At 37.7% G+C, this 133,518-nt stretch overlaps 6 protein-coding genes across 7 annotated transcripts; 1 reads left to right on the forward strand and 5 right to left on the reverse strand.

The window, feature by feature from the left end:
* Positions 1–8,029: 8,029 nt before the first annotated feature.
* Positions 8,030–10,676, reverse strand: LOC149812687 (protein phosphatase 1 regulatory inhibitor subunit PPP1R8 homolog). The gene is made up of 2 exons (XM_089991708.1): positions 9,453–10,676; positions 8,030–9,054 (listed from the first exon to the last, which is right to left on the reverse strand). The coding sequence occupies exons 1-2, from the start codon at positions 9,905–9,907 to the stop codon at positions 8,259–8,261; spliced, it is 1,251 nt and encodes a 416-aa protein (XP_089847834.1). The 5' UTR covers positions 9,908–10,676; the 3' UTR covers positions 8,030–8,258.
* Positions 10,677–17,919: 7,243 nt separating this feature from the next.
* Positions 17,920–44,078, forward strand: LOC149812688 (protein SHOU4-like). Of its 2 annotated transcripts, XM_089992216.1 has the most exons (4): positions 17,920–19,058; positions 35,242–35,397; positions 43,313–43,524; positions 43,599–44,078. In XM_089992216.1, exons 1-4 carry the CDS (start codon positions 18,261–18,263, stop codon positions 43,789–43,791), a joined length of 1,359 nt encoding a protein of 452 aa, XP_089848342.1. In that variant the 5' UTR covers positions 17,920–18,260; the 3' UTR covers positions 43,792–44,078. The 2 variants fall into 2 exon arrangements, with proteins under 2 accessions (XP_089848342.1, XP_089848343.1); XM_089992217.1 differs by lacking the exon at positions 35,242–35,397 and having other exon boundaries at positions 18,062–19,058.
* Positions 44,079–61,919: 17,841 nt separating this feature from the next.
* On the reverse strand, positions 61,920–64,204 carry LOC149812689 (E3 ubiquitin-protein ligase At1g63170-like). Its single transcript, XM_089992282.1, has 3 exons — positions 63,753–64,204; positions 62,738–63,128; positions 61,920–62,066 (listed from the first exon to the last, which is right to left on the reverse strand). The coding sequence occupies exons 1-3, from the start codon at positions 64,202–64,204 to the stop codon at positions 61,920–61,922; spliced, it is 990 nt and encodes a 329-aa protein (XP_089848408.1).
* A 6,406-nt stretch (positions 64,205–70,610) lies between these two features.
* On the reverse strand, positions 70,611–73,336 carry LOC149812690 (uncharacterized). The gene has a single exon (XM_089992218.1). It carries the CDS (start codon positions 72,683–72,685, stop codon positions 70,961–70,963), a length of 1,725 nt encoding a protein of 574 aa, XP_089848344.1. The 5' UTR covers positions 72,686–73,336; the 3' UTR covers positions 70,611–70,960.
* Positions 73,337–103,293: 29,957 nt separating this feature from the next.
* On the reverse strand, positions 103,294–106,942 carry LOC149812691 (uncharacterized). Its single transcript, XM_089991859.1, has 2 exons — positions 104,927–106,942; positions 103,294–103,643 (listed from the first exon to the last, which is right to left on the reverse strand). Exons 1-2 carry the CDS (start codon positions 106,829–106,831, stop codon positions 103,545–103,547), a joined length of 2,004 nt encoding a protein of 667 aa, XP_089847985.1. The 5' UTR covers positions 106,832–106,942; the 3' UTR covers positions 103,294–103,544.
* A 6,765-nt stretch (positions 106,943–113,707) lies between these two features.
* LOC149812692 (U-box domain-containing protein 17-like) lies at positions 113,708–117,414 on the reverse strand. The gene is made up of 2 exons (XM_089992456.1): positions 117,029–117,414; positions 113,708–114,851 (listed from the first exon to the last, which is right to left on the reverse strand). Exons 1-2 carry the CDS (start codon positions 117,331–117,333, stop codon positions 114,008–114,010), a joined length of 1,149 nt encoding a protein of 382 aa, XP_089848582.1. The 5' UTR covers positions 117,334–117,414; the 3' UTR covers positions 113,708–114,007.
* Positions 117,415–133,518: the final 16,104 nt, after the last annotated feature.

The following is a 133,518-nucleotide window of genomic DNA, read 5'->3' on the forward strand; positions in this document are numbered from 1 at the left end:
CCCGGTTTCTTATTGGATAAGACTCGATTTGTTTAGGTTTAGGGTTGTCGCCCTTTGCCTTGTATAAATTATTTTTTTTCTTTCTCTCTTATAACAGTCGTTGAAGAGCAATAAAGTTTTTTCTCTGGGCGACCGTGATTTTTTTACTCTCTCTCGGGTTTGAAGGGAGGTTTTTTCACTTAAATCTATGTGTTCTTGCTATGTTTGGTTTGATCATTCTTGTTTATTGTTTCCTTTGGTTGTTTCTTACTTGTGGTTTTCCTAACAAGCACTTCATGCAAAAGGCATAGTGCCCCAGCCTAACACTCTAACATACAAGAACAGACTGCCCTCACACGTGCATGCATGCGCAAACACATGTATCAGGCATGTCTATGTACGTATTTTATATCAGTACTGGCAGAGCCTCATACTAGTGCCCACCATGACCCTAAAATCCTTAATAAATGGGTTTGGGTCTCACTATGACCCGAATGTTGTGCCTCTCCCAAACTCACCTCTCTCTCTCTCTCTCTCTCTCTCTATATATATATATATATATATATATATATATATATATATATATATATATATATATATATATATGCACACACATTTGTGCCTACCCTAATTTGGATTTCTGGCTCCTCCTGTAGAGGCCATTGATGTTGACAGACCTCAATGAACATTGACAAGTCTTGGGATAATGCTTTACTTGGGTTAACTAAAAGAAATCACATGGTCTGTTTGTACCTCTATTTTTGGAAGGAATAAGAGCCGTGTCATGGAATAAAGAATTTCATGCTAATTTGCTTACTCGATTTTGACTCTTGAAAATGACCCGCTAGTTATTTTTTGAATTTTTTTGTTAAGTACCAAGTTTTCCTCATTTCTCTCAGTAGTATTTTAGATAAGATAGAGAACCCAAAAGAATTGATAACCTAAATCTTTGAAGAAATTAATCATCCAAACTAAGAAAAAGGAATTCAATTTCCTGTAAATTATTTTTTTCTCCAAAATTATTTTTGCCAATTCCCTCCAAATATCTCCTCCCCAACACAGCCTTATGATATTTCTTTTTTTATTTTCTTCTTTTCTCCTCTCCTATTTTTTTTTTTGTGCCTAAAAGATGCCCTTCATGCAAAGGCATTATATATAAGGTTATGTTTGAATTGACCTATTGTTAAGGAACGACCTACCGATAGATTGAAGAAACAATCATGAAAAAAGCAAAATGAGAAAACAAGCACAAACAAAAACAAAATTTTTACATGGTTCAACAAAAATTTTCGTCCACGATTGCACTAAACCTTTTTCGTTTATCGATTGGGATACACAATACAAAGGTAGATGTTTCTTTAAATAGGAGGAGTCTATGAATTTTACTTAGAGTCTATTACTATATTGTTGGATACAATAAGGAGTCTAGAATAAAATTATATAACTACCCTTAAAAAACCATCTCAATGCTAACACCCTTAATCTCCCACCAACTCACTGCAAAGTTGGATTTGCAAAAATTAAGAATTTATATCCAAGTATGAAGCAGGCGCCATACTCCTCCAACAGTCTCCCACTTGAAGATTGATTTTCTTTTAGCAACCATACATTGTGACTTCTTTACTCATGCAATCCAGAATCTCAATGCAATGCCTCCAACTACTAGTTTTGAAGGGCAACTGAGGTTGTGCACAACCTTCGCTTCTCTTCTCTGCAGTAACTATCTTGGTTAACATGTCTGTCAGATTTTTTAATCTACTAATTTTCTTGAGTGTATGTGCCCCATCAATCAAAAAATCATGAATAAAGTGATATTTCATTTGAATGTGCTTTATTCTACCATAGAATTTTAAACTATTTGCTAGATGAATTGATACTTATCTAGAAAACTAATCATTTGAGAAATTGCAACATGAAGAAATTTACCAATTTATGCTAGAAAAGTGGCAACCCTTTAATGGTCTTCTATTCTAGCATTTATTTGTGTTACTTTAAAAACAAAAAAAGATCTCATTTTGCTTTCCTGGCTAGGGGCAACCATGGTTCCAAACCCGCAGGTGCATCCCTTGCTGCAATGGCGAAATTAGGTATTCCTCCCAGGTAGGCAGGGGCCTCAAAGGGTTTTATGACCAGAAGACTGTCGATATGCAGTCGGTAATAGGGGGGTGGAGGGGGGTCCTTGACTTGGTAAAAAAAAACATAGAAAAGTTTTTCATTTTCTTACCTAACTTCATTCTATTTTTGTGATGATGAGGGTTTGATCCAGTGCCTTCATCTAGGCACCCTCACAACCACCCTGCTGACTACCCTGGCGACCCCTGCGGTGGTCTTACCTATCTGAATCTAAATTTGTTATTCATTGAACAAAGAGAATCAGCTTCTCTTTACTTCACTTTCCATTCTTTACTCAACCCTTTACTATTCTCATTAGGGGTGTTAATGGGTCGGACCTCCATCAAAATTGTGGGTCCAGATCCAGATCTGAATAGGAGGCATTGGCATCGGATCTCAAGCCAAATCTGATCCAGATCTGACAAAGATTACATAAACCAGACCGAGTCCATACCCTGTAAAATAATATTTTTAGTTTTTTAATTTGAAAAAATGTGGATCTTTATCAGAACTCAGGTCAGATACGGGTTTGCTATAAAACTTTATATATAAACCATACCTGGTCCATTTAATATATCGGAATTCATGGGTCTGACCCAAATAGTTAATCGGACCCCTTTCTTTGTTATCAAACCCTGACCCTACCAGATCCAATACTGGACAGGATTCGGTCATATCTGACCTGTTGACACCTCTAATTCTCACAAGGACCTGAACAGGATAATTTATAAAGGCAGGATTTATGTCAACCAATGGACACCTAATATTACAACTTTTTTTGCAGACCGAACTGTTTTCTCTCAAACAAGAAAATCAGCAGCTAAAAGAGCGCATGGTATGTCACCTCAGTCTCCAATCAAGTTTAGTTTCATATTTTATAAATAAGATATAAATATTCTTCTAAGTGCCTTGATCATTGGTTGGTATGTTTGGCATAGTAAGAAGGAATGAACTCCAAGTAGTGGTGTCAAAGGGTCGGGTTTGGTTCAGACCCAGGTGAAACCAGACTTGGATCATATTTTCGGGTATGGTATCAGATCCGGACCCCAGTCTAATCGGGTTCACTACAAGATAAACCATACTTGGACCCAATAAGAACTGCATGAACCAAACCCCGACCATACCCAGTAAAACCATATTTTTTATATTTTTATAATGAAAAATTGTGGATCTTAATATAAACTCGGGTCTGGGTACAGGTCCAGGTTTGGATCTGGTATAAAATTTCACAAACTATACCCGGATTCATGTATTAATCGGACCTTTAGGTCTGGATCCGGATCTTAATCGGGTCTTTTTATTTATCACTATACCCAGACCCTATAGGGTTTGGTTCAGGTCGGGTTCAGGTAAACCACGCCCGTTGACACCCCTAACTCCAATGTTTCCACCGCTCCTAGAAAAGATGGAATTCATGAACTTGGTCAGGTATTTGTGCAAACCATGGAATTCATGAACTTTGTGTAGATGCATTTCTTTCTTTACACCTTGTTTTTTGGATTATTGTATTCATGGTGCACTTGTGTTGGGGTTTTATCTTTTATGGTTTGTTTGGATTCAGGAAATTGAAGGGAATTGGAATCCTATTTCAGAAAATTCTTGTTTATGGCTAGAAAATAGCTAAAGAATTTAGGTTTTGTTTGGGAACTGGTAGTTGAGATGAAAGTTTATGCATTTGATACAAACTTGTCAAAGCTAAGATGAGAGTTTATGCATTACGGAAACAAGTGAGGCACCCTCATCTTTGCATTCGCATCAAAGATTGGATTTGCTAACTACCCACCTCATAAAGGTGGTAGCTGGATTTAGCAGCTGCCACTTTTTCAAATGCATAAACAACTTCTGATACCAGTTTCCATACAGAACCTGTGTGGAATTGGATTACAATTTCACCAAATTCCCTGAAGCCAAAACACCTTAGGGGTGTTAACTGGTCGAGTTTGGTTCGGACCCAGGTGGAACCAGACCTAGTCCTGAATTTCGGGTATGGTATCGAGTCTGGACCCAGGTCTAATCAGACCCACCATAAGAGCAACCATACCAAGACCCAATAAGAACTATATGAACCAGACCCGGGCCATACCTGGTAAAACCATATTTTTTTATCATTTTTACAATGAAAATTTGCGGGTCTTAATTGAAACTCAGGTGGGGCCCGGGTCTGGTATAAAATTTCACAAACTATACCCAGGTCCATGTATTGATCGTACCTTCAGGTCCAGACCAGGGTTTTAATCAGGTCTTCTTATTTTATCACCATACCCAGACCCCTATAGGGTTTGGTTCGGGTCGAGTCCGGGTAAACCCGACCCTTTGGCAACCCTACTTAATATTGATTGGACCATCCCGTAGAGCCCAGTTCTAATTGATACTAGGGATTTTTGGACTTCCCTAGACTTGGATGTTGCTGATATTTGCATCTAATTTCCTTACTTACTAATGGTTTACCTCTTTTCTTTGACATCAAAAAAGCATGAATGGGAAATTTCACAAATATTGGAGGAGAAGGAAATGTGGAGGCAGGCAGTATGTCTCACTCATTCCTTTTTATTTTTTGCTTTATTTTTTGTTAGACCATGATGGTGATATTCCCTGTTGATGTAGCACGCCTAGTCCGTTATCACATAAACTGACCAAGTTTATGATTTTCTAACGCTGTACCAGTTGTAGACATAACAAGTAACAAGAGTTCATGAACTTGGTCCCTGGACCAGTACTAGACCAAGTTATGTTGGTCATGTTTTAGATGATGATTGCAGGCTTCATTAGAGTCCATGACCTTGGTTTAGTATAAACTTAGTTCAGAATCAAGGGATGGATTCCACCAACTGAATTCCATCGTTATCAGGAAAAGAAAAGCTACCCAAACAAGATCAACATTGTTACTTTACAAATGAGCACTGGCCTTAGACTACACCATGACTTTATGGGATAGTGTTTGGTCAAATCAGTTATCCACAGTTTACAGGATCACCATGTTGACCTTCACCGAGTCTCTATATGTGGCTGTCACATGGGCACGTCTAACAAGCAGGCGGACCCGTGTCAACATAGGTATGGGTACTGGACACTGCACAGATGTTGACCTTGACCCGACCCAAATAACATTTTTTTTTACCTGGAGTTACAAGATAGGTGGGAAGCACGCTTCTCAGAAAATCACTTCGGAAACGCGAAACTTCTCGCTTTCAAAACTTGATAGGAATCTCGATTCTCCTAGGCTTCTCCAGAGCTTTCCACATATTTCTTTGTTTTTCTACATGATTCCTATGTACTTCTCTCATGCTTGTTTTCATGTTTTCCATCGGCTTCCTTTCATGCTCCCATTCACTTCTCATATAGTTTCTTTAAATTGGCAACCATCACTTTTAGATTTTGAGAAGAACTTAATTCTTCCACTACAAAAACACAAAATTTAAGAATAATCATTTTTTTTTAGTTCTCATTTTCTTCTCCTTTGATTAGTATTTTGCTTGCCCTCAATCTCATATCACTTTTTTTTATTCTTATTTTGCTTTTAAATTGATTTCTCGCTTCCTGCTTCTTATAAATTTTAAAATCTCTCACTTCTCATTTTGTTTTCTGCTTCCGCTTCCTAGTCTGGAAACCTTGATCTCGATTCCAATCTCTGAAATCTGTGCTCCCAAACAGCAGTGTCAGTAGAGGATTCACTGAATCTCCATCTCCCTCTCAAATCCAGCTCCCAACAGTCTTTAGGCACAGAATTCCAACTGCTCTATTGGCAACAGAAACACTAAGATCATTTTACAATCATGCATTGACTTCAAGCCCTGTTTATAATTGTATTTTTTTCAACGAAACTGTTTATAATTGTTTTTACTAGCCTGAATCACAAGATGTAACAAACACATGAAGCATGTCAGTAGTCCTACCTAAATTAGGCAAAAATGTGTTGCAAGTCCAGAACCTTGGTGATATACACTGCTGATGCTGACAAAAACAGACAATGCTTGGACTGGAAATTTTCAAAGATCAGCAAGCATTGGATTTTCTGCAGCATCCAAACAGCTCATTTCATGAGTTTGTTCATAAACCCTCATAACCAGCCACGTCCATGACAAGGAAGAAAGACTGCTATTAATCTCAAGGTCAAATATACCAAGTAAATCTGATTCCACATTCTCCCGTGTTGTGGTTCTGCATCCCTCAAATGTATGATCTCGGATATGATGAACAAGTTGACGCTTTGCGATGATTTTGAGTTCACTTCATTATGCAATTATTTGAGTTTATTTTCTTGAGTCTGGCTTATATGAAGGATCAGACAAACAAAGATGTTACGCATTGGTGCAAGTTCTATACTCTTTCAAAGTTTAATATGATCAATTTATTTTGAGTTAGGCTGTTCCCTTTGTGAAATTAATGGATTTAATGGATTCAATCAAAGAATCAGGGCTGTAACAAATCCAGCCATAGAATCTCCCTTTTCTATTACCCTATGATTGAAATTTCCTTGCTTACATGGTCAAGTATTCATCAAGAACTTGTCTTTCAGGGAATGCCGCCCAATTCCGAGCAAATATAAGGATCAGAATTTGTCCCTATCATGGTCAAGTTCATTTTAAGCTACCATTTATATGTTCATGTGTCCTGTAAGAGGCTCTCTGGATGCCACTAGAAACCATGAATTTCCTGAATGTTTTTATTCTTCGCTACTAGCTGGAATGCCAACTTTCCACAAAGTTCTGAACTTTAGGTGGTAGTAACCATACATGAAGTGGGAATTGTGCGGATTTAGCATAAAATAACTAAAATCTGCACCTGGATTCTCGATAAATGTTGCCTGGATTTCCAAAGGCATCACACTGTATGTTACAAGTTACAACCACTTTATCGGGACCTTCATGAACCTACCAGCAGAAAGAGATTGAGTAGCTTATTATATCTTTCTTGTCTTTATGGCAGCAAGACTTTAAGCACGTTTTTTCCAGTGTTAACCAGTAATCATCCATGCCATCATTTATTTCTCAATTTTGCTTAAGTTTACTTTAAGCACGTTTTTTCCAGTGTTAACCAGTAATCATCCATGCCATCATTTATTTCTCAATTTTGCTTAAGTTTACTATTACTGAAGCGCTTCTTTACATTGTTCATTTGTTTTCTTTCTCGTTAGTTTTTCGTTGATAAGGCAGTCAGAGTTCATAAATAAAGTTTGCAAGTTCTCGATCATGGGTTGTGAAATTCCAAGTGCATAGCATGGTGGATGTCCTCTAGAAGTGCTCTTGAAGCAGTATTTTATATTTTATATTACATATAATAATTTAAACTTACTATCTGCAAAAGTATATGTGTGTTTGGCTTGAAACTATACCATTTGGCTGCTGTTGTCTGAACTCTATCAAATAAATAGTCTGGAACTTCTATAACCTTGTTTTCACTGTTCTGATTGCTAAATGTCCTTAGAAGATGGGCTATTTGATTTAAAATATGGTAGAATGTTAATATTGATCATGGCGATTATGGTGATAAGAATTTGAAAGATCAGATTTTTTTGAGTTGTGATACTTACATGCCATGTCAATCAGAAGCTTGTGAATGGACTGAATGTGAATTTCAGCACCTAATACCCATGAGAAAAAACAAGAGCATCGTAGCATGTTTTTTCCTTTATTGGATCTCCCTTTGGATACTTTAAAAGCTTTTGATAAGTTCGGTGTGTTTAAAAAGAAACATGGGAATGAGATGTCACTGATCTAAATTTTCCCAGTCCCATTAATGCCTGTGCAGTTCATCCTATTTGATTTAGAGTATCATGTTACAGTATAAATAAGTTCAAACAGTTGAGGAATATGTCTTTGTTGGATCATAGGCTCTGATGACTTGAATACAAATATCTATAAACAACTGAATGATGGCAGACATCAAATTATGGCCAGCAAAGAAAAATGAACCCAGAAAGAGTAAACATCATGGTTAATGGAAACAGAATGTGTAACTTTTGATTAAAGCAATCATATCAGAATTACCAGGAAAGTTTCATGAAAAACACTTTACAAGATGACATCACCAAAAGAAAAACTGATTAGCCACATAATATTTTTGGGCACATGAATACCTTGCTTGCTTAGAGTAAAAGTTGCAAACCAAATCACCGCATTACTGAAGCAAACACAATAAATGTCTTTGCATCAGAAATTGAACGTCAGCTAATCACCAAATAAGTCATCATCATCATCATCTAATGAATCGGAATTGCACTTCTCATTGGAGGCACCAAGTGATGTCCCTTCACTTCCAACATCTACACTGGCTTTCCGATCAGCATTTCCACCAGATGAATATGCCCATGAGGAACCCATTTTCCCAGGAAATGAATCTTCATAGAGGTCATCATATATACCAGATTTTGGAGCAGTCTTGACTTTGTTCAAAATCTGCTGTAGTTTATCAGTGACCCCCTTCCCAGCTGCATTCTCTGACTTTGGAGAAATCTGCTCTTGTCCTTTAGGTATCACAGTTATCTGTACAAGAGATTCATACTTGCCAACAAGACTTCCTTCTTTCACACCAATAGGACCAGGTTCAGTTTCCACATCAGCACCATCTGAAATGCCAACAATCTCCACCAAATCTCCCCCCACTTGATCCTTAAAACCCACCCTTAAACGTTTCCGCCTCTTTGCAGCTCTTTCTGTTTGGTGATTATCATCTGTAGAAGCTGATAAGGAACTATTTTTGTTCATACCATAGCGATTGACGATAGTGTTATAGGCTAACACTGCCTCTTCATCCGAAGGATCCGGAGGAGAGGGAAGAACAATATCCTTGGGCAGTGAAGCGGTAGGAAAAAGAGCAGCAGTGTTTTTCCTTAATATATAAGTCCTGCTTGAAGCAGCGAATCGAAGTGACTGGCCCACTTCAAGCTCAACTGGATTGTCTTTTGTCAACCGCTCGTTTGCAACAAACGTGCCATGCACGGAACCCAAATCAATCACAAATACGCTGCATTTGACATGATAAATAGTTAAATGCTCGGAAGGTAGACGGTTAAGATGTCAGTGTTGAATGATCCTCACTCTGCCAAAACAGCAAAATTCTTCACAAAGAACCAAGGGCTCAAACAGAAAGCACTAGATTCAAGTCCAAAGAAAAGGTAACCAACGTGACTAGGAACAATCGAATCAGTTAAGGATTTTAGTCAAGCTTAACTTGAGAATGCAGAATTAACCCATCTCACCGTGAAGTCTAGCTTCAAAATTTATTGCTCAATAAGAAGCTAAAACGAGAAACATAACAAAAGGCTTCATCTATGCACAAAGTAATGTACCAACACTAAATGGGGATTAAAATTGTCACTCTGGAAAAGAAGACAAAGTGTGTTTAAAATTTAGAGTTCAAACCTTCCATTCTTGTGGGGAACAACAGCAGCATGTTGGCGCGAAACAGAAGGGTGGTCAAGCACGAAATCACACGTATGATATTGCCTACCGAAAATGTGCCTTCTTCTATCCAGATTAATTCTATCCAGGACTTCACCATCCTTTAAAACCTCAAGAAAGTAAACACCTGATCTGGGCTCAATGGCCCAATCTGGAGGTTGCCAATTCGACTGCCCGCCACCAACAGAAGTTACCTGGGCTGCCTGCACGCCCAAGGCCACTGCATCCGATGTCACAACTTTAGCAGGAATACTGAGATGCTGTGGTTTAGTTTGAGCTGAAGAAATCTGAGGCGGAATCGCCTGCTGAACCTGAGCAGTGCCGGTAACGGGCTTCGACGACGAATTATGCGTCACAGAGAATGGTTCCAGAGATTGTGCTTTCTTAAACCTATCTAAACCAGCTCTACCATACATTTTTCCAAAGTTCAACACTTATATATTTTCCACTTAGGAATTCTGATCTTGGTGTTAACCAAAACAATTGAATATGGTGCAGTCTTTACAATGCTTAAAACAGAGCAAAAGACCAAGAACCCAGATTGTCACATTCCAAACTTAATCCAGAGGAAAAATATCAAAACAGAAGCAGCGGAGGAAAACCTTAAAAATCCTAAATCCTGAAACAATCAACCCTTACCGGGATGGGATAGCCATAAAAGAGAAATCATCAACCACATCAGGAGTCAGAGCTACTAATCCATACCAGACCAGCAAGACCAACATCCCCAAAATAGGGTCTCAATCAAAACCACCAACCAAACCCCAGAAAGCAGCAATCCTGAACCCAGAAAAGCAATCACAAATGCAAGAAACGAAAATTCCCAGAAAAAAACAGCCCCACCAAACGCCGGAAACACATTTCCAGCGATCCACAACACGCAAAAACCCCAGATTCTGCCCGAAATCGACACGAAACTCCGATTTAAAAGGCACCAACAACAGCGAAATCAAGAGGCAAAGAGTGGTCGTTTGAGTATTTGTGGATGGTGGTGTCGATCAAAACAGACGAATAACGTAGAGATGCGAAATTAGATGACTGAGAAACGATCAAAAGAGGCGAAAAACTGTATGAAGAGAAGTTGAAAGGATCGATCTGTCTGAAAGAGCAATCCTTACCTCAAGGTGGAGTGAGGGACACAAGGGGTTCGGGTGGAAGATACTCAACAGATAGACTATCCCCCCCTCTCTCTCTCTCTCATCAAAGGGCCTGTTATTCATTCGTCACAATACTTATGCTGTTAAATACACACATACATGACACGGCCATGATGGCCCGTCGTCTGTATACTAAGAGGTGAAGAATCGGACACGATGATACGACTCAGATGCGTAGTAATTTTAATATTTTTAAAAAAACTGAAATTATATTTTGACTAAAAGTATGTTTTTACTCTGTCACAAATATACCGGTATGAAGCGACAGTAACTTGGGTTCGATGGACAATGTGCAAGTTCAAAATTTTTTGGAAAAAAAATAGGACAGACGGACATGGGATCTTTTAGTTTTTAATCAATGAAAACTATTTATTAGATATTTTAATATTTAAAATATACTGTTTATTAAAATAATAGTTGTATATGTCAATGTCCACGTCAGTATGTCCAGCCGTATCCACTCATATCACCAATGACATGTAGCCAAAATAGCGTGTACTTGTCACACAGGTTTTATACATTAAAATAAAAAAAATGATATTGATTAAAAAGTTAAAAAAAATGGTACCCTATTTTTAAAAAAATTTATGAACTCGTGAGAATTCAACCCTAAGAATTGGCTCAAGTTGGGAACTTGGCTGGGAATTTTTTATCCCTCGTTCAGGGTTGGACGAAATGAAAAAAAAAAACATAACAGGAACATTGGTTTTGTTCATTCTTTTTGTTTCAAACGCAACAATTGTTTGACAGAGAAGAAGAAAAAACCCTAATCAAAGAAAAAAAAAAAACTTAACAAAGAATAAGAAATCCTAATAAAAAAAATCTTAATCAATAAAATCAAACAAAAACCCTTAATATAAGAAAACCCATACATATGAAAACGTAAAAATGCTCTGTTACAATTTGTAACAATCTTGTGTAGCGATTTGTGTGTTGCGACTATTGCCTTGATACGATTTGTAACAATCGTCGTGCCATGATTTATAGGCAAAATCAAGTTATGATTTATGTAGCAATTACGATTTGTAGACATCTGTAGGAGAGAAGACATGATCAACACAAGAATTTTACGTGGTTCGGTCGATATGACCTACATCTACAAAACGGCTAAGCCACTCTCAAAGTGTTTATTGATAATCTTTACAGGCAGAGATATACGATTTTTATAGAGATGTAGAGAGGAGAGGATAGACACTCACAAGAAAGGTAAGTCCAGCAAGATAAGGATATCTTGCTAGATTTACAAGGGATAATCATAACCACCATGAATCACGAGATATCAGGCTCAGTCGTTATAGAGCTATATTTTAATACTCTCCCTCAAGTGGGGCGAAGATATCATAGCAGCCCCATTTGTTTATGATGCTTAAAAATTGATCGTGAGATAATTCTTTAGTCAATGCATCAACTAGCTGGTTCGAACTTTCTGTAAATAGAGTTTGAATTTCACGGTTATGAACCTTCTCACGAACATAATGGCAATCAATTTTAATGTGTTTTATTCATTTGTGAAAGATAGGATTTGCAGCTACATGAATCGCAACTTGATTGTCGCAGTACATAGAGATTGGTAGCTTATTCTGAATTCCCAGATCCTTTAACAACAGTTTTGTCCATGTGATTTTACCTGTTGTTGAAGCCATAGCTCGATATTCTGCCTCTGTGCTGGACCGAGAAACCACGTTCTGTTTTTTGCTTTTCCAGGAAATCATATTCCCTCCTACGAAAATACAGAAGCCCGTAGTAGATCATCTATCTTGAACATCTCCTGCCCAGTCTGCATCAGAGTACCCAACTATATCACAATGCCCAGATTTCTTGTACCATAAACCTTGATCGGGCGCCCATTTAAGATACTTCAAAATTCTATTTACAGCTTGAAGATCATTGTGTGTAGGAGCGTGCATAGCTTGACTTGCTTGGTTGACTGCGTAGGCTCTATCAGGGCGAGTGATCGTAAGGTAGATAAGTCTTCCCACGAGTCGTTGATATATGTCTTTGTCCTCAATAAGCTCCCCCTTAAGCTTGTCTGCTTTTTTTTCTGTTTCATATGGAATTTCAATGGCTTTGGCTCAAAGCTTCCCTGTTTCCTTGAGGATATCCAATGTGTATTTTCTTTGAGATAAGAAAATGCCTCGTTTTGAGTATGCTAACTCAATTTCGAGAAAGTATTTAAGCCTCCCAAGGTCTTTGATGTCAAACACCCTATGTAGGTGTTCCTCCTTTGCCACTTGTTTCCGACTCATTGAGTATGGCAACTCATTGAGTGTGAATGAGACTAAGGTCTTGATGACCCAATAAAGAATTCTGGGTTTGGATCTGGATTGACCCAGTGTGAACTTGGAACCAGGTAAATTTCACATTCACACAACCATACTCATTATGTCTGTCCCCAAGTACAAATAATTGCATGGGCTTCTGAGTGATGGGAACTTCACTTGGGTCACTCAATTCACAGGGTTGTACCAAGGCCAAGATTCAGAGGGCCAGACTGAGTGTAAAGGAGCAGCAATTTGTTAGATTCTGTCACGTTAATGTATGGCATTAGACCTGACGATCCAAAACTATCAGCTATATATATCACTCTAGTCCACTGACAGATAAAATGAATCTATTGGGAAAAACTTCAAAAAATTTTAAAACCTGAAACACACTGTGGGGTGTGCCTTATTTTAGGTTCTCTTTGCAGCCCAAACAACATCAATGAATAGCATTTTCTCATTTGGCACTAATTTGTTGGTTTTTATTCAAATTCTTCTAATTGTGGACACTTAAAAGAGGGTTGTGAGGATGTAATCAAGCTTTGCTGGGAAAAGAGAGTGCACAAATGCCCCATGTATAGACTGGACATGAAACTTGATGCTCTTAGTTAAGAGAGGACTCAAGGAATGGAGTAGGAAGCACATCGGCCAGATTCTGTTCGGGCTCAATTCCATTAGGGAGGAACTATAGAAGTGTTTGGGGGATATGATGGGGGGAGCAAACTGTAATATCTAAGGAACTGCAATTGAGAGACGAACTTCAAACCTTGGTGCAAATGCAAGAAGACATGTGGCGACAAAAATCCAGATGCAAATGACTCAAGAAGGCGGACAAGAACACTTGGTTTTTTCATGTCATCTTCGACATAAACTTGATGCGTAAAAACATTCACTTCGTTCTTAGAGAGGATGGCATGGAGATCAGAGGGCAAGATGACATCAAAAAAGCGCCATTGGAATATTTCAAGCGGTTGTTTAGAGGGAAAGTTCAAGAGTAAATAGATGGAGATGAGATAGTGGACCCAATTGTATCTGAAGAGGAGGATCTAGAGATGAATGTTGAAGTGGGGGAGGCAGAGATTTGGAACGCGGTCTTTGTGTATAAAATAAGGTCCAATCAATTTATGCAACTTTGTGTATAAAATAATGGTCAGCATAATGTGAGGAACCTTAAATAAAATCATAAGCAGGAACCAGATGGCCTTTCAGACAGGAAGATTGATCCAAGATAGCATTATCACACTTAAAAGATTTGGATTTAACGATAAATGGGTTGAACTCATCATGCAATTCATCATGCAATGTGTCATGTCTCTCATTCCGCAGGTATAATTAATGGAGAATCCAGTGACCTTTTTCCAAGCAAGAGGGGATCAAACAAGGGATTCTATGTAGCTTTAAATCTTCCTTATGGTGATGGAAAGATTGAGCAGATATATGAATCAGGAGGCCAAGGCAAGCAGAATGATTTCAGTGAAGATTAAGAGCTTCTCTTAGCATCATGGTTTTTATGCAGATGACACACTCTTCTTCCTACAGGATAAGAAGCAATTGATATGACACATTCTCTATTTAATGGAGAGACTAAGGTCTTGATGACCCAATAAAAAATTTTGAGTTTAGATTTAGATAGACCCGGTAAGGACTTGGAACCAAGTAAATTTCACATTCACACAACAACCAGACTCATTAAGTTTAACCCCAAGTACAAATAATTGAATGGGTTCCTGAGTGATGGAAACTTCAATTGGTTCACTCAATTCGCAGGGTTGTACCAAGGCCAAGATTCAATAGGCCAGACTGAGTGTTAGGGAGCTGCGATTTGTTAGATTATGTCATGATAATGTATAGCATTAGACTTGACGATCCAAAATGATCAGCTTTCTATATCACTTTAGTCCACAGAACTCTAGGTGGAATGAATCTACTATGAAAAACTTCGAAATTTTTTAAAACCTGAAACACATTGTGGGTGCACCTTATTTTAGGTTCTCTTTGCAGCCCAAGCAACATCAAGAATAACATTTTCTCATTTGTCACTAATTTGTTGGTTTTTTCTCAAATTCTTCTGATTCTAGACACTTAAAGAGGGTTGTGAGGTTGTGATCAAGCTTTGTTGGGAAAAGAGAGTGTACGGATGACCCAAGTATAGACTTGCCATGAAACTTGACGTAGTTAAGAGAGGACTCAAGTAATGGAGTAGGAAATGCATCGGCATGTATAGGCTTGCCATGAAACTTTACATTTCGAGAATAATTATATTGGAGGACCAATATCCCTTTTATATATTCAGTTTTAAGAGACATCTAAACCATAAATTTCTTAAATTATTATTTTTTAAACACCATTGCAAATCTCCAATTAAGGTAATCAATGAAATAATAATGCACTTTAATCATTTTTTTAGGCCACCATTAATTACATGTATATACTATTCATCTAATCAAAATAACATGTAAGAAAATACCATCGATATGCATTCAATTAACACAACTACTTACAACAATCGCTCTAAAAACTAGTCACTTCACCCCTAACCTCATTACTCTTATTGAATACTTGTGCATAGTGAACCCTAACTCCAATATAGTAATTGAATGCTTGTATACCGTTAATTATAATCTCATTAATCCAAGACAAAACCACCAAATATTAAATAAAATACAAACAAACAAACAAAAATACTCATACACATATATAATCACAAACATATAATCTGGTGTTAAATATTAAATAAAACACAGGCAAACATACATATCATCAATGACAATAACCAAACACAAATACTATAAGACTATTATATATACATATAATATTTCAAAATAAAATAAAACTATATATATGAAGCTCACTTTTTGACATAATTGAAAGACGAGAAAGTTGGCTAAAAAGATGTTGCAACATTCTTGGAATGTCGTAAGATGAGTTTCATAGGAATCACTGTAAAGAGAAGAGGGAAAAGGGTTAGGGTTATAGAGAAAAAATAGTTAAAATTCTAACTAGAAATAAAAAAAAAATGAAAAAAACTGCAATGACTTTATATATGAATCAACAAACTTGCGATGATAAGAATAATCACAAAATGACATTGTAAATGTCATCTTGGCTTTATGAGAAGGTAAGAATATTCAACCCGTACATTTCAAAAATCCTTGCATTATGCAATTTTACTTAAATGAGGTTCACACATCATATAAGTGAAGGTCATGAGGTCCGCAAGTGTGTGACTCAAACATGTGAAGGTAAGGACATTTGTAACACTTATTTGCCAATGTCATGACACATTTATGGATGTACATGATGAACATTTAGTTAAAGGAGGTTTATAGGGTATTTGCGCGCAGGTCGTGAGGTCCGTAAATATGGAACATGAGCATGCAAAGCTCAAATTTAAAAATGTGTAAACATTAGAGACATTCACAAAGATGATTTGCAAAGGTTACTATATTTGCACATGTAAGTAGCGAGTTTTTACTTAAAGAAGGATTACAAGATATTTGCCCGAATGGTAGGACTGCTACAAATGTATGGAGCAAACTTGCCGAGCTAGAACCTTTCAATTACAGTAGGTTCACATAGGAGTTGCAAACATGAGAAGATGCATATGTTTGATATGCAGATTTCTTTTATTGGAATGAAAGTTAGTTAGATTTTTCAATTTGTTTATGCGAATTTCATCATGTTTATGAAATGTTTGGGTGAATTTGAGCCTACTTCATCTTGTTCCTTAGGTTTACGGGTCTTAAGACATAGTTTTTTAGGCTTTCTCAAAACATATCTTCATTTTGCTAAAATCCCACTTAACCATTCCAAGATTTCATAGTCAACTCATACCTAGCACCACATTGACGTCTTTCATGGACAACATATATAGATCCAATTTGAACTTAGATCTTTGAAGCTCCAACTCCATATCGAGTCATACATTTTCACATTTGTGATGACTCTATTCTTCTATCATAACATCCAAAAGTGGTTGTTCCTTAGCATGACAACTTTTAGCTTGCAAGAGATCTTCCTGAACAAAGTTGGAGGTTGACATGGTGTCAATGAATACTTCAACTTGCTTTTTATTAAGGCAACCTCTTACCCTCGTTGAGTTTGGTACATATACACCAACAAGGGTATGGTAAAAGATTTTATGTTCTTGTTCGTCTTTTTCATCCATGTTATAATATTGTTCTTCTATGCTCTCATTCTCGCTTTTATAGATAACGTATATTTTTAGAGATTTACATTTGTGTTCGAGAGTTTATTTTTTATCACAATTATAACATAGACTCTTGTTGTCCATATTTGTCATTTGGGTATTGCTAATGAATTCGATCTTAACATGGGATTTAAATTTTGTTTTGGCTTTCTTCTCCTTGTTTGGGTTGCAATTTTTTGACTTATAAGGTCGATTAGGCTTTTTTACAAAAAGATGATTTTTTTAATCATTTCTCATCACCCTATCTTTCATAAAATAATTTTTATAGGTTTGGGGTCCAAGGCCATGAGTTTGACCCAAATGTCATCCTTAAGTTTTTTTACAAATATAACTATCAAAGAGATTTCAGACCAATCCCCTTATGCAGCATATATGTCATAGAATTTTACTTGATATTTGATATTTTTGAATGAACTTTTTCATTTCTATATTTCAGTTTAAGTAAAATGAGTTTAAGTAAAAATGAGGGTCCAAACCTTCTTAGAAATTTTTTTCAATCACTATCTTACAAGGTTGCTCACGGCACTGGTACCACCTTAAAGTTTCATCATCATGATCAATATAACAGATCGTCTTATATGTCCAATCTTAGTGAGAGCTTCAAAAGTGGCCAAAGAGAATTTACTAAAATTCAGCATTCTCGAGCCCGTTCCTTTCGCTCGATAGTCATGACTGTCAGAGATCATCATTTCGAAGAGCGCGAGCAAAGTATTTTGAGAAAATGGCGATACGGTAAATTCAGTGAAAGAATGAGGCTTCTTTACCTCTATGTACAAGTGCCAATCAGAAGGTTCCACTTCACTCAACAGTAGCACTGTTCTACTGTCCTCTCTCTCTCTCTCTCTCTACAAACTTTCCTCTTCCCACTGCCACTCATTCTGTTGCGTGATTTGCTTCAGTGATCTCTCTCTCTTTGCCTCTCTCTCTCTCCCTCTCCCTCTCCCAAATGTTCCCACATTGCCCCTTCCGAAACCATTACCGCCTATTCTGTCCCTTTCCTGGTCGCATTTGATCCGGAGGTCTCTCTCTCTCTCTCTCTCTCTCTCTCTCTCTCTCTCTCTCTCTCTCTCTCTCTCTCTCTCTCTCTCTCTCTGAGAAACCCTAACCAAATCCCAGCCACATTAGCCATTAGCCGTGAGCAATGGGGACAAGGATCCCATCCCACCAATTGAGCAGCGGGCTCTACGTGTCTGGGCTACCCGAGCAGCACAAGGAGCGGCAGCTCGTCATGACGTCCAGAGCCATGCCCTACACCGGCTGCGATGTGAAGAAGTCGGGTGAGCTCGGCAAGATGTTCGACATCCACGTCGTCGACCCTCCGACCACGCCCACCTCCTCCTCCAAGCCTCGCAGCGGCTCCCTCGCCAGATCCGCCTCCAATTCCGGCCCACAACAGACGCCGCCATCCTCAGGCTCCGGCCCCCAGCCCTCCCGCAAATCCTCCGCCCCCCTCTCGAGCGCCGGAAACCCTGCAGCCTCCCGCTCCCGCTCCGGCTCCGGCTCCCTGCCCCTCCCCACGACCGGCCTCATCACCTCTGGCCCAATCTCCTCCAGCCGTCGGCCTTCTGGCTCCTCCTCCGGCCAATTGGACTCCTCATCTGCCAATGCCGTGCCTCCCGCCGGCAAGGTTGTCTACGGCGCCTCCGTTACGAACCTGAGCAACAACGACACGGCGTTGGTTCGGCTCAGGATCTCCAAGTCTTTCGTCTGGGTGGCGGTTGTGGTGTTCCTGATGACGTCGATCGTGGGGGTCTTCATGCTTATGACGGTGAAGAAGCCCGTCATTCTGATCGTGATCGGCTGTGTCTTGTTTCCGGTGGTGCTCGTGCTCGGATGGAACTTCGCCTGGGGAAGGAGGGGGCTTCTCAGGTTCTTGGCCAAGTACCCCGATGCAGAGCTCAGAGGCGCCAAGGATGGGCAGTACGTGAAGGTCACAGGGGTGAGAATTCCCATCTCTGGATTTTCCCTCTTCTTCATTTTGCTTTCCGTCTCTTTTCCAGTTTTGCAGAAAACGTTTTGTGTTTTAATGTCCATTTTGTGCGTTCAAAGAGACATGACGAATTTATGTAGAGATTCACACTGCCAAATCATGTCTTTCTCTCTCTCTCTCTCTCTTCCCTGTTTGTTGTAGTGCAAGTTAAAGGTTTAGCTGGATAGTTTGCTTCAATGCGTGATTTAGCTGCATTGCTCTGTTTATTAGAGATGAAACAAAATCCAGAAAGAGAATTAAGGGCATGTATTAGAGCGAGGATCACCTGGGCCCCAAACCTGGTCGAGTCAAAATGCTATGGCACCTTGTTTGTGGGATTTGATCCAACTGTTCAAATGAAAATTAGATCTAAAGTTTCTACCAGAAGTCCATGATTTCATGGGATATCTTGTAGCTAAGGTGCCTTTTTGTAACACAGCATCAGGATTGCTTCCATCGACCAGCAAGTACGTGAATCATGAATGCACTAACAAAATGCTGAACTCTTCATGAATCTTTTGCTTGGTCATGTTTTTTTTTTTCGTTATCAATCGTCATGCCGTCTACATAAATATGAGTTAGCAGTCTTATAGAGTCAGGAGAAAGGGCTTGCAAGGCCATTTCATTCTCTAACAGGAAAGACTTCCATTGTAGAAACGTTAGGCTTGCATCACTTAGAAACAAGCACCTAATGTGTAAGAAAAAGCTGAAAGGGAAGAGGGGAAATTGACTTATCGAAAAGGAAGTGCAGTTCTTTTTCCTTATTAGTCAAGTGTAGGCATGTATCATACATGTCAAAAACTAGAAGTGTAATGTAGTTCACAAAAAAAAGTGCGAGTGTTTGTATTATTGGTCCAAAATCTTTTGTATCAGAAATTGAATGATATGAGCTAGGTGACATTGTTCTTGATGAAACTTGACTGATTTTAGAACATTTTATTATCAATATTCAAATGACAAAGGTGAGAATGAAATTTCTAGATATAAAGGCTGGGAAACCTCCCTCTAGATAGTATGTCCAATTTGTTGACCAAAAAAATAAAATTACAGAGAATTGTTGAAGTTATAACTTTTGAAAGACCTTGAGTTTTCCATATGAAAAGGGTATAAGAACTAATTCTATGTCTCACAAACCAAAGATTGAATAAACTATTCTAGCCAAAAGCACAAGTTTGTGAAGGCAATCCATCCTCTGCTCAGTCAAAGGCAATAGATCTACATGCATCTAATCTTTTGAAGAAATCAATAAGGGGATATTGAACACTTATGCTTTTGAAATTTTGATGGTAATGGTAACAGATAGAGTTGCCCAATTATCAAGGTCACAAATCAAAAAATTCTTGTTTTCCTTTTTGCCTAATACAGAAATCACAAGTGAAGCTGGATAACAATTTGAAAGCATGTGTCATCTCAGTTGCAGATAGGATACCAAATTGGATGTTTCTGTAACCCAATGCCTAATATTTGAGTCTAAGCAAATGATTGTTTCATGATTCCCTGTGCGTTGATGGTCTCCTAGATATGCAAAACTTGTAGTATAAAGTTTTTGGTTGCAATCATGTTTTCTTTCGTTTGTAACCTGGCAATTCAAGACTGCATTAAGTATAAATGTTTGCCTTGCAACATATCTCATGAGATATCAGGTAATTTTGCATACATCATCTCAAGGGCTGTTCAGGAGCACATAATTTAAAAAAGTCCAAAAACTTTCAAAACGTAAGAACCATCTGTTTTAGGCAAGTGCTTGAGGTTAGTGGTGGGAAATTTGAACTATTCTTGCTCTATGAAAGTTTGATATTTTGGGCTGAGTTGGAGGCTTGAAGCAATGGTGTGCACTTAACACAAAGAAGGCACACTTAAGAGGTTTATGGTTCCCATCAATTTTGAGGGCTGAGACAGACAATATTACAGCTTGATTCTGAAGGGGCTTATACATCCAATGAAGGTTCACAAATTGGCAATTATAAATGGAAAACCACATGATGGATGGTGCTAACATAAAGCAAGTATTGTTTAGTTGGTGCTGTTAGGGGTCCACGATCCAAGATAACAGGACTAACAGTTCCGCCATCCAATCAATTGGTGTCTCAGCCAAATGGTGATAAGGATGATGAACCAGATGAAGAATCAAATGATGCTAAGCATGGGAGAGTTCTGGAACACTGCATTTTAAGGGATAACACCTGAAGATAGTAGATATATTTGCTGTAAATAATCTTCTGTAAACATGCTGTAAAATCCCTTGATTGCTGCAACCATGTCCATCATTTGAGGGCACATTAGCTGAGAGATATGTATGTTAAATATACATAAATAAACAACAGAGCTGAATCTCAAGAGCAAGAGAGTTGCTGTTTATCATCACAGACTGTAAGCATATCCTTGAATCAAACCACATTAGTTCTGCATACATGTTGCGTGACGCTATTTTATAGTGTCAGAGTTTAGGCCTTCATTGAGCAAGAGTTGACACCTCTATCCTTCTATCAGTTCAGCAGAAGTTAGCAACATTGGTATGTCATCTTGTCCATTACTCATACACCTAGCAACCTGCACCACTTTCTGTTCATCAAACTGAATGTTGATAATTACCTATTTGTGGGAGTCTCAATTCACGCCCATTCTTCTCACTTATGGTATGATGGGCTTTGTTGATGGAAGTAATTCATCTCCTCCTAAGTTAAAAAATGGCATGTCTAAACTGAATCCAGCACATGTTGAATGGCACAGACGTGACTAACTTTTACTTAGTTGGTCGATGTCATCCCTTTTAAAATCAGTTCATAGCCAAGTTATGGGATCAAATTCGTCTTTTGCTATATGCAACAGATTCCACGTCTAGGATTATGTAGTTAAAAACTCAACTGCAAGACTTAAGAAAAGGTTCAAGATCTATAGATGAATTTTTTGAAAAGCTAAGATTATTGCACATCAACTAGCTATTGCTTCTAGCCAGTAGTCGAAGAAGATCTTGTAATGCAAATTCTTAAAAGGTTACCTAGTGAGTATTTGGCTTTCATGACCTCTATTGAGATTATACCCCTATATCCTTAAATGAATTCCATGGGTTGTTTTTAAATCAAGAAGCACTCTTCAAATGTATGGAGAACATGCATTAGATCATCTAAACCTTACTGTAAATTTTTCTTCTTGTCAATACCGTGGTAGAGGTTAATGTGAGAACTCCTAGTCTAGGTATAGAGGTAGAGGTGGTGGATGGTTTGGTAATCACGGCACAAACAATCAAAGTGAAAACACCAAATAAAATAAAACAATGCACCTCCAACATTCAGTGATGAAAATTGGTATCCAAAATCTGGAGTGACACTGCATCACCATCAACAACCTATCTATTCGTTATGGTTATCAAGGACAGGGCCTAGCAAGATCAGTGATGGTTAATTTTGAACATTGAACACATTGAATCTTCTATCTTTGATAGATTTTTTTTTAAATGATATTCTACGTGTGCCCAAGATTACTGGAAACTTATTGTCAGTTCAAAGATTTTTCAAGAGATAATGATGTGTTCGAATTTCATCCACATCATTGTTGTGAGAAGGATCATCTCACTGGGAAGACATTCTTGCTGGGAACAAGTGAAATGGATCTTTCCTGTTTGAGAATGCGCCTGATGGCAGAAAATAAAACAGCTCACATTGGAGAAAAGACTTCTTTAGACCAGTGACCCCATCATTTTGGTTACCCTACTCTACGCATAGTGCAAACATGTTTTAAATAAATATTGTTTGTCTTATGAAAACTTTCTGAAAATAATTTGTTTGAGGTGTTTCAAAGACAAAAAACCCAAAATTTGCCCTTCAGTCACTCCTTTAGTCATGTCATGTGCACCTTTGGATATTGCTTTCTTTGATGTGTGGGCCTGACTCAAGTGACTAGTGCTACTGATTTCATATTTGCTTTATTTTTATAGATGCTTTCTTTAAATATATTTTGATTTATCTGATAAAGCACAAGTCTGATGTGCTATATGTTTTTCAAGTTTTCAAGAACCATGAGAAAACATTATTGTGCAAAAAATAAGGTATTTCCATTTTCATTGGGAGGGTGAATATCATTTGGTATATAAATACCTGAATAGAGTGGTGCTACTGTGCGAGCACAAAAAAATCATGAACATGTGTTTGTCATTAATGGCTCAAGCTCATGATCCCTCTAAATTTTGGTATATGCTTTTAGTACAATAGTTATTAGATTAACCATGTGCCGTTTAAGGTTCTCAAAGGGAAATAACCTCTAGAGGTTCTATTCAAGGTCTAACCACAATACAAGTTCTTGAAAGTTTTTTAATGTACATGTTTTCCTTGTTTGCATGCATATAAAGATCATAAACTTGAGTGTACATCAGATAGATGTGTATTTTTGGGATATGCACTACAACATCATGGATAGTTTTACTTGAATATAAAGACGAAAAAATTGTTCACTTCACACCATGTAGTATTTGTTGAAAAGTGCTTTCCTTACATAAATCAAACCTAGATGGAGCTAAACCAAAATCCACCTAGACCCCAAAATCCTTTGGTTATGAGCCTAACAGTCATTGTCTCTCAAACTACTCAAGTAGACTATACCAAGGCAAGCGAATTTGGGTCTAATCCAAGATCCCGAACCTAGCACAACTCTTATTCAAAATGCAGAGAAAACCTCATTGAGTCAATCCCAAACAGGTCCTGATGACTCACCTTCTACTGTTGGATGTAGAAGCCCAATTAATGTGGACGAGAGACCTTTGTCCAAACCAAACCAATCTCAACCGATTGGGGCTCACCATTACCTCGATTTCAAGATAGAATTTTAAAACCCAAATTGTGCCAACCCACCAAATACCTAATTCCTACTATTCTTTTCACAACCTTTCTACAAGACAATGAATCTATTGCCTTTGAGGCTGCATATCAAGATCTAAAATGGCATGAAACAATATAGGTCAAAATTGATGCCCTTGCTAAAATCAGACCTTAGTCTTCATTCCAACTGAGAAGGTCCAATATACTGTACGATGCAAATGGATATTCAAAATTAAATGACAAACTAATGGAACTCTAGAACATTATAAAGCTCGTCTTGTGGCCAAAGGCTATAACCAACAAGAAGGTTTAGACTGTTTTAAAACCTTTAGCCCAATTATCAAACCCCGTACCATCAGAATGGTCTTGTCTATTGCTATTAGGAAGTCTGGTCTATATGTTAACTGGAGGTACAAAATGCTCTTCATCATGGGCACTTGTCTTGATAGGTGTTCATGGATCAACTGCTTGGATTTTGAGATTGATAGTTTCTACACTATATATGTAAGCTGCAAAAAGCACTTTATGGTTTAAGCAAGCCTCAAGTGCCACATTTTCTCGATTGAGTGCTTTCCTTTAAACTCTAGGTTTCAGAAGAATCATAACTGACACTTCTGTTTTAGTTTTCAGAAGAAATCAACATGTGATTTATGTACTTATCTGTCAATGATATTATCGTCACTAGAAGCTCCACCACATATATTCAACAACTCATTATGATGTTGGGAACTGAATTTACTTTCAAAGTTCTTGGTCCACTCCAATTTTGCAAAAGGTCTTATAATTTCACAATGACAACATATTTTGAAGTTATTGATGTGTGAGTGGTGCAAAATCCACACCTAAACCATGGTTTTGGCAATGTTGTAAAACCTCGCAACTCGGGAATCGACTCGGCAAACATTGACTTGTGATTCGGCAGTGCATAATAACTTTTACATATATAGATATGTAGATAATTAGATGTATAGGTACTGTACGCAATTATACAAGTGTACATACATATATGTGCAAAATGTATACATTATTCACGCACACACACACACACACACACACACACACACACACACACACACACACACACATATATATATATATATAATGATTTGACTAAATCTTAGTGTGCATATGTGTGCGCGTATTTGAGCTTTATAATATACATGTGTATATATGAATTTTTTATATGAATGTTTTACTATATATATATATATCCATTATATAATGCACACATATCTGTATGTACATGTGTGTATATGCATATGATTGACTGACTCATAGTTGACTCAGCTGAGGCATGCCGAGTAATACAAAAACTCAGTTGTCTTGGCCAAGTCAACTTATAACTCTACCTAGTGTTGTGCAAATGCCGGGTCATTCATTGGGTTGACCCAACCCAATGAATGACTAAGCCATGCCAAACCAGCTTAGTAAGTTTCTAAACATTGGGTTTTAGCACCTCATCTATCAGCTTAGTCGGGATCTATATTCAAGGATACACATTATATCGAAGCATTATAGAAGCACTAAAATATGCAACTATGACAAGACCACATATAACTTTTGCTGAAGACAAAGTATGTAAATTCATGCATGCTCCAACTGACCATTATTAAGCGGATAGTCTGCTATCCCAAGGGCACGTTAAATCATGGGGTTCTTTTTAGACCATCAGCAAACCAAATTCTTTTAGCGTATTCAGAGGCCGACGTGGCTGATTGCCCAGATCAATATTTAATTGGAGCCATGCTTTCTTCTTTGGTCCCAACTTAATTTCTTGGAGCTCTCAGAGACAACCTACAATATCTAGATCCAATATCCTGAATACAATACTTTAGCAAATGTCGTGGCAGAACTCACATGGATACAGCATCTTCTTCATGAACCCGGTTGCCAAAGCCACCAACATTGTGGTGTGAATATCATAGCCTTTTAGCTTGCAGCTCATCTTATGTATCACAACAAAACAAGCACATAGAAATATATATTCATTTTGTCTGGGACAAACTAACAAAGGAGCTGCATGTGCAATATACTTTGTCCAAGGACCCAGTGGATTCAAGTTATTACTAGAGTAAGTTCGATGCCTTTCCCAACTCATTGAAATTGAGGGGGAATGTTAGAGGTCCACAGTCCAGGATAACAGGACCAGCAGATCCAGTATCCAATGATAAGGACGATGAGCCAGATGAGAGGATGGGAACATTCTGGAACATCTCAGTTCAGGGGAAACAAATGAAGATATGTAGATATGTTTGCTGTAAATAATCTGCTGTAAACCTGCTAAAATCTATTGATGGCTGCAACCATGTCTAACATTTGAGGACATATTAGCTGCAAGATATGTATGCTGAATATAGATAAAAGCTGCAGAGATAGCTCACGCTCAAGAGAGAGAGTGGCAATTTAGCATTGAATCATAGGTCCATTCCTGAACTTAACCATGTTAAACCTGTGTTCATATTGTATGGTGTGTTATTTTAGGTATGCCCTTCGAAATGCTCTACATGCTCCAAATGCAAGAGTTCGTTGAGAATTTGTAAATAATTTCATAAACTTATAGAGGATGTAATAGAAAAAATCAATTCTGGTTCTAAGATTAGATTTTGGCTGCATAGAAGTGAATGTGTTTTGTGGTCCTAACATTATATTTTGGTTGGACCATAGTCACTGATATCGCTGATACTTCGAAAATATCAGGATAATATCGAGATTTTACAATAAGGTGGAAATATCATTAAAATACTGCGACAAAATATTAATATCACAATATATAAACATTGAAACAACCTATTTTTTTATTTTTTTTGATTAAGAAGTCCAATATCATTTGATTTTATCAAAACCTTTCCAAAAAGCAACCCAACCTTCCAAATTTAAGTTGATCTGATTTAAAAGACAAATCCTATGGTTTTATTAGATTTGGGAGTTTTTTTAATGGAAAAGAAGAGGAGAAGAGAGGAAGGGAAGGAAGGAAGAGAAGAAGGAAAGTAGGAATGGAAGAGAAAAGAAGAGAAGAGGAGCGATAACCAGGGAGAGAGCGAAGGAAGGAAGGAAAGAAAAAAAAAAGAGGAGAATGAAGGAAAGAAGAAAGAAAGAGAAGGAAAAAAAAGAGAGGAAAGAAGAGGAATAAGAAAGAAGAAAAAAGAGGGATGGAAGACACTTTGTATTTTTATCTTTTCTTAATTTTTCTATTTTTGTATTTTGATTCAATTTTTATAAATTTTATTTGATTTTTTTAAATTTCCAAAATTTTGAGATTTCTTAACTCACTTTTTAAAAAATAAATCTGAGAAAATCTCTTGGCGAGAAATGCCAAGAATGATACTGGCGAGAAATGCCAAGAGATTTCTTAAGTCAATGGGACTCGAGGATTTATTGGAGCTTGATTTGGCACATATTTGACTTAGCTAAAAGACATAGCCTTATGCTTTCATGAGCTACATGCTTTTAAGCTTTGGTGGATTGAATTGACATGAAGAATAGACAAGGATGGCTTGCGAACTTGGTCGAAGATTATGGAGATGGTAGACAACTTTTATTGAAGCAGAATACAACCTCATAGAATGCATATAGAATCGGGCACAATGCAAGAACTAAAAGCTATGGTTAGCAGCTATGCTAGGCATTTGACACCTTGGATAAGCTTCGTTGGAGGAGCTTCAAACTTGCAAGCTGGTATATTATATTGCTTGTGGGAAAGGACATAAAAGTTGTGGTAGGTTAAATGTTGTCTTTCTCGCATCTGGTCAAAAAGTTCTCAAGGTTCTCCTTCTTGAATATCAAATCAAACATAGAGGGAAAAATGGAGGAAGAATTGGCACTTGTATTCAAATATATTCGGTCAACCATGTTACTTGAGAACAATGATTTGTATTGCGAATGCCAGCTATTTTCAATTGATGCGCTCATTCAGAGGACTCAATTTAAGATTAGTGTCCATGTGTATATCTTGATTGAATTTTGGAGTTGTTTTGGATTGACTTCCCTAATGGAGGATAAAGTTGAATTCATTAGACACTTGGGCTGCATTCGGATGAAAAATTGGCTGAGAAATTAAAGAATAGCAATACTATGTATTAATAAAGATTACTAGAAAACTAGGAGAAAGGGAATAGATGTGATTAGTAGGTCCATGCTTCCTTAAGGGTGAATTTGGATCCTACCATTGAAAATTCCACTGTCATTGAGCACACAATTCCCTTATTGTCGTGAAATGAAAAAGAAAATACCATACATTTAGGGTATGTGTTTGGTTGGGCCTCATGAGATTCAAAATCTCATCCAAATGAGATTTTGAATCTCATTTGACCCGATAACCAAACAAAAACATTTGTTCTCCATGAGAAACCAACTCATATTTAATTTGGTATCTCAACCCGTGAGATTTGAAATCTCACAGGTTCATGTGTGTTTTCGAATCGTATGATTTGAAATCACATCGGATTTAGCTCTGAAAAAGCATGTGAACGTTGGGGCAAACCCCCCAAGTTCATCCTCTTTGCCATTCTCTGTAACAGAGGATGGTTTGGGGACGACACCAGAGGCACCTTCGCCCAACTTGCCAAGATCGTCGAAAAGCAGCAACCTCATTGGAAATTGCTGTCTTTCAGGTACGTTTTTTTTTCCTTACATGCTGCTGCTGGGAACCACATGAGGTCATTGTAGGGGCATCACAACTCCTTCCTGCCATTGCCAACAAAGGCCCCCAATGAGGTGGAGCCAATCCAATCCATTCACAGAAAAATGTGAATGATGGGGTTGTAAGAGCCCCAACTACTCTTTCCTCTTTGCACATAAAAGGGGTCGAGCCCCTATGTGAAACCCACAGAGGTTCTGGCCCAACGCACATTTTTTTCTTTGGGTGGCTGGAACAGCCGACTGGCAAGCACAACGGTTCAAACGAGGTGGAGCTCACCATCATGCTCCACCATCTCCCTGCTGGGGCTCAAAGGGGCCCCTTTTTTCCTAATTTGTTGGTGAGGTGGAGCTCGCTGAAAACCACCACTGGCGAGTTCCGCCTCCAACCCATCTCCCTTTATTTTTTTTCTTATTGATGTCTAGATGGAACTCGTCAGTCGTCTCCTTCCTACTCCGTTTTACCTTCTTGATGGTGATCGGCAAACTCAACTCTCCTCCTTCCCTTTTTCTTTTGGGTGAGTTGAGGCAAGGTGGAGCTCGCCAGAAATCATCACCAGCGAGCTCCACCCCTTCCTTACTGGTGCTCAACAGGGCCCTTTTCCTCACACTATACAAACATGAAAAAACAAATCACATGTGAATTGGAATCATGTGATTTTGAATCTCATGAGATTCCAATTCTCATGTGATTCCTTTTCATTTTTGAAAAGATCAGCCAAACATACCCTCAGTCAAGTTTTCTACTTTTTGTCAAGCATGTGTCATTAGATAATGGCGGTCATGTAATATAATTTTTCAGTAGGATTTTATGTTGCAGTTACATAAAATGGTATTTTGCAAATTTCTGCTGTTCTGTTATTTTTATAGGGATGGCACTTATGGGGTGTCAAGTATGTTATATTCAATGTGATCCACGTAAATAAATGTATCCTGTTGTAATGCCCTCATGGACTAGTTTTCTACATCAATGAGCATTCAATAATGTGGATCCCTCAACATAGAATGTTAGGGGTCATGTGGGACTTGATTTTTTCTTCTTAATCACAACATACCCAACTGATTTTGATGGTATTGTAGCAAGTTCCAAGATAAAAAGGTGCAAATCTGTTCTATCTTAAGTAATCTTTCTTAATTATCTCCTTTATTTCTTCTATTTCTATCTATTATTCATCAATGAGTATTCAATAATGTGGATCCCTCAACATAGAATGTTAGGGGTCATGTGGGGTTTGATTTTTTCTTCTTAATCACAACATACCCAACTGATTTTGATGGTATTGTAGCAAGTTCCAAGATAAAAAGGTGAAAATCCGTTCTATCTTAAGTAATCTTTCTTAATTATCTCTTCTTTATTTCTTCTATTTCTATCTATTATTCTCTTTCTTCTGTTTTATTCTTCTTTCCTTCTCTTTTTCTATGGTCATTTTCTTCTTTGTTTGTCTTCCCTTTCTTCTTTCCTTCCCTTTTCTTTTTCTTCTCTCCCTTTCTTTTTTCTTTTATCCTTTTCCTTTCCTCCTTATATTGACCACGCTCCCCTTTTTATAAGTGGTTCAAGTAAGCAGCCAGTTGAAATGATGGTGCATTTCCAGTGAAGAAATTTTGAAGCATTTTGATAAGCTAAGAGTGGTGCAGGTGAACATGATAAATGAGTCTTTAGTTTTGAGAGAGACATAATGGGCTACAGATGCAAGAACAGAGTTACCGGAAGCGCCTAGGGTAATGGGGAAGCGCGCTTCCCCGATACGCGCTTCGGAAGCGCGAAACGTCGCGCTTTCGAAACACGTGGGGGAAGCGTCCCCCTTTTTTGGGAAGCGCGCTTCCCCCTCGCTTCCCCCACGCTTCCCCCACGCTTCCCCATTTTTTTCATTTTTTTTGCTTCCCCCTCGCTTCCGGTTCGCTTCCTAGGTCACTTCCGGTTCGCTTCCGATACGGTTCATAATTTTCTTCTAAGTGGTCCCACGCTTCCCCGCTTCCTACATTTTTGAAAGTGCCTCGCTTCCCGCTCCTGCTTCCCGTATCGCTTCCCGCTCCCGCTTCCTCAACTGGCAACTCTGTGCAAGAATGAGGATTCTGGTCATGGTAAAGACATCATAGTATACCAAAAAGAGAGATCGAAACATAATGATGAGACCTTGAATCAGCCATGGGAGACAGGTATTATACCAGCCACAAATAGAATGGAGCAGAATCAAGGGGAAGAACCAGCAAATATGATTTTCAAGATTATGGCAAGCTATCAAAAGTTTGCTTCATATGATGGTTTCATGTCAGAATATGAATTTGGTGAAATTTTTAAAATAAAAGGAACCACCAACTTTTTGAAGCAGTTAAAAGTCAAAACTGGATTGATGCAATTCGACAAGAACTTAAAGCCATGCGATATAATAATACTTGGATCATTGTGAAAAGATTGGTGAATGGTAATGTCATTGGTTGTACATGGGTGTATAAGGTGAAATAAAAATCATATGGAAGTGTCAAAACATGCAAAGCATGTTTAGTTGTAAAGCACCACAATAAGCAGAATTTTATGAATTTGGTGAAATTTTTAAAATAAAAGGAACCAACAACTATAAAAAAACAGTTAAAAATCAAAAGTGGATTGATGCAATTCGAGAAGAAATTGAAGCCATGCAATATAATATACTTGGAGCATTGTGAAAAGATTGGTGAACAATAATGTCATTCGTTATAGATGGGTGTATAAGGTGAATATAAATCACATGGAAGTATGAAAACATACAAAGTGGGTTTAGTTGCAAAGGACCATAATCAGCAACATGTTTAGAATATTAGGAGACAATCGGCCCAATCATCATGATAGCATTACCATTTGATTGGTCTCTTTATGACTTAAGAATGCATTTTTTTCATGGCATTTTTAAAGAAGTTTACATGAAACACATATCGGGCTCTTATCATGTCCATCCACAGAAGTATTGGGTCGAGCTTAAAACAGGCTCCAAGAATATGGTTCCAAAATCCAATTTTTTTGTTAATGCAATTAGAGAACGGGTTTCATTAGAGTATATACTATATATCATGGAGAGCAAGGGCCAATGTTCTAAAACCCAACGAGTCAACTCGTTTGACTCACCCATTTACTGGGTTAACCCAGTGAATGGACTCAGTAACCAGCAAAGCCAAGTAAGACTTAGCTGAGTCAAACTGGGTTTTGTTATATATATATATATATATATATATATATATATATATATATATATATATATATATATATGGAGAGAGAAAATGTGTAACTTCCAGACCATTTATCTCTCATACCATCACAGACCCCTTTAAAAAACACTTTCATGTGTTTTTTGCTTAATTTAAACCCATAGATGTGATCTTTATGCTTTATTTAGTAGAAAAAATGTATTAGGTTAAACATTTTGCATTTTTTGATGTGTTTTTAGCTCAAAAAAATCAACGGTTCATATTACATAAAAAGTTGACTAACTAAATCTCTCTCTCTCTACTCCTTATTCTCATTAGTCCTATATTTAACTTTGCTGGAAGCAAACAACAACAACAACAACTACTACTACTACGCCTTCATCCCAAAACAATTGGGGTCGGCGATATGAACAAAAAAAGAAAATCATTTTGGGTCTTCCACATGAATCCTTCTCCTCCAATCATTTCTATCCAATGCCATGTCCTCGGTGAGGTTCAAAGCATTCATATCCTTTCCTATCATATCCATCCAAGTCTTCTTAGGCCTACCCCGACCTCTTTTAACTAATATATTTTTCCATTTCTCCATCCTTCTAACTGGAGCATCATTAGGCCTTCGTCGAATATGTCCAAACCACCGTAAACGATTCTCTCTCATCTTATTTTCAATGGATGCAACACCTACCTTCTCACGTATCTCCTCGTTTCGAATCTTATCTTTTATTGTATTTCCACACATCCATCTAAGCATACGCATCTCAGCTACACTCATTTTTTGAATATGATGTCTCTTGGCAGCCCAACATTCCGTACCATATAGTAAAGCGGGCCTAATTGTCATCCTATAAAACTTTCCCTTCAACCGCAATGGCATTCTATGATCGCACAACACTCCAGTTGCTCTTTTTCATTTCATCCACCCAACCTTTATCCTATGATTTACATCTCTATCAATTTCTCCGTACTTTTGAATGATAAATCCCAAATATTTGAAACAATCATCTACCAGTATTTCTTGTTCACTAAGCTTCACTACACTCCCATCACTACTTCGCTGCTTACTAAACCGACATTCCATATATTTTGTCTTACTCTTACTCAACTTAAAACCTTTTGCTTCCAATGTCTGTCTCCATAATTCTAACTTAGCATTAACCCCAGCTTTAGACTCATCAATCAAAACAATATCATCAGCAAATAACATACACCACGACATATTTTCTTGAATTGATCTCGTAAGCTCATCCATCACTATAGCAAATAGGAAAGGGCTTAATGCAGATCCTTGATGTAACCCAACCGTTATAGGAAAATTGGTTGTCACCCCTCCACAAGTGCGGACATTGGTTACTACTCCTTCGTACATATCTTTAATTATACTAATGTACTTGAGAGAAACATCTTTCTTCATCATTGTCCACTAGAGAACATCCCTAGGTACTCTATCGTATGCCTTCTCCAAATCAATAAAAACTATATGCAAATCTTTGTTCCTCTCTCTATATCTCTCAATAAGTTGTCTAAGAAGATGTATAGCTTCCATAGTTGATCTTCCAGGCATAAAACCAAATTGATTCTCCGATATCATGACAACCTTCCTCAACCTATACTCAATCACCCTCTCCCAAAGTTTCATAGTATGACTCATGAGTTTTATACCACGATAGTTTGTGTAATCTTGTATATCACTCTTATTCTTATATAGAGGCACCAAAGTACTCTCCCTCCACTCATTAGGCATCTTATTTGTCCGCCAAATTTTGTTAAAAAGATTTGTCAACCATTCTAAACCTTTCTCACCCAAGCATTTCCAAGCCTCGATAGGTATACCATCTGGGCCAACTGCTCTTCTTGATTTCATTTTCTTCAAAGCCTCTGCAATTTCTTTCTTTTGAATCTTGCGCATGAAGTCACGATTCATCTCATGAAAATGAATGGAGAAATCTCCAAGATCCTGAGCATGACTTCCATTAAATAGCTTATCAAAATAATCTTTCCATCTCTCCTTAATCTCCTCATCGTTGACTAAAACCCTTTGCGTTTCATCTTTGATATATCTAATCATACCCAGATCCCTCGATTTTCTATCTCTCATCTTTGCAAGCATATAAATATCCTTCTCGCCCTCTTTGGTATCCAACTTGTCATAAACTGCTGGAAGCAAAACCCTTTGAAAAATTTTTCCTACCCAAAACAAGTGTGATGTACTTGACATCCAAGGAAATTACGCATCTTAGACACTTTTCAATGCCTGCAGAATACAATTTTCAGCATTATTGGCACCACCAAGAACCTTTTATCATCTTAAACCAATTAGCTTCTCCAACGAGGCACATGTTTGCCCTTTCATCTCTCTACGTTTCCCATCAATGAAATTTTAAGGGTTAGCCCTAGCCCTTTGTTATTGATGCTGGAGTTGAGCTTGATGACAGAGTCCCCAATTTTCTCGTTTCAGATTGTATATGCACATAACCAAAAAAAACAAAACAAAATCAAACCTTATCCCCTACAAGAACAGACTACTAGTACTTGGTTGATTCTTTAGTTCTTTTGGTTGCTTGCCTTTCATTTGTATTACAGTTTAAAGTCTGCCAAGAGCACCATTCTGGTTGCAAGCTGTTTGTTTAGACATACACGGGTCAGTGTACGCTGTTCAAAGGTGTGACTGACACTGTATGCCAGGTTGAAGGTTCAAGCTTCATGAGCGATAGCTTTTTGAAAATTGATAATAAAATTGATAATAATCCAATTTGATTGAACTAAGAATGTGAACCATAGAATTGGTAGTGGTTCTTGTTACTGAGCACAACAAAGGAGATTCTGGAGCTATAAAGAATCCAATTTGATTGAACTAAGAATGTGAACCATAGAATTGGTAGTGGTTTCTTGTTACTGAGCACAACAAAGGAGATTGTGGACTGCTATTGTCAAAGTAATGAGGCCAGGAAAACAATCTCACACAGATTTTTTAGCTCCACCAGGAGATCACTCATCATATAAAGGGCGAAAAGTCATTGAGAACCATGTCTTCTTGAGTGGGGATGTGGGAAGAGCATAGTCATTATCAGCCTGTCCCTTCTCATTGTTCCAGGATGCTGATATGCATCAGAAACAACTTCAAGAATTAAGGACCTTTGAGCTGGGTCCAAGTCTGATTGGATTCTATCATATAAAAGCGCATCTGACCTGAATAACTAACAGATTGAATTTTTTTTGCCAAACCTGACTAAACAGGTTTGGGTTGGTCCGGTATACGTCTCGAACCTGTACCATTGACATTCTGCCTTGTTGCACAAAGTTGACATAAACTAATGGTGGAAATTGGATATAAACCTTAATGGTTTCAATTTAAAAACAAATGTATTTTCTTTTTCTTTTTCTTTTTTCAATTGAATGTTTTCAACTTAGAACAATTTCTTGTCCTTGACATGTTAGAAAGGGATCTTGGGTACCAGTCTTTCTCTAATAGTTGTTGTTTTTCCTTTTTTGTGTCTTGATCATCTTTTTTTTTATTCATGTTGTCGTAGGTTGTCACTTGTGGCAGTATTCCACTTGAATCCTCATATCAAAGGATTCCAAGGTGCATCTATGTATCCACAGGATTGTATGAATACCGAGGATGGGGTGCAAAGCCAGCAAATGCTAGTCATCATTGTTTTTCATGGGGATTGAGACATTTAGAGGTCAGTAGCTGCAATATTTAGGGCTTTAACTAAAAGTTCAGCTTGTTTTGCTTTGTTACTTTAGTTTTTTCTGTCTAGCTTCTGAATATGTATTATAAATATATAAATTTATGATTTTTTTTGTGATTCTCACTTAATCCACTTGTTAATATGGCTTGTACTTCTTTGTACTAAAATTCCTTTAGTGAATTCTTTGAAACTTGTCCTGCAACACAGCTATCTTTTTATTATTCTGATGCATATTAGTTTATGTGCTTGATTTTTATTAGGGATGGCAGTGGACCAGGGAGGGGCCAGGGGACAAGCTCTCCGCCCCCGCCTCGTCTCAAAATTCCACCCTCCATCCGTGTCTTCATCCCTGCACAAGTTTTGATTTTAACCTCCATCCCCTCCTCCATGTCCTCCATGCCCCCGTCCAAACGGGGTGAGGCCGGGCGGGGCCCTGTTTCCCCTCGGTCCACTGTCATCCTTAAAGAGTACTTTAGAATTTTACTAACAGGGATCGGAGACGGGGTGGGGTGGGGTGGGGCGGGGCAAGACGGGATGGGGGAAAGCGTAAGTCCATCCCCGCTCAGGTTTCGATTTTAACTTCCATCCCATTTCATATCCTCCGTCCCCGGTCCATACGGGGCGGGGTGGGGCGGGCGGGCCCCGTTTTCCCCCGGTTCACTGCCATCCCTAATTTTTATCTTTATTGTCTAGATTCTAGGGGCATGTTGATCTTCCTTAGATATTTCCCTTCCTATTTTTTTCCTACTTCAATTATATCAGAATTGTACTATGCCTTCAGTAATTTTGTGGCCAGCATTATCTCAACATTTTCCAGACGGCAGCAAAGGATGCTTTTTTCTTTCATTTTTTAGTTCTCAAGGAGAATATACACAATTTAAAAAATGCATTTACGTATCATGCCAATATTGACAAATAGGAGAAAGGTCCAGTTTTGCGTCGGCAACACGAACTGGGCAAGATTTGAAAGAACATTATGATGAGTTAATTGATTATGAGATGTGGCATGGAGTATGACATCATGTGTATCTGTAGAATGATGCCCTTCCACAGTACAGATATGTTCGATTTCTAACGGATGCATGTTTCAATATATCTTCTACAAAAATAAAAAATAAAATTTCCATGCAATCCTGAATATATATATATATATATATATATATATATATATATATATATATATATATATATATATATATATATATATATAGCTGCTAACCAGTTTTCTAGCTAACCACCAGCTAACCGAGCTTCTGAAGTTTTTTATGTTTTCATTAAATCTGACCATATAAATGTGTTCTACATGCTTGATTTTATAGGAATCAACTCTTGGATCATCCGATTCCGATACGCAGGTAGGTTTCATAAGGTTTAAAAATCGATGGTCTAAGATTTTCATAAATATTTGAGGCTTAAAATCATGTTTTTTTAATCAAAAAACATAATCCAAGTGTCGTTCCCTAGTAAATTTACCATGTTGAACACATCTGTACGGTCAGATTTAAGGAAAACATGGGAAAAACCCTTCCAAAAACCGGTTACTTGCGAGGTTAGCTAGAAAAGTGGTTTACAGCTGCCGCCTTCTCATATATATATATATATATATATATATATATATATATATATATATATATATAGAGAGAGAGAGAGAGAGAGAGAGAGAGAGAGAGAGAGAGAGAGAGAGAGAGAGAGAGAGAGAGAGAGAGAGAGACATATACTCTTGGGTTTTCCAGTGTCATTGGAACTTTCTTCACAAAATACCATTGATGACTCACCAGTTTGTAGACAAAGATTTTTTTTTTCAAAATGCTTTCAGTTAAATAGAAGCCATTGATTGGTTAAATATAAGCTTAAGTCCATTGTAGAGTGATTGGAACAATAGAAAGGAACATGCACCTGCCAGTTCTAGGCGACAATACCATGTGTGTGTGTAGGGTTGATGTTTGTTATAATTGATTGTATTTACAATTGACTTAGCAAACATGTTTTTTTTTTCAGTTGTTTTTCTCACATCTAAGACCATAGATGTAATCTACATGTTTTTATTAGTGGGAACCGACTTTTGTAATGCTGGAATCCAACCTGTATACAGGTTTTTCCGCTGATCGAAAAATCAATGGCTATAAATGCGTCATTTTTTTCCAACTCATAAAAATATGTTTTTTCGACCAAAACATGATAGGGTTGATTCCTACTAAATGAGTATGCTGAACACATCTATGAGGTTAGATTGAGTCGAAACAACTTGCGTCATGAGATTCGAACCCGATTGTGTGTGTGTGTGTGTGTGTGTGTGTGTGTGTGTATATATATATATATATATATATATATAGGGATCACATCTGGTCATATCACCATTACCTAGAAATAAATTTTATTTTTCATTTTTTTGTTTTTTTTCATGAAAGTAACCTTACAAATGTGATCTACAAGATTAGTTTAGTGGGAATTGGCTCTTAGATCGTCCGATTACAACACATACATAGGATTTTATAAGGCTTAAAAAATCAATGACTTACAATGTGCGATACTTTCCTAAGTCAAAAGATCATGTTTTTTCATAAAAAAAACATGATCCAAAAGCCGGTTCCCACTATTTTGAATATGTTGAATTCATCCATGAGGTCGGTTTGGGTCAAAACAACCCGTGTCATGGAGATTTGAAGGCGTTTGTACAAAATGGCACCATTACCGAATGTTATCCCATAAAATATATATGTAAATATCATAGTCACAAATATAGGTGATAATTTGAAAATATAGTGATAATATAGCTGTAAATTCCTAAAATGATATTAAAGGCAAAATATCATCATATTTTGAAAACATTAGAAAATATCACGGCATTATCGCGATAATATGATAATATTTTTGCGATAATATCACTATGTATATGTTATAGGCAAATATCGGTATCGGCTATATCTCGGTGAGGCTATTTCTCGCGATGTTATAGGTTTGGTGATAAATCTCAAAAAAATCTTGAGGGCTTATAAAAAATAAATAATATTTAAAAATAACAAAATAAATAAGAAAATATCATGTTTAGATAATAAAATACATATATAATGAACTTTGCACTGCAAAAAATACGTTACAAATCTAGTAACTCAACTACGAATCAACTCAGCACCACTAGTGTACTTTTTCATTACGCTCAAAACCCATGCATGATTATAAATAAATTTAGTAATTTCTTGGCAGCATTCAACTGTCTGATGTACCTCATCCATGTTGCCAATGTCCTCAAGCATGAGGTCTATGCAATGGGCAACACAGGGGTTAAAAAAAATGACCCATTTTTTTTGCCGATTCTTTACCTTGCGCCCTATAATTTGTTGCATTATCAGTAATGAATTGCATAATATTTTGAGGTTCAACTTCTACAACCTGATAAAAAAACTCTAAGTAATACATCTGATGTCTTGGGCGTATCAGATAGATCAATTGATTTAAAAACTGTTTTTTTTTGCTATAGACATGAAAATTTATCTAGGTCTTCGACTTTTTATCTGGCCACGCATTTGCCATGATGCTACACCCAGTCTTTCACCATGACTGCCTTATTTCATCACAATATGCCTTGACTTCTTTCACATTAACATCTAAAATATTTTCTCTTAAAGAATGATATGAAGTCATCTTATACAGGCTCGATACTGGCTATGACATCTGTTATGGCCTAAAAATGAGAGGAACTTGCAACATTGAAAGGAGTACATGCATCATAGAACCATCTCCCAACCATGACATCTGGTTGCTCAATTAAATGTAGGTGGATCATAGCATTACGAACGTCGGGCTGCGCCCCAGGGTCTGTCCTAGAAGGTAAAATGCTCCTAATAGAGCCTCTAACTTGACCACTTCTCTTACTCTTCTTTTTGTGCATGTGGCGACAACCACGGTACTAATACTGGCACAAACTATACCTTTTCCCTTCGCTGCAGAACTTTTTACTTTTTATCATATGCTATGAGTTGTAAGATTAGAAATATGGAGCCCATCTTCGATTAGAAATATGGAGCCCATCTTCGTAATACACATCCTCTTAGGGCTCCCCATACCCCATTTTGCCTCATTCATCTCTCTTTCTTATCTTTTTTCTCTCAAATCATCAAGTAACTGTTGACATTGCCATTTTACGGCATCCGACAATTTTCTTGACGTGCACACTTACACATTATGATGTATTCCGACTAAATGATGCTTCAACCGAGAGATACCACCCGAAAAACTATTGTTGCAATAGTTGCATTTGATTCTCAATCGGTTTTCACTCGTTATTTGAGTGCACCATTGCCATGCTGGATCTTTTGATGCCATCTTTTCCCAAAAATACTCAATAACAAGCAAAAAATAATATTTTTTTACCTTAACCCACTTCGGTGAAAAAATTGGTGGAAATGTGCTTTTGAGAAAATCACAAAATCTCTCTCCCTTGCACACAAATCGGCCCCTAAATTGTTCTCATGGAACCTAAGGTGCATGGGTTCCCTTCCAACAACCTCTACTCATGTGTAGAAGTCGGCCCTTAAGAGGGCTTTTAAACCCAAGATAAAAAGACTGAGTTTTAGTTCTTTTTTAGTGTGCCAGACCCATATCGTATGATGTGGATCGATATACGGGTGTATCGTACGATACACCCGATACAGGTACAATAGACACTTGTATCAAGATACGAGTGTATATTGTATCGTTATATAAAAAAGTAACGATACGTATCGTACGATACGAGACAATGCAGACAACCATAGTTACAAAGATCTGGTTTTCCATCCAACTTTGTCATCGTTTTCCGGCATCATCCAACAACCTTTGGTGATGCACCAACCATCGTCGTCGTCGTCATCCCTACCATACTGTCAGCCCAAAACCTCCAGACGCTCGTCCAATCAATTGGTAGACCTGCACGAAGTGGTGCATTTGATCACAGGTGGGTCTAGGTTTTAGTGGGTAGGTTTGGCATGTTTTTTAGTGGGTAGGTTTTCATTCCTCTCTCTATATGTGTTATTATTTGGTGCTACTGAAGGCACAAACTATTGAGTATCAATCACCTTTTTAAAGTGTTTTGGTAGACCAGAGCTTATGGATGTGATCTACAAAGTTTTTTAGTGGAAAATGAGTTTTGAACCATGTAAATATGATTTATGACATGTAAGCAGATTTTATAAGGGTTTCGAAAATCAACGTCCCACAATCACTGACCTTTGGATCATGTTTTCTTGATGTATATGTCAGATTTTACAAGGGTTAAAAAATCAACGGCCTACAATGTACCACATTTTCAAACCTAAAAAAAACACATTTTTGCATCAGAAAACTATGACTCAAGGGCCCATTCCTGCTATTTCCATGAGGTCAGATTTGGTCGAAACAACCTCCCCCGATGAATTCCAACTAGGGGGTTCTTTACCCACGAGGGTAGAGAATGCTATTATATATATATAGCAATACAACAAATGTCATGATATTTATGAGAAATCAGGTCAGCTGATACTATCGTGATATTTTCAAAATATCGGCTATAACATAAATATCATGATATTTAAAAAGACTTATTACTTATATATTTAAGTATATATTTTCCTATTTTAATTTTACTTTTAAAATCTTTTCTATTTGTTTATTTATGATTTTATAAAAATACTATTAAAACCTATTTTTCTTTCCATTTTTAAAATATTTAAAACATTTGAGACTTTCTTGGGAAAAACTACTTTCTGAAAGAAAACCTGGCGAAAAATCTTATTGAAAAAAATGCCGAGAATGAAATTTGTGGCTGTTATAAATATAAATATAAATATAAATATAAATATAAATGTAAAACTATATATATAGTCGCTAGAATATGAGAAACTAATGTGAACGACAATTTTCATGGATTTTTTGTTCTTTTCTCTTGAATCTAACCATAAGGATGTGATCTACATGCTTGTTTTTATAAGGACCAGCATTTAAAATCAATGGCTCATAATCTCCATAAAAATTCAACCATCTAAAAATCACATTTTTTCATCGAAAATACACTATCCAAGAGTTGATTCCTGGCAAATTCACCATGCCGAACACATCCACATCTATTGACTAAATGTATCTATATAGTCACTAAAAATATGAGAATTACATTGTGAACTGTACCTTTCCTGCGTTTTGTTTTTGGCAAATCCAACCATGTTGATGTGTTCAGCAGGGTGAATTTGCTAGGAATCAACTGTTGGATGCACATTTTTGATGAAATACTATGATTTTTGTATGCTTGAATATTTTTGAAGTTTATGTGCCATTGGTTTTAAAGCCTTAGGAACTTGTTTATGCATCATAATCAGATGATTCAACAGCTGGTCCTTATAAAACCAAGCATTTAGATCACGTCTCTACAGTCTCATTTAAGAGAAAAGAACAAAAAATCTATGAAAATTGTGGTTCACACTGTACTTTTCATATTTTTGGTTCTCATATTCAAGTGACTATATATATTTTGTCACTAGAATATGAGAACTACCATGTGAATTGGGCATTTCCAACGCTTTTTTTGCAAATCCAAACATGTAGATGTGTTTGGCGTGATGACTTTGCTAGGAATCAACTGTTGGATTGTGTATTTTCGATGAAAAAATAAAATTTTTGGATGCTTGAATATTTATGAAGATTATGAGCTGATAATTTTAAAGCCTTAAAAAACCTTGTTCATGCATCATAATCAGATGATTCAAGATCTGGTGTTTATAAAACCAAGCATAAGATCACATCCTTGCAGTTAGATTTAAGAGAAAAAAAATCCATGAAAATTGCTGTTCACACTAGTTCTAATATTTCCACTTCTCATATTCTTGTGACTCTCTCTTTCTCTCTCTCTCTCTCTCTCTATATATATATATATATATATATATATAGTGATAGATATTGGTCTCTCCTAACCAATTTGCTTATGAACTGGTGTGGAGCACTTAAGTCATAGCTGTGGAGCTTTGTTTACCAAAAACATGTCAATTCTCTTTATTGCATAGTTGTGTGGCAACATTGATTTTAGATTCTTTTAGAAACCTATCTAAGCATAAGAAACTTCTAATATGATAGATATTTTCTGCTAAATGACCTATGGAGATCATATTTGTATGGTTTTATTTGGAAAACATGCAATGAAACATAAAAAACTAAGAAGCTATTTGGGTGATGCTTAAAACGATTTTTAATGCCCAATTCTTGTATTTGAAAAACAGAGAAGCATTTGGCTATCAAACTCCGCTGAAAAAACATTTTTATATTGATGTTTTTTGCCTCAAAATGAGGTTTTCCAAACAGAAATTGGCTGTTTTTCGTAACTTCATTTTTGTACCTTCATGTATTGGCCTCTTCTTTCTGTCGTGTACTCTGGTGTGTCATCCTTCCATTTTCCCGCTTAACTAATCAATTATTTTCTGGTCATGTAATAGTCGGAAATCAGTGGGATGACAAACAGAAAACCATTTGGATCTCTATTGGTGGCACATTCACTCAAAAACCTTTTCTATGTACTCTCCCCCTTCTCTTTTTCTTCTTTTTGTTAGCCTTTATTTATTGTACATTGAAATTTATATATTGGGGTTGAACATTTTAGTACATCACTGTATAAGCCGAGTCCTGAATATTGCAGTCCAATGTACAGTATATCCAATCCCTTGCAAGTTCCTCTAGTCATACTTCTCATCTTAGACAAAATAAATAGTCAGGCTGTGTGTGTGTGCTTTTCTTTACTGATGGCCAAGCAGGTGGAATATAACCATGTGATTCTTGCATGTGGGAACATGATGTGAACCCTTAATCACCTCTAGCTTGGTTACCTTTTTCCTAATGCTTCATCCAGAAGACTCCATTTTTGTTTTAGTTTTGTACAAATGTTTGTTGAGCAATGTTTTTCATACTGCAGAAGTATGTGGGTGATTTCTACATATCAGACTTTCAATCTGGACTGAGAGCACTAGTAAAAGCTGGATATGGTGCAAAAGTTTCTTCATTTGTTAAACCTGTGACAGTTGTTGATATCACAGATGAAAACAGGGAATTGTGTCCTAGTTTTTTAAACTGGCTTGCAGAACGAAAACTTTCAGCTGATGACCGAGTTATGCGACTTGAAGAGGGGTAAAGTAGCAATCATTTGATAATTGACAGCTCACTTACTAAAGAGTTCTTAGTAATCCTGTTGATGATGACAGGTATATTAAAGAAGGGAGCACTGTAAGCGTAATGGGAATTGTTCGTCGTCATGATAACGTGCTAATGATTATTCCATCTACAGAGCCAGTCTTCACGGGTTGCCAATGGAGGAGCTGTCTTCTTCCCAGCAGTATTCAGGGACTTGTCCTGACATGTGATGAGAACTTGAATGCTGATGTGGTAGCTGTGTAAATATCTTTATGTGCAAGAGCACGAGCCCTGTTTCGTGTCCATCTCAACCCTAAGTAAATTGAGGTGGAACACAAAGGTATCAAAGTATTGGTTATGTATAAATCTACCAAAAAAGCTGGCTAGCAGCTCTGCCTAAGTTATCACTGTTCTTGCTTGTTTATTTGTATCTAAAGTCTGTTCCAGTAAACGATTCACATAACTATGAGGGGCTTTTGGAGAGAGATTTGGGTGCTAGTGAATAACTTGAAAATTCATTAATTTAATCAAGTCAGTAAGCGATTGAACTGGATTCGATTGTATAGTACCAACAAAATCAAAGGTATATATATATATATATATATATATATATATATATATATATATATATATAGAGAGAGAGAGAGAGAGAGAGAGAGAGAGAGAGAGAGAGAGAGTACCAACCTTACCCACTGAATTTTTTTGGTGTTTTTTCAACCTTACAAATGTTTTCAACATGATCGATTTACTAGAAATTGACACTTGAATCATTCATTTTGGATGAAAAATCGTTCTTTGAAGTCTTACAAATTTATGAAAATTGTGGACAGTTGATTTTTGAACCTTATAAAAACATGTCCATGCATTGGAATCAAATGATCCTAGCGACAATTTCTAGTAAATCAATCATGCTGAACATATCTGTAAGGATAGAATTCCGAAAAAACACCGAAAATTGATGGTCCCAAACCATCTGATTCCATCCGGTCAGGAGAGAGAGAGAGAGAGAGAGAGAGAGAGAGAGAGAGAGCTGCTTACGCTGTTGTTAGGTGCCCTACGACAGCCTCTGCCCTTTGCGTTTGTGATGGCTATCAGACTTTATTGTTCCGCTGAAAGTCTTTAGGGCAGATTGCACCTGCAGTTAAAGCCTGTTTTGTGTCTGTTAGGCCTGACGTGCAAGTGGGATGCATGCGCTCTCTCTCTCTCTCTCTCTCTATATATATATATATATATATATATATATATATATATGGGTAATGTTGGATACCTTCGTGGGTAAAGAACCCCCTTGTAAGCAGCAGTAATATTTTTGTTTTCTTTTCTGGTGTTTTTTGCACATTTGACCCCCTAGATGTGATGTATATGTTTGTTTTGGTAGAAAATGACCTTCGGATTATGTTTTTGCAACATGAATGTGAGATTTTTTGGAGTTAAAAAAATTAACGGCATACAATGTAACAAAATTTCAACCCTCAAAAAATTGTATTTTTACATCGAAAATGTATGATACAGGGGTCCATCCAACTATTTTGACCATATGAGGTTAGATTTGTGCAAAACAATCTCTCCCTATAAGTTTTAGTTAGGATTTTTTTTTGCTCATGAGGGTACCAAATGCTTTATAATATGTACAATCTAACTGGAAAATCAGATGCAAGTTCTATTCACTCAATCTGACCATAAAAGTGTTCAGGTTTTGTTTGCTATGAAACACACCTATAGATCATATGCTTTAAACATAAAATTATGATATTTTTTTATTCGTGAAATTTTCGCACTTTGTGCGAAATTGACTTTTGAAGACATTATAAAACCTGCTTATGTTCACATATGTACAGTTAGATCAAAAAATTGTGAAAAAGTTTAAAAAATGGTGCTTTCTAGGTAAAAAAAAACACTGAAGGAAAACCGAAGGTCACTGACGGTCAGCTCCTAGGTGGTTGCTGATGGAACATTCAGGCATCCAACCACTGGTGACTCCTGGATTGGTGGTGTATAAAAAGTGGCCAAGGCATTGTTGGGTATGGAGGAGGTGGGTCGAGAAGGAGGTCAGTCACCATAATGATGGTGGATATTGGAAATATCATCATTGGTGGTGATTTTCAATATCACCTGATCTCAACTGGGGGGATTGTGGCAATATATTTTGGACCACCCGATTGTGAGCAATTGGATGGTTCAGGTTAACCTATAGATGTTGGACCATCTAGGTGTTGGATGGTCCTCTCTCTCTCTCTCTCTATATATATACATGCCACTAGAATGAGAACTACTACGTGAACTAGGCATTTTCAACATTTCTGACCATGCAGTTGTATTCAGCATGGTGAGTTTGTCAGGAGTCAACTGTTGTATCGTATATTTTTGATAAAAAATAAGATTTTTAGATGCTTGAAGATTAAAATTTTGAGCTGTTGATTTTCTAGCCTTACCCACTTATACATGATAATCTGATGCTTCAAGATTTGATTCTTATAAAATCAAGTACATAAACACACCCGTATATTTAGATTCAAAAGCAAAGAACAAAAAAACCAGTAGTTCTCATATTCTAGTAGCTATATATATATATATATATATATATATATAGAGAGAGAGAGAGAGAGAGAGAGAGAGAGAGAGAGAGAGAGAGAGAGAGAGAGAGAGTAGCTACTTATTCCTTCCGTGCCTACCGCCAGCCTACCGGATGCTTCTTTTCTTTGTCTTTTCAAATGTGACCATACAGATTTGCTCAACATGTTTGATTTTATAAGAATGCACTTTTGGATTGCACGATTCTGTGATTAGGTTTTTACAAGGTTTGAAAATCAACAATCTATAATATTTATAAATATTTAAGCTGAAAATTTCACATTTTTCATCAATAACAAAATCCAAATGTCATTTTTCAGCAAATCAACATGTTAAACACTCCTAGTAGGCTCTTAACTTAGGTAGGCAACTATATATATATATATATATATATATATATATATATATAGAGAGAGAGAGAGAGAGAGAGAGAGAGAGAGAGAGAGAGCAATCGTTATATGGGTAATTAGGGTGGAGTTGCTGGCTGTTGGATCCTATTTAGATCCAACGACCACTGAGTGAGCATCGCCGGAGGTGGCAAGCATTACCAGAGGCCAAGCACTGTCGATCACCTCCCTCTCTATCGATCCGATCAACCTGATCTATGTCAGACGCTCGCCGGAGGCCGATGACCTCTGGTCTGCCCATTCCCTTCTTTGTGCAACCCGATCTCTTTAAGAATCAGTTGCGCTTCAAATGGCGGGACATGAATGAATCTTTTCTTCTGGACCTTGGGTCATAATTGCTGTATAGAGTGATATCTCATCACTCTTACTTGTAATACTTTCAATCAATCTTTTTTTAGTACATTATGTTTCCTTCAAGAAAAAAGGGCTAATATATAATGGAAACAAGAAGCTTTGTAACAGAATTCTTTACCAGAGCCTAACGAATTAAGTGTTCCGTTAAAACGAAATATCTTTTTCCTTTTTCATTATTATAAAAAGTCTCTAACGAGTAGGCTAGCTAGAGTGGGCAATTACGCTGTGGTTTTCCTTCAGCAAGTTCGGTGTCTTTATGCTATATACGCCATAAAAATATAGTGCATATTTTTAAAAATATTACGCTTTTATTATAATATTTTCAAAGGCTGATGTAATACCCCAAAAAAGCCTTATTTTTCTAATATCACATATCGATAGTGTTGCATTGGACACGGTAAAACCATCAATTCTGAGGCATATATTAGTGGAAATGACTAATTCTGAGGGGTTTCCTTTCGTGTACTTTACTGTAAAAAAAAATAATGCCTCTTTTTATATGAAAGAGAGCCTCTTTCTTTGAAGGGAATGAAACAAAGGTGTGCATGATAAATATGTGGTGAGGCCTACAAAATAAATGAAGAAAACTGTCAAAATGAGTTCAGCTTTCCCATGGAAAAGCATTTTCTCTCATGATCATCAATTTTAAGGTAAAGTAGCTTCTTGGATGAGAATATAACAAACACCCCCTAATGGAAATGGTAATTCTGGTCCCATTTGAAGTAAGAAAGTTGTAGTCTCTCTCTCTCTCTGGGCTTCCAGGCTCAACAAAATCAGGTTCGTTGTTTGAACTTGATTTCCATATATTGAAATTAAGTCCAAATAACAAGCCTGAGTTGGCCTAAGTGCAAAATTGGACGACAAATGGGTCAGCTCATATATATATATATATATCTCTGTGTGTGTGTGTGTGTGTGTGTGTGTGTGCGGAGTACAGGGGTAGTTGCCTACTCATTTCATGCTTACGACAAACTACCGAGAGGGGTTTTCAGATTGTTTTTTGCAAATCTGACCTCGTAGATGCATCCGGTATGGTCGATTTGCTAGGTAACGGCAATTGAATCATGTTTTTTTGATGAAAGAACTGTCATTTTTTACGCTATGGATCTGTGATATTTATAAAGATTTTTACATATCGATTTTTAAACCTCATAAAAGCCTACCTGTGCATGGGAATTTGACAATGCAAGAGTCCATTCGTATAAAATCAAGCATGTAGAATGCATCTTTATTGTCAGATTCTAGAAAAATATGAAAAAAACCTTCAAATGTCCCGTAAGCTGCGGTAGGCACAAATCAGTGTCCGCAACTACCATCTATCTATCTATCTATATATATATATATATATATATATATATATATATATATTCAGACTTTTAAGCTTGTTGAGAAAAAAAAAATCAAAATCTGAATATATATTAATTAAAATTATGGTGACAGATAAATTGCCATTTAAAATTCCTTAACTAAGACAGGGAGAATGATGACTATCTCTGCTATATATTAGATGCCAAATAATTTAAAGAAATAAAATACATCAAATGAATGTGTTCCATAATTAAGTGATCGGCCTCTTGGTAAGCTTTCATGGTTTAATGATTCAAATACTCGTGATACTAATATTGGGACTTTATTTATTTAATTATGTGGATTCATATGATCTGTTTCTCGACGTACAAGTAGCATTTACCATGCATGAACAAGAATGCATGCCAAGAATTCGGGTTGAGATCAGGTGATTTTCAATAACTATATATACGGCAACAGGGATCCCATCATTTGAAATAGGATGGGTTCCATCATATATTCAATCCTACCCCTTCATCCTATTTCAAATGATGGGATCCGTGTTCAAAGAGGCACTCCATGATTTGTGGTTGATATTGAAAAAAACACCATGGATGGTGATTTTCAATATCACCTTATCCCAACTGCAAGAATTCTCTTTCAAGCAAGAAGAATATCTGGAAGAATCCATCCCACTCAAGCCTATCCGAACACATCAAGAAGTGGCTAGTTATTCAAGAAAAAAGTTTGTTCAAACTATAAGCTGCTGCCATGACAGTCAGTTACAAGCTTCCTACTGTTGATGCGTAACGTCCATCTCCTGTACTCATGCAAGAAAAAAAGATGAGGGCGCAAAAGGAAAAGGAGGAGGAGGAAGAGGAGGAAAGCAAGAAACACAGCAAGTAATGAACAAGAAGATTGACACGCTAGCTAGCTGTCGATGATTGAACATGACTCATACGATAGAGCGCAACAAAACAAAGACGAAGAATACAGTATAATCATGGAATTAACGCAGGAAAGATCACGAATGATGAAGATTGGTAGGTAGCTGTAATTAACTGCATTCTTGACATGACTATGTACACACATCAATGAAATGCACACATCAATGAAATGCAACCTAAAGCGACAAAGAAGTGAAGAAAAGAAAATGGTCGATACTGGCATGGTGGTGGTGCTGGAATGGCCAAAAAATTGCAACAAACTTTGATTGGCAAATGGGTTCAACACAAAGGGCAGGAGAGAAACACAGCAGAAGAGGGTCGTGTTTACTGCGGTTGCAGCTGCTGTTGAGGTTGGTCTTGGGGATCAGGGTGGACGTCGATGGCTGCAGGAACTCTACGGATACCCGCTACACAGGAGATCAAGACCAACGAGAAGCCAACGTAGAGGACTATCATCGCCCAAGAAAACAAATTCCGAGCGAATCTCTTACGTTGATGCTTGGTGGTGGCGATCCATATCACCAAGAGAGCCACGCCAACCATGAGAATGATGGTGCCAACAGCAGCGAGGGTGAGGTAGCAGTGAGGTTCGGGACAGTCAAAGAAGTCGCGTAATCTGCGCCTTCGAGAAGCTGGGGCTTGAGCAGGAGCTGCTCCCTCCACCTGTACCTCCATTTTTCTTATTACTTGATCGTTATTGGAGAGAGAGAGAGAGAGAGAGAGAGAGAGAGAGAGAGAGAGAGAGAGTTTTTGAAAGCAAAGATCTAATATATGACGGAAAGAAGAAAATTTGTAACAAATTCTTTACCAAAGCCCAACAAAACGAAGTGTCTAGTTAAAAAAAAAAACAAGGTATTTTTCCTTTTTCATGATCGTAAAAAGTCACAACGAGTAGGCTAGGTAGAGTGGGCAATTACGCAGTGGTTTTACTTCAGAAAGTTTGGTGGCTTTGAGCTATGCCACAAATATAACGGATATTTTAAAAAATATTACTCTTTTATTATGATATTTTCGAAGGCTGATATAATAGCCAAAAAATATATACATTATTTTTTGCTCCAATTGGGGAACTAGTATGAAAATTGAACAAGTGTGCTAAGGTTTCAATATATATATATATATATATATATATATATATATATATATATATATATATATATATATATATATATATATATATATATATATATATATATATATATATATATATGATACGAAATAAAATACCATTTTTAAGGCTTGTTAAAATTGAACATGTTTTTGTGGGGATTGCGGTTCTTGGACTAACCCATTTTTAATGGGTTGAGCCAGACCCAACACACAAAAAAAAATGAAATTCGAATTTGTGAGGGAAAGGAGTGGGGCCTACTGCACCCCATCTCCTCTTGGGCCAAGAGAGCCATTAGAATGACCCTATAACTCTCTTTTGAGGAATGCACAAAATGGAGTCTTTCAAAAAGGCTTTCTCTAGATTCTTTTCTCTTTGCCATTTTTGTGAAAGCATGAAACATGCTGAAAAGGGAGAAAGGTGGCTGGAGGTTGACAAAGCTCAACCTTTCATCAACGGCCAATCTCTCTCAACCTTTTATCTACCTCACTCTTAGCCCTAGTTCCATAAAAACCAATTCTTCTAAGTTGAATTCTCATTCCATGATTTTTGGGCTGAGGGTTCTCCTCTTGTCTTCTCTCATCCTTTCCTCTACCAAACCTCTTTTGTGTATCTTCCTTGTGTGAGAGCCTTGAGGTTTATACACCCATAACCGATCTAGTGTATAGAAGGGTGCATTCAAACTCCTTTCTACACCAAATAGAGGGGTCCTGTTGTGTTTATCTCGCACTCTAAAAAGGTAAGGTCTAATACTACACTCATAGAGTCTTCCATCTAGAGTGATTGTTAAGCATGCTGCACATTTTTGTATTTTAGTTCGTTCTAAGCATCTTTAACCGAAACTCATTGATTTCATTTCAGCCATTTGTTATTACAAAAAAAAATTGTTGTGTCTTAACTCCTTAACCAAAGAATGTTGATCTTCATATTCCAACCCTTATCATTTTTGGTAACCATGTTGTGTTTTGTTTCCTTAACCGATGCATGTTGATCCAACCATCATCATTTTTGTAACCCTACTGTGTTTTATTTTATTTAAATATCGTTAACAATAACATGCAATATTTCTTTAGCACTCCAGTTAATGTAACATGCTGAATATAGTTTTTTCATTTCATGTTATATACTTTTTTTTGCATCAACGCCATTAATTTTATGCATGACATGCTTGCAGTTGTTTCTGTTGGGTTCAGCCTACGCATAAACAACAAACAGAAAAAGGTGTACCTGATGCCACCATCGGTGAACCAGAATCGGTGACTGGAGCAAGGGAAGCTGCTGGTGGTGGCTGAACAAGGGAAATTTTTCTCCTCAGCCGGACTGCAGCCCTCCAATGAGCGTAGGCTCCTTCAACAGTCGATGAGCAGGATCCCTCTTTCCCTCCTTAGTCAAAAAAGCTCAGAGAAGGTATGTTTCCTTAACCCTTCTCTATGTTTTTCTCTGCATCCGGGTTTCTCATTAACACCCCATTTTTATAGCCTGTAGCAGGGGGGTCAGTTAGCATAACCGTTCCCTCCCTAATCTTCCATATGTTTATCGGAAGAAACACAAAAGGGGAAAGTTACCATATTGTGGGTAACTACCACGATGTGTGTGGCTTATCCCAACATTCTCCCACTTGTTCCGACGCTAAACTAGTAAATTTTATGGGAATTGATTGATGATTAAATTGGCCTTTAAAAAATCTATTCTACAGATCCTTAGTTAAATTAATCTCTAATTCTTATGAGATTAACAACTATAATGAGAATCAATAAATTGTATGTGATCACTTTATTCATATGTATATGTCAAAATAAAGAGTTTAACAAGCTCATCCTCAATACATGTTCGGAATATAATCCCGGTGCTAGCCCTTTAGTAAGAGGATCAACAATAATCTCTTTGGTACCAATATTAACAATATGCACTAGATGATTCACTGTCCTTTCTTTAACAATAAAATACTTTAATTCCATATGCTTACATGACTTAATACTTTTATTGTTATTCGAAAAGGACACTGCAACTTCATTATCACAATAGACCTTCAGTAACTTCTCGATGGAATCAACCACCTTTAACTGTGATATAAAGTTTTTCAACCATATGACCTGCGAAGTAGTCTCGTACAATGCTATGAATTCTGCCTCCATGATGTGAGCAACAATGATCGTTTGCTTCTCACTCCTCTAAGAGATCGCTCCCCCAGCAAGTAAGAAGACATACCAAGTAGTAGACTTTCTACTATCAAGGCATTCTCCTAAGTCCGCATCTGAGTAGCCAACGACCTCGATGTGACTAACTTTAAGATACGTCAATATATAATCTTTTGTTCTTTGCAAATACCACAAGACTTTCTTAGCAACCTTCCAATGAGATATGCTTGGATTAGATTGGAATCTACCAAGCATCCCTACTGCGAAGAAAATATCTAGACGTGAACAAGTCTGTGCGTATTGCAAGCTGCCAACAACTGATGCATATGAATAAGCACTCATCTGTGCTTTGTCAACTTCATTCTGTGGACAATCCTTTAGGCTTAATTTGTCACCTTTTGATATGTGTGATGTACCAGAAGAACAATTCTCCATCTCATATCGCTTTAATACCTTATTTATGTAGGATCTTTGGAAGAGGCCTAAAAAACCTTTTGCTCTATCTCGACGGATCTCAATGCCAAGTACATAAGCAACCTTACCCATATCTTTCATATCAAAATGTGATGCAAGAAACTATTTTGTCTCTGAAAGTAACTTTATATCGTTGGTTGCCAGCAAAATGTCATCCACATACAACATCAATATAATGAACTTACTCCCACTTTCCTTTAAGTATATACTTTGATCAATAATATTTTTTGTAAACCCGAAAGTCACAATGACTTGAAAATTCAATATACCACTGTCGGGAAGCCTGTTTAAGTCCATATATTGATTTGTTAAGCTTGCAAACCTAACAATCATTTTCAGAGAAACCAAGCGGTTGTTCCATGTATACCTCTTCATTCAGATCCCCATTGAGGAACACTGTTTTCACATCCATCTGATGTAGCTCTAAGTCATAATGAGCTACGAGAGCCAAAATTATCCTTATTGACTTCTTAGTTGAGACAGGAGAAAATGTCTCATTATAGTCAATGCCCTTCATCTGGGTGAACCCTTTAGCAACCAATCTTACCTTATGTCTCTCTATATTACCTTTGGAGTCCTTTTTGGTCTTAAAGACCCATTTACACCCTACGGGTTTTACTCCCTTAGGTAACTTGATAAGATTCCATACTTGATTCTTAGCCATAGAGTCTAACTCTTCTTTCATGGCTTTTATCCAGTGCAAAGATTGTTTGCTTTAAACAACTTCTATAAAAGTCAACGGGTTATCATCTATATCTATGAAATCATCAGGCTCTTGAAGGTACACCACATAATCAAGATGTATGGCAGATTTTCTAACTCTTGTGAATCTCCAAACAAGTTGTTCTTTAGGCTCAGATTGAACCTGTTAATTCTGTTCGTGCTCTTCTACATTGTCCATAATAGGTTCACTTTGGATTTATGCATCAACAACCGGGTGATCAACCACATCAGCATTAGGGATAATAATGTGATATCTCTCGGAGTTTTTCTTAACAAGTAATGAAACTGAATCCTGTATTTTCTCAAAACCAAGGTTTTGAAGTGCACTTAATCCTACTGAACCATCTTTAAGGATTTTTTCCTTATCCGTTTCAACAATATATGGTGAATAAGATGGGCAGTAAAACCTGTATCCTTTTGATCTCTCTGGATAACCAATGAAATATCTACTGGTTGTTCTTGGATCAAAGGCTTTAATGTGGGGGTTATATAACTTAGCATTTGCAGGATATCCCCATATGTGCATATAAGACAGCGATTGTTTTCTACCTGTCCACAACTCGTAAGGAGTTTTATGCACAGATTTTGTAGGAACCTTATTCAAAATATGCACAACAGTCCTTAAGGCTTTACCCCACAACTTTATGAGAAGTGTTGAATAATTCAACATGGCCCTGACCATTTCTTTAAGCGTAAGATTTCTTCTTTCAGCTATACCATTCTGGTAGGCACTACCAGGCATGGTATATTAAGGCACAATGCCTTTCTATTTGAGAAATCACGCTAATGGTACTTTCCTTTATTCCATCTCAGTAAACCTACCATAATATTCGTCACCTTTATCAGACCTGACTATCTTAATAACTTTATCAGTTTGTTTATCTATTTCTTTCTTAAATTTCTTAAACATCTGAAAAACATCAGACTTTTAAAAAATCAAGTAGAGATACATATACTGTGAATAGTCATCAATAAATGTAACAAAATATTTCTCGCCTGTGTAATAGAGGGTAAACGGTCCACATACATCCGTATGAACTATCTCCAATATCTCACTATTACGTTTGGCACCCTCTTTATATGTGTTTGTATGCTTAGCTTTTATGCAATCAACACACAGGTCATTATCAGTAAAATCTAAAGATTTCAAGATCCCTTTATTTATGAGTCTTTTTATTTTTTTTTCAGAGATATGACCCAACCTTCGATGCCAAAGCATGTAGGATTTATCATTAATTATGCCACGTTTATTTTTAACCAATGCGTATTCAGAAGTCAAAGATTTCTGGGTTTGGATCTTTACGTTCAATTTATATAAACCATCATAAACTGATGCAAAACTAATTTCAATAGAATTTCTGTATATGAATAACTTGGAATTTTCAAATTTAAAGCAATATCCAAACTTATCCAATCTTGAAATTGAAATTAAGTTTCTACTATATGATAAAACATAAAAGACATCATTAAGATTCAAATCTATGCTTGTATCTAAAGTGATCCTGCTGGTCCCAACACCCTTCACATGTGAACGCATCTTGTTCTTCGAATAGATGCTCTTCTCATGCATTGTTGGTTCCCTTTTGTTTAGGAACAACTGTAGAGAGTTAGAAATATAAACAGTAGCACCAGAATCAATCCACCAATTATTTTCAAGAATTTGTAATAAATTACATTCATGAGAAACAAATGATAAATTACCTTTCTTTTCTAACCATTTCTTGTACTTTATGCAATCTGCCTTCCTCTGTCCCTTCTTCTTGCAAAAGAAGCACTTTATAAGAGCAGAGTCAGATTGCTTGCTTTGAGATGTCTTATCTTCTGCAGACTTCTTCCTAGCATTTTTTTTGAATGCATTCTTCTTTGGTCTTACCTTTAAGCCATGAGAAGTCATATGTGCACTTTGCACATTCTCTCCTTTCAATCTCTGTTTCTCTTCAACACACTTGGACATAAGTTCATTGAATGTTCATTCATCATTATATGTGTTGTAAGAGATTTTGAAAGGTCCATACTCTAAAGGTAAGGACGCTAGAATCAAATGCACTAAGAATGAGTCAGAAATAGTCAACTTTATGTCATTCAACTGAGACACTATGTTCCTCATTTCCAAAATGTGCTGACGAATATTACCCCCTCTAGAATATTTTATAGTTATTAGCTTTGACATTAGGGTACTGGCCTTGGCCTTATTTGAACTCACAAATTGTGCTTCAATATCACTCAAAAATTCCCTCACTGTCCTGCATTATGGGATAACACTGCAAATATTCTTAGTCACTTTAGATTGCAAAAGCAAGATGCTAAGCCTATTCGAGCGCTCCCACTTCTCAAAAGCAATCTTTTGATCAATAGTACTTTGATCAGTCAGGGTAGCGGGTTCATCTATCCATAGGGACAAATCTAAATCCATATACCATAATGTAAATAAAACAAATTTTTTCAATTACTAAAGTTAGATCCATCAAGAAAAGGTATAGAACTTGAGCCATCTAAAATCACAAAACTAGAAACTGCATGTCAAAAGACATGTATCAAAAGAAAAACATATATGAGACAAACATGATGGAAAAAGTAATAAATAAATGGCCCTGAATATGCTTATTTTCGGGCGAGTGTAGGTGGTCATCAGAGTCCTTCTTTGGTAAAAGCTTCGATACACGCAATCACTATGCCTACCGACCATAGTTGGTAAAACTGAGACTCATGTAAAGCTAGACCATCAATACATGGTATCTTTGGATACACATGTATAATATATCTCAACACATTTGCCTAATTTTACCCTACCTAAATTCTAAATACGATAAAACTACCTTTGGGTCGTTTATCGTTTCATGAATCTAAGTACAACAATAATATTGGCTAAATCTATATGATAGTACAAAAATTTGATAACATACGTGTATTCAGTCACTTTGGTGACATGAATTCATTAAGTCATCTAGCTATCATTGATGCCAATGTTATACATTCATTTATGCATGCATAATTATAAATAAATGCATAAACAATAACAAAATTCAAACTTAAATGGGTAAAACCCTGGGTCCATAAGCAGCAACCCATCTGAAAGCACTCTAAACCGGTCTGAAACAGCCCCAAACCGGTCATCCAAGGGTCCGAACCAGTTTTAAACCTTATGAACCGGTGTCAACTATGAACAAAAAATCATAAAAGCCCTATAACCGTATGCCAAAATCCTTGTATCTTCTAATATTGATGAAAACAGGATCTTAACATCTCGAAACCAGTGAGAAACTAGAAGAAACCGGTCAAGAATGGATCCGAACTGGTCCCCAAAAGGGCTGAATCACTCCCTGATCTGGTTCAGGCCAAATAGTGCTTGGACCCTTACTGGATCCGAGTCTGATCCAATTATAACTTGATCCGGGTCTGACCTGAAATGAACCGGATCCGGGTCTGACCTGGTACTAACTGGATCTGGGTCCAACCCAGGTACTAATCGGATCTGGGTCCAACCCGATAATTACTGGATCCAGGTCTGACCAGGAATGAACTGGATCTAGGTCTGACCTGGTACTAATCGGATCAGGGTTAGACCCGCTATTAACCAGATTCGGGTCTGACCCAGTTCTAATCGGATCCAGGTCAGACCTGGTATTAACTGGATCCGGGTCAGACCTGGTTCTAATCAGGTCCAGGTCAAACCCGGTATTAACTGGATCCGGGTCTGACCTAGTTTTAACCGAATCTGGGTCCGACCCGATTTTAACCGGATCAGACCCATACCCGGACCCTATCCAGTTCCACCGATAAAAAAAAAAATCAAAATCAGAAATCCAAGGGTTTCTCTTTACAAAAATCGGTGAAACCGAAAAGGGGGTTTCACCCTTTCAGCTTGCTGGCGACCAATGTCGCCTGTCGGCGACCCACGTCGCCTGTCGGTGACCCACGTCGCCTGTCGATGACCTACATCGTCGGCCGGCTCACGACGAAGAAAAATCACCGGCCCCAATGGCCTCTGGCGATGTATTCACCCACCTCGCCTAACGGAAAAAGGGGAAGCCGAAAAGGATGTTTTGTCGCCCTGGATGCCGCATGACGTCGGACGGTGGAAGCGGTCAGCGAAGGCCACCTCTTCCTGACGACGCATCTACAGTGTCTTGCAGACAACAACGAGAAGAAACCCCGCTGCCCAACGACAGACAAAATAGGGAGAAAGGGGATTTTAAAACCCTTATGCTGCATGCCGACGAACGGAATGCCGACGATCCGGCGAAAGCAACCCCCCCTTTCGATGACAGTCTGCAGCTGCTTCCGGCGATGACTGAAGCTCCTGCAGCCCGATGGTCATAGGTAAAAACCCATTTTTTTTACTCTATCGCTCCACGATGACAGTCACCATTTACTGGTGACACCATGTCGCCCAACGACGACCTACTGTCGACTTCCAGCAACATCGTCCTATGACGACTTTGCTCTGCCAAAAAAACACTATCGCCCCATGGCGATAGTTGCCAAAAAAACACCATCGCCCGCACAGTGGAGGCATGGCGTGGGCCCATAACCCATTGTTGGGTTCAGCTTGCGCATAAACAACAAACAAAAAAAAGAAGGCATACCTGATGCCACCATCGCTGAACCAGAATTGGTGGCTGACGGTGGCTGGTGCAAGGGAAGCTGTTGGTGGTGGCTGAACAAGGGAAAGTTTTTCTCCTCAGTCGGACTGCAGCCCTCCAGTGAGCGCAGACTCCTTCAGCAGTCGGTGAGCAGGATCCCTCTTTCCCTCCTTAGTCGAAAAAGCTCATAAAAGGTATGTTTCCTTAACCCTTCTCTGTGTTTTTCTCTGCATCCGGGTTTCTCATTGACACCCGTTTATATAGCCTGTAGTAGGGGGGTCGGTTAGCATAACCGTTCCCTCCCTAATCTTTCGTATGTTTATCGGAAGGAACACAAAAAGGGGAAAGTTACCATATTGTGGGTAACTGCCACGATGTGTGTGGCTTATCCCAACAGTTTCATATTCAATCTTAGTCTGCATTCTTTTTTTGTTGCTTTGCTACGTGCTCAGATCAAGGTCTAAACCCATGTGAGTTCAGACCAAGACTTGAACTGAGCTCAATGGGTTCACCCCACCTTAACTGGTGCTTGTTATGGTGTGTTCAGACCTTGGTCTGAACCCTTATGAGTTCAGACCAAGGTCTGAACCATAATCAGTGGGCTCGCCCCACATGGGCTACCATTTTTCCCATGTGTTTGGTTAAGACATGTTTAGTCCAAGGTTTGAACCCACATGAGTTCAGACCGAGGTCTGAACAAGTGCTCAGTGGGGTCGCCCCTTCTGAGCCACCATTTTTCTTGGGTATTCTCTTAAGACATGTTCAGACCAAGGTCTGAACCCATGTGAGTTCAGACAATGGTCTGAACAATGCTCAATGGGTTCGCCCCCACCTAAGCCAACAAATCAATACTAGTGCTTGTGTGTGCATGTGTGTTTAGCCTGGATGAACTACGTGCACCTGAGTACAGGTTCAGTCTGCCTTCCTAGTCAGTATATATATATATATATATATATATATATATATATATATATATATATATATATATATATATATATATATATATATATATATATATGCATGCAGTTTCAAAGACACGTTTATAACTTTATACCATATCCGCCATTCTAAATAATGTTGTTGTTTCAAAAAAATAAATACATAGAGATTTGATTCAAAAATATATATATACATGCAAGTGTATGCTATTTCAAAATATGCACATATCATATCTTTTTAAGCACAATCAAAAGCAAATACTATTTGAAAATAAGTATTTAAATGCAGTAAAAAAAAAGAATAAACATATATTGACAAGAATATGTGATACAAACACCTATGCTCAACTTATTTTGGGAAGTCCGAAATTTGGTTGTGTAGTTGATATTTCAAAGATATGGATCTGCACTTATATTTTAAAGTTTCGAGATAAAGCATGTGCATGAACTAACTATATGATGATGATGAATGCCTTGAATAAAAAGTACGATGATCTGCATATGAAATGTTTGCTGGCACAATTATTTGTAATCGAGTAGTTAGTTTAAGGAACCTTCACAGTGCCATTAGGCACACTTGTATGAATGATATTGTGGTAAATGTAACACTGTGATGCTTGTGAATCTTTTCTGCATTTTTATAGCTTGTGTGCGAGCTCGGTTATGATGATAACTCATGAGGGGCTCATAGTGGCACCCTACTTCGAATGATGAATTCACACACACCACACCTTTGACTTGTTATGTCGCCTTCATCGGTGAAGTGCCCATATAGGCTAAAAGTGTCAGAACAACACAGAGAATGGGTTTGGTATACATAACTGTGTCATGACTAGTGCCCCAAAAGGGTATTCGAGCCACTAAGCCCGGTTTATTTTTGTGTTATAGATCGATGTACATGAAATAATAATACACTTAAGTAAGGACAAACTCTGTAACTCATTCTTACTCATGATCTACCTTGAAGAAGGTAGTGGTACAACCTAGAATGACACAAACACATGTAGATTCATTTACATGTCATACTAAATGTGTTAAGAGATCAATAACGTACTTATGGTCTCCAGTCACTCAAAGTTCGAGAGGTGTATATATCTTTGTGTCTTACGTGATATACTCCTACTAGTGCAGATAGTTTTGGATTGCAATCCTTACTGAATGTTCATGTCACTGTGAGAATTCTCTCGGCCACAGGTTGTTCGTTTTGGATATCCAGCATGTTAGGCACTTCAGAAAAATAATTCATATGGCATAATAAACACCCGTCGTGACTTCATCAGATACAAGGAGTATACCTGAGTATCCGAGGATGTTAATTAAGATAAACAAGATTTGTATTAACACAAGAATGTTATTTATTCTCAAATGTTGAGATACATGTTAACTATTTACTTTACTGTCAAGATACATGTTAGCGATTTACTTTACTGTTGAGATATATGTTTGCTCTTTACTCTGCCTTAGTTATATCATTATTATGTTAATTGCTGATATGTGATATCATGATTATAGTGAATGTTCTAGTCTTGTGGAATCTTTATGTTTGTAGTGTTACATATCTTACCTGTTCGAAAGAATCTGACCCCATTTCATGGGGATGCAGGTGATATATGATCAACAATGTGATGATGTGATACAGAAGCGAGGCCAATGGTCCATATTTCTATCTTTAATTGATCCTAGGATATTTTGGTTGTGGATCTCAGTTAGACTGAGTTGAATTTGACTCATCTGTATGAACATGTTTTGCTCGATGATTACTGATGCAATATAAACTATTTTGGAATGATACGACATTTTAATTATATTCATAATGAGTCGGTTCCTCAAATGAGAACTTTTTAGTGTGTGAACTTGGATCCAAATCCAAATGGAAACTTTTAGTGTCTGAACCTAGATCCAAATGCAAATGAGAAATGGGTGTGTCCAGGTTTGTTTTGCTATTTTCTGTAACTCACCCAAGGTTATCCGATTTAAAAACCAAACTGATTTTTTGTTGTATATCGATCCATTCATTCGAATTGGATTGTATGTTTTAAAAAAAAAATAAATTGGTTAAAAATTTACACTTATTTCAAATATTAAAAATTTTGAGGTGTTACGATAGCTGCGGCCGTGACCGCCGCTAATGACCAATATCCAATGTTGGGCACACATCTAGCGTTTTACTGGTCCGCCATTACAGTCATTCGTGTGTGTGTGTATATATATATATATATATATATATATATATATATATATATATATATATATATAGAGAGAGAGAGAGAGAGAGAGAGAGAGAGAGAGAGAGAGAGAGAGAGAGAGAGAGTAATGGGTCTGTGCTAAATGACACATGCTAAACCGATTTTTCTGTTCTTCCAGTGTTTTTTTTCGCAGTTTCGACCCCATAAATGTGTTGGTCATGATAGATTTGCAAGGAATTCATACTTGAATCATGTGTTTTTGATGAAAAAAATGATATTTGGAGCCTAAAAAATTTTTCAAAGATTTTGGACCGTTGATTTTTTGAACGTTATAAAAACCCACCCATGTCCCGGAATAGAACACTTCAAGAGCTGATCTCTCTCTCTCTCTCTCTCTCTCTATATATATATATATATATATATATATATATATATATATATATATATATATATATATATATATATAGATATATGACCAAATGTATTGGTTTTATCACAATGTTGATGAGGCGAAGGGGATGACAGTCCGAACTATATGCACTTTCTTAAAGTCGGCCTCTTGTCGCATTCAAGGACAGGGCCTCCTGCATACTCTTCTCTACAAGCCAACCAGGCTTGTACAACAAATTCTGATATTCACATTACATCATGAAATTTAAAAAAAAAAAAGTGTTTTTCAGTTTTGCAAATGTTGCTTGCAAAGTGGACAGAAAGATATGATTCTCAACCATTTGTCCACACATCTCAGATGAAAGAGGTGTGAACAGGGCAGCTCTCTCACCTCCTCCTTGTCTTTGTATTCTGCTAAACAGATGCAGCATTCCTGCCCAAACAAACATCAGCACCATTAGTTCTGAATTTAACAAAATCAATGAAATCAAAATTAAAAGTACCAAATATTTACATGGATCAGATCTTGTATGACACTCTTCTGTATAATTCATTTTATGACAAATATTTCTTCAAGACTGGGCTGTAGAAAATGCATAAATTTGTGAGGGCTATGTCACAGGGACAAACCATTTTTGGCCACGTCTCCGGTGATACGACACGACAGGAGACATGAACGTGGCATGCTCATGACATGTATGGGAAATAATTTATTATTTCTAACGTTTATAATAGATTTTAACAATATTTTCATTAATAAATATATGTTATATATTTAAATATTTAAAAATAATTTTAATCAATTAAATAATGAAAAATCCGTGTCCAAGTGTCTTTTTTTTAAATTCCATCTCGCATCATGGACTCGTTTTCAGTCGGTTTGTGTCAGTGTCTGTGATATAAAGTTATCTATACATCTATTTCACTGCAACTAATAATCATGAAAAAAAGGATGAAAGTCATGAAAATGTCCCTAGTCTTTTGGCAAATAACAAAATCTTCCACATTAATTTTGGTCAACTTCATTCTTAAATGTTTGAACTTTGGATTTCACTACATGCATCATGAGAGAGAGAGAGAGAGAGAGAGAGCAATATCACTCACAGGCTCATTATCTTTCGGATGCCTGCTGCTTGATAACTTCATTGAAGCATCTCCATCTGAATCATCTGAATTAACAGAAATTGCTCTGAACTTCCAACTGGGCAGCCTTGATATCTGCTCCTCTGTAGCCCCTCTGTGTACCATGTTCATATTGTACCCTACAGTTCTACTGATCAAAGGCACACAGCAACAAAGCAACACAAATAATATGAAAGGCAGGGAGTAGCTCAGAGCATTCCATGCTAGCAAAGCAATACACAGCATTTGCAGTTTCGGCGATCGACCAAAAGAGTCATTGCGCCTATCGAAAACCCAAATGTTCCCAATTACAAACCAAACTGCAAAGAACATTTCCAGGGTAGTCCGTGTTCTGCTCATAAAATATGATATCCTGCATCTCCAACAAGACAGATCTCATGTCAACTAACAAGTTCAAGTTTGTGTCGTTACGGAATATGCTTATAAAATATGATATCCTGTAATATCTTGTAAGTATTGAAAACCCAGCTTCAAAACTAGGGGCCTATGTGAGTGAATCATCTTCTGCAAATAGATTCAGATCATACTGGCCAATTTCATTAGCAGATATTAATTATTTCGACTGCTAATTACACCAACTGGTTGTGTAGCACAAATAGGGTCTAAAGTCTAAACCAGACTCTTTAGAGAGTCTCTCAGCTCAGGCTCAAGCCAGTCACTGTGTTTGGATGCATCCACTTGTCCAGAAAAGTGTAAAAAAACCAGAATAGTGAAATTTGCAACTCAATGTAACATCCCAGCATATCCCATTTCTCTGGGTAAGCAGGTGCACCCAATCATCCCCAGGACATGTTTTCATAAAAAAGAAGAGACTTGATTGTACATGGTTTTAAACTTAGCATCAATACAAACAGAAATGAATATACTGCAAAATCTTTATGCTAAACAGGGTTCAATAAGGAAGTTGGAATTTCTTCAAACACCTTATTCTTTCCAAAAACTTTTCTAAAGTTAAACCAGAATGGGTCTAACATACCTGGACTCTTCAGTTACTCTCTGTTGCTCCACATCAAAATCATTCCAACCATTCTCCTGACTCACATGAGAGTGCTTGTACCTCCAAAAGAGCAGTGGGAGACTAAAAATACTCCCAAGATTATACCCAAGAGCCCATATCCTCAATGGCCAAACTGGCGTCTCTTCCTTGCACACAACCAAAGTCGCAGTTGTAGCCACAATCTGGGTGACCAAGATCACAGACTCCAATCCAATCCAAACACCAGAATTCAAAGGGTTGGAACCCATTTCTGATCTCACACCATTCTGGTAAAGAAACACCCTTCTCACAAAAGCAAACCACCTTGCTCTTGAGATTCTCATAACAATCCTCATCAACAAAGAGATCTCATCCATGCTCTGTACTCCGGGACGACCTTCGTCGTCACTGGAACTCGAATCTTCGTCCAGAAAACCGAATCCGGTACTCATCGAATGCGACCCGAATCCGAGGAATTGTTGTAGGTATGGATCAAAGGGTAGTTCTTTAAGAAGGAAGAGGAGGAACAAGGTGGGAGGGATGGTGACCAAGAATCTAACTGTCTAACTTCAATTGCAAGGCAAAAAGGATCGTGTCAGACATTGTTTTCTTGGTATCTTTAGGATGATTTTTAGCGGTTGTTAAAGGGGAAAATTAGCAATGCGAAATCGTCAAGTGAGTTAGAGGGTTGGTTGGTGCAATGCAATTTTTTTCTTTTTGGCTTTCTGCCTTTCGCTTTCCATCGTTTTTAAATTTTGGGGGATTGAGAGAGTGGGGTTCTGAGTGTTGCGGTTGGCGGCCTAACAAAGCTGACCGTTATTAGTATAAAATTTTCTCCTTGGGTCGATGCTGCTTTTGATTTGGGATGGAAAACGGATCGGATATGGCTCGATCCCACACCGTATCTAACCGAATCCCACTCCATTTACTAGGATCTGGTAAGCCAAAACTATGTCCAATTATAAGTGGATGCGGATACAGTTTTGAATTTTTGCTACCGAATCCAACCAATATCCAGATTTGCCCGGTATCTGAATCCATTTACATGTAAAAAAGTGGATTTGGAATGAACTTTTCACTGTCTGAGTCTGAATCTGAATTCAAATCTGTTTAGCCAACATCCCATTAGCCAGATATGGTAGTGGTCATATCCCACCCGAATCATAGGTTGAACTCCTGTGAACTACCCTACTGGTGGGTTGAGTAGGCTTTTAGATCATAACCAGCCCAAATATTTGATTGGAAACATGTGAAGAGTGAAAAAATTGGAGCATCAGTATCCAAAACAATGACAGATCTGGCAGGTGATTTTGTGGGTGGCCAAAACCCCAACCGAAGGAAACAAGGGGTGATGGGAGATGACAACATTGATAACCAATAAACAACATATTGAAGTCCTTGATCAGGTAATAGTTTATGCATAAATGTAGTAACTGAGAGAGCTTGCCATCAGGACCACCATCATCTTGACCCACTGACTATATAAACTTCATGCAATCATCACCTTCTTGACCCCATATAATGCATCAGGTCTAAGCACACGTAAGCATAAGTGACACACACACACACTCTCTCTCTCTAAAATCTGCGAGCAACTCCAATAGAAGTAATTAATAAAATGAAGAGTAATATAGATTTGCTTGAACACCAAATAAAAAAGAATTTAGAGTAGGCAATCATAAAGGTGACGCCATGAGATGGGTCAAGGTTTGAAGATAGTATAATGACAAACAAATATTTAAGCTCGACTCTTCAAATCTAAAAATATTTTTTTTCATGATGAAGGAAAACCCCTCACTGAGAACATGATCAGTTAATGGTAGGGGTGGCAATAGGGTCGGGTTGGCGGGTTGGCGGGTCAGCATATCTCAACACGAACCCGACCCGTTTATTAAACGGGTCGGTTGTGGCAAACACGAACCCAACCCATTTATTAAACGGGTAACCCGACACGACCCGCCTAACCCGTTTAATAAATGGGTCGGGTCGGGTAAACGGGTTGGCGGGTTAGCGGTGCAGCCTAAAAAGCATACAAACTTTTTTTCAGCACTTCACGTGGGTTTGCCAGTGCCATGATGGCACTGCCATCGCCTAACCTCGCCGGCAGGGCAGGCGACGGCAGGCCACCGGTGACGATAGTAGCCCCAAGAGCGGTATACCGGCCATCCAACTGTTGAAGCAAGGGAGGATGCCGATCGCCATCGCCGACGAGGTCTACCGGTTTTCCGTTAGCGGTGACCTTTCCAGTCATCGTCGCCCACGGTTTTCACTGCCCCCCTATTGCAGAGGTTGATTTCTGAATCGAAAAGGGGAGGGGGTGGGAGGCCTGGCTGCACTAGTACCCTTCGCAGAAATCGGTTGAAGCAAGGGAGGATGCGGATCGCTATCGCCACATAAGAGAAAAGCAAATCAAGAGGTCCGAACACTTTGTGAGATGAGGGTTCAAATGACAATGCATGGCTTTTTCCTAGTTGACATGCCTCACACACATTGGTATGCTTTCTATGAGAAACAAGAAAATTAAATTTATTAAGCACATGCTGTACTACTTTAAAAGATGGATGTCCCATGCGTTTTTGTGCCATGCTTCAATTGTCACTTTCTCTTCCATGAAAGTGGCAGCCTTACAAAGATTTCCAAAGGTTCCAGCATTATTGATGTTGATATCTATGTGATAGAGTCCTCCTCTATTTCTACCCACCAAAAGAACTCTCTCCGTTTTGCAATCCTTAACATAACAACAATTAACATGAAATTCAAAAAAGACATTATTATCTTGAGAGAATTTCTGCACAAATAATAGATTACGAGAAATAGAGGGAACATGCAATATGTTCTTCATAATAAATGGAGAATCTAAACCTTGAAAAATAGAGTTATCGATATTCTTAATTTGAAGGCCGACTCCATTTCCAATCCGAACTTGTTCTGAACCTTGGTATTCTGACTGCACGGACAGATTGTTGAAGTATGTCATTACGTGGTGCGTGGCCCCAGAGTTTGCATACCACCCTCCATCTTCAAGTTATGGGGATGATTCAATGTGATACGCTTCGGGTGAAGATGAGTCTCTATGAAACCAATATGCTTTGCATTGTAAGGCTCCATGGCCTTACCTTCGACGAGCCTGACAGGTGGTTCAACATCGAGCAACAATGTGGCCTTGATTGCCACAAGCATGACATGTGATGGATCGTTGTGATTCACTTATATTGTTAGAGCGGTTGAAGTTTCTATCTCTCTGGTTTGATGACCTAGACTGATTTTCTTTATTACTCTAATTTCCAATGCCAAAAACTGGGCATGTTTTTGAACCAGATTTACTAATGGTTCTTCTGTTATGGCAACATTGTCTATGTCAGCTTCATGTATGAGGAGCATACTTAAAAGGTCCTTAAGCTTAACAGGATCTACTTGAGTGTTCAAGGACGTCTTGAAAGCTCCATACTCATTCATTGGCAACCCCATTTAGGATGTACATGACTAAATCTTCTTCATCGATTGGTTTTGAGGCCATAGATAGTCTATGAAAGTAGGTTGTTATGGTGTCACTCTCTTTCCTCAGATTTTGGAACTGAGATTTCAATTGTTGAATTCTAACATACGTTCTCTTAAGGGTTCAGGGTTCTCCAAACGCTGTAAGATGTATTTAAGCCAACTATTTTGTTATAGACAGTGTCTGTTAAGGAGGACAAGATCCAACTTAGCAGAAGTTGATCCATCCTCTGCCATTCGTTAAAGGTAGGATTTTTTGTAGCTTCCTTCCCTGGTTCAGCTGTGAGGAACTCATTGGGACAAGGATTCGACCTATCAATGTACCCCATCATATTGTAGCTTTTAAGTAATGGGATAAGTTGAGATTCTCATAACAGAAAATTATCAGCAGATAACTTTATTGATAAGAAGTACTGTAAGCTTGTAGGGGCTGGTAGAACAGAAAAAAGCAAATTAAGACTTCTAACAAAATTTTTGCTTGAGTTGGGTATCATGTCGTTGATGTCGCAGGTACTTCTCTCTTCGGCTATTCGTGACAGACTGTAACTGGTAGAGAGAGCATAGACAAGACGATTGCTCTGATACCATGCAAAAGAAAAGAACAAGGTAGAAGACATCGAATGTAATGTGGTTCATCTCTTTGAGTCTACGTCCATGACAGAAAGAAAGTTTTCTCTCTATCTTAGTTCTGCGCCTAAGACCAAAGGTTTTTCACCGGCTCAGTATTTTTCTGTTTTGCCAATTCAGAATGTTGAGACCCTTCAGCAGTTAGTTGCTGCCGTCCATGTTTATCTTTATCTGTCTCCTATGCTGCTCCTTCAACACCACCGCGGTTGCTATCAAACAAAACCACCATTCAAGGCCCAAGGCCCAAACACGACCACCCAACTCCCCTTACCCAAACAGCAAATGCACTGCAAAAGTGCAAAACCTCACCACAGCCCCAGAACCAGACCGACCCATGTGAAGATGTGAGGAGAATAGGGCGATACTGGGGTTCAGCAAGCCTGAAACCAGGTATCTGCAGCTGACCTTTTCCAGAAACCAGGTCGTGACTGCAAGACTGGGGTCCCCAACAAAGGCCTCTTGTGCCAGTTTGGCTCTCCAGGCGTGGTGGAGATTGGTGGGTATGGATACGTAGACATGTATCTGGAGAGCACTGGATTGATGTACTCTTGAATCCTTGATGCAAATGGGTTGACCAATTAGCAAAGATCTATCAAACTAAGAGCTACAATCCTAGGCTACCAAACTACAAAAGTAAAGGGTTTAGAAAGAAAGGAATCAACCAAAGTTTAGAATAATCAATCATCAAACCTGATGAAGCAAACCCTTCCAAGAGAGTTATGAATTCTAAGAACACCTTTGTTAGACGGACCCACAGTGAAATGCGGCTTTCGCCCAAAACCAACCCTTCCAATGAAAGTGTTCCCCCAGGGGAGAGGTGCCCCAGCCCACTTTCTTGCATCTTCTTCAGCCTTGTGGGAGAGCAGATCAAGTGATTTGGCATCCTCACCGTCCACAATGTGCACACGGACCATCAGGTCCATGGTCCTTGTGAGATGAAGCAATGGACGGTGAAGATGTCAAATCACTTTCTTAAAGTGATTTGACAGATCACCTGATCTACTCTCCCCTAAGGGCCCATTTTTTTTCAATCCCACGCAAGGGAAGAACCTTTCATTGGTAAGGGCACGAAATTCTAAAAAATCCGACGAAAATTTATGGTCCAATTCAAAAGATGGGCAGTGAACAAGATGAGATTTTATATCTAGGGCAGGATTTTACTTTTATCCCATCAAGTTGTTTATTTTTCTTATCTCTTTGGATATTTCCAAAACGTTAGATGTTTGGGACCTGGTAGTTGGCATGGAGATGCCAACTCAATCTGAATATTCAAAAGGATTCCAAACAGTCTTAAGGAAATGCCAAATCCTGGAATTGGCATTTCATCACCAAATACCAGTTACCAAACATAGCCTTATAACACTTGTTAATGAAACAGAAGAAACATATGACATATATGTAGGAGTTAAAACGAAAGTAGAGTAGAGTAAATTAAACAAAAGCCCAACATATCAAACATTTACAGAAACCGCCCAATCGTACTGTAACTTGGTCTTGAAATCATTCATGGCCATTGTTCAGTCAATCAAAAAAAAGACATTAGATGAGTGTATCCTTGCGGCTTTAACACACATTAGATGAGTATATATTTATAAAAAAAAAGACAAAAAGAAATCGTGTACCATAAGAGGAACATTGTCAAATGTCAATGAATTAAGTAAAAGCAGGCACTGTTGAATACAATAATTGAGGTGTGTGGCTTTTTATAAAATAGCTGATCACTCAGGAGAAGGATATGGTCTCGCACCTTTTACACATGGTAGCCAACGAGAGAAAATGGTATGTTTTTAAGATATAATGACTCAATACATTATTTTCCTTATTGCTTTAAGATTGAGAGCCCACAAATCTTAACGGTCGTTACAGTCAGACACTCTCTTTTACAACCAAGTATTTTTTGTAAAGTGCTCACTTATCCATGACTTAGTGAAGTAATTTGATGCAGACACCAACACTCACAACAATCAAATACTCTCCACAGATAAAAACTGAAGAAAGCGCTATCACCTAACAAAGTTTTATCTCCCTCAGAAATTCAACACAATTTTATATTAAACTAGATTGTACCATGCCAACTTTATTTTTTTTTCATTCTTAAGATTCTCCTTGCACTTCTGTTCCTTTTTATTTATTTTTTCCCAAGAGAGAAGCATGGTTTACAGATCATCCTCATGGGTCATGACTCGGGATCAAATCAACGTGCTCTTGAAAAGAAAAAAAAAGTTCTGCAAAGCAAAACCTGCATTTCTTGATTCCTGTTGATTTCTTAATATGCTACAAAAACGTCGCAAAGTATTTTTTTAGTTGTAGTTAACACAAAATAGCTTAAACTGAAGTTCTTAGCAATAAAAGGAAGGAAAGAGCAATGAAGAAGGAAAATCATCATCCAAGTAAAATGGTACAAAGCTAAAATGATATTACAAACAAAAAATAATAAAGGGAAATTTAGAGAAGGCTCTTATCTCAGTGCCACTGAGGTCCAAATAACAGAACAGAAATGCGATATTGATGAACCAGATTGGACAAGATTACAAATTACAAATTACAAATTACAAATCACAGATGATGCTACTTCTGCAATAGAGATGGTAACATAATCCAACTTGCATATGTGACATATTTAACAATAATAAGTTGCAAGTATTGGAAACCTTCAGGTTGACAACCGAGGCACATGCATAATACTGTGTGTGATGCAGAAAGAACGTACAGGAAACATGATAATATGGAAAAGGATACGAAGAAAAATGAAGAGTGAAATATATCAAACTCCATCACACTTACAAGAACCCAAGTATCAGACAACACAAGGGTAGAAGTTGAGACTACATAAGTACATATCAAATTTACCGCCAGACTATGACAACTAAAACTGTCACATCCAGAAAGTGTTGGTGATCAATGAAGAATCACCGACATTACTACTCATATCGTCAAACACTTAAAACTACAAGAGAGAGTTCCTGATTTCTTGAAACAGACATGACTAACAACAAAACGTACATAGGGAAAACATAGGAAAAAAAATGATCTTTGAATAGATTTACCGAACCTCAGCACAGTAGTAGGCCAACCACGAGTTTTGATCATGAGGTAGCAGGGCATGTGTTAATCCCATCTTTACAATCCTTGGTCAGATCATTGAATGTCTCGATCTGCTTTTTACCCCTCAGGAATACTTCAGTATCAACCTCCACCCTCATGTATCCATCAAACTCAATGGGGTTCTTACCGCTGAGTGCCTTCATCTCAGAATACCATTCACTCTGTTCATTCCATAGATCACTGTAATCATCAAGAAAGTGAGTTCTGTACTTGTCCCTTAATGGTTTAAAGAAGGAACTGTCCGGTTCATCAGTGGCAATATACAGGTCCCTACCATCATCGATCTTGTCACGCAGAGAGGAGATGATGGCCTCAGGCATTGTATCCTTTGCCAGATTAGGCCATAGCTCAGTATTTTTCGCTTTCTCCCCCCTAACCACATGAACTGAATCAAAATCCCAGTTCAACCTCGCACTGATTGCTGACACAATTTCCAGCAAGCGCCTTGATTTCCAGACAAGGTGCCATGGCCTCTGAATCACAGACTCTGTCTCTCCTTCACACACCCTGTACCAGTAGTTATCTGGCTCAACTGACCCGAATTTCCTCATGATCAGTGTATCCTTGAAATCTGCAAGCTGCATTGGTGTCACCCTGAAATCCTCCACCAAATGAAGACTCAAACTGTCCTTCTTCTGCAACTTTCCCCACTCTGCCCAGAACTGGCCCTGCTCCAACACTGAAGATGAATCTCTCAAATGCTCAAAATCAAAGTAGAACCGAAAATCCTTCCCCTCCTCATCCTGATGAGAAGTAGTGTACATTGATGACAAACACATTGTCAGATCCATTACAAGTGTCCGATTCAAATACTGAGCTTCACCCAAAGAACACAAGAAACTCCACAGAAAATGATTCATGCTCTTACACCGATCACCACCGCCATTGTAAATCAGGTACTTCCCAGAGCTGAATGTGCTCTCAGACTCTACCACAGGGACAGTATCATTCACAACATCCCCAACGACAGGCAGAGTTGCTTCAACAGGATTTGACTCTGCTACCTTTGGCTCAAATCCCACATCCTTAGCCTGTTTAGCGTGCTTCTTCTTCTTCCTGGCATTCAGACCAGAGTGATATTCCCCAATCCCATCTACAGTATAAGTGCAGTTCGATGTTCGCGATATTGCAAATCTACGATAATCCTTGTAAAATGCAGCTCTCTTGCCTTCTTTAGGTCTGAACCTCCAGGCCATATCGCAGGATGTATCATTTGGTCCCCGGATTGGTTTACCAAACTTATAGAAATGGATATCCTTGAATTGCTCGATCGCCACCCGCATCATCAAGTGAAAGAGTTCTGTATCGGAGCAATCAATTGGTGCTGAATCGCCTTCACAGTTAGTCTCAGGAATTGCAATGTCAGAGGACACCAAGACGTCAGTGATATTGATGAATGTAGCAAAAGCGGTCTGGTTGGTGGGCATGAAGTCTTCTCCAGTCTTGAGAACAGATTCATCTGACTGGAAAGTTGCGTTCGAGGTCGAAGTGAGAAAATTTGTTATCTTTGTTGAAGAGCGGAAGAGGGGATCTTCAGGTTGGTAAGTAGCAGCAATGATGGTGAAGATCAGGACACCAAGAACAAAGAGAGTGAAGCAGAGGTTGCCAATCATAGCTAGGGCATTCTGGCCAAGATTTTCTGGTCTGAAACTCCCAGATCTGGGAAATCCTGAATAACCACTCAATCCCTTCATGCTGCCAAACATAACCTCAAGACTAGGGTTTCACAAAAGATAGAAAAAAAAACTAGGGTTCTACTTCTTGGTTTTTTTAGGGTTTTAGAAAAAACTCAGATTAAGAGCACCCAGATAAACAAAGTCACAAAATGGAAGGAACCAACAACAAGAACAATCAAGACTTGACCAATGGGAGTACAGATTTCCTTTCTAGATCCCCTTAAAGACAAATATCTCAAACTAGAGCCAAAAACAGAACAAGAAAAGACCAACCACGATCAGGAAAACGCAAGAAAACAACGAGCAATCGACGATCCCAGCAAAAGAACTCAACTTCCAATATCTAAACAAGAAAAACCACGAAATTGGTGACCAAGATCATGGTATATTTCATGATTTTACAACGTGGGTACCGATCAAAACCACCAATAATCCCCTAGAAATGCAGAAAAATACTCAAGAAAATGGAACTACAGAGATGCATTCATAGATCTGGAGCTCGTTTCAGAAGAAATTCCACATACCCATCTATTATTACAGTACGGCGGGCAATCTAGAGCTAAAACGAAATCGCGCAGAGGCACCAGAGATCGAAGTCAAGCCGATTTTAGAGATCGATATGCCCCACAAACAGACTACCCTCTTTTTGTGAGGATTTGGAGTGACCTGTGCCGACACCTCGTACGTGCCGTCACATGCACTCACACGTATAGAAATAGAAACTTCTGGATACAGGTTCCGCAACAAGCACCATTAATTGCTTTTATTAATAAGAGTATACATAATTGAATGATTAATTTAATTAGTATTTTTTATGACGAGTAACCCTCATCGAAGCGAAGAAAACCCCGGGTGGGGCTGGCACACTCGCGTGCCAGTGGATTTGATCCTGTGCCTTCGTCTCAGCACCCTCACAACTAAGGGGTGCAGTGGCGGATTCAGGATTTGGGTTAAAGGGGCAAAAAAAAAAAATTTATAATAAAATAAAATAAAATAGTTCAAAATGTGGTTATTTATGTGAAGCCCTAAGCATTAGAGATTGTTTGCATTGATAAGCTGCTAAAAAACTAACCAATGACACCAACCTTGCCTAATATATTTTTACAGATTTAGTCTGTTACATATAGTTAATGATAATCAATAACCACAAATTATTGAAGAACTTGAGAATTTGGTTGTTAACATGTGACTGATATGTTACATAGGTGCGGGTGCAACATGAGAATTTTAGAAAAACATGGGTCCCTGCTAAACTAATTTGGTGTTAAACCGCGTGTTAAATGGGATTTTTGGGCTTTTTTATTTTATTTTTAAATTTTGACAGTAGAGATGTGATATATGTACTTGATTTTAGAGGGATCAGCTCTTTGAAGTGTTTGATTCCAAATATCATTTTTTTCATCGAAAACACATCTTAATAAATCAACCATGCCCAATACATTTATGGAGCAGAAACCGCATAAAAAGCACCAGAGAAGCCCCAAAAACCATTAGCAGGCAGTTTAGCACCAAATTGGTTTAGCATGAACCCATATATATATATATATATATATAATGTCTTTCCAAAAATGGATTGACACCTATAGATCATATTTGCAGCATTGAGAGGGCTTAAAATGTGTTCCAAAGGTGCCAGAAGATCAATTGCAAGTTATTATTGAATCTCAATGTAGCAGCATGGATAACGCATCAACCTTGGGAGTCCCGCCCAATTAGGTACTTTGGATTTTGATTTGGTTGATTTTTGGATCAGATAGAGGTTGATTTTAGAGGATTCGCAAATGAAACCTCATTCTATTTTGTTAAATATTAGAATTCTACAGAATTTCCATTTTTCCGTTTTGAGAGTGAGTTTCTATCCAGATTTGAGAAATCTTGATTTTCTGATCATATTTTCTTGTTTTATGCTCATAAATCGCTTTTTATTTTTGAAGATAAGTGATTTGGGGCCTTTTTGTGCCTTCTGTAGAGTATTTTAGGAGTTACGACAATTTTTTGTGGTGAACTATGGGCCGGTAAACTCTCCAAGTATTAGTGATTGTGCTGTTAGTTTATTTCAGATTTGGCTCATTTTTGGAGTTGAGACAATTTGCAACTTTAGGAGGGGCTTGAGCCCCTCCTCACCCTCTCGATTCGCCCTTGTAGGGGGTGTCAACGGGTTGGATTTGGTTCAGACCCAAGTGTAACCGGATCTAATCCTGTTTTTTGGGTATGATATCGGGTTTGGACCCGGTTCTGTTCTAACCAGTGGCGGAGCCAGGGGTGGGCGGTCGCCCACCCTAGAATTAGAAACCGAGTCGACTCGGGACTCGGTCGAGTCAACTCGACTCAGTGTCCAACTGTAATAACCGTGAGAAAAAAATTTCTTATCAGACTCGGGCTGGGTCCGGACCCAACCCAGATCCGAGAACCCAATAGGGTTAAGTGAGTAGGGTCGCGGGGAAGGGCTCGCAACGCCTTTCCCTGCGCTGCCCTCCCCCTTCCTCCTCACCTCCCGTAACGGCCATCGCCGGCCGTTGCGTTACTCCGTGAAAGTAAACCCTTTGCCAGGGGGAGGGGCTAGCAGAGGTCCCGACCACCTTTGCCAGGCCTCCCCTACCCCTTTGGTCTCTCCGGCAGGATGGGGGGGCTCCACCCCTGTCCTCGTGCCTGTTGGCAGGGGGCTTTGCCCCCTGACCCTTTTATCTTTCCTGCAGGACAGGGGGCCTCGCCCCTGTCCTCGAGCCTGTCCCCTGCCCCTTTGATCTTTGCGACAGGACAGGGGGCTCCACCCCCTGTCGTTTTGATCATCGGCATGGGCAAAGTCCCTGTAGTCACGGGTTGAATGCTTCTCTTATGTGATTTTCTTGAAACATGCAGAATTTGTTATCTTTATAATGATTTGGCATTACTTGCGAACTGAAAATCGGGTTTGGACTTACTAAGCATTACTTCAGATGAGGTAAACTAATTATTTCATATAAGAGGAAGATCCGGAGATCACATCGGGTTTGGACTTTGGAGAATTTTACGGTACTTGCTGCCACCTTCTCTAGAATTTTACTTTCACTTGATGATTGAGAGCTTTAGATTCAGTTCATATCATGCTATTGATACTCGTTGCTTAGTTACAAAACATAGTTTGATACCTAGCCTCGTAGAAGATTGTCATTTTCATTTTGCTCGATCATTTTTTGCAATGAGATTTGACTCATAGAACATTGTCTTATTTTTTTCGTTGCATAGGAATGGATAAGTTTATAATGAAAAGGCCAATCTTTGATAAATCTTTTGTAACTCGAGAAGGAGAACCAAGTCAGAAAATAAGCAAAACAGAAATTGATGAATCAGAGTTACCTGCACACCCTGCACTTCGTCCTTCTATTTTTATTTATTATCCTAATATCCAAGATAATGTTCGTAGAGCATATATGATCCGAAGTCCTTATCAACCTCGAGATTGTACGTTTCAACTAAACCACAAAAAATGAAGGTTCATTCCAGCTTGGTATGATGAATATAAAGATTGGTTGGAGTATAGTACAAGTAAGCATAAAACATGTTATTTGCAGTGTTATCTTTTCAGGCCAAAAAGCACAAAGAAGATTAGTGCAGAGGCATTCGTATCTGAAGGATTTGATAACTGGAAAGACAAGAAGCGGTTTGATAAACATGTTGAAAGCTCTAACAGTTTTCACAATTCAGCACGAATGAAGTATCAAAATTTGATGCAACAAAAACAACATATTGATACTATACTTTATAAACAAAGTGTTCGACAGAAAGATGAATATAGACTGCGCCTTGGCAACTGTTAATGCAATCAGATACTTGTTAAGTCAAGAGTTGGCATTTCGAGGGCATGATAAAACTGAAGAATCTCTTAATAGAGAAAAATTTATTGAGTTGTTAAAGATATTTGCAAAGATCAATGATGACATAAATAAAGTTGTATTGAAAAGTGCTCCAGAAAATAACAAATTGATATCTCCTAATATACAAAAGGATATTGTTAAGGCTGTTTCTATACAAACCACAAATGTTATTATCATGAAACTTGGAGATACTTTTTTTTTATTTTACTTGATGATTCTCGTGATGTATTAACTAAAGAACAAATGACTATTATTTTACGGTTTGTTAATGAAAAAGGTCTAGTGGTTGAGCGATTTCTTACTCTTGTGCATGTTCTTAAAACAAGTTCTATGTCACTCAAACAAGCAGTTGAAGAAGCATTTTGTAAGAATAAATTAAATATATCAAGTTTGCGTGGATAGGGTTATGATGGAGCAAGTAATATGAGAGGGGAGTTTAATGGATTGAAAAGTCCTATATTACATAAAAATGCATCTACATATTATATTCATTATTTTGCACATCAACTTCAATTGTCATTAGTTGGTGTTGCTAAAAAAATTCATTGCTAGATGTATTTTTCAATATATTAAGCAGGTTGTCAACTTTTTCCTCCACTTTATGCAAGAGATCTGAGCTTATTCGAGAAGCAAAATTTATGTGAATTGCTGAAGCACTTGCATTGGGTGAACTTGAAGCATGACTAGGATTAAATCAAGAAATAAGTTTCAAACGACCTGGTGGTACTCGATGGGGTTCTCATTACGATGCTTTGGTTAATTTACTCAGTATGTATTCTTCTGTTATTCAAATGTTAGATTTCATTGCAGAAGATATATATTCAGGAAAAAGTTCAGATGCAATTATTTTATATCATCAGTTGCAAGATTTTAAATTTATTTTTTGCTTACATTTGATGTGTAAAGTTTTGGGAATAACTGGTGACCTTTCACAAGCACTTCAACGAAAAGATCAAGACATTATGAATGCTATGAGTTTAGTCACTACATGAAAACAGTGCCTTCAAGGTCTGAGAGACAATGGATGAGACTCTCTCATAAATAAAGTATCCATATTTTGTAAGAGATTTGATATTCTGATTCCTGATCTAGGGACTCATATATACCTCAAGGACGATCAAGACGTAAGGTTGAAAAGATCACCACATTGCATCATTATCGTATTGATATGTTTTGTGCTATTATTGATTTGCAACTTCAAGAGTTGAATAATCGTTTCAATGAAGCAAATACAGAGCTCCTCCTTTCAATGGCATGCTTGAGTCCAAATAATTTTTTTTCTGCTTTTGATAAAGATAAGTTGATTCATCTTGCTGAGCTTTACCCTAAAGACTTTTCTAGAGTAAACATAATTAGACTTGAAAATCAATTGGATATATATATTGCATAAATGCAAAACAGTGATCAGTTTTCAAGTTTAAAATATTTAGCAGAGCTAGCATAGATGATGGTAGCAACTCAAAAGCATATTGTATTTTCTCATGTGTATCTATTGATTAAGTTGGCATTAACTTTGCCAGTTGCAACAACAAGTGTTGAAAGAGCATTTTCAGCTATGAACAATATTAAAAGTCGTCTACGTAATAGAATGAGAGATAAATGAATCAATGATGCTTTGGTTACTTACATAGAGAAGGAGACATTTGATACCATCAGTGATGATGCAATTATGAATTGTTTTCACAATATGAAAAATAGAAGATGCCCGTTGTAAAATTTTCATGAATTTAGTTGTTTGTATTTCTTAAGTGCACAATCTTTATTTTAGTTTAAAAGTACAATTTAAGGTTTTATCTTATTATGTTCATAAATTTAGTTGTTTGTGTTTGTAACAATTTTTATTTTAATTCAAAGGCTTATTTAAGTTTTATCTCTCCACGAACGAATGTTCCTTCAGCGAAATTTTTTTGGCTCTGCCACTGGTCCGAATAAATGGATCGTCCTTCAAGACCATAACATTGTCCCCGAGACCCGAAGTCTGCCCACCCAACGAAAAACTTCTGGCTCCACCACTGGTTCTAACCCACTATAAGAGAAAAGAGAAACCATACCTGAACTCGATAAGAACTACATGAACCAAACCCGAGCTATACCCGTTTAAATAATAAATTTTATCATTTTTACATTGACAATTTATAGGTTTTAATCGGATCTGGGTCTAGTATAAAATTTCACAAACTATACCCAGCTCCATGTATTAATTGGACCTTCGGGTCTAGACCTCGTTTTAATCAGGTCTTCTTATTTATCACCGTACCCCGACCCTATAGGGTTTGGTTTGGGTCGGGTCTGGATAAACCCAACCCGTTGACACCCCTACTCACAAATACTACGAACCCTTCTACTGAGAAGGGGGTTAGTGAATGGGCTCGCACTTTGAAAGGTAAACCTCAAACTTGAGGACACGATCATTCAGCGTGCTCCAACCATGCACCAGCTGGATTCAATCTTTGGCCTTCAGACACATGATTCCGCTGACCGCATGAGTAACCACAGTTAGGATCAGGTGTCATCACATGGCACACTTTGAGTATGCCTCTACATCTGGTCTGCTTTTGAGCCCCACAACTGACAGACTGTCGGCTAAAGATAGAGGGCAGGCAGGTACAGAGGCACCCAGAAAGTGTGCCATGTAATGGTACCTGATCCTGGCTCGGGAACCACTGAGGTGATTAATTCATTTAGTTAATACTCCAAGGGTGAAAACGAGTTAGTAAATGGTTTAGTTAATTAATTGGTTTAGCTAATATTCAAAAGGTGAAGAGGATCAAAAAATTGGTTCAGTTAATTTATATGAATCTACCATGTATTAGTTTATTTAGTTTAAGAGGGTCTTTCTTTATACTCCTTTGATATGCACAATAATGTGGAGGTACTGATACATTGAGGGGTGTCAACGGGTCGGACTTTCACCGGACCTAGATGGGTCCGGACTCATATCCAAGTATCCAACATTGAGTTCTTTCGATTGGACCTATCAAAGGCAAAACCATACCCTGGTCCCATAAATGTATCGTATACCAAACCTAAACCAGGCCCCATAAAATATTAATTTATTTATATATTTTTTTCTGTGAAAAGATGCAGGTTTTAAAATGATTCAGGTCGGATCTGGGTTTGGTATGGATTTCATAAACGATACCGGGCTTTGTATGTTAATCATACCTCACTGATCTGACCCGGATAGTTAATCGGATCTGTTTTCTTGTTAGCAACGGTTTTGGATCGGTTAATGCACGACACATTGACACCTGTGCCATGTAGTGCTTGTAAATGGATTGGATCTGAATTGGGCTCAAGTGGATCCTGATATGGATGTGAAATGGAATGATAGGTCAACCAGACCAAGTCTGGATCAGACTGTCTCATAGTGAAGTTGGGGATCTTGATTTCACTGGTGGAACTAAACTGATAAAGTAGATAGGAAGCAGGTTGCATACTGTTTTATATCATCATCAAGCCTTAATGATGATGATAAAGGTTGTTTTGTTCTTAGGCTAATAAATAATATGGGCTTAGGTTGAAATTCGGACCCAACTTGCCCGTCTAACCCAATCCGGTGAGCCCAGCACCAATTAGGTCTGGCTGTGTGTGGAAGCCCAACCTGTTTAAGCCCTTAGGTGATCCATATAGGACAAGAGTTTTGGATCTAGATCTTGCACTGATTCAACTAACGTAAGCTTTATGCCTTACTCTGGGTAAGTTTCCACTTTCAGTGTCTAGAATTAATCTATTTATTTTAACTGGATCTGGATCCCACAATAGGGACTACATGTGGATGTGGGGTAGGGTGTCTGACCCATTGACAACTTACTGTACCACTAGAATGCCTTCGGGCCCTCTAAATTAGAATTCTTTATGACTTTTTATAAAAGTCCAATTGTGGCCTAATCTTTATTCCCATCTTAAAACCTTAAGCATGGCATAGCTGAAGCCTTTTTAGCCAATTTGGACTTAGTTCTTTTTTTGGATTTATAATCCTAAGAAATCATACCTGACACGAAGACCTGATCACACTGGCTCAGCCGGACATAGCTACAGTCATCGTGCCAGCTGCGTAAAACTGACCCCTTCCCCCGAAGCCTATGCTAGGCATTGGCTTGCGCAGAGGGGCAACACCCATGAGAATCGAACCTTGATTGCCTGTCTAACAGCCAAGGCCACACCCCACTACGCCAACCCTCCTTGGGGCTTGTATTAATTCAAAACTAGGCTAATATTAATATGAGCATAGGCTTAGGCTTGATCACTTGTTCAACAAAGAAACAAGGCTACCCAATTCCTTCATTGAATAAAAGGTAAAATCATGACTCAAATTGGTGTCTCATTCTCGGCATATGGAGCCCATGCTCAATTATTGTGCCTAAAGACAAAAGGAAAAGGTAAAAAAAGAAAAAAAAAATCATATCAATAGGTCATTGGGTACTACTATTATCTTTAATATCAAGTTTGCATTTTTTTCATGCAGCCACATGTACAAAAGTTTTGCCTTAGCTTTCAAACCCAAAAGGGCAATAACTCTTCAATTTTGTAGGAAGAAATTGCCTTACTACCCTTGACAAGCTCTGTATAAGCATTTTACAAATGTGCAGGAATACAAAATTCTTGGTTTCCATTTTTTTCCAGACAAAAGCAACCCTGCTCAGAAAAGAGTAAGTTTATACTTGTAACAAAACTTTGGAATTAAGCACACTTAATGAAATATATATTTGCTATGAGTCACTAGAATATGAGAAATGAAATATGATAACTGAAAATATGGGCATTTTTAAACACTTTTTTTTGTAAATTCAACCGTGTGGATGTGCTTGGCATGGTGAATTTGCTAGCAGGGATGGCAGTGGGGGGCGGAGGACAAGGTCTCCACCCCCGCTCCGTCTCAAAATTTTGTCCTTCATCCCCCATGGGTTTTGATTTTAACATCCATCCCCATTTCATGTCTACCATCTCCGGTCCAAATGGGGCAAGGCGGGTCGGCACCCCATTTTTCCTTGATCCATTGTCACCCCTAAAGAGTATTTTAGCATTTTACTAATGGGGATCGGGGACAGGGTGGGGCATGGGAAAGCGTAAGTCCATCAATGCATTCATCCCTGCACGGGGTTTGATTTTAACCTTCATCCCCATTTCATGTCCTCCATTCCTGGTCCAAACAGGGCGAGGCGGGGTGGAGCCCCATTTTTCCTCGATCCACTGCCATCCCTATTTGCTAGAAATCAACCATTGGATCGTGTATTTTCGATAAAAAATTGTGATTTTTGAATGCTCGAATATTTATGAAGATTATGAGCCATTGATTTCAAAGCCTTAAAAAATCTCATTTATGCATCAAAATAGAATGATTCAAGAGTGGGTTCTTATAAAATCAAGCATGTAGAACATCCATACAATTAGATTCAAGAGAAAAGAACAAAAATGCATAAAAATTGTGCTTCACACATTAGTTCTCATATTTCAAATTCTCATATTCCATTGACTTTATGTGCTACAATGGATTGTACTTACAATCTAGTTAAGATCTCGTGATGCAAGTCATTTTGATTCAAATTGACTTATTAGATTTGTTTAGCACGATTGATTTAGTGGGAATAGACCCCTGAATAATGTTTTTTAAACAAAAGAACATGTTTTTGTGTGGAGAAAAATTAGTGCATTTATGGTTGTTGATTTTTGCATTAGCAGAAGAAACTGTACACTTAAGTGATTATAGTAAATGGAAAGCTTGTTCTCACTAAACAGAGCATGCAGATCACATTTATGATGTTAGATTTAACAAAAAAAATTGATAAATCGATCCTAAGTACAATTATTGTAGCAAATAGTAACCCCACAATGCCAGCCATCAAGTTGCTACTTGACTTGATGGCTTGAAGTCATAAAGTATAAAACTCAAAAATTTTCATTATCAAAATGGAAAAGCATGTCAGTTGTTAATTAGAGCATTAAGTGAGCTTGGTTGTGAAGGTGTTGAGTTGAAGACTTCGGATCAAACCCCGCTGGCACACGGGTGTGTCTGTAGCTTTCAGAGGTAGGCAACATATATAGGCAGGGTGGTCGTGGGGTTTTGTCTCTCTTCGGCAAGGATTCCTTGTCATAAAAAAATAGAGCATTAAGCCAGATAACTGTTAAGCTGCACATGAAGATTCGAACTGCACTGCTTTGTGCCCAAATAGAATCTACAAACCGTACGTCCCAAATAGGAAGCTGCCATTTGTAGAAAATGATATGTTACTTCTTTTTTTTTAGATAACCAGATATTTTTTTTTGGTTAGGCCAAGGCAAAAACTCCTTATCATCGGCCATGTATTAGCAGATTTACAGTTGGTAAAAGCCCTTGAGGTCTCCCCTACCTACCCACGAAAGAATACACCCAGCTTCGACCTTCCGGCAAAAGATGCTTCTTGCAGGTTTCAAATTCATGACATCCTGCCAACTTGTGAAGTTCACAAGCAGCCCCTACAAGATGAGCAAAGTCTATGTTGGTGGAAAATACTTTGAATATATATTTTTTTGAAAGGCAAGCTGGGGTTAGGCAGATCCCTACCAGTTATACAACGATACCATGGGATTTGAACTTGCAACGTCCCAACATAAGGAGACGTTCACTAGCTGCTCCTACCAAACAAGTGGAGCCACACCCCCCCCCCCCCCCCCCCCCCCCGGGTTAGTAAAATACTTTTGAATATTGATAACAATAAATCATGAAAAAAATTGCTGCCGCAAAAACACATTTTTGTGATGGCAGAAGCAAAGTTATATCATCTGCAATCGCTTGAATCTTGAGATGATCCTCGAACCAATCATACCGACCATGGATTGATTCCTCTTTCATTTGGAGGTATTGAATATATCCAAAATTCTGAGCTATGGTATCTGGCAAATGAAAGTCCAATTCTCAAGCCCCAAGGGATTTGGTGCAGTGGAGGGGGGCTTGGCTAGTAGACTGGTAGTCAAGATTCTATTTTAAAGGGATAAGCCTCTTGCATTAACGAGGGCAAACGATGAGCTCTTGCTCAGCCAAAGCTAGGCGACTCCCTAAAGGCAAGGAGTGCACCATGAGTTTACATTGTAGAAACAGAGACGTAAGTACAGCAGGCTTAGCCAGTGCGATTAGATCTTTGATTTTGATGTAGGTTTCTCTGTCCTTCACAAAAAAAGAATGAAAGTTCATTTCTCACCACTCATTTCATAATGTTTATGTAGTCAATACCGATGAAATTCATTCTCTTTTAGAATTTACATGCAAACTTTTTCAGGATTTAGCTAAGTGTGAATTCTGAATGAGAACGCCAAAACATAGATCAGACCTAACTGTGCTTAGGATCCAGACCCGACTCCAAAAAATACATGTGAACCACTTGACAAGTCCGGGTGTAGTGATTATCTGACCTATTGAGCTTGATGTAGATCAGGACATATCTCATCAAGGGTATGTGTCCTAAGAAAAAGGGCACCAGTCTGCCATGACTTGTGAAAATGCATGGGTTTTTGTGTATTTTTAGAGAAGATTTCATCATTTTCTGCGGCACGCAAACTCACCCTAACTGGCCTAGGCCATATTATGAGTGCATTTATGAGAATTGAGGTGCCTAAAATATATTTTAAGTCATTTCACATGGTGTTTGTTAGAAAGCATGCACCCCAAAGAGTCACATGAACGGTTGATATAAAAAAAGTCACATGAACTTGATGGAATGCACATGCCTTGCATGTGGAAAGAGATCCCAAGAAAATTTTTATTGGCCTTCACATCCAAGGTATGAAAATCTAAGAGATTTATAATCAGTTTAAAACTCAGTGAGCAATAAATTCTGTTTCTATGAGGTCCAGAATTGTTCTAAAGAGATATCATATTGCAACAAAAACAGAAATTTATGAAGAAATTATTTCATTAATTAATATTTGACACAAGAATATAAACGTGTAATCTTTCTGGTAACAATTTTTTATGATTTTTAGTTCTTCCTTTAATTTTTTATTTGTTTGCAAGTGTCATCTTTAAGGTATTGAGAGAGAGAGAGAGAGAGAGAGAGAGAGAGAGAGATGGCACTGACCACTGCTTCACACCATTAGGACTGGGACACATACTGAATATTCCCATCCAATTAAAAAAGACTTTTAATCGTTCGGCATCCTCCTCTCCCTGCCAACTTTATCATCAATACCCGAATCAAATTGGATCCTAATCCAATTCTGTTCAATATAAGGATCTCAAAAACTAGATGGTCTGAGCTTGGACAGTTGTGGCTTTTCACAATAAAGAACATGAAAGTGTTTGTTACCCGGTTGGTAAGCAACCCCTTAGTTGAAACTTATAGATTGAGGTTAATCCCACCTCATGGATGTGTTCAGCATGATCAAAATAGTAGGAATTAACCCTTGGATCATAGTTTTTCAATGTAAAAATGTCTTTTGAGGTTTTAAAATTTGATATGGGGCAGTTTGTAATCGAGGCAAGTGTTTCCTCTTTAAAAAGCCATATGGACACCATCAGATTGGGGATAGATAATAGACTCCTAACTCGAGAGGATGCAGAGGTTGGGGCAGTACATAGTTTTTTTTTGATAAATATTCCAGTTATACAATCATATCATTGGGATTCTAACTTTCAATGTCCCAACACAAGGTGATGTAAATAGGGATGGCAGTAGACCGAGGAAGGACATGAAACAAGGATGGAGGCGAAGGTTAAAATCAAAACCCGTGCAGTGATGAACTTACGCTTTCTTCCGCCCCGTCCTCATCCCGATCCTCGTCCGCCCCATCTCCAATCCTTTTAAGGGATGGCAATAGACCGAAGAAAAATGGGGCCCCACCTCGCCCTTGTTTGGACAAGGGATGAAGGATATAAAATGGAGATTGAGTCGGGGGTAGAGGTTAAAATCCAAACCCGTGCAAAGATAGAAGTTCAGATTTTGAGATAGAGCGGGAGTGGGGACCCTGTTCCCTACCCCGCCTCCTCCATGATCCACTGTCATCCCTAGATGTAAACTGTAACGACCCCAACTCATACTTCTTAAAAATGTAGATTTTTTTTTAACTATTACAGAAATCTTCTCAGAGACCCGAGGCCTTTACAATTCCACTTACAGTTGGATAACCAAACAAACCACTAAGGATCTTATATTTATCATCTACACCATAACTTGCCAAATTTTATTAAATAAGTAATAACGATATCGAGACAATTACATAAGAAAATCAGAGTGCATAGACAATTATATGTAAATAAAAAGTAATAAAAAACAGAGTCACGTTGTCCATCGGTGAAGCTGTCTAGCAAACGTGTAGCACTCGTAGCTCTCTCAAAAGTGAGTCACTTCACTGATTTCCTGAAGCTGTGAAAAACACTAAAAGTAGGGTGTCAAAATCCAAGAAATTCTATGTACGAATCTCTCTAATGAAATAAATGAGCATAAAGAATACAAATAAGAATTCATGCAATAATTTAAAATAATGCAATTATGACAAATTGATAATTTAATTAAGCATTCATGCAATAGAAAACCATTATTAAGCATGAGAAAATATTTAATAAATAACATGACTCATAAATTAAACAATACAATTATTTAACATGCATTAGGGAACAACATCATGCATTCACCAACATATAACAATTAAAGGAACAAGTAAATATGCATGATATAATGTATAACAAGAATATGTATGCCTTTAGTGCAATACATGAGTAAATTATTATCTTTTATTAAGTTTTCCTTTTCATATGCATGTCCCTATTAAATGCACGCAATTTAAGTTTCTATTTTTAATTACCATTGCCTGCGGATATACTAAATGAGTGAAATTTCTCGAAGTCAAATAGGGTTCTCAATGTAACTTAGCACACAAGTTGTATTTTATTACTGGGTTTCAAACTTAACCCTTGATCGAATCACCTTCAGAACATTAGACTTCCACATCTAATGTCGAAACACTAAGGACCTCCACATCCAATAGTGTCACTTTCTTGGTATACCAAAATAACAGCTATGTCTACACACCACCCCCAGGTAAAGTGACAGACTCTCCCTAAAACCATAGCCAAGAGAAAGAACCTCAATATCGGGTTCAGGGGTAATTAATATTGCACACGGAGTTTTTGTATCTTCGTGGTCCCCCAAAACCAAAACTCTAAGATTCTCATTCTAAAGATGGGAGATCTCAGAACGTATATTACACTAATTTTTTATGTTTACTTGCTTATTAATAATCAATTCTTTAATTTACAAGTTCAGTATGTAAACAAAGACACAAACTCGCATATTCGCATGCGAGAACCATCACGGGACCATCGCCCGCAGAAAAGCATAGAATTGTGCAATACAGTGCAACAACATTAATGTGATTTTTTTGCGATGCATTTGAAATAAATAAAGAAGGAGCAACCCAAAGCTCGAGGCTCTCCAAGCCTGCAATGATCCATTTGATCATCGGTGCATCACATGCAAAAACCATATATGAAATAACTCACATGCTTTCCAAATGCACGTTCATGTATAAAAATTTTAACAGTGCACAAGAAAACAAGGTTATTCATAAGTATGTTTTTGTTCAATTCCTATGCTAGTGACAAGTGCACACTTTCGAGTCAACTGCATGGTTCCATTCATTATGCATAATTATGTCATTTGCATACTTCCATTGTGTACACATATTCACGTCAATGCATGTTTCCTTTGAACGTACATATTCATTGCATGCTTCCACTCAATACCCCAAATTCATGTCAAAAACATAATTCCATTTGATGCATGTATTCCCTCTAAGCATGTGGATACTTATGCAATGTACGCATGCAACATAATCTAAAATTCACGATTTTCACATGCTTACAAGTTACATATGTAAATAATAATGCATTTGAATATTGATCACGCAAAATCACTTTCTAGCATGCACATAACCGAAGCACTCACAACGGTGAAATCTGGAAAGTTAAAGATGCACAACTCATATGTATATTTATTTATTGATTTAAAAACAAAAAATTTCAGCATCCACATATAAAAAAATTTTCTAAAGCGGTTTACACCGTCGACTGGGGTTCCAAACAGGCCCAGCCGACCCTGGTCGGTTGGGTTGGGACCTTGACAGACCCAGGCATGTCCAAGGGTTGGATTGGGGCTGGCCAGTCCCTGCTAGCTCGAGCTAGCTGAGCCAACCCAGCTGAATCCATCGGCTGGGCCATGACAGCTAATGCATAGGCCCAGCCTGGGCTTGTGCGTATGCTGTCAGGGCGACACAACCCACCAACATAACAAAAAAACATATAAAAATAAATTTTTTTTTAACCTGAGCCCTATGACTTGTCAGGCCGGTTGGACTCAGTCCAGCCGAGCCTGGCAGACCTGGCCAGCGGAGCCATGCTTGGCTGGTCTGGTCGGTCAGACTGTGAGGTCCAAAAGCACACGGGTCCACTGTTGAGCCGATTTCTCTATTCTTTGAAATTGTGCATGAACTATGCATCTCTATATGATTGAAAAACGTGTATTAAACATTATCAAATTTGTATATGCATGCATTTGCAGATTGATGTCTCAAATACGCATGTTTAAACAATGATCTCATTCACATAAGCTTATAAAAAAAACTAAAACCTATGCATGTTCAAAAATATAACACGAGCAATAAGCTTAGTCAAGAATACTCAATCAAGAATGCATGCATAATCAAGTTTCTCAATAAGCATACCATTATACACACTTTTTCTGGAAAATACATGCATACAACATATTTTCACATATATTTTCATGCATATACTCAGTCCATAGCATGATCCATTCATAAAAATCGATATTCGTCAAGAGGGTTTTAAAAGAACCACTCCTAACACCAATAAAAATTCTGTTGTACATATACAGAAATTTTATTTCATGAAAAAGATGAAAGCAATAAGAAATACAACCATGGGAGAAAATATCCATGTATTTTTTTTTGAGAAAATCATCACATAAACGTTTTTCCATGGATTTTTATCCAAGTTATTGCATAGAAATCAAACCGACATTCGATTTCTTACTTGAATCCAAAAGAGGAGACCCATACCTTCACGTGAATCGAAAAAAGAAACAAAGATGATGTCGAAAATGTTGGATGATAGAAGAAAATGGCCTTCTTCTTCTTCTTCTTCCTCTCCTTTTCCCTCTTTCTCTCTTTTTCTCTCTCTTCCTCTCTTTTCCCTTTTCTTTCTTTCTTTCTTCTCTTTCTTTTTTTATATAGAGTGGGAGGGGGGTCCAGAAAGGGCTGGAGAAAGAGAGTTTCTAAAAATTTGAAACTCTCTTGTTTTCAAAATTTCCCTTGTTGACTTTTTTTTTTCAAAACTTTTCAAATTTTTAAAATCCTTTCTTAATCCTTGAGTCTTCTTAGGTAAGTATGAGGACTCTTTTAAGAAATCTTAACCAGTTTATAATCAAATTTTTGGAATTAATATAATTTAATTAAATAATTAATAATTAATTAAATAATTTTGAATTTCCAAAGTTGGTTTAATTACCTTAGGAGTCTTTCTAACTCCAGTTAGCTATAATTTAAAGCTTTAAATTAGATTTACAACTATATTTTTATTGGACATGGATTTGGGTTCAGATCCGAATCCAAAATACAAACTCATACCCAAAATAAAATTGGATCAAGATCTGGATTAAATCTAGATTAAACAACAACAACAACAACAACAACAACTACGCCTTCATCCCAAAACAATTGGGGTCAGCGATATGAACCAAAAAAGAAATTCATTTTGGGTCTTCCACATGAATCCTTTTCCTCCAATCATTTCTATCCAACGCCATGTCCTCGGTGAGGTTCAAAGCATTCATATCCTTTCCTATCATCTCCATCCAAGTCTTCCTAGGCCTACCCCGACCTCTTTTAACTAATATATTTTCCCATTTCTCCAACCTTCTAACTGGAGCATCATTAGGCCTTCGCCGAATATGTCCAAACCACCGTAAACGATTCTCTCGCATCTTATTTTCAATGGGTGCAACACCTACCTTCTTACGTATCTCTTCGTTCCGAATCTTATCTTTTATTGTATTTCCACACATCCATCTAAGCATCCGCATCTCAGCTACACTCATTTTTTGAATATGATGTCTCTTGGCAGCCCAACATTCCGTACCATATAGTAAAGCGGGTCTAATAGTCGTCCTATAAAACTTTCCCTTCAACCGCAATGGCATTCTACGATCGCACAGCACTCCAGTAGCACTTTTCCATTTCATCCACCCAACCTTTATCCTATGATTTACATCTCCATCAATTTCTCCATACTTTTGAATGATGGATCCCAAATATTTGAAATAATCATTCACCGGTATATCTTGCTCACCAAGCTTCACTACACTCCCATCACTACTTCGTTGCTTACTAAACCGACATTCCATATATTCAGTCTTACTCTTACTCAACTTAAAACCTCTAGCTTCCAATGTCTGTCTCCATAATTCTAACTTAGCATTAACCCCAGCTCTAGACTCATCAATCAAAACAATATCATCAGCAAACAACATACACCACGGTACATTTTCTTGAATTGATCTCGTAAGCTCATCCATCACTATCGCAAATAGGAAAGGGCTTAAAGCAGATCCTTGATGTAACCCAACCGTTATCGGAAAATTGGTTGTCACCCCTCCACAAGTGCGGACATTGGTTACTACTCCTTCATACATATCTTTAATTATACTAATGTACTTGAGAGAAACACCTTTCTTCATCATTGTCCACCAGAGAACGTCCCTAGGTACTCTATCGTATGCCTTCTCTAAATCAATAAAACCATATGCAAATCTTTGTTCCTCTCTCTATATCTTTCAATAAGTTGTCTAAGAAGATGTATAGCTTCCATAGTTGATCTTCCAGGCATAAAACCAAATTGATTCTCCGATATCATGACAACCTTCCTCAACCTAGACTCAATCACCCTCTCCCAAAGTTTCATAGTATGACTCATGAGTTTTATACCACGATAGTTTGTGCAATCTTGTATATCACCCTTATTCTTATATAAAGGCACCAAAGTACTCTTCCTCCACTCATTAGGCATGTTATTTGTTCGCCAAATCAAGTTAAAAAGATTTGTCAACCATTCTAAACCTTTCTCTCCCAAGCATTTCCAAGCCTCGATAGGTATACCATCTGGGCCAACTGCCCTTCTTGATTTCATTTTCTTCAAAGCCTCTGCAATTTCTTTCTTTTGAATCTTGCGCATGAAGTCACGATTTATCTCATGAAAAGGAATGGAGAAGTCTCCAAGATCTTGAGCATGACTATCATTAAATAGCTTATCAAAATAATCTTTCCATCTCTCCTTAATCTCCTCATCTTTGACTAAAACCCTTTGTGTTTCATCTTTGATACATCTAACCATACCCAAATCCTTCGATTTCCTATCTCTCATCTTTGCAAGCCTATAAATATCCTTCTCGCCTTCTTTGGTATCCAACTTGTCATAAACCTCCTTATATACCTTAGCCCTCGCGTTTCGAACAACTTTTTTAGCTTCCTTCTTTGCTATCATATACTTCTCCAAATTCTCATTATCACGACTCTTACTTAGATTTCTATAACACTCTCTTTTAACCTTAATAGCTAATTTGACATCCTCGTTCCACCATGATGTATCCTTACCTAGTGGTGCACCGCCTTTAGACTCACCCAATACCTCCTTAGCTACTTTTCTCATACCACCCGCTATCTTATTCCACATTGATTCTGAATCCTCCTCGAGACACCAATCAACTTCCTTAACTACCTGCGCTACAAACATTCCTTGTTTAGCTCCTTTCAGTGCCCACCACTTAATTCTAGGATCTATCCTATGTCTATCCCTTTTGCGGCATTGTCTAATTCTAAGATCTAAAATTAAGACTCTATGTTGTGTAGCTACACTTTCTCCTGGTATAACCTTACAATCGATGCAACAACCCCTATCTCTCTTTCTAAGTAGGAAAAAATCTATCTGACTCGTATTAACCCCACTTTTAAATGTTACTAGGTGAGACTCCCTCTTCCTAAACCAAGTGTTTGCTAAGATCATATCATAGGACAAACAAAAATCTAAAATCCTTTCTCCACTTTCATTTCTTTCTCCTATACCATAGCCTCCATGGATATTCTCAAATCCATCCCTACTAATGCCTACATGTCCATTAAGGTCACCGCCGATGAAAAGCTTTTCTCCATAAGATGTCTCTTGTACTACTCCATCTAAATCTTCCCAAAATTGATGCTTAATGGAATCATCTAAACCTACTTGAGGTGCATAAACACTAATAATATTAATAATATCCGTACCTAATACTAATTTAATAAGTAAAATTCTATCACCCTTCCTACGGACCTCAACTACATTATCTATAAACTGACGACTCATAGCAATCCCTACTCCATTCCTATTCCTATTTATTCCTGTATACCAAATCTTATATCCCCAAGGTTCTATCACTTTAGCTTTCTCACCTACCCATTTGGTCTCTTGAAGACATAAAATATCAATCTTTCTCCTACACATAACATCTACTAACTCTACCAACTTACCAGTTAAAGACCCTATGTTCCAAGTGGCTAACCTAATTTTATGTTCCAAGTGGCTAACCTAAATCTAGATTAAAATGGGTCTTAAATAAGATCCAAGTCCATAATAATTTGGATCATATGCATTGGATCCAATCTGATCCACTTCAGATCCAGTTCGACAAAGTGATCAATTTTTGAAAAATTGTGATTTTCGGGCCAACCGAAACTCGAATTCCCAAAAGTAAAATATCGTTGCGCTCAGAATTTTGAGATGCATCCAACGACATATTATATGAATATCAAATTCCGTATTTCGCTAAAAAATAACCTGAATTTCGCTCGAATTTAAAGGTAAAAAATAAAACTCTTTCTTACGCTTCGATTGGCTTGCCTCAACCTTATCGATGAGACCTAGACCAAGCCCAAACTCAAAAATATCGGTCTAAAATCGAGGTTTAAACAATTTTTCTCTCAGACTTAGCCAATTTTTTGAAAATCACATAAAATGACTAAGTACAAAAATACATGACATTACATAAACTAACTGCTACTGCCACAATTATTCATTAATGCAACGTATGCCACAAGGAAGTGGATACCATCACTCATTTATTCTTGCAGGGTGAGGCGGCCGACATAGTATGGACCAAAGTGTGCAGGTTATTTGGCAAGAAGTGAAAGGTGCATTCGAACCATGTGATAGCCCTCACTCGCCAGATTGGCTTTCATTGGATGCATGATCAAGTAAAGACCCATTTCAAATTGTAACCGGTCCGAGTCTGCCTAACCCTAGCTTGCTATTCCAAAATAAAAAATAAAAGTCCTAGTAGGCTAAACCAACATCCAACTGAGAGAGGGCAGCCTCGAGAAGCAACTGATTGGGAAACCAGGAGTATGCTTCATGTTTTCTTTTGAGACATGACCATCCAAATGACAATTGACAAATCTTGGTTTCAAGCCTTATAGTTGCCTCCATGGGGCAAGGGGAAGGTCCACAGAGTTTTATGCTGTCAGGACAACTGGTAAGTATGGTAGGCAAAGTCAGTGCAACTAGATCTCTAATCCTGGGGGTGGTTTCTCCACGTAAATATAAAAAAAAAAGCCTTGTAGTTTCCATATAAGTATAGACTATCATCTATAGAGGTAGAGGCTTCTATTATAATTAGTTCGGCAAACCAATAAATGTGTGCATCTAGTGTTATTCGCATGCTTGGCTAGAATCCTTTTGACAAACCAGTCTTTATTTGGGGGGGTATTAAAAAATGAAAAAAGTTTTTCCTCTAAAATGTGATATTTTGAGGAGAGAGATAGAGGTTGGTTGAGTTTCCTATCTTATTTTCCTTCATGACTTCTCACACTGGATTTCTAAAACTAGCTCCTTAAAATTAGGCATCAATTGCCCCAAGGGGGGTTTGCATAATGGGGATGGGTCTTGGCTATCATACGGCTGGTTAAGGTTCAATCTTTGTGGGTGTTACCTCCTTGCACAAGTCGATGCCCAAAATAGGCCGCGGGGGTAAGGGTCCTAGCCATGGAGTCTACCCGCTTGGAAGGTCAATCTATGATACCCAGACCCTAATCCGAACTCAAATCAAATTGGTCATTAAGTCTCAGTTTGCTTAGTTATATAAATCAGTGAGCTCGACCGAAAGTGGGTTGTAAATGGATCGGGTTCAGGAATGCATTTTTGCAAATGTTGGCTGTTCCGGACCCAAGATGTCTTGTTCCACCCCTGTTCATGGGGGCATAAACAACTGTACGCATAGTCTGTTTCCTATCATTATTTGTGTTATACAGCCATATAGAGGGTAGTAAAATAGAGTAGGATAACATCAGTCTTTTATGTTATAAAGCATATAATGCATTATTCTTAACAAGATTGAAGGTGTCAATTTTATCGACTCTAACCTTAATGATTACACCTTTTTTCTCTTCTTCTTTCTAAAAATGACCTAACTTAATGGCAAAAATGACACATTTCTCGAAAGACTTTAAAATTTTAAAAATTCTTCTGCTATTCAAAATCGTAAATATTGCTATTTTTAGGATTATTTTAGCCTTCACACCTATCTTTTTTGGTGTGTATTTCTTCTATATGCGTAAATACTTGAGTTACCTCACGTAAAAAATGTAATAATGTCACATAAAAAATCTGTGATTTTTTTAACTCGAACCGATAAACCTTGCAAATATTTGAGTTACCTTGCATAAACAATTTACAAAATTTGCATAAAATAAGTGTGTGATTTTTTTTTTAAACTCTCGAATCTTCAAACATCACAAATACCTTAGTTACTTCACATAAAAAATTCTTAAATTGATATAAAAAATTATAAGATTTCTTTTAAATTCAAATCGATAAACTGCGTAAATACCTGAATTACTTCACATAAAAAATGTAATAACATTGTATAAAAAACATGCAAAATTTATTTCAATCTCGAACCTCTGCGCAAATACATGAGTTACTTCGTATAAAAAATGTAATAGCTTTGCATACAAAATCTGAAAAAGTCTTTTAAAACTCAAACCGACAAACTTCACAAATACTTGAGTTACCTTACATAAAAAATTTACAAAATTCACATAGAATAAGTGCAAGTGAACTTTCTTTTAAATTTGAACCTCTAACCATCGCAAATACTTGAGTTTTTTTATGCAATATTATTATATTTTTTATGCGAAGTAACTCAAGTATTTGTGAGGTTTGTCGGTTTGAATTAAAAAAAAATCACAGATTTTTTATATGACATTATTACATTTTTTTATGCGAGTTAACTTAAGCAATTGTGAGGTTTGTCGGTTCAAGTTAAAAACAAATTTCGCAGATTTTTTATGCAATTTTATTACATTTTTTATGTGAGGTAACTTAAGTATTTGTGAGGTTTGTCGGTTCAAGTTAAAAAAAAATGCAGTTTTTTTATGCGACGTTATTACATTTTATATGAGGTAACTCAAGTATTTGCGAGGTTCGTCGGTTCGAGTTAAAAAAAATTACAAATTTTTTATATGACGTTATTATATTTTTTATGCAAAGGTAATTTAAGTATTTGCAATGTTTGTGGGATCGAGTTAAAAAAAAAGTTCGCTCACACTTATTTTAAGCAAATTTTGATAAATTTTTAATGTACAATAACTCAAGTATTTACGACATTTTAAGGTTCGAGTTTCCATCAGAAAACCTAGGTCATTCTCCACCACCAAGTGGTGACTCCTCTAGTTGCGGCGGAATCCGGCATACCTGTATCACCAGGAGATCCACTAGAGACTGGTTTTTGACAAGGTAATGAAAATTAGACGTCGACTGAGACGACTGCCAACGATGGCGACGACTAAAGCATTTCTAGTGGAGACGAAGAAAATTTACTTATGAAAGAAATTCACACTGAAAAAGATAAGTGCGAAGGCTCAAAAAGTTCTAAAGATAACAATATTTACGATTTTGTAGAACAAATAAATTTCTTAAATTTCAAGATCTTTTAGGAAACGTGTCATTTTTGCCATACAATACTGTCATTTTTTGTTGTTATTTTCCTTTTTTGTAAGCAGGTTTGAAGATAAAGAGGTCATTCACTATTGCCCAGATTATATGAATGCCAAAGTATAATTTTACAACGTGAAGAACAAGAACTTATCCTCAATATTGTTTAGATTATACAAATGATGTAGTTAATGCATTCTTCAAAACATCAATAAGGAGTATTAGTCTATTAGACCACATTAGCGAAAAGCACACTTAAAGGAACCTAAGTTTGAATTGAGTATGCAACACAATAATCATTAACTTATAGTCAAGTAGAACGCTTATATGCTTGGAATTTGTGGATATTCAAATGGTCAAAGAGACAATGAGTACTATGGAACATAATTGGCTCATGAAAATTTTTAAGAATGTCATATATAAGAAAACAGATTCTGGTTAGTGGTTAAAAGTCATCAGTAAGAAGAACAAGTTTTTCTATCAAAAAGAAAAAGAAGGCTAAGGTTTCAAAACAGTCTTCGTCACCTGAGAGAGAGAGAGAGAGAGAGAGAGAGAGAGAGAGAGAGAGAGAGAGAGAGAGAGAGAGAGAGAGAGAGAGAGGTCTCAACGCGGATTGCCCAACTGATAAAGAATTGCAAACGGGCATTTATGCAATCCAAGCATGGCCAAGTGAAATGAAATTCTTTTGCAATGTCAACATGACAGATTATTGCCACATGAAGTTCAAACCCCTGCATCATCACTATTCAAGCCCAACAGTGCTGATTATGAATGTTTTTACTTGACTGCCTTGATAGATTCCAGGAAGTAGGGGTTGCAACAGATGTTGGAGACTGTGATACCATTGAGGATTTGCAGAAGTAGATGTTTTGGGTTTAGCCATGAACAACATGATAGAATCACATACAATACCATGAGGCAAATCAGATTATAAATCAACATGATATGCATGTTTAACAATAGATTCAAACTGTAAGAGTGTTCAATCATGTCAAGTTTTGATTTATACCAAAATCCAAACAAGGACAACAGATCAAACAGATGCATTGAACAAAATAAGAACAACAATGACAATATGTTAATATTTTGTAATAGGCTAATGCATATAAAAATACTCTCCTTAGAGAAGATTCACCCCCACATACGGTGCCAAAAGGGTCCAGCGTCCTTCCCCCAGGATACAATAGCCTCGACGATCTGGATTGGTGCACTTCGATGGTAGATCACCCTCTGAAAACAACCTCTGAGAACAACTGTTGTAGAACTTCCCTTTCCAAGAAATACCCCACCCAAAAAGCAAGAGAGAGCGGGAGAGAAAAAAATTATCGTAGGATAATTGTCCTACCCGTAACTGTAACCCTCTAACCACGTTTTGTAATCCCTGAACAGTTACTAAAGACGTGAAAGAGATCTGTTACCCAATACGAACAGATGTGACTCTGCAACAGAACGATCTGTTATCCATTTTTTTCTTTTATTTAATCCAAAAATATATATAAAAAGATAAAACAATTAATGAGGGACAAAAACATTGGACATAGATTTAATGGATATGGCCCTAAAGGGCCAATTACCCAAACCCGAACCTGAACCGGCACGACACGGCGGACGGGCGCGCGCGTGTGTGGTTACCATTTCATCTCCTTGTTCTTGGAATAAGTGATTGAATCACTATGTAAGATATAAACCCCACCACCATTTTGTGATTCATCAATATGGGACTATTCCACATCATCAAAGTCCAAACAAAGGTACTCCATAAGAGGAGTGGTCCCCAAATTATTTTCTTCTTTGAATTATTTTTCTCATGTCTTCTTACATCCAACATTTTCCCACAAATTCAAAGAATGAAAACAAGAGGAAACAAAGATGCAAGATGAAGTAATCTGAAGCAGGGCATATCATGCTTTTAGTAATGGTACCTTCCGGTTTGAACCACTGCCTTAGTTGACTAATTTTACCCTAATAGGAACGAAGTGAACTAAAGTTTTGAACTTGAACCTTTGGTGTAGGAGTATCCATTAGCAACAACATGATAAAGGTTCTGGTTGTAATCTTTAGGGGCGGTGCGTTAATGGCCATGCGCCCGAATCCTGTTTCATGAGTGACTTCAGGAATAACCTAATTCCTTAAACTGCGATCACACAGTCACACTCACGTAGGTGGGCTTCTCCAGATATGCACTGCTAACATTTCGCCTAGAAGGCTTTGAACCCATTTAGAGTTTTCACTCTTCCTTTACTTGCAGCTACAACACCTTTCCAGAGTAATCAAGAAAAAAGACACAGATACATAATAGCTCATTAAGAAGGTGTTATCCAGTTCATCCTACAACTTGTTATTACCACATTGAACCTACTTTGTGGGATCTCCACTAAGATAGGTTGGGTTGCCACTATAAATGAACTACTGATGGGTTTCAGTCACATCCCCTCTTCGCATTTCAGGACTAATAAATTATCTAGTCCTTTCGTTAATAGATCAATTGTGTTCTCTTTAGATCTCACATAATCCACAACAACCACTAACTGAGACATCAGTTCCCTTACAGATTTTATTCTGACTTGGATGTGTCTTATCTATTTTTTATTATATTTTATGCTTTTGATCTTTGCAATTGTAGCCATATTGTTACAATACACAAATATCGTAGGAATTGGTTTGCTCATTAAAGGAAGTTCCTCTAGAAGTCCCTTTAACCATTCAACATCCATTCCTATGATATATAAAGTACAAAGCTCAACCTCAAAAGTAGACCGTGACAAGATGGTCTGCTTTACTGACCTCCAGGTGACTGTGCCACCACCCAAGGTAAATACATACCATATTACGTCATAACACTCAGAGTTCATGGCTATCCAGCTCGCATCACTATATCCCTCAAGTACGATAGAGAATCTCTTGTAATGTAAACTCAAGAAAATAGTTCTTTTCAGGTACCTAAGTACTCTGTCCAATGCCTTCCAATGAGTGCGATTTAGACAACCTGTGTATCTACTTAATTTTGTCACAGAGAACGCAATATCCAGTCTCGTGCAATTTGCAAGATACATCAAACTTTTAATAATCTGAAAATACCTTAATTGAGACATAGAAACACCAGTCGTATTCTTATAAAGAGGGGTAGAAGGGTCATATGGAGTTGCTACAGATCTTCCTTTGTTATAACCAAATTTCTCAAGTACTTTCTCAACATAATGAGATTAAGAAATAGTTATACCATCAGCTGAACGAGTTAGCTTTAAGCCTAAGATCACATTTTCAATACCCATATCCTTCATCTCAAATTTACTACTAAGAAATGACTTTGTCTCATTCACAATTCTCATATTGGAGCCAAACAATAGAATGTCATCTACATACAGGCATAAAATGATACATGTATCACCTTTAACTTTGCAATAAACACATTTATCATATTCATTGACAACAAAGTCAAATGATAAAATAACTCTATCAAATTTCTCATGCCATTGTTTAGGGACTTGTTTTAGTCTATATAATGACTCAACAAGTCTACAAACTTTATTTTCATTACCAGGAGCCACAAAACTCTCAGGTTGTTCCATATAAAACTCTTTTTCAAGATCGTCATGCAAAAATGCAATCTTCACGCCCATTTGATGGACCGAGTGATCATAAATAGAAGTTAGTGCAATAAGCGCCCTAATTCTGGTCATCAATATAACCGGAGAATATGTGTCAAAATAATCTATCCCTTCCTTTTGTTTGAACCCCTTGGCAACCAGTCTAACCTTGTACTTATCAATGAATCAATCTGGTTTTAACTTCTTCTTAAAGATTCATTTGCACCCAATAGTAGAGCTACCATGAGAGAGGTCAACCAGTTCTCAAGTGCCATTAGAGACAATGAAATTCATTTCACTCTTTATGACTTCTTTTCAATGCCTTGCTTCAGGTGAAGCCATTGCATCTTGGAAAGTGGGAGGATCATCCTCGATATGGTAAGTGATATAATCACTTCCCAAATCTTTGGTAATTCGTGGTCTCTTGCTCCTTCTTGGTTCAACCACTTCCTCTGACTCATTTGGTCTAGAGTGGGAATAAGATGACTCAACCTCCACATCTGTCATCCTTTCCACATGTTCGGGAATGAAACTAGAAGTTGAAGGTACATTTAAAGAAGAAAGATTCTGAGGTACACCAACTTTCATGGAAAATATATCCTCAAAGAATGTAGCTTCTTGAAGCTCAACAATAGAGTTTACATCTATGCCAAATATTTTAGACTTAATTACTCAGAACTTATAGGCATAGTTGTTCTCTACATAACCCCAAAAGACAACATCTACAGTTTTAGGACCCAGCTTCTTCCTGTTGTGCTCTGGGACAAGTACCTTTACAAGGCACCCCCACACTTTGAAGTATTTTAAGCTAGATTTTCTATTTCTTCAGAGTTCAAATGGGCTATTATCCTTATGCTTCTGGAGAACTCTATTCAGAATATGGCAAGCCGTATTCAGAGCATCCCCCCACATATAGGTAGGTAATCCAGAACTCTCAAGTAGAGCATTTACCATGTCAGTTAGGGTATTTTTTTCCTGCAATCTCATTAGATTGAGGAGAATATGGAGCAGTAAACTCATAAACTATGCCAACGGATTGACAATATTCATCAAATTTGTTAGACGTATAATCTCCTCCTCTATTAGACCTCAATCTTTTAAGTTTTTTACCAGTTTGTATTTCTTCTTCATTCTTAAAAGTAAAAAACTTATCAAAAGTTTCATCTTTTGATTTTAGCATATACACATAACAGTATTTAGTGTCATCATCTATAAAAGTGATAAAGTACTTTTTATAATTTCTAGTTAACATTCCATTAAACTCACATATATCTGTGTGCACCAAATCCAATATTTCAGAATCTCTAGCAATCATATGGAATGGTTTCCTACATTATTTTGCTTGCACACAAATTTTACATTTTTTAGTTTTATCTATGAAATGTTCAAGAATCATCTTCAAGTTCATCATGCGTTTTACAGAATTAAAATTCACATGACCCAATCTTTTATGCCACACATGCGTTTTACAGAATTAAAATTCACATGACCCAATCTTTTATGCCACAAATCAGATGATTCTATATTGTAAGCAATATTAAACAATGAATAAAAAAATATCAATCTCTAATTTATTATTGCAAACATATTCAACACAAAGTTTAAACAAACCATCATCTAAATACCCCTTGCCAATAAATATTCCAGAATGCAAAATAACAACTTTATTACATTTAAAGTTAAACGCATAACCCTCTCTAACTAGACATGAACCACTTAAAATATTTCTTCTAACTACAGGCACATGATACACTCTGTGTAGAGATAGAACTCGTCTTGAAGAAAACTTCAGGTCCACGCTCTAATCCTCAACACCTTTGCAGCCGTGGAGTTGCCCATAGTCACAGATCTACCTTCAATAGCCTGGTAAGAGACAAAGACAGACTTATCAGCACAAACGTGCACATTAGCCCCAGTGTCAACCAACCACTCAGTTGGCTCATAAACAAGATGGATTTGAGGGTTAACAGAAACATACTCAGCGTTGATCCCAACATCCTCAGTCACCATGTTGACTTGAGGAGTACCATATGTGGTCCCATGAGCTTTGACCTTCTTGAAAGGACATTCCTTGGCCCAGTGCCCAACATGTCTACGGTTCTAGTAAAGTTTGTTCTTTGTCTTTTTCTGGATTTTAGCCTTGGGTTTGAATTGGTTTTTTGTTGCAGATTTAGCTTTTTGGCCCTTGCCTTTAAATGATCTGGTCATCATATTAACTTTAGGCTATTTAGTTGACATCACAACTTGTTTCTGACTCCTATGCTCTTCCTCAATAGCTATGGCTACCATAAGATCATTTAGAAAAATTTTTCCTCTACGGTGCTTGAGAGACATGCCAAAGTCTACCCAAGACTTAGGAAAATTTTCCACGATGGTCATAACTTGAAACTTCTTAGGAAGTTTTATATCTGCCTCAGCCAAACTACGAAGCAATAGCAGAAACTCATGTGTCTGTTCAGTAACCGACTTGCCCTCAACCATCTGATACTTCAGAAACTTGGCAATAGAGTACTTCTCAAGACCTTGGTCTTCGGTATTGTACTTTTTATCAAGTTGATCTCATAGGGCTTTAGCAGTGGTAGATGAGGAACTGTATACGTCGAACAAAGTATTGGCTAGAGCCAACAGAATGCAACCACGACATATACCATCATTCTCTTTCCACTCTACAACCGCAGTAACAGTGGCGGGATCAGGATCAATATAAAAAACCTTAGGGCATTCAAACTCTACAACGGAAATCAAGCCTATAGTCGTGAACCAGATTTTCATACGTTATTGCCAACACTTGAAATTCTGACCGGCAAACTTTTCAGGCATACCTGATATGTCTACTTTCGGTATAAAACTAGATAAAGTCGACATGCTTAGAATCTTCTCTAAGAATGATAGAATCACATACAATACCATGAGACAAATCAGATTATAAATCAACATGATATGCATGTTTAACAATAGATTCAAACCGTAACAGTGTTCAATCATGTCAAGTTTCGATTTATACCAAAATCCAGACAAGGACAATGCATAGAACAAAATAAGAACAAAAATGACACGTTAATATTCTGTAATAGGCTAAGGCGTATAAAAATACTCTCCTTAGAGAAGATTCGCCCCCACATACAGTGTCAAAAGAGTCCAGCGTCCTTCCCCCAGGATACAATAACCTCAACGATCTGGATCGGTGCACTTCGATGGTAGATCACCCTCTGAAAACAACCTCTGTGAACAACTGTTGTAGAACTTCTCTTTCCAGGAAATGCCCCACCCAAAAAGCAAGAGAGAGTGGGAGAGAGAAAAAAAATATCGAAGGATAATTCTCCTACCCGTAACCGTAACCCTCTAACCATGTTTTGTAATCCCTGAACGGTTACTAAAGACGTGGAAGAGATCCGCTACTCGTTATGAACAGATGTGACTCTGCAACGGAATGATCCGTTATCCATTTTTCTTTTCCCTTTATTTAATCCAAAAAAATATATAAAAAATAAAACGATTAATGCAGGACAAAAACATTGAACTTAGATTTAATGGATATGGTACCCGAACCCGAACCGGCACGGCGGGCGGGCACACGCGTGTGTGGTTACCATTCTTGGAACAAGTGATTGAATCACCATGTAAGATATAAACCCCACCACCATTTTGTGATTCATCAATATGGGACTATTTCACATCATCAAAGTCCAAACAAAGGTACTTCATAAGAGGAGTGGTCCCAAAATTGTTTTCTTCTTTGAATTATTTTTCTCATCTCTTCTTACATCCAACACAACATGGATTAGAAACTGATACCACCGGCAGGTTCCTCATCGTTAAAAACATGGATGAGAAATTTTGGTAAGGGTGGTTGCTGATGGACCATGAAATTGGACGATAATCACTTTGACATCTTCTGTAAGTGTGTGAAGAAGGTCAATGAACATTTTGTGCAATAAGCATGCTGCTGTTGCTCCTGGTCGTTGAACCTGTCCTAATAATTTCCTGCATGCATGCACACATGCATGTGTGGAATAGCAGAAATGATTGGCATTGCACATAAAGAGGGACATAAAACATCTATACAGCATGCATGACGCACACACTCACGCACACAAACACCTGCTAAACAAATGAACAGAGAGGCCTTCTCGGTTATTGACCAGCAGTGTAGTGATTCTCTGCAATACCACCGTGTTCCAACATTCATAATTAAAAAAAGAAAACTAAATTTAGCCATCATTTATTCCAATAACGGATTGAACATTTATTTCTCAAAAATACAACAGAACCAGAAACTGAACCACCAAAAAATACAAAGTATATTTAACAGCAGAAAGACTCCACTACTTAATATACAAAATCAACCCCATAAAGAATAAAACTTTGCCCTATAAATAAGAAAATGGATTCAGCAAACACTGTATAGATACTTCACACATTGGAATTTATGGCCGTGTGCCTTACTGGTCACTTTCCTTAGCTGCAGCCAGCACAAACTCAGCATACAAATTCTTCAAGGCGATCATAAATGTCATGAGAAGCGGACCCATTATGGCTCCCTGTAGAAAGAAACAAAATTACAATGAGCCACCATAGACCACAACCAAGATAATTTTTCCAATTCAACACAGTAAAGGATAAACTCAGCTGCTGCAGGCTTTGACTACTCAATAGACTCAAACTAACTAGGCATAGAAACTTGGTCAATGTTGGCTTCAATTAGCTTTAACGAGTCACTCTATATGACAAATTACTAAATTAACACCACTCATGCCTCCAGACTCCCACTCCAAGTCAGTTCTCACAAAAATACCGCACTCTGCAAGTGATGTGGCGGAAATCTTACGCCAGACTAAAAGCTACTGATATACGAATATCAAGTTTTCATCTGATAACTGCATCGAACACCTTATGTTTGAAAGTGAATTAACAGATCTAGTTATCCATTTTCATTCCATGTATTAAACTGCTTAATTTAGACTGTCGATTGGTACTCTTAAAACTCTGAACGATACATAGGCCCCAATGGTCCAAGACAAATATTTGCTAATTTTTTAGTTCGGTTTGGTACTCAGTTTGAGGGTGAATTACATAATCCATTGGTTCAAGGTACATCATTTTTCTTATCAATATTTCAACAATACATTTGGTGCTAGTGGCTCATCACAAGCCCCAAACCCATATGTAGTCGACACTGCCCAGTAATTGGCCTCAGGGCTCGCAACTAGTTCTTTGTGGCACAAGTGCTATTCTTTTGCACCTTGACAGGGCCCATAACTGGCTCTCTGTTTCTGCAACTCAACCATAAGCTTTAGCCTATGGTGGTTCAGCCATGAGCCTCAGGGTCCACGATAAACTCTTTCTGGATCTATTGTGAGGTCTGGTGCTTACAGCCAGCGTTTATGGACTGAACTGTGTGATAACCAGCAAACACAGCAGATTCTGTTTAATCATATGCTTATTTAGATCCTGCTATCATCTTTCCAAGCAAGAAAATATTCTGCACTGCTATGCATGTGTAGTTTATTCAAATAAAGTCCCTGGACCAGAACTATGATTACTGAACTATGACAAATGGCAATCACCACGGGACATATCCAATGGACAAGATTGCACACTTTAAACTAGTATCAAGCGCAAAAACATGATCATCAGTACACCCTGACATTTCGGAGGCTCCATATACAATTCAACTTAGAGTTGGGCGTGATTGTAAACGTATAAACCCTTAGATGGACAATTGAGCCTCAAAAGTCAACGTTATATGCAAAACAAATTAAGACGTTTATAAAAAAGACCAACAAAGTAGGATAAACATATGCACAAAACGTAACAAACATACCTCCAGAGCAGACGAGAACAGTGCCATTCCTCCAAGTATGCTAAGTCCAGTTAGATATCCACTTTGTCCAGGTATATCTTCCTGAATTGCAGACGCCCCATAGTCCATAAGAACTTGATGGGCAACTGATAATAAGATGGCTTCGATATACCTCCCTTCTAAAACCAATTGAACAGCTGCTGGAATTGAGGAAATCCAAGCTGGAAAAATGGGCAGCAAAGGACTAACAAAGGCTATCACTGTAGACATGTATAAGAAATGTATTCGGTAAAATCGAAACAGAAGCCATGTAAGACACCCTTGGAAACATGCAACCTTTGCCGTAGCTAGAAGCACGCTGCTGATGGCATGATCAAGCACTAGGGCACACTGAATTCTCGTCCTTTTTGAAATGGGAAGCATACCAAGAACATGATCCATTACCCCACCAGATTCTGAAGTAATCAGATAGTAAAGAAGCGAAAAGAACACTATGGAGTGGGAGATGAAGTTCAAAAAGTTGGCAGCACCCGAAACTATGGAGAGAACGATCGAGATTAAGAAACTTGCACTGCCACCAAGAACGGTCTTGCTACTATCAAAAACGCTTCTGAGGACATCAACTACTTGAAGAGCAAAAGCTTTTGCTTTTTCGACCAAGTCCTCTCTTGTAATCAACAATTCATGGAGCATCTCATCCAACTGTGTATAGATCTCTTTCCACTGCCGGTTCTGAGCATGCGTTCTAATAACATGAAGCTTCTCAACGTAATGATGTGATTGTATCGGGGGTGCATCAGAATCCACCAATTCATTGTTACTTTTATTCATATAATGCTTGAATCCATCAACAAACTCTGCCAAATTATACTGCATTGCCAACAAATCAATTTGCTCCGAGACCATCTCATAGAATGTATTAGTGTAAGTATCCATCAATCTAGGAACATCATTCTCTTCCATCCACTGCTTGATTCCGAGTTTCTCGGCATAATTATTCTCCTGCAAATGAACCTTCAAGGAAATTACCGCTTCTTTTCCCTCAACTGCAATCTTATAAGAGAAAAACATCCCACCAAACAAAACGCAGAAAATGAAACCGAAAATCAGCCCCAACGCCACAATGGTTTTCAGTCTCTTTAGAATTCCAGAAGTAAGACCTCCGCTAATCCTACTAAGAACCCCCCTTTTCGACAAATTCCTGCTCTTTCGCACCGAGTAGATCACAGAAAGAGTTGAACTACAAGAAGAATTCTCGCCGACAATCCCAAGCTTAGTACCCAAAACCCCCAAAAACAAAAAGAACAGTATCGCGCCCGGACCGGCCCATTCATATATGATCAAGAAGAAGCCCAAAGAGGCCAACCACTGAACCAATTTCGAGAATCCTATTTTCTGTTTCGCCTGGCCGCCGGCCGCTGATTTCCAGGGGACCACCCGTTGCCAGGCGACCATGATTTCCGCCATGGTCGCCATTGACGCCCTGAAGACGGCGACAGGCACGGCCAGGACGGTCTCAATGACGCCCAGAGTCAGAGGGTACCTCCAGAATTCCTCGAGGGACGACTGGATCTCTCGGAGAGGCATCGAGCAGAGGACCGCCCAGGCGATGGGGCGCAGGTACTCCTCGAGCAATTTGGCGATGCCGAAGAGGAGGACGATGCCGAGGGCGAGGCCGGCGTGAGCCATGGCGATGTAGAGGGCCAGAGAAAGATGGGGGTTGTTGGTGAGGGGAGAAGGGAGTTGTTTCTCCGAGGGGGATTCCGGTGGCCGAGTTCTGGTTTCCGGCGGGGTGTCGGTGGTGGCGGTGGCGGAAGTGGTGGGGGGGTTTCTAATGGATGCAGATCGGAACATCTCCTGCCAGGGGATGTTCTGGGGAGACGAAGAATCGTCAGAATTAGGGTTTCTGTAGGGGACGAGATCCATGGTGGACACAGAGTAATGGCAGAATCCACCAGAGAGAGACAGAGAGGGAGATGAGAGAGAGACCTTATTTGAAAGATGAAAGGATGAGAGAGAGAGAAGCCCTAATTTTTTAAAAGATAAAAAGAAAAGAGAGAGAGAGAGAGAGAGAGAGAGAGGTTTTTGGAGGGGTTTTAATCCGGTAGTGTGAAGGGGCGTGTGTTTTTTTCTAACCGTTGGCGGGTGATTTTTGAGCCTTTGACCGTTAATCTCAGAATGACTAAAATGCCCAGTTACTATAAGATCCAATATAGGATACAATGTATGGTTTTTGGATAACCAGATCCATTTAGTTGTATTGGGACTTGGGTAGTAAGTCCACTGAAACAGTTGGTTGTATAAATCGCATATTTATGAGTTTTCAAATAAGAAACCGGTATTAAATAAGTAGCGATGGAGATTGAGATGATCTGGTAAGGGTGTGCTTGAATCCCTCCTATCTCTCATCCCTCATATCCCTTGCCCCAAAATCCGAGGATCTCCAGCCTAACCCGCTCCCATCCAACTAGAGAACCATGAGTTTGGGTTTTTTTAGTCTAAATTTAAGATCTCGGATCCTTGGATATGAGATCCTCCATTTGAAAGGAGGTTGAATCAAATCACGAGCCCATTGCCTTTGATCTGCATTCTATGGATCTTTATCGAGATCCATGGCATTCAAATGCACCCTAAGGGTATGGTGTTGATAATCACATACAAATGGCATGCCTCCCTACCTTAATCTAAGACCAAACTCTAGTCCAGTTATGTGAGGTGCAAATTGACTGATTTGGTTTACTAAATCCAACCCATTTGCAATTTTCATCTTATTTGTGCAAATATGTCATTCTTAATATAGTTAGCACTAAATTTGTCCTAACCTTTTTTTTTTTCAAGTGATCTCTCTTACTACTCACATCTATACTTCTACGAATAACGACTCAAGTATTTTACCATTTCACCATCAAATTGTGACATGGTAACGCTGGATAGAACCCTAATGCATTTGGGTTGAAGATCTATTTATGGATTTTTTTTTAGACTTTTATATTTGAATCATAGTTAGGGTTTTCATTTTTCATTTTCTTATAAATATTCATTGTAAAAAGTTATTTTTCAGAGAGAGCTGTTAATGCACGTCTCCCTGTGGTGGGACGTTGCAGGTTCAAAACCCCAGTGGTGAGTTGCATAATAACTGGTGGGGGTCTGCCTAACCGGAGCTTGCCTTTCAAAAAAAAAAGTAATTTTTGTTCATAAGAGCGACTAAATTCTTTGAGTATTTTTTTTTTGTTTTCTTCCTTACATCATAGATTTAGAACAAGTTGTAGCTTAGTAGATCACAGTGCAAATTTCTAAGAATCTGGCAATGGATTTGCATCACATGGATTTAGGCTGACAAAGAAGACATCACTGTGTGTGTGATTGCCTCTTTGCTACTCTTATTAGAATGTCAATGTGAATGAATGTTTCGACGGAGCTAGGGATATAAAATTATGAAAAGATAAAATGGAAGATGACTATATAGTACAATAAAATGATACATTTTTTGAAATGCCCTATAATTTAAAAAAATCTGCTCAATGTCCAAAATTGCAACTTTCAAATTGTAAAAGGATATTTTTACCCTTTGCCCAAGTGAATTTCCTCTAGATATATGAATGTCCTCTTAAAATATGAAAATATATGAATTTCTTCTCACATATTTGCAAATTGCCTCTTAAAATATGAGAATATGTAAAATTTCTCTCACATATTTGTGAATTTTCTCCCCAAATATGAAAATATATGATTTTTCTTCTAAATATGTGCTTTTGAAGTGTCGCTAAAGGGTTTAGTGATGCTTTTAAAGTCTTGTTTAAAGCTCTTTGTGCTTTTGAAGCGTTGTTAAAGGTTATTTTTACCATATTAGCATTTTGGCAAATACCCTAACATTAGTAAATAATTTATGACATTTGCAACCATGAGTTTCAAAGATTCCCAAAATGTGCATACTCTGATGGAGAAGTGTGAAACCTTATTTCTACTGTAAATTGGTAGGGGTTGCAGAGGGGCAGCACTTTCTTGCCCGTAAAGTGGGGATTGGGGGCGTGGGCCTCGACGTGAATTGTTTTTTAGAGTAGGCAGCCGTAAACATGGATGTAGGCATTTCTTGCCGAACCGTGTATGATCCTTGTTCTTGTGTGGTTGATTTCTTCTTCTTCTATTCATTTTTTGTTCTTTCGATCTATCGATAGTGTATTGAGTCACTTTTTTGCAACAAACACCTTTACTAAAATTGCATAGAGGGCATAGGCAGCAGAGTGTTCGCAAATGTGTGAGGACATTCACAAATATAAGAGTATTTAATTAAAAAAAAGTATACACATTTTGAAGACTCTCACAACTCATGGTTGCGAATGTCCACAAAATGTGTAAGCTTCCTTTTAATAAAATTACATAAGGGGCATATGTAGGAGGACATTCGCAAATGTATGGGAGAAAATTTTTGTATTTGGATATTTGAGAGAAAATTTACAAATGTATGAGAAAATTTGCATATTTAGATAAAATTTGCTTGTATGAAGGGTAAAAAAGTCCTTTTATAATAAAAAAGTTGTGATTTTGAACATTTAATGGATTTTCAAAAATTAAAAAGTTTTTCAGACAACAAGCTATTTTTGTTATACAATACAGTCATTTTCAGAATATAAAACATACTCATCTAACATGGTTCACCTCATTTTGGGAAACTTGGTGTGGGTGTTGCTATCTAGCAAAGGCAGGACAAAACTTTTGGTTTTGGGGCCCCTACGAGGCAAGAAACAGATCACATAACCAGCTTTTAGGTATGCTCTTTTAAAAACTATAAGATTAAAGGCTTTTTGATAAAGCTCTAAGTCATGCAACAAGGAAGGCACAACTTAACTTGCATAAAGCTCCAAGTCATGCAACAAGAAAAGCACAACTTAACTAGATGTCCACAGTCACAGACAAGGGCTCGACTCATCTGGTAGGTACGACTTGTGAATGTCACCAAATGAACAGACCATCATAAGTTCAAAACCCATAGGTTCTGTCTCTTGTCTCAAGGTCAAAGCTGGGTATTACCAACCAGAGGCCAGCCAATGTGGGGTCGGTGACGGTAGAGATTTTTTTAAAGACTGTCCAAAAAAAACGAAATCCAAACTTGGGTTTTAATGGTGACTAAGTATACACAAGGGTAGGGATGGCAGTGGACCGGGGGAAAGCGGGGACCCGCCCCGTTTGGACCGGGGATGAAGGGTATGAAACGGGGATGGAGGCGGGGACGAAGGTTAAAATTCATCCCCGTCCGGGGGTGGAGGCGGGGACGAATGTTAAAATCCATCCCCGTCCGGGGGTGGAGGTGGGGATGGACGTGCACTTTTCCCCGCCCCGCCCCATCCCCGCCACAACCCCGCCCCGCCCCGCCTCATCCCCGTTTGAACCGGGGATGGAGGACATGAAACGGGGATGAAGGCGGGGGTGGAGGATAAAATCCATCCCCGCCAGGGAGGCAGGGCGGGGGTGGAGGATAAAATCTTGAGGCGGGGCGGGGGTGGAGACCTTGTCCCCCGCCCCGCCCCGCCCCGCCCCACTGCCATCCCTACACAAGGGTAAGTTTTAAAAATAAATAAATAATTGTATTATGCTAAATCACCAGGATTTACGTGATTTTGTTGATAAAAACTACAGCAAAATAACCTGAGTCTTCAAACGTACTTTACCACCTTGACTTTATATTCATTGACGTCCTTGTCAAGTGGGACCCTTGAACTTTACAGAAATGGAATATTATAGAGAAACTTTCATTTAGAGTCCCACAGTTTGCCTGATATTTTGAAAAGCTCTCATATTTCCTGAAAAGTCATATAAGGATCCAATTTTTTACTAAAACTGTTAAATAAAGAGCTAAAGTTAAATTTATGGTCAAGATTCATTGTAAAATATCATTCTTAGCCTTTGGTTTTTAAAAAGTGTGTTTTTATTGTCTACAAAGGTTGGGCTTATCTAGTAGGAGCAACTTGTGAACATCACCAAGTTGACGGCATATCACAAGTTCGAAACCCATGGTAAGGGTTGCAATATCGAAGTTGAGTATACTCTTGGCCAGCAGTAAAGGCCTAGTAAAAAAATGAAAAAAAGATGTGTTTTTCTTATTTCATTGTGAAATAGGGGCAGTTTAATAATTTTATTATCACTGTTTTTTTTATGATGAGGGACCCTCATCGAAGCGAGGAAAACCCTGGATGGAGCCCCACGACCACCTTAAAGTTAAAGACACACCCGAGTGCCAGTGGGGTTTGATCCGGTGCCTTCATATCAGCACACTTTCTATACAAGTGTGGTAGTTTCAATTAAAAGTTAGATCCTGAAATATCTTATGAGAAATCATGATTTTTTTAAAAATATCAAGAAAAAAGTGAGTCTCTAAATGAAAATTTTCTAATATTATATAAGTCTGTCCAAGATATGAGAAAGGCAATGGACCCATGGAATAAGTTGGGATAATTCACGTGGGACAATGCCAAAAGTGTCGGCATCGATATTTTCTTGCCAAAAAGATCATGCTGAATTTAAAAGAACAAAAAATTGTTTCAAGAAAGAATCTTGCATATAAAATATTTGAACAATTAGAAAAATTATATTAAAAAAATTGAAAACATCCATATAATCACATTAATATAGTGATAAAACAGTAATATTATGTAATTACCTTGATTTCATGAGAATTGTTTTATTTTTTATTTTTAATTAAAAAACCACCTCAAGATCATACTTACAATCATTGTCCTGACATCGTAAAATTTCGAGGGCTTACCTCGAATCCGAATTATATCATTTACTAGATCTCACATCGCTGATATTTGTGATTATGACGTGGTGGCATATCAGCCTCAAAAAAGTTTATTATCAGAGGGCCCTGTCATTATGTTTGGATAGCAACCATATGGAAGATATGGTGAAGACAGACTATGCATGATTAGAAAATATCAAATTTTTAATTGGGTTTGGAATGAGACGTTTGAGCTAACACTTTAAACTTCAATGGCATCTTGAGAACAAGACAGACATAAGGAGATATGACCATGGTCCATATGCCAATCCATTCAAAAAGGTGTGACCTGATCTATAGCACTGGCAAGTGTCAATGATATCAACTGATCAGATTTGGGTTGGATATCCCATAGAATCCAAATCCATTTAGTCAGTTTCCGTTGAACATGTAGCACGCAATTAGGCTCAGTTTGGGAGGCTAGATCCAAAATTGAATCCGACTGTCAGATTCAGTAATGCCTAGATCGGATCCAAATCCAGCCCGTTTACCCCTTACATGTGATGATAAGGAACACATGAACCAACTCTTGATTGGTGGGCACAGCTTCTTGGTTAACATGACTCGGGCCAGGTTATGCAACCTACTAGGTGGATGTGGATCCAGGTCTGTTCGTACTGGCTCATAAGCTTTGCTTCAGCCTTAAGTTGGGGTTTGGCCCAATCAGCACCACACGTTACATCAAAGGCCATCAAAATATTTCCACACTCGGTTCTAAACATTCAAAATATTTTTTAAAATATTATGATATCGTTTTATCATAATTCTAGCGTGATATTTATGTTTTCAATAAGACAAATTTTGTTGGAAATATTTATTTTTTCACATTTTTAAATTTACATTTTTCTTATATTTAAAAATTTTAAATTATATCTTAAATCATATAAAGGCAGAACCAAGGGTAGTGCATGCCACAAAATTCTCCTATAACATTTTCCCTAAATGACATCTTCCGCCTATGCTCTTGGAATGTAAACCCTCGTGAGTAAGGAATCCTAGGGTAAAGCTATAATCATTTTTTATTTTTTATTTTTTGATGTTTTTTTTTTGCATATATGACTCTCAAGACGTGATGTATATGTTTGGGTTAATAGAAATTAGTGTTTTTATAGTGTATGCAAGCTTGGGCAGGAGTTTGTCTCTAAAAAAAGATTGTGCAGGGTTAAAAAAATCAATAGCCTACAATGTTTTTGACTCATAAAATCATATTTTTACATAAAAAAGAATTTATCCAAAGAATCAATTCCTACTATTTTGACCATATTGGGTTAGAATTGGTCAAAATAAAGTCTGATATGAATTCCAACCGAAGGGTAGGGATGGCAGTGGTCCGGGCAGATGCGGGGAACAAGCCGTTTCAAAATTTTGCCCTCCATCCCCGCCTTAATCCTCTCACAGGTCTGATTTTAACCTCCATCACTGGTTCATTCCCCGTATCATGTCCTCCATATTCAATCCAAATGGGGGGAGTGTTTTCTTGATTTTGAAAGGAGAACAGAGAAATGAGAGCTCGTTCAGTTCGTTAGGGAAAGGAGAGGAAGAAGAAAAGAGAGATTCAAGAAAGGGTTTTATGTTAGAGTTATATATATATATATATATATATATATATATATATATATATATATATATATATATATATATAAAATTTCTTTAATGTGATTCGAAGCCGGAGGAGGGTGAGGTGGGGCGCGGTCAACAGTAAGCCAATCCCCGTACAGGTTTTGATTTTAACCTCCGTCTCCGGTTTATTCCCCATTTCATGTCCTCCATCCGCGGTCCAAACGGGGCAAGGCGGGGCAGGACCCCGTTTTCCCCTGGTTCACTGGAGGAGGGGTTCTTACCCGTAAGGATACCAAATACTATATCATTTTAAATTTCTTTAGATATATGGAAATTAAAAGGGTTGTGATGTTTACTCTATATATATTTTTATTAGTCGTTTATTTTAAGATTTACTCATTCTCGACCTATGTGCGGGCACTCCAAATACTATAGTTCTGATAAAAGAACTCGAAAAAAATGAAAAGTTTAGGAGAAATTTGCAACTGAAGAATCTCCTTTGCAAGCTTTTGTACATTGAACAGAGGGTACATCTTAATTCTTAAGATCTCTACGTTGAACAGCCCAAACAACAACATATTTATACATGTACAGCAGCCTAGAAAATATGGAACAAACATGACAAGAGAGCAAATTTTAGAACAGAAAACCATATACATAACTCTATCTCTTTACCAGTCACCCGATACCGGACCAGGAAAGTCGGCCTGGGCTGGCTTCATAGGCAGTGGTGATCTCATTCTTTCGAGAGCTTCCAACAGGGAGGATCATGAAGACGGCATCTCCATTGATGACGACAATTCAGACGGCGTGCATGAGGAAGCCCGTCGTTCTATGCTGCTCATGCTTAGCTCCATGCTTCTCTGGATCATATCTTGCAGCAACCTCTTGGTAGTTTCTGCTGCTTTTTCTGCACCATGGACTCGGGCAGCAATATCATACACAATGGTCTCGATCATGGCAGACGAAAATGGCTTCGGTGCAGGAGTATCCCTTAGCAGGTCGAGAAGGGCTCGTGCTTGATGTTGAGCCTTTGCCGACCCTTGCACTGTCAGCTGGAGGAGGCCAGGGATTGCCCCTTCCTTCAGGATAAGTTCCCTATACTTCTCTCTGCAACTTTGGCACAAGGCAAGCAATGCACCAACTGCATGCTCTGTGCTGATAAGTGATCCATCTTCAATGGTCTCCACCAATGTCAGTATCCCGCCTTCTGCAGATGAGATTGCCATTATTCCTTCTTGAGTTTGGGATAAGGATTCCAAAAGGGCGGTAGTTTTCTCGGCGAATTTGGAGTATTTCTTGCATTCCTTGAGCAGGCCGATAAGAGGAAAGACAGCCCCTGAGTCAAGAATGGGGGTTCGATTCTCCGTGCATGTGGAAAGGTTGTAGAGGGCAGTGACAGCATCAACCTTGCCTTGGACGGTGCCAGAGTTGAGAATTCGGACCAGAAGCGGAGCAGCTCCAGAGGCTGTGATGATTGGCTTGTTGGCAGGAGAGGCTGATAGCGTTAGAACTGCAGCAGCGGCTAACTCTCTCAATCCACTGTCTTCAAGTTTCAGAAGCTCAATGAGTGGCTGAACTGCCCCGGCTTTCACGATCCTCACCTTGTTCCTGTAAAATGAGCAATAAGCAGGTGAAGAAAAAAGGAAGCTGAGAAACAAGCGACTAAGTTGCAAGAGAACCAATTTTATCAATGTAGGTGCATAATCTTCACCATATTGTTCATCATAGGTAAGAACTGATTGCCAAGTTTTTCAAAAATTGGGAACCATGAACTTGTCCTTAGAGTTTCAGTATTTGATATCACAATTTATTCTGAAAGACGCACAAGAATATATTCTATCGGACAAAGGCACATACCAAGAGGTGAATAAAAGAATGGATTAAATGGTTGAGAGATTAAAATTTTGACATGATGAATATTCTTAAGATAAACATCAAACCCTTGGAGTTCAATTACCAACTTTTAGATATTCCTCAAGCCCTCTTCAACTATGAGTTCTCAACAGAGCCTTGAGGCTGAATTCTGTATGAGCACTCAGCTTGCCATTTTCACACATTTATTTCATTGAGTTTCTTCAATGAATGTTTTCCTATGTTAACTATCAAAGTTTTAGCATATAGTGGATCACCCGAACAAATGCCAATTCCCAAAGTTTATGAAATCAGTTTTAAGACCATTGAATATTTAAAGCCACATACTAGACAAAAGGATATGCGAGGACTTGGGGTTATTGATTTTCAATAATGATATCAAGGCTGGATTCAGCCTCTGTGATTAAAAGAATATTTTAACAAAATTGCTATAAGAGGCAACCCTACATGATAATAAGTGTTGGGCAACTAAAATGTGACAAGAATAGAGTTCATATCCAGATGACATAGATTTACAGAAAATGATATCATTATAAATAACTGAATATGTCAGAAAAGGTTTAAGAGTGCAACCAATAAAAAAGGAAAAAAATAGAGAATGTCATTCACATCGTTTTGACATTTTAAATGGAGACATATCACAAGTACACAACACCAATTACAAAAGTTGACGCAATGTAAGTAGAAGAAATCAGAAAAAGAGGAAAGCCATTGAAGACCTAAAGGGAAGCAATGAGGGTGATATGAAGGATTCTAAGGTGACCGAAGTCTGTAGCTCCGTACAGAAAGGAATAGAAAAACATGGCTCATACAGCGGACGGCATGTAGTTGGGATAAGGCTTGATTATGATATCCACGCTGGTTTGGATTGAGCTTGAAGGGCAAAGATTGAGATTTGCTAACTTCTACAGCAAGCTGCAAATAAGATCATTAAGCTCTTAAATAACTCTTATATTATTGAACTCTGCTAATATAAAAATGACCCCCAGAATCATCTAATTAGCAAAGTAGCTCAACCTTTTCTTTTTCTTTTTTCTGAGCTCTTACTTGGCCAAATTAGAGCACTTTGATACTACACAGCTTGGTGCCCAATTTTCATAAACCTATATTTCAAAGGAATAACAAGTTTTTCTTGAATGTGAAATAAATTTCTGATTATGTAATTTTACAAAGATGATGTTTAGTGGACCTCTACCTCAACTCAAGACTTGCTACTTTGATAATTTTCTATATAATTAGCGGCATAATGAATCTTCCGATTAGATTTATGTCCCAAAAAAGAATAGTAAGTAGTATGCCCGTTTTGTTTCCATGCTTAAATTGCATATTCATTGGCCATGAAGATAGTATGTAACTAATGATAGTAAGTCTATAACACACACACATGTAATGTCTGATTTTCATAATATACAACCGCCCCTGTCCCATTTCCGCCCCCCGCCCACACACACACACAGAGAAGGAAATTTCTGGCATTTTCACTATTCAAATAGCACACGGGCCAAGGCTATGATGATGACTACAGTGAACAAAAAGCACATCCCTCATAGTCAAATATAAAATCAGAAGACGAAACTATAGAAATTGTAGAAGAAGAAAGTGAAGATTCTGAAGGACTTCCCTCGGTTTCAGTATCAGAAGAGGAAGATGGCGAAAGATTTGGAAGACGAAACTATAGAAATTGTATTTTTTTTCATAGAAGAAGAAGAAATCATGAGCGGAAAACAAAGAAGCACGGGAAGAATAAGAAGGAGAGGAAGGACGGATTGGTAGATGGAAAGGGTTGTCAGAAATTTCACGCAAGAGAAACATAGAAATCACAGTTTTTTCTCCGAAGAAGAACAAAGTGAGAGAAAAAGAAATCATGAACAGAAAATTAAGGAGCAAAAGAAGAGGAAGGGAGGATCGGTTACCGCTCGTTGCGGACGGCGAGGTTGAGGAGGGCGAGCAAGGCGGCCTCTTTTGCGTCAATCTCCGTGGAATTGAGCATGGAGACGAGCGGAGGGATGACTCCTGCAGCGGCGAAGCCGGATCTTGTGGCGATGGAGGATCTGGAGAGCTTCCGGATGTCCCTGGCCGCTTGAATCCGCTGCTCCAGCCCGCCGTTGAAGAGGTTCCGGGCAGCCTCCTGGACTAGGGCTCGCTTCTTTAGGCTCCACAACTCCGCGTTGTCTTCCTCCTCCACCTCCCCGGGGCGGAGAGGAAGAAGATGACCCATCCTCTCACTCGCTCCCCCTTTCCCTCCCAGTCCTTCACTCTCGCTCTCGCTCCCTCCCTCCCTCCCTCCCTCCCTCTCCTCTCTCGCGCGTTCGCTTCTGTTTATAGATCCGCGTTCCGCTTGCAAGAAATCTCTGAGAACCCCTTGCTTCTAACATTATTTGATCTAGGGTCGGCCTTCACTTCTTCAGTAAAATATCGGGATTTTCTCGGTAAAGGAAAAGTTCGGGATAATTAAAAAAAAAGTGTTTTTCAAAAACAAATGTCGATTTTTTTTATAGATTTAAATTTTAAAATTATACAAAATAAGTATATATATAAGAAAAAAATATAATTATTGCATTAATAATGTGACAATAAAGTAAAAGTGGTGCAATAAAAACATGACATTTTAAAATAGCTAATATTTTGAAAATATCATGCATTTCTTGGGATAAATATCGGTTTTCGAAAATCTCATAACAAAGTAAGGTTATTTAAAAAATACTAATATTTGGATTAATAATACATATTTTTTAATAATCCAAGAAAATAACCTGTGGGTTTCAAACTTGTGACCTCCGGTCAACTCGGTGACAAGTCGCCCGCCTTGTAGGCAGACTAATAGTAAATATTGAATAGGACGGTTATCAGAAATTTAGGCCTGTCAAGGTGTTGGGTATGACCCGATTCTAATCTGGATTGGGTCAGACAAGACTCGGTTCCGGGTATACTGAAATAAGTCCGTTTAGCTTTTTCAGTTGGATTCATATGGTCCGAGTGATGTATGGGCTGGATATGGTTTATGAAATTTCATACCAAACCACAGTCGTTCACGAGTTATGTTTAAAGTACAGGATATGCAGTTAGATGGCAATGATAGTGAGATGATATAGGTATGGTCGAGCCCAGATCCAGTCACATGTAATACTGGATCCAATAAAGAAAAATGCTGAAAACAAGGCTTTTTATGTGAAAACAGTACAAACTGGATGGATTTTGATCCAGATCCAACAGGAAAGTGTGATCCTAATTGGACTTGGATCAGGACAAGTGAAGACACATATTTCGGGAAGGGCCCTTGGTGGGTGAATTTGGACCCAACTACAATGACCATTCTTGTCCTTGACTCCTATGTGGGCCCCACTTGACAAGGTCTACCGTTCACTAACTGCTGTTGGCTGCCGACAATAATATAAGTACTGAAATCCAATTATATGTTATCCAAGAACACGTTTCATATGTATATATGAAAATAATGCAGTATTTCCGGATTGGAGGACCAACCTTATTTGATCCATTTGCACCGACAAGCCACAAGACACGTGTTGAAATGATTGTTTGCTGGTGAAGGTAAGTTGGATCCAATCCAAAATACAAGTGGCCATGCTAGATTGGAAAAAACAAATTAAAAAAAGCTATTTACATGTAAAAAATGCACATTCAGATTTTGCTTAAGGGAGCCAAATTCGAAAATAATATATTGGACTCGGATCGAATAACTGACCATATCTAATCTATTTACAGTAGAGAGCCCATCAGGTACAATCATATTGCACAAAAATTGTGATGCTCGGTTGGGCATGCAATGTAACGCTCCAATTTTTAAAACCGAAAATTTATGATTTTTTTTAAATCACTTTATATGATTTTCAAGAAAAACGGCGAAAACTTTTTTAAAAGTTGTTCAAGCCTTGTACGAGTTACCGTTCTTAACACACACATGTAAGACTATAATTATCAGAATCAAACCATTAATGTAATTGAAATAAATCAAAGTATCAAATCACAATAACAAATCAAGTCCTCACAAAAGCCTAAAAGAAATATGGTTCTCTTGGCACCACCTCTCTATAACAAATATCGCGAGATTTATTAAAAATCTCGCGATAATATCGCAAGAAATTGCCTAAAAGTTTAAAATGACAATTTTTTTGTGAGGTTTTCAATCCGTGATAAATATCATGATATTTACCATTTTAGCCTATATTTATCCCAAGATATTCATTTTTAAATGTGTTTTATTTATATTTTTCTAAAAAATAAATTTTTTATATTTATTTATTTATTTTTTATTATCAAGATTTTATCAAAAAATGAGAGATTTATGAAAATTTTTAAAATCTCCTGAGTTTTTTACTTCCGAGATTTTGCCGTTTTAAACTTTTGTCACTATGCAACACCTTGAGCCTCCTGTCATCACTAACCAGTTTACTCATTACTTGAAAATGTTAAAAGTAAGGACATTAACAACAACCCCGTAAAAAATACTCTATAATATATGCATAAAAATAATATGAATACACAAAGCATACATCTTTCTCAAAACAGTTAATTCATAGCATGACATTAACATAACATATAAATACAATAGAGATCATGATTACAACAATGATAAATATAAGCATACAAGATTTCACAATTAATTATTCTTACCATCAAGTAACGAACCTGTAACCACATCATTAGTAAGCAAGATCATAATAAGACAAAGTCATATATATCATATGCATGAACTCGAAACCATGCATGACATGCATAAACATTTATGTCAATATTCATTGAAACACTTAAACACTTGTGAACCTCATCTAATACATTATTACATTGTTACTTTTTCTCTATCCTGTAAGGGTACACTCCTAAGAACTTAACTCAAACCCAGCAATCAGATGAAATGTTTATTATGCTATGTATTTTAATTTTCTCGTTGATTCTAAAAGTTCAAAAAACACTCACTGGAGTAGTCCGTGACCGAAAGAAACTCACAGTGGTCTAGCGAAATCAATTTCTACTTTGCCGAATTTCAATACTTGCCTACCTAAGCCTCTTTTGTAATCTGACTCACCTATAACTGCCTACTAGAAATTAAGGAGACACCTTTGCATTTCAAAGAACATAATAGTCAGGCGATTGTATGCACCTTCTACCCTCTCTAAGGTAGACCAAGGTTCAAATGAGCTATTAAGTGTTATGACACTAGACTCACTAAAACACTGGGTGCACTCAGCATTGGGCTCCTTACACTTAAGCTCCACAGTATATAGCTTATCACATTGCCTCATAAGGCATGAGCCCACACCCCTGATTTTTTTTGAAGTGCAACTAAATATAACACATTCGATACATCTTAAGGTATATACTACCCTTTAAGGAGCACCCAAGAATCATGTCTCTTTAAAGCTTAAACGTGTATGAGCATGTCTATTATAAACTTAACTCGGTGCTCACTAGAACCCCAGATTCCACTGAACATGGCTCATCCATGAGCTAATGAATGCATGTCTTACATGACTTACGATACATCACATATCACATATCACACTACATGAAGCATGAGACTCATTTCAATATAGTATAAACCATGAATTACATAAGATATCACATGTATGCCTACATGGCTCATCTATAGTGATCAAAACTCATATGCTAACATGTAGTCTCATATACCATCATGAATAAATCATCAACATTCTTACATACACCATAAATATAAAACATCACATATTAAAAAATGCATGATTAACATCTCATATCATGATCAAGCATAAGATTTTAAATTAAGCAGGTTCACAAGACATGATATGTCTCAAATCAGGGATTGCATACATCAGAATTTTTATGTTGTTCACGAGTTTGTTAGACCATCATACCGAACATATTTGAACCCTTAAAAATTCACAATCATGCCAGATGATGTTAGCTCTCATATCCAAGTGATAGCTCAAAGAAAATCAATTTTGTTTGCTTGTAGAAAATTCATGGACTAAAAACTATTTTTTAGTTTTGTGACAACCTCACAGAAACTTACTTCACAAAAAGTAGTCACTAGACCCAATCCAAGAGAAATCTAAACCTCTCAAATTTTTTTGGTGTTAGCTATACTTGTTAGCTTTTAAAAGCATTTGATTTTATAGAAAAACTTTATCATATGAATTTTCTAGATTTTTTTGACCGGACCCTCTATGAAACAGTTCCAGATCTAAATTATCTACAAAATCCTATATCTCACTTGACTTGTGTAAGATCTTGAGATTCTCATAAAATAAATATAATTTTTCTTAGATTTATCAACATAATAACCATAACATATCAAAAAATCAGTCATAAAAACCAAACAATTGATTTATTGGATTTTCTACAAAACCGACTATTAAAACTTGCTTTGAATACAAGATAAAATTTATGTCTTATGTTGCAGTAACTATAACCCTCATTTTCATACCACCACTGCGAGTCCAATATTTTTCTAAGATACCTTCTAGATGTCTAAAAGGTTTTTATAAAAGAATCTGGCCATAAGTGATTTAGTTTGAGAGTTATAATTATTATACCACAATGAATCCGTTAGCAAAAATCATGACAACATGAGCATCATAATACCAAACATGTTAAATATAGGAAAAACACAAACATCAATACGTAATATTGATTTTCAATCATGCATTAACGATATATATAGTACTTACGCATCACATAGACTCATGAAAATATCACATAATCATAAAACATGCATCAGATCTTAAAGTATCAATATAACTCATGATTTATGTACATAATATCTAGTTTAAGATGCTAGAGTGCTAAATCATCATATAACACATAAAATAAATTTGCAGGAACATGGCTCATAATGTAAACACATGAAAGAAAAAAAATATTCATTCAATTATACTAAAAATAATGACATATCAATCTTAAATTATATAGAAACACAAAACTATGTGTTTCACACTACCCGATTTACCGGTTTGGTCGTTCAAGCATAGTTTTACCAAAAACATATTTTTAAATTTGTTTCAAAGCATGATATTGATTTAAAAATAATTTTAAAACACTTGTTTAATTGTTTTAGATCTGATTCACCATGTACCAGCCCATAGAATCGGTAAGATGCATAATCCATGCTCTTGCATTCTGTTTATGGCTATGAGTAAGATGAATCATACATTAACCGAGTTTTTGGATGTACTAATGCTTTTGTCTCCTATCTTAACACCTTGGAGCAACTTTAATGGTTTTTAGAAAAACTCTAAAATAGAATAAGGAGGAAGAAGATGGTAGAGAGACATTAAAAAATTCTAATGAGAATGAGAAAGAACTAACATTATTAATTCTTCTCATGAGGGCCTCTTTATTAATGGGCTTAGGCAAAAGTCATATCTCTAATAAAAGAGGTTAATATCTATTAATCTCTTTTATTAATAAAATAAAAAAAATAAATTATGAGTCATAGATTAATATATTTCAAAATTAATTAAGATAGAGAAGAAAAATATAGACTTCTCACTCTAGCATGGGATCTAGTGATAGGGTAACCTTTTGAGAGTCCTACAGACCCAAAGATTCAACAAAATTTGATGTTTAAATAATCGATTTGGTAGCCCTCAAAACATACATCATCATGTTGGTCTTAAATTTAATCGTACGTGCACAGGTCAACAGGAAAAAATAGTTTACGCTGACAAATATTGATTTTTGACTTGCAATTAGACATGTACTTCGACCAACTATAAAATACTCAAATTACAACCAATTCGAGTGTATAGATAGTTGATCTTGATGCCATCGAAATAAAGAACATCAAGGTCAACTCTGATTTAATAGGTGAGTCACCAATCGACTGAAATTTCTACTGCAACAGTAATGACATTGTTCGGAGCGTCCCACCCTATGGGTCCAATAGGTTTAAGATTAGATTAAATGACTAAATCAAGTCGGGTCCAAATTCCCTAATTAAGAGTCTAGACCCAAAATCTAATCCAAACTCATATTGGATCTAGTTAATATGATTTAGATCCATATCAAATATATCTAAAATTCATCAATTAATTCAAATATATATTGGATCCAAATACTATTGTTTGGATCCATATATGACCTGTCTAGAATCTATTATTTTTTTTAAAAATACCAAATGACATGGGATTCACCTAGAGAATCTCTACACATTATGGAGTTACCACTTGTCATAGAAATGGTGCAAATATCTATTATACCCCTGGTCATCTCTATGCCCTTTGTGGGCCTCACATTGACACGTGACACTCCACTGGCTGGGTGTGACCCTTTGGTCCCTATATGCCACTATGGCATCTTATTATGACTTTGGGTTGGGTCTAAAATATGGTCCAGTTAATTTTGAAAAATCTATTTCGAGATTAGATTCAAGCGAAAAAATTCAAAATAGAGGTCAGTCCAATTTGAAAAATGCATTTTGTGATTCAACCAAAATTTAAAATCGATAAATCAAATCTCCTACGAGATCTACCACTCATAACAGATCTAACTAGAATTCTACTTCAACTTAAACTCTTGAATTTTGTCTGAATTTTACATAAATTTAACTCAAATCTAACTTGAATTTTACTCAAATTTAAAATTTATTATAAAAAAAAATTTGCAGGTGTTAGATGCAACACCTGTCGGATTCACTCTATAGAGCCCATAAACTTAACTGAATTTCAGCATGTTTTATAGTGACCTCGTCCATATGAGGCATGAGTCTAGTGGACTATATACATCGGGTCAAAGGACAATGGACCCAAAGTCGTTGTGTTTGCCAGCAACTCCCAAGTCTTCGTTGGGAAATGAGCAACCATGATTGGTGGTGGGACCCCTTGACCATGCAAAGTCAGGTGACACAAAAAAGGGACTCACTTACAACCACAATCCTCGGCTACGTCATATTGTGGAAAGAGATACTGTTGTAACATAAGAGGATAATGAAAGGGTTGTCACAGATAAAGTTGCCCAACACAATGGTGATAGCATTGCCAAACATAGAGATATGCACAAATGTAGGATCGGTAATTCTGGTGATAAATATGTTAACTACTCAAATGTAAAGACTATCTACGATTTTGAGAAGGATAAAAAAGAGAAACAATGTAATATAAAAGAGAATCAAGAGAACCTCTCATCCTTTGTGTCGTGGACGTAGACTCATTAGAGTTGAACCACGTATATCAGCTTTTACATATTCTTGTGTGTGTTTTTCTGAACTCTGAGTTTATTATGGTATCAGAGCACTAGATTTCAGTGTGCAGCATATCGTGAAGTCTGATAGAGAACATGGCAAAAAATGACCAAAGCAGTATTGGTTCAAGTAATACCTTAAGAAATGCACAAGGCATCAACAACAATGGTGCTAACGGGGCTCAAATGCAATCAGGTCAGAGTATCCCTATTCTCCTAGCACCTACCAATCTACAATATTTTTTGTCTATCAAGCTTGGAACTGAGAATTTCCTCCTGTGGGAATCTCAGTTCATGCCACTGTTGAAAAGCTATAATTGATTGGGTTTTGTTGATGGATCTAATCCATATCCAAGTGAGTGGATAACATCTTAATCTAGTGGTATTATAACTAGGGATCCCAAGTTCGATGAGTGGCAAAGGATGGATCAACTTTTACTAAGTTGGATCTTATCATCATTAACTAACTCATTGCATAGCCAAGTCGTGGGCTTCACAACATCTCATGGCATATGGACTGCACTTAAAAGAATGTATGTTGCATGGTCTCGTGCAAGAATTCAGCAATTAAAGAGCCAACTGCAAAACCTAAAGAAAGGAACAAAATCCATTTCTGAATATTTTTGTAAAGCTAAGAATATGTTCCATGAATTTGCATTGGCATCCAAGCCAGTTGAAGATGAAGATATTATTTCATATATTTTGTTTGGGCTCCCTCACTGTGAATATGGTTCATTAAGAATTGCTCTCAATACCCGAACTGAATCTATTTCTCTAGAGGATTTGTTGAGCATGTTATTAATGCATGAGGCTCAAATGCAAGAAGTTGAAAATATAGGAGTAGAGAGTTCTGGACCTGAACTGAATTTAACTCTCAATCACCAACATCAAAATCATGAGTATCGTGGGGGATCATATAAAAACAATAAAGGAAAATTTAAAGGACGATCTCAAGAGCGAACTATGGGTTCTAAAACTCAGTTTTTCAGTGGCATTATCTGTCATGCATGTGGGAATCTTGGACATGTAGCAGCCAATTGTCGAACAACATGCCAAGCTTGTCGGCAACAAGGTCATGGTGCCTTAAAATGTAGAAGTTATTGATTTCAAACGGGTAATCGTTCTTCTGAAGCCAATGCAATCAGTGTTCTTTCATCAGCCAACGATGGAGGATGGTACCCTAATTTTGGGGCAACTCATCACGTCACAACTAACTTCAATAACCTATCAATTCATAATAACTATTTGGGAGATGACCAAGTCAAAATCGATAATGGAAGTGGTCTGTCTATAGAGCATATTGGTAACTCTACTTTTGCCTCTTCTTATGCTAGATTTGCTATGAATGATATATTACATGTACCGGCTATTACAAAAAATCTTGTGTCTGTGCATAGATTTACAAATGATAAGCAGTTTTTCTTTGAATTTCATCATAATTGTTGCTATGTGAAGGACATCAAGACAGAGCGAGTTCTTCTAACATGCGCAACTGAGCATAGCATATATAAGGTGATTCTCGAGAGAACTCCACATAAACTTGCAGCTCTTATTGGTGAAAAAGCCATGGTTTGTGAATGGCATGCAAGAATGGGACATCCATCTTTGAAAGTGGTTCAACATGTCATTAATAAATTTAGCCTACCTTTCTTTTATGAAAATGCAAATAAAGTTTGTGAAGCATGCCAAATGCGAAAGAGTCATGTGCTACCTTTCCCATCTTCATCTCATAAAGTCAAAGGACCTCTAGATTTAATTTTCTCAGATGTTTGGGGACCTGCACCTATCCCAACTATGCATGGACATTTTTATTATGTTAATTTTGTTGATGGATATTCGAGATTCACATGGTTATTTGTTATTCGACACAAATCTGAAGTGTTGGGTGTCTTTCAAAATTTTTAAAAATTAGTTGAAAAACAGCTTGGCAGACAAATTAAGGCATTTCAAAGTGATTGGGGTAGAGAGTATAGATCCCTTTCAAATTATTTAAAGGCGCATGGAATTGAGCATCGGTTCACTTGCCCTCACACTCACCAAAAAAATGAAAGTGTTGAGCGCAAGCACCGTCACATAGTTGAAACTGGACTTACTTTACTTGCTCATGCTCACCTTCCTTATAAATTTTGGGATCGTGCTTTTCTTACTGCTACATATTTGATAAATCGTCTCCCTTCTCCTATCATCAAGATGAAGACCCCTTATCAAATGTTATTTCATAACTCCCCAGATTACACATTTCTCAAGACTTTTGGATGTGCATGTTACCCTCGCTTAAGGTCATACCATACTCATAAGCTCCAATTTTGTTGTAGGAAATGCATTTTCTTGGGCTACAGTGGGCAGCATAAAGGGTATTTTTGTTTTGACAATCTTACCAAGAGAACTTTTGTTTCCATAAATATTGTGTTTGATGAACAAGAGTTTCCTTCTCAGTCATTAAATACCAACTTTAAACCAACTTCCATATCCAGTTAGGACCACTCTCTAGTCGTCCATTTTCCTTCTCCTACACTTGAATCTTCATATTCTCACCCTGATCTCTCCATTGATTCTAGTTCCTCTCCCCTTACTACAACCCTCCCAGAGTCACCTCCTTCTTCCCCTGAACCTATTATGCCACCTATTATAAAAACTCACCCTATGGTTACTAGGCTTCAAACTGACTCTCTTAAACCCCAAACCTTTTATACCAGTCAATATCCACTACCCACAACCCTACTCACTACACTTCCTACTGAATCTGAACCTACCTCCTTTTCTCAAGCCTAAAAAATTGTTCATTGGAGACAAGCTATGGCTGATGAGTTTCATGCCCTTATGCAAAACCAAACTTGTCGTCTTGTGCCCCCATCACATCGCTACAATAATGTTATTGGCAGTAAGTGGGTTTTTAAAATTAAGCGCAAATTAGATGGCAGTCTTGAGAGATACAAAGCTCGGCTTGTTGCGAAAGTATATACTCAAGAAGAAGGCATTGATTATTTTGACACCTTTAGTTCCGTGGTAAAGCCTACTATGGTTCGCATCATCCTTACTATTGTTATTTCTCGACAATGGACCATTCGGCAGTTGGATGTTCACAACGCCTTTTTATATGGGGTCTTGTTTGAAGAAGTTTATATGTAACAACCACCGGGATTTGTTAATCCCCAATACCCTGATCATGTTTGCAAATTACAATGTGCTTTGTATGGACTCAAACAGGCTCCTCGAGCCTGGTTTAACCGTCTCAGCTCTTTCTTGAATACTCTTGGTTTCGTGGTATCTAAAATTGATATCTCTTTGTTCATGAGATTTTCCGATTACCATGAGGTGTTCATTCTTATTATGTGGATGACATTATTATTACCGGCAACTCCCTTCCGTTAGTAAGCTTTATAATTTCACAGTTAGGACATGAATTTTCTATCAAAGATCTGGGTCCTTTATATTATTTTTTAGGCATTGAAGCTCATTGTACTGCTTGTGGCTTATTTCTTACCCAACACAAATATATGGTGGATCTCTTGACTAATTCTGGCATGCTTGATGCTAAGCCAATTTTCACACCTCTAGCCCCTGGGTCTCCTTTGTCTCGCTATGACAGGGAACCATTGACTGATCCTTCTGCCTATCGTCGTCTGGTTGGCTCACTTTAATACCTTACTCTTACAAGACCCAATCTCGCTTATGCAGTGAATAAAGTGTCTCAGTTCATGCAAGATCCTATCACGACTCATTGGACTGCTCTCAACCGTATTCTACGCTATGTGAAACATAATGTGCAACAAGGACTTCTCTTAAGGTCTACTTCTGATTGGACTCTCACTGCCTATTCAGATGCAGATTGGGCAGGCAATCCTGATGATCACAAGTCTACTGGTGGATTTACAGTCTTTGTTGGTTCCTCTCTCATTTCCTGGTCAGCTAAAAAGCAGAATATTGTTGTTAGGTACAGCACAAAGGTTGAGTATCGTGCTCTAGTTGCTACCATTGCTGAAGTCATGTCCCTCACTCATTTCCTTGCTGAGTTGCGTATTCAGGTTGCCTCTCCTCCATGCATTTTATGTGACAATATTGGAGCAGCCTATCTTACTGCCAATCTCATTCAACATCAGCGCACTAAATACATTGAGATTGACATTCACTTTGTTCGAGATCATGTTTCAAAAGGTCATCTATTGATTCGCTATGTGTCGTCTCAAGATCAACTCGCTGATATTATGACCAAACCTCTTGCTCGAATACGGTTTGAAACAATATGAATCACGCTCAACACCCTTTCTCGGTCGTTGAGCTTGAGGGGGGCTATTGAGGAAAGAGTTATTGCTATAACAAAAGAGGATAATGAAGGGGTTGTCACAGATAAAGTTGCCCAACACGATGGTGTAAGCATTGCCAAACATAGAGATATGAACAAATGTAGGATCGACAATTCTGGTGATAAATATGTTAACTACTCAAATGTACGATTCTGGGAAAGATCAAAAAGAGAAACAATGTAATATAAAAGAGAATCAAGAGAACCTCTCATCTTGTGAAAAAACTGAAGAGAGATAGAGAGAGATCCTTTGTGCCGTGGACGTAGACTCATTAGAGTCGAACCACATATATCAGCTTCTACATATTCTTGTGTGTTTTTTTTTGAACTCTGAGTTTATTATGGTATCAGAGCACTAGGTTTCAGTGTGCAGCATATCATGAAGTCTGATAGAGAACATGGCAAACAATGACCAAAGCCGTATTGGTTTAGGTAATACCTCAGGAAATGCACAAGGCATCAACAACAGTGGTGCTAATTTCAAAAATGAGCCTCATGTTCTTGAATTTTCTGATATGACCCGCAAAATCATTAAGCAAGGACCTACTGTTATTATATGTCAAATTACAATAATTACCTTTATAATCAACATATCAAATTATTTAGCCTTTTCTTTTTTGGCAAGGCATTTAGGTAAGGAACTCACTAGTTGAAACTCATAGTGGGAAGTTGGTTTGGCCAAATCTAACCCCAATAACGCATTCAACATGACTATAATAGTAAAAATAGACTCTTGGATCATATTTTTTTGATGTAAAAATATGATTTTATGAGGATTAAGAATTTGATACATTGAAGGCAACTGTTTTCCCAATCTCTGCAAAACCTTACATACAGGTTTGACTAATATGATCCATGCACTCATTTCTACTAATACAAACATGTAGATCACATTTGAAAGGTTAGCTGTGCAAAAAATATGAAAAAAATTAACAATATTAAGGTTTTTACTAGGGGTTCATTACTGTCGAATGTAGCAAATATTAATCTTTTTTTACCATAATGAATGATTATTTTTCACTACAAGAAACCAAGAAAGAATCACTCTTTTCAAGATGATGGAAGTTGATTCTCTCTCTCTCTCTCTCTGGATCGCCCGGAAACTCAAATCTGACTGATGGTTTCTAAAGTAGGGCCAGCACAAGATGTGCAGTAACACAAACCGGGTCGAAAAAAACCCCGTAGTTACCAAAGTAAGCAGCTGCGAAGCGATGCATGAAACATAAAAGGAAGCAAATAAGAAACAACTGAAAAGAGTAGATTTGATCTAAAAGTGTCATTAAAATGTGTTCTACACATAGCATGAATATTACTTATTTTTTATCAATAATATTCATTATATGTATATATCACAATAAAAACATATTCTAAAAAAAGCACATTTTTTGAATGACATTTAACATGGAAAAGATATTGGAGATCATATGATACAGTCGTTTGTAAGTACAAATGCCACATTTTTTCATTATTTTTATTTGAGTTATTTCTCATGAAACTAACCTTACAAATATGATGTACATGTTTTTTTTCTATAAGCAAGCTGGGGTTAGGCAGACCCCTACCAGAACAATAGCCGCTCCGTGTGGCAGAGGGATTCGATCGTGGGCCTTCAGCACAGGACCCCGCTTACCACATGGGATACCATCTCGATGGTGATGTACATGTTAAGGCTTCAATAATACAATGTGCTATACTTTTCTAGGTCACAAATTTGTCTTTTTCATAGAAAAAAGAACACAATTCAAAAACTGATCCGCACTATTTTGGGCATGCTGAATCCATCTATGAGGTCCAATTGGATTAAAACAACCTGAATCATGGATATTTAGAGGCATTTGTACCTACAAAAGTTTGTAATAATACATTACCCAAGACATTTACAATATCAAAAAAGCTTATTTTCATGCAAGCGGAAGCAAAAAGTTTCAGAAGCGTGAAAGAAAAGTGTGGTTTCAGGCTTCTGATACGAGCTTCCTGAGAAGCTAGCTTCCAACTTTTTAGGAATCTTTGATAACTATGGTCTAACCCTTCCCCAAAGGACTTTTTTTTTATTTATAACCCGAAGAAAATGCACCCTACACGAAGACCTGGTCACGCTATCTCAGCCTGCCATACCTACAGTCATCGTGCTAACAACATAAAATTCTAAGGATAGGACCCCTGCTGCCGGAGCCTATTCCATGTGTTGGCTTGTGCAGAGGGGCAACACTCAAGAGGAAGGGGTCGATGTAGAGAGGGCCACCACCATCAAGTTGGAAAGGGAAAAACTAGTTCATGACACGGAAGTGCATTAGATGGAAGCAATGGGCCAAGGCTCATTGCCTTAAGTCGAAGGAGCACAATACTAAATGTTTTCATATGTATGCATCAAATAGAAGGAGAACAAACCATTTCCTATCGATGGACATTGGAGGAGCTTCATTTCAAGGTTTGCACATTCTTCCCCGTGCAACTATTTATTTTAAAGATCAGTTCTCATAGGTGGTTGATGCTTTGGATGACATGTTGGATATGCATTTTACAAAATTAAATGATACTTGTCTTTGTGGCATCATTGGGCCTTTCTTTGTGGAAGAAATTAAAATTGTGGTTTAGAGTTTGCCCAATGGGAAAACCTCGGGTCTAGATGGATTTCTTATTGATATTTAAAGAATCTTGAGATTTTATTAAGGGGGACCTCTAAACGATGACAGAATTTCACTCTAATGCAAAGCTTCTACATTCATTGGGCAAATCACTATTTATTTTTATTCCTAAAGACCCACAAGCAGATTCAATTGAACGGTTTAGAACAATTTCATTGGTGAGCTCAGTTTTCAAGATCATATCTAAAGGCATAAGAGTGTGGTGGAACCTCTCATTTAGAATGTTCAAAGTGCTTTCATTCTCGGAAGAAGTTTGCATGATTCTTGCATTATTGCTCACTAAGCCTTGCACTCTATTAAATCATCGAGTAAGAAATCTTTCATCTTGAAAATTGATTTGAAAAAGGCTTTTGATTCCTTGGATTAACACTTTCTTTTAAATTGTATGGATCTATTGGGATTGGATGGCAAATGACACTCATGGATTAAGGGTTTACTTAATGCCTCATCCATTGTGGTGTCTATCAATGAAAAAAGTGGTGATCTCTTCAAACGAAAGAGAGGGTTGCGCCAAGGGGACCACTCACCCCTACTATTTACTTTGGCATTGGAGGCCCTCTCAGTTATGATCTCTTCAGTGGAGACAAACGATGTATTCATAGGTTGCAAGGTCTCAAAAAGTGTATTTGTTTCCCACCTTTTTACCGATAATCTCTTGGTATTTAGAGAAGCTTCGAAATACAACTTTTGGGTTCTTTGGATTCTCCTACAAAGTTTCACTCATATTTTTGGCTTGCGCATGAATGGTGCTAAAAGTCAAATCTTGGTCTTGAATGACCTGTGCGACGAAATGCAAAGTATGGCTTCCTCTATCTTCAAATGCGAAGTGGGATCCTTGCCCATGAAATACCTTGGCCTTCCAGTTCATTTTGGTGTCTCTAGAAAGCTTCATTGGTCACACCTAGAAGATATGGTCACAAAAAAAATACAAAATTATGCCACCTGCTTGCTCTCTAAGGCCGAACACATTTCTTTGATTAGGTCCAATTTCACAAGCAGATTTTTAAAATTCCATGCAAGGTTAAAAAGAGGTTCATTAAATTACTCCAAAGATTCATTTGGTGGGGTAAATCGGATGGCTCATTTAACTCCATAGTGAGTTGGCGATTGATTTCCAAGTCATCCCAGCTTGGCGGCTTGGGGATTCATTGCTAGCACAAGTTCAACGTAGCCTTCTTGGCAAAATGGTTATGGGTGATTTGTATAAAAGAGGGTAAGCTGACCATTATTTTTATTGAAAAGTATGCACTACATGGATGGTCCTCTAATCGGTTAAAAATTCAGCTTGGAAAAGGGGCTCAGGTATTTGAAAATGGTGGATAGCGGCCCTCCAAAATTTTTGTCTAGGTGTCCGAGTGGAGATCGAAAATGGCAACTCTACCCTCTTTTGGCAAGACACTTGGTGGCAACATGGACGGCTTAGAGACATATTTTCTTGCCTTTATGCAGCCTCTAGAAGGAAGTATGCTCGGGTTGCAAAAATTGAATCCCTATCCCAAGCTACATGGGGCTTGACTCTTCATAAAAGTCCATCAAAATTGGTATTTGCTCAATGGACAGCCCTTACCACTCAAATTAATTATACATTGCCGCTTGACAAGGAGAACGCAGCCTTATGAAGACTCTCTAGCTATGGTATTTTCAGCACAAGCTCCCCATACACGTTCTTGTCCAGACCTGCTGCACCTTGGCTTTTTAGGAAGGCATTATGAAGGAATGGTCTACCTTTACAGGCTTTCCTAATGGCATGGCAGATTTTTTTTGGTAGAGTCAACACTGACTCAATGAAAATGGGGTTCACCTCGCTAGCATGTGTATTATTTGTAGAAAGGAAGAAGAATATATTTTCCCATCTATTTTGGGTGCATTCTTTAGAAATTTGCTCTACTTAGCCTGGTAGGACTTTAATCTGTGTTAGAATCACTTCGAACTTCCCCAAGGATGTTGTAGCTGCTTATGGACGTGGCAGAAAATAGAAGTACTCAGCTTGATATCTCATTTGGAATGAAAGAAATCATTGCATATTTAGTCAGGTTATTTCTGATCCTAGTATGATCGGCCGAAATGAAAAATCTTCTCTAAAGCTAGACAGAAATGGCCGGGAAAGGCGCTCTACTGGATTGGAAGGAAGAGAACTATGCTTTAGACTTGAAGGTTTCCATGTTGCTCTTGATCTACACAAGGCCGTCCTTTTTCTGTATTGTACCTCCCTTTCCTCTATTATTGCTTGCATTTTTCTTTTTTGCTGTAGTGTTTCTCACTTGCGAGCTATTCCTTGTCA

This window comes from Nuphar pumila, chromosome 16, assembly GCF_984573655.1.
Source record: "Nuphar pumila chromosome 16, dmNupPumi1.hap1.1, whole genome shotgun sequence".
Lineage (NCBI taxonomy): Eukaryota > Viridiplantae > Streptophyta > Magnoliopsida > Nymphaeales > Nymphaeaceae > Nuphar > Nuphar pumila.

Excerpts from the sequence above, each read along its gene's own strand:
- LOC149812689 (XM_089992282.1), bottom strand. The coding sequence starts at position 64,204 with ATGAGTACCGGATTCGGTTTTCTGGACGAAGATTCGAGTTCCAGTGAC. Across the intron at positions 63,129-63,752 it reads AGAGTAACTGAAGAGTCCAG|GATATCATATTTTATGAGCA; the intron begins GTATGTTAGACC and ends TTGGAGATGCAG. Across the intron at positions 62,067-62,737 it reads ATCCGAAAGATAATGAGCCT|GAATGCTGCATCTGTTTAGC; the intron begins GTGAGTGATATT and ends TTGTTTGGGCAG.
- LOC149812692 (XM_089992456.1), bottom strand. The coding sequence starts at position 117,333 with ATGGGTCATCTTCTTCCTCTCCGCCCCGGGGAGGTGGAGGAGGAAGAC. Across the intron at positions 114,852-117,028 it reads CTCGCCGTCCGCAACGAGCG|GAACAAGGTGAGGATCGTGA; the intron begins GTAACCGATCCT and ends CTCATTTTACAG.
- LOC149812688 (XM_089992216.1), top strand. The coding sequence starts at position 18,261 with ATGGGGACAAGGATCCCATCCCACCAATTGAGCAGCGGGCTCTACGTG. Across the intron at positions 19,059-35,241 it reads AGTACGTGAAGGTCACAGGG|GTTGTCACTTGTGGCAGTAT; the intron begins GTGAGAATTCCC and ends ATGTTGTCGTAG. Across the intron at positions 35,398-43,312 it reads GGGGATTGAGACATTTAGAG|AAGTATGTGGGTGATTTCTA; the intron begins GTCAGTAGCTGC and ends TTCATACTGCAG.
- LOC149812691 (XM_089991859.1), bottom strand. The coding sequence starts at position 106,831 with ATGGATCTCGTCCCCTACAGAAACCCTAATTCTGACGATTCTTCGTCT. Across the intron at positions 103,644-104,926 it reads TGTTCTCGTCTGCTCTGGAG|GGAGCCATAATGGGTCCGCT; the intron begins GTATGTTTGTTA and ends TTCTTTCTACAG.
- LOC149812687 (XM_089991708.1), bottom strand. The coding sequence starts at position 9,907 with ATGTATGGTAGAGCTGGTTTAGATAGGTTTAAGAAAGCACAATCTCTG. Across the intron at positions 9,055-9,452 it reads GTTCCCCACAAGAATGGAAG|CGTATTTGTGATTGATTTGG; the intron begins GTTTGAACTCTA and ends TGTCAAATGCAG.
- LOC149812690 (XM_089992218.1), bottom strand. The coding sequence starts at position 72,685 with ATGTTTGGCAGCATGAAGGGATTGAGTGGTTATTCAGGATTTCCCAGA.